The following is a 119,992-nucleotide window of genomic DNA, read 5'->3' as shown; positions in this document are numbered from 1 at the left end:
CTTGGGCTATGCCTTGCTCAACTGGTAGCTAGTCAGTTCGTCCGTCAATTAGATATTTAGATATTGGCTAATTAAATTTGCAGTAAATTTTGCAGTCGCTCGACTCTCCCCTAGTCCAAGCCCATACACAGAATCAAATGTCCGCCAAAAAGAAAAACAGAGCACTTCATGTTCATGACTAGGGTCAGATTCATAAACAAACCGCATAAACTAGACCCAATTTAGCAGAACAACACACAAATTGCCGGCACTGGCAAAAAAAACAAAAAACAACTAAAACAAAATCAAATCTGATGAAATTCGCCAAAAGAAATGGAATTGAATCGTGTTTTGTGTGCACACACGTCGCATCGGTGCCGCATTTCCATATCGAGGCCGCCAAATTGTGGTTATGGGTGTCCGTATCTCGCGCCCAGCCCGGTGACAATCATCCATTGTCGCGGCGCGTATCAAGTGCAGGCCGCGCACAGATGATGATAAGCCGAGCCAAGTCGAGCCAAGTCGAGTCGAGTTGAGGCGAGTCGAGTGGAGTCGAGTCCATTTTCAAGGGTTTGCCTTGTCTGGCGTCTCGCATTTGCAGTTTCGCATTGAACTTGAGCGGAGGGGCGGGGCGGGAGGGCGTTGCATGGGCGGGGCCGGGCGAATGCAATCAGGTGCAGCCAATTGTTGCCGGATCTTTGGTTGCCAAGCTGAAGCTCGTTAATCAAGTGATGCCAGATGATATCACCACGTCTTATAATTAGAACGATGCATTTTCACTTTTCACCCGATCCGTATATAAGTATATATATATCCGCCTAACTGTTGACAGCTGAAAATCGTGATATTTGATGTTTACACTCTGGTGGTATCTTTGACTTGACACATGGCATGCCATCATGTTGCCGCGTTAACGCCCGTAAAATGTTGTTCATTATGATCGAGCGAGTGGACCGCGATCTATGTACTCTTTAAAATATGCATCGAAACTGTCAGGCATCGAGTACAATACACACTGCCCAACAACAACAACAACAACAACAACAGCGACAATCCGTGGCACTTCGGTGTGTGTGCTAGCCAGCAGGTTGACCATGAGAACATGTTATTAAATTACTATAATAATGTATTAAGTATGTAAGAATGTTACAAATGTTAATATGTAGCAATAATTGTAATCGCTTTTGTTGTTGTTACCATTTTTCTGGTTACATAAATTAACCATTCGATCGAGTTCGCGTTCGAGATCTTAAGCTGGAACAGCTTCCGTTCTGTTCTACGCACTCTCCGCGGTATCAAAGTCTGAGCCCATTTGACATTTTCATTTTCATATTCTACGAATGTGTTCAGTAATTAATTTGTGTAATACCATATGAGTATGTGTCGCATTTATGGGTAACTCCATTTGCGTCAGACGCAGCTCAGCTGGATGGGCATCGGATTTGGGGCTGGGTTGGGTGGCTAAAATGAGAACAGGTCGCACTGGCTCCAAATTTAAAAAGTGTGCCGTCTGAATGAGGGGCACAAATGTGGGGGTACTTGTTGCCGAACAGCTGACTGGTTTGCGAGCACTTTAATGCCGCTTTTAGCCAACTGGCAAGTGCGTCAAGAGGACGCAAGTTGATTAAAAATAAATAAATATTAATAGCACCCATTCCATTTAATAAAGTAACGATCTTATTACTCTCTGTCTGAGCAATACTTTCATTTATAGTCTGCTTATCTCTATATATATTCCACACACAAAATTTAAATAATTATTTATATATTATATTATTCCATCAATTTATATTGAATTACTTTTCTTCATGATTTGTTATTGCTTGTTTCAGTATTTAACTTAATTATATTTGTGTGATTCCTTATTCAATATATCTTTATATTTAATAAATTATTTATTTATATTCTAATTGAAGTTTTATTTATTATAATTTGTTTCACTACTTAATTGATTTATATATTTTTTTTTATTTTATTTACTTTAATTTGCATTTATTTTATTTACTTTTATTTAACTTAATTTTCATTTATTTATTTTAATTTTATTTAATTTACCTTACTTTAATTTTAATTTATTTAATTTACTTTTATTTAATTTAATTAACTTTACTTTAATTTTAATTTATTTAACTTACTTTTAATTACTTTAATTATATTTACTTAAATTTATCTTAATTCAATTTACTTTCATTTATTTTACTTTACTTAAATTTTCTATTATTTAATTTACAAATAATTACTTTAATTAGGTTTACTTAAATTTATCTGTATTTAATTTACTTTCATTTATTTTACTTTAATTAACTTTACTATAATATTTTTTTAATTTAGTTTACTTAACTTGTTCAAATTTTAATTTATTTCTAACTTAATCATTTTATTTGTTTTTTTTATATATTTTTATCTTGTTTTTTTTGTTTTTGTTTATTTCTCGTTTGTTTGTGAATTCTTCAGTTCCTTAATAAATTCTGTCTGCATTTATATATACATATAAATCCTTTTGTATATAGATATTTATATATATATATATATATAAATCCCTTTATATATATGCATATAGTATGCACAATCGAATCAAATCAATATGCTAATTATTTCATAATTTCTTGTTGTTTCTTTTTAGACTATTTTTGCGGCTTTTTGTGTTATGCAATCAATTTGTTTATTTAATCATTTCAAATTTAATGCGTTTTGTGTTTTTGTACACATGCAGCCAGGCATCGGGCATTATTCCAGTTTTCATGTTCTTGGCGACTACATGAAAATAAAATTAAAAAAAAAAAACATATCCAAAATAAAAAAGTATATTTCAGATAATCACAACGAGTTTAACATGTAAATACTATATATACATATATATGTATGCTCAATAAATTATTATAATTTTTTTCAAATTAATTGTCGTCGTTTGTGTGTGGCATAAAATACTTCAATTTATAGCTACAAATTCCGAATATTTCCACGGTGCGGGGCGGGGCAGGGCGGGGCGAGTCGACTTTGATATCTAAATTAGCATTTGGCTTTTGTGGCTGATCTTTTTTCTGTCCTTCTTTTTTCTTTTTGTCTGTTCAATTGATTATTTACACAAGTGCTTTAAGGAAAACATGGAGAATACACTATTTGCAGATGCCCAGTTTTTTTTTTCTTTCTATAATTTATCTAAACAAAACATAAATACATAAGTATACATTTTTATGGCTTAATTTTATTTGCTTTCTGAAATAATATACATTTATCTAAACAAAATATAAAATATATTTTAAAAATTTTAAAGCATTTTTTTTTTTTTAAATATTTTACAAATCTTTAAATTTAAATTAAAATTTGTATAACATCATTTTGTTTTTTTTTTTCTTCTTAAAAAATATACAATTTTCTTTACAAAACGTAAAAAATACTTTTAAATTTATATATAATTTTTTTTCTTTTATTCTTTGCAAAAATTAAATTTAATTTAAATTAAAATTTTAAATTGGTATAGAATAATTTTGCTTATGATATAACATAGAACCTTCAAAATATCATAGAAATTTGATATTAACTTAATTTTTCATTAAGAAATACATAGATTATTATAATATAAAAAAAATTGTATATATATCCTTTTTTTCTTTAAGAAATATACTTATTACTTTAAACGTTAAGATTATGCAAAACTCCTTTTTTTTTTCTTTTTTTCTAAAAATTCTTTTTATTATAAAATTATTCTATATAATCTTTCGATTCGAATTGTTTCTTCATCTTGAAATCTTTGAACTCAATAAAAATGGTTTATTTAAAGTTTTTCTTTTTAATTTTACTAGTTATATTTATAATTTATATATGTTAAGGGTTGACTTGTTTTATTAAATGTTACGATTGCAAATATAACTTTACAAGATGTTCGCTATTCTTAAATATAAATAGACAATTTTCTACTTTAAGCTTGAAGCCTTTAAAACTGATATTAAAATATGCCAGAAAATATTTAAACATTTTCTAATTATTGTTATCTTTAAAGTATTTCTGTGGGTCACAAACTATTGTTTGTCTTTCAGACTCGACTTCCGATAGAAAACCTTACTTTTGCATGCCGAGCACGTTCTGTTTAGCTGCCGCTCGTAACAAACATTCGTTTAGGCCTAATATACCCCGTTTCATGTCGGAATGATAGATATGGAAAAGTATGCTAACTACACACTCGGGTGTCTGCAACGTTGTTGGCGCTGTGTGTTGGGTCTGCGCCAAGTCTTTGGGCATTTTCATTAAACATTTATAAGCAAATTATGTCAATTTGTTGGTAAACACAAGCACAAGTAAACACAATGCAAATCGATTTTCGAATCGAAACTCAAAATCGATCCGCCAAAAGATATACAATTGCAGTTTAGTTTAGTTTCGAGCCGAGCTTTGCATTTGCTGCCCCAGCTAAATTACAGACTCATGAGCTACATGCGGAAGTTGTCATTTGTGTAAGTTGCAGTTGCTGTTGTTAAACACGAACCCATTTCAAATGGATTAAAAGGGGTATAATGGTTTTGTGCAACGGTTTGTGACAGGCCGAAGAAAGCATCGCCGAGTCCATAAAGTAGATATGCTGGATCGCTTCGGCTGTGTCTCTGTCCATATCGGATAATATAATAGAAAATAGTGTAAAAAATAGAATAACAGAACTTGGAATTGGAAATATATATTGTCGTATAACCAGAACAAGCTTATCATATTGATAAATATTTATTTTATACATGCTTGTGTAAGCGTAACTCAAAATATGTTAAAAGCTGAACTTGGTATATGGTCCACGTTTGCTGGAAAAACTCATTTCCAAAGGTTGAGCTTTGGTATGCACACGCAGTATGCTGACATATTTAAGCACTGCAAATTTCATACAGATCGGACTATAAGCACCGAAGTTAGTCGAGAATGCATTTCTCATATATATAGTGTGAGACAGGAGAAAGAGAAGCACATTAAGTGAGCAGCAGATTCAGGGTATGTCCCAGTCGGCTTCTTCCTTGATTGATTGCGAGCTGCAGGAGTTTTTATTTTTTGTTGGTATTGTCTTTTTCTATTTCGGATTTGGCCGTTCGCCGTTCGACGTTTGCGTCTCGAGCTGGCCAAAAAGGGCGTGTTAGCCGGGGCAGCCCCGTAGTAAGTATATTTGATTTATAGCGCTGCGCCGCCCAATGCCGCTTTTAATCTGCGTAATGCTTCCTGTTCTCTCCCTCTCTCTCTCCCTCCCTCTCTCTCTCTCTCGCTCTCTCTCTCTGACTGACTGACCGATCTCATTGAGCCACGTCTATCACAGCGTCTGACATTTGATATTGAACTTGGGCTCCGACTCGCACTTAGCTCCAGCTCTGACTTTGACTTTGGCGTCTAGCATTACATATTATGATCTAGTCGTATTCTAATTGAATGTTTATTTATTTATATTATTATTTATGTTGTCATCGAGTCGCTTATCGTAGGCGGAGTTGTTGCTCTTGTCTGGCGCATTTTGTGCATTAAACGTGTTTCTGCAATTTGTTTGCAATCTTAACGTAAATCTATCTAACTTTGATTGCGAAACATGCGCAATTGTGTTTATTTATGCCCTAAACCTATTAAAATGGATTAAAAGGGTATAATGGGTTTGTGTAAAGGAAGTATCTCCGACTCCATTAAGTATATTCTTGATCAGCTTCAATAGCTGAGTCGATCTAGCCATGTCCGTCCGTCCGTCCGTCCGTCCGTCCGTCCGTATGTATGAACGCAAGGATCTCAGAACCTATAAGAGCTAGAGACTGTAGGTGCTCCTAGTCCATGCGCAGATCGAGTTTGTTTCCGATAATCGATAACTTGCCTCTTTTCAAAGTTATCGATAAAAATCGATATCGAAATCCTGTTTTTTTAAGCAATTTTGGTAAATAATAAGAGCTAAAATCACCAAACTTGACATGTAGCTTCTAGAATACTATATATATATATATATCAGGTATCTTTCATTTTATACCTATCGCTTGTTGGAAGAAGAGGGTTCAGGGTATCCCCTAGTCGGGAGCTCCCGATTCTTACTTGTTATACCCTGAAACCATTAAAAATTAGTTAAAAGTGTATAATGCATTTGTGTAAAGGAAGTATCATCGACCCCATAAAGTATATTCTTGATCAGCATCAATAGCTGAGTCGATCTAGCCATGTCTATCTGTCAGTCCGTCTGTCCGTCCGTATATATGAACTCGTCGATCTCAGAACCTATAAGAGCTGGAGACTTTGAAATTTTAGCTGTTGGTGCTCCTAGTCCATGCGCAGATCTAGTTTGTTTCCGATAATCGATAACTTGCCCCGATATCGATATCGAAATCCTGTTTTTTGAGCAATTTTGGCAATAGCTGAGTCGATCTAGCCATGTCTATCTGTCAGTCCGTCTGTCCGTCTGTCCGTCCGTATATATGAACTCGTCGAACTCAGAATCTATAAGAGCTAGAAATTTTTAATGTAGGTCCTCCTATTGCCCGCGCAGTACGAGTTTGTTTCCGATGTAGCTTATAGAGTTCGAACTCCCATAAGTTTGTCATAACTAAATCGAATCTTAGGATTTCTTTTTTTTCTGATCAAAGTTGTTTTTATTTTGATTCACATTTAAAATAATTTCTATAAATTAGCTGATGAAACATTTAATCATTTCGCGTTTTTTTTATTATTATTATTTATTTGTTTAAAAGTTTTTTTTATTAATCTATAAACCTCTTTATTCATTTCTTCTCGCTAAAATTGTCTTAAATGCGCACATCTTAATTAATTTGATCGCTTAAACAAAATAATTAAATTGTTTATTTACTGGGAACTAACAGGAGGAACTAGAGAAAGATGAGTAAAAGACTCTTCGAAGTTGCTGTCGATGTTTTTTTTTCCGCTGCGATTAACATAAAATTAAAGACGTGTTTCGCCCAACTTTTGTTCTAATCCGTGCAACAAAGGAACAACAAGAACTCCCGGTTTCTTCTTCATTTTTTTTTAATCGGATCGGAACTTAAAAATGACAACAAATGCGCTTAAAAAAAGGCAAATAACGCAGGCAACTGATTAAAAATAAAATTAATTAAATGCATTTTTGTCGGAATTGCTGTTGTTGTCCAAAAAGGTTTATTTTGTTTGAAGACGGCGTCTGGTTGGGTTTGTTTCTGCATTATAAATTCAATAATAAAATCGTTTCATGAATTGCTATATGCCAAATATTTAAGTGTGCGTGTGTGTGTGTGCATAAACCCGATTGTTTTAATGCATTTATCACTTGCTAATCTCAAGGTCGTTTTTGCTTGGCTTATTGTAAACGAGCCGAGCGTCTGGACAGGTTTAAATAACTGATTTATTTGGGAGCAGCTACTGCAGATTTGTCTGAGCCAAATATTGCTTCTTCAAATTTTAGAAATTACCTTTTCACCCAATTTTGCGCTCATTAGAAATTTTAATATAATTTAATCGATTTTTCTAAGTGAATTTAAAATCAATAGGAAATTTTAATTTTTATTTTAATCTCATTGGAAATTTTAATATAATTTAAATAGATTTTTGTTAGTGGATTTAAAATCAATCGGAAATTTTAATTTTTATTTTAATCTCATTAGAAATTTTAATATAATTTAATGGATTTTTCTAAGTGTATTTAAAATCAATCGGAAATTTTAATTTTGTATTTAAATTTCATTCGAAACTTTAACATAATTTACATAGATTTTTCTAAGTGTATTTTAAATCAATCGGTTAAAATGGAATGAATTTGATTAAAGCTCCGTGGAAATGAGTTTGAGCCCGCAACTTCGCCCAACTTATACTTGATCCACAGTTTCCACTAGTTCGAGTTGGCTTTTGCTAGAATTGTGTTTCCAATTTGATCGGAAATCTATAGGAATGAGCTTGAGGCTAATTGCAAGAGCTTTCCACGAATTTTCCACGCTTGCGGGTGGATTACAAACTGCGCCTCAGCGTGCATTTGCAACACAAGAGGTAACTACAGACCAAAGGAATTTAGCTTTCTAGCTTTTATGGCTTAGACGAAGTTGATCAGCAATCAGTCAATCAGTCAGTCAATCAGTCAGTCAGTCAGTCAGTCACTCAGTCAGTCAGTCAGGTGAAGCAGTCCAGAGCTATGTTGATTTGTGCGTGTATTTCTATTGCAATGACTTGCATATTTTCTTAATACTTGTGATCAGCATTAACCCGGCCTGAGCTTTCTTTCCCGCTGTCCACATTTCTATTGTGTGTCTGTCAAGGGCTCCGCATATAAACTATCTGTGCATATATACATATCTAAAGAAATAGTCACACTTGTGGGCCCTATCAATTTGGAATTCATGATAAAAAGTTTACCATTACACAGCAAACGGTCGAAGCGTCGAAATCCAAAACCTCTCAAAAAACACATGACACCTTAAAACCTTTGAAGAAGCTATGTGTATGTAAAGGTGTGTGTGCGAGTGTGCGAGTGTGTGTGTGCGAGTGTGTGTGTATATATGTGCCATGCCATATGTTATATGTTGTATGCTATATGGCATATGCCTGGGCTATGATACCATAATCCACGAATAAAACTAAAGAAACCACAGCAAACACAAACACAAACACACACACACACACACACATACACGAAAAAAAAGCTCACAAATAGTTCAATGAACTGTTTTTGTCTTCTGTATGTTGCTATGCTGTTCGCTCGCTCGCTCTCACTGCCACTCTCGCGCACTCTCTCTCTCTCGCTCGCTCTTTTGCGCTGCGGCTGCCCACATATGTATATCAGTATCTGCCCAATCGCTCTGCCGCCCTCTCTCCCGCTCTCCCACTCTCCCACTCTCTTATTCTCTTTGTTTTTATTTATGTTTATTTGTGTATTTGAATTCAGTTATTTTTTTTGTTTTTTTTTGGTATGTCTAAGGTGGGATTTACTTAGTTAGGATCGAAATGCTGGAAATGCAACGAAAGCTTTAGTTGGGTGGCATGTAAATACATACATACACATATACACATATGCATATATATATGTATATATATAGATACATATCCATATTTGGCTCATTATCGCTGCATCTTGTATCTGTTCGTCGCGTATCTGTATCTACATATGTTCAGATATAGTTTTTTTTTTGGATTCGTGCGTGTTTTCAGCTTTTGTCACGTAGCCATCCCGTCCAAAGATGAAATTTTGAATGAATTTGGGAAACATTTGATGGGCCTCATGCAAGGCGTAGTGCCACAAAAAATGTTCACATGCCTCCAATCAAGTGTGAATAATGCCAATTTTCGGGGGGGCCCAATAAGCCAGGCATTTAAGCTTAATTGTTATGCTGATAGAGGCGCTAGATGGATTGGGTTCCGCCGCAGCTACACAGCACAGTCTCACCTGACAGGTGCACAGGCACACATTTAGCCGGGCCCCAAGCGAGCGTGTGTGTGTGTGTGTGAATGCCGGCTCACGTTTCATACCTTGTCTGGGGGTCTCCAAAAATTTCAGCGCTCTTTTTTGTTCAAGTATTTTGGCTTATTACATATCGAAAACAAAGCAACGAGAGAGAGAGATAGACTCTTGATTGTAACGAAGCCCAAATACACTTTACAAATTATTTAGTTAGTAGAAGAAGAAGAACTCCAATTGTACTTGCTTAGCCTAGAGTAAAACATAGTAGATATTTAAGGAATATATATCATTTATCATTCATGCATCAGCTTCATTTCAACGAATACAAAACTGTATTATAGTTTCCTTATAAACTTGCGCTTCCCGACATTTCATAACTATTCTAGGAAAACAGATGAGTTACAACGTAGAGGAATGAATAATATTGAAGGAATATAATCGACAACATAGACTAAGTCTACTACATCTAAGTCTAAGATAGTCGAATGTAAGAGGTAAAAAGTGCGAATTAGGCAACTAACATTATCTAGTTGTTTTTCATTTAAAATATTTATTAAAGCATTAAACAAACATTAAGAGTTCTTTAGTTTTCTTGGAAATTTATCAGAATAAAATGTTTAATGAATGGAAAATGAAAGTTACTTCAATAAATATATTTTTAAAATTGTTCTTAAATGGATGTAAGCCAGTAAAGTTGGGAAAAAATTTTAAAATTGTCTTGGGCTTAATCTCGAATCGTAAAAAGATTTGTTATTATTATCGTTTATACCCATTTTTTCATAACTTTGTTTTCTTCTTAATTTAAAAAAAAATAAGAAATTAAATAAATACACAAAATATAAAAATTGAAAATTGACAGATTTGAACCATCGACCTTACGCTAGCTAGTTTTTAACTTATTTTTCTTCCTAATTTTTCTGTATTGCTTTTTCTTTTTGAAACATAGCAGAAAAAAACTAATAAAATAGGTACAAAACAATATTATAATTGAACAGCGCTAGATTTGAACCAGCGACTTCCCACTTGTGACTCCTATGTCATGCATGTTATATGTTATATCAAACCTGCCAAAACATTCTCTTACCTGTTGATATATCATAAACATAAAGATTACGAATGTCACAAACTGGCTGACAATGGGCATATGCTCAAAGTTAGGGTATCATAATTATTTTAATAATGTAGTAATAGTTTTTTAATTGAATTGTTGCAAAAAAAAAATAAATATTGTTTGTGTCTTGTTGTTGTCGCCTGTGGGCGAGTATTTAATTGATTGTCAGGTGCTTGCACAATATATACTACAGACAATATCTATGAGTCGATAGATCTGCGGGATTTATTGAGGCTGCTCTGCTTACGCAACGCGTGGCAGGTGAGACAGGTGACTAAGCCCGTAAGCCGATTCGAATCCAGAATTATTTTTGAATATTATTCGAATCCTTAATCGGAACAGGAACCAGATTATCAGAATCAAAATACTTTCGGGAGAAACTTATTATATTTGATTTTTGTGCTTTATTATAGTTTTTAAAATATCCGGTTCGAACCAGGTTGACATATCGAACCAAAAGGCAGGATGCCGGTTCGAACCGGTTACCGGACCGCATCCTGGGGGAATCGAGCCACAAGACTAGATGCCGGTTCGAACCATAAACCGAGCACTAGCTTGAGGAAAAGCATTTTCACCAATTGAACCACAAGGCAGGATGCCAGTTCAAACCGTAAGCCGAAACCCGCCCTGGGGAAATGCCGTCTCACGAATCGAGGCACAAGGCAGGAAGCCGGTTCGAACCGCTAACCGAACCCCGACCTAGGAAAAATTAAGCTCATGAATTGAACCACAAGGCCGAAGGCCGGAATCGTAAGCCGAACTCCGGCCTGGGGAAAACCAGGTTCACGAATCGAACCAAAAAGGACGCCGGTTCGAACCCCGACTATTTTATTTTTGGTGGTTGACACAGGCGAGACTGCACTCGGGAAACGTCACGTGAGCGAGGGGCAGCAGCCAAAAAGGCGCACTCGACGACTTTGGCTGGTTTTGTTGGCGATTTGTTCACTTGGACTTGGCCAAGAGGCATTAAAGTCAGTGCCAAGTAATGAAAATTGCAACGTGTTTTGGCATTAGACGTGAAAGTGCGAGTTACGCTCGCAGCCGCGGCGACAACGGCCGCTCGTGGGCGCGCTCTATGTGGGGGGAGGGTGCGGGTGCGGGTGCGGGTTCGAATCCCCAACCGCAGCCCACATGAACGTCGGCCACTTGATTTGTATGGCACGTAATTTGCAATTGGCAAAAGAGCCAAGTGTGCAGACATAAAGCCAGGCCAAGACGAAGACAGCGACAGCAAATTTGCTGGCAACTTTTCACTTTTCAATTTGCGCTTTTCCGAAGAAGCGCGCAAGTGTGTGTGCGCGCGTGTGTGTGTGTGTGTGTGTGTGTGTGTGCTGGCCTCTTGGCCTATTAAGTCAATGGCTTGCAGGGTTCTAAGCGCTTGGCAGCTGGCCAATTTGATAATTGGCCAGTTGGAAAAAACCCAAAACGAAACACTTTAAAGCGACCCATTTAGCTGCACATTGCGCATACGCCCCGTGGTGAATCAAAGTTAAAAGAAATGTTAGCTCCTGTATATTTTTATATACATATGACTAATAAAAACTTAGCCAGAAATGTAACAGACGTCACGTGAGTCGCTGCCAAACTATGCGAAAACATCTGTCAATTATTTTTTTTGTTTTTTTTATTGTTTGTTTTTTCCAACCATATTTGCAAATTAGGAGAAACTTTTGCTGGCGGACCACATTTTTGTTTTGCTGCGCAGAATCGAGAGATGAAACCGAAACCGAAACCGAAATTGAAATTAAAACTGAAGAAAACATATGTATGTGCGGCTCTAAAAGGTGTATATCCATATACTATATATATACATATATAACAAAAGGCACTTGTCTGGGTGAAATTTTCACCAGTTATTCAAATGAACAGCAACAACAGCAACAGCTGCTGCTGCTGCTGCTGGCTGAACAAACAAAACAGTCAACGGGTAAGACACAAAAAACGGAAACCGTTAAAGTCAAATAACAAAAACAACAAACGTTACACTGAGCGAAAAACATCAGGTATAACAAACCTGAAGCCGGGTCTTGTTTTAAAAGTACGCTTAGACAGGGTTTACTTGATCCAAAAACTTAATTCGAGTATTAAATTCTTATTTAGAGCAAGATTTTTTAACTTTTCTTCAATACTTTTTATTTATTTATTTTTATTATTATTTATTACTTTTTGATCATGAGAATACTTGATTTAAGCATAAATTTCTTCCTTTAAGTATGTGTGTAATTGTGGTGCACACAACTTGACTCAAGCATAATATTTTTGTTTCTAGCATGAAAAGCTTGATAAAAATATGAAAATATCTATTATTTAAAGTATCCTTTTAATTGACTCAGGAATTTCTATACTTATTGTAAGATCTTTTACTATTTATCTAAAATGAATAGTAAAATGAATTTATTTAAGCACTTACATACTTATTTTAAGACAATTAAAAACTTATCTGAAGTTAAGTACGAATTGAAGCATGAAATTATGTACTTATTTTAAGACACTTGAGAGCTTATCTGAAATTAAGTACGAATTGTGGCAAGAATTTTTAAACTTATTTTAACACTACTGAGAACTTATCTGAAATTAAGTACGATATTTTTGGGAGAAATGCTAAGAATTTTCTATGAATGAATGAAGTGCACACAATGCTTGTTTTTCGTTCAGTGTACTTTTCAAATCGCTTTCAAATTGTTCAAGTTGCTGTTGCTGCTGTTGTTGCTGTTGTTGCTGTTGTTGCTGTTGTTGTTGTTGCTGTTGCTGCTCTTCGTCCCGCTGCCTTTGTTAATGAGGCGTGCGCCGTTGTTTACCCCCTCTGCTGTCCACTCGAAAGCGAAGATCAATGGATTTTGCTGGCCAGCCAAGTCAAGCCAAGACCAGGTTGCTACCAAAACTCAAATGTTGCTGTTGTTGCTGTTGTTGCTGTTGTTTCTGCTGCTGCTGCTGCTGTTGCTGCTGTTGTCTACCACTTTCGTTGTTACTGTTGTTGATTTTGGAGCTTTGAGCGATTTTTCATTGGAATAGAAAGTGAATTGAATTTGTTTTCAGCCTAGGCTCTTGTTGTTGCTGTTGTTGTTGTTGTCCCATTGCTCTTGAGTCGCAGTCGTCTTCATTGGTGTTCACAATGAAAACAACATTAGTTGTCGAAAATTGGAACATGTCATTGACCTTTCGCCTGGCCCAGAGCAGTGAGAGTGTTTAGCTGTTTGTATTTTTCACAGATTTTCTTTCGCTTTTTCGGTATTGGAGAAAAGCGTTGGGTGCTGTTGTTGCTGGCTAATGGATTTTTCTCGAATGCAAGTGAAAATTGTGGACATTCAAATAGGCAAACGAAAGCTTACAGAAAGGCATATTTCATTAAATGATGGTTAACAAAAAATATTAAAGAAAAAACTAAAAAAAAAATATGCTTACAAGTAGAAAACTTTTAAGAATTTTTTGAATGCGAGGGAAAATTGTGAAAGGCAATTTCAATAGATTGAAATGTAGAAAAACAAATATTATGACAGTTTTTTAAATATTCAAAACAGTTTTATTTTTGAAGTAGAAAATTTTGAAGGAGTTTTCACGAATGCAACAAATAAAACAAATGAAAGCTTACTGAAAGGCATATTCAATTAATTTAAATTCAAACATAATCAAAGAATTGCATTTTTATAAAAATAATAAAATGGGATAAGATAAAAACTATTTTAAAGGGTTTTTCTCTTTTGGGAGTGAAAATTGTGGACATTCAAAAAGGCAAACGAAAGCTTATAAAAAAAACTAAAATTAAAAAAAAAATTAAAAAATAACATGTATTAAAATATTCAAAACTAATAATTAAATAAATAAAACTTTGAAGATATATTTGTATCTTTAATCCAATGAAGTTATTTAAAGCAGAAATGCAATTAATATAACAAAAGCTTGCAAATAATTTAAAACATTTCCTAAATGGAAGACGAACAATAAAAACTGGGATAGAGAATTTGAAGGTATATAAAAGAAAATTGGATTTAAATGTATAGTTTAAAATTTAATTTAATTTTTTAATCTTATACGTATTTAAGAAACAATTTTTGCAGTGGGGATAGGCTAGGATAAACTTTTAAATACGTATTTATTTTTTAACTCATGTTTAAATAGGCTTTTTATTATAGAGAATAGATAGAGATATGTTTTTTAGATCTAAAATCGAAAATCATATATAAAGACATGTCATACAATAAATTATTTTTTTTTCAAAAATAAACATGCAGAAATATATGTATTTATATAGAAAACAGATGCATATATATTACATAGCACACGCTTGCATTTGTTTATATACAGACATATATCTAGAAGAAGGTCGCACACAAAATCTGTTCATATGGGGCTTCCCCCTAAATATATCTTTAAAACGTATCCTGTTGCCTTTTGTTGTTTTATCATTTATTTTTAGCCTTAAAATTGGATCAACAGATTTCTTTTACAAACGGTGTAAATTCAATTCAATTAACTTGCCGCGAGGCTCGTGCCACAATAAGCAGACGACAACAACTACAATTAACTGGCAGTTAGTTCGTTGAGTTTGTTCACCTTTCGCCTAATTATCAAAATAAATATACAAAAAAAAAAAATAAATAAAAAAAAGTAAAAAAATTGAGCTACAAGACGCGTGCACACAGGCAGCGCTGACTGCGACGCGTCGCAGCGAGCCGGCAGAGTCGACAACTTCAATGAAATCAATTTTACGATAATAATTTTTTGAAAGCACAACAACAACAGGAGCAGCAGCAGCAACAACAACAGCAACAACAGCAACAACAACATTAACAACGGCAACTGTGTAGCCCAACCGCTTCATAAACATTGAATCAGCGCCAGACCCCAGCGCGGTACCGTTGGAAATTTCTTGCTTTTTCTTTTCTCAACGTATGTACATATATACAAGCATACATACACATTTATAAAATGTTGTATTTGTATGCGTATTTCTTTTTTTTCGTTGTTATTGTCTTGCAAAAATGTAGGTCAAGTTATATGGTGAGTATCTCTCTCTCTCTCTCTCTCTCTCTCCCACTCTGTGCGTGTGTGTGAGTGTGTGTGGGACGCTGACAATTTGGTACAGACAGTTCCAGAGTCGGTCAGTTAGTCAGTCGTGTTGGGCTGGGGGCGGGTCGCTGCGGTGCGGTGCGGTGCGGTGCGGCAGGTGGGCCGCGCAGACTTTTCTAGTCGCTGCATCCCAGGGCAACTTTCACTTAGAAAGTTCTGCTTGCGGTTATGGCCGTTGTTTATGTTGATTTTTTTTCGGCTGCTTTTAAGGTGCCATAAATGACAAGTTAATATCGCTGCGGCTGTTAAACTGGGTCAAGACGTGGGCCTGGGAAACGATCAGCCCGACGATTGCGCAGATAAGCCAGCGATCAAATGTTCAAGCGCTCAAGCGTTCAATATGCTTGCACTTCATGTGCGCTCCTCGTATTAATTGCATTTTCTTGTTGTTGTTTTTGTTATTTTTGTTTTTTTCAATGCAAAACGCGAGAGCTTTCCGTTAGGCCAACCTTGGCAGCAACAGCTGCTCTAGCTCTCTCTCTCGCTTGCTCTCTCTCTATCGCGGGCGCTTTCACTAGATTTCCCTGAACTTCATGCCGAAAAGCTAACGTGTCTATTTTTAGCGCGACATATCCGCGTCGTGCGGCTGCTGCTGAACTTCCTGTTGCAGCAGCTTACTGAGCGCAATGGCGCGTGAGTGCGAGCTTTTGCGCTCTCTCGCGCGCTCAGAATGCAAGTTCTGAATGCATATGCATTGAGTGTAAAGCTGCTCAATGATACGTGTGTGTGTGTATGCGAGATGGAGTGAGCGAGTGAGAGAGAGAGATGCACTGTTGTTGTTGCTGCAATTGTTTGCGTTGTTGTTATTATTGACCTAATCACTTGTGGAGCACAAACGAACATTGAACTTTTACTTCCGCATGCAATTTAATGCACGCGTTGTGCGCTCTCGCTGCTGCTGCTCGCTGTTGTTCTTGTTGTTGCTGTTGTTGTTGTTGCTGTTGTTCTATTGATCATTTTGCCATTTTAGCCGGCAGCGACCGCCCAGTGACATTAATTAATGCACACAGATTCATCAAATATGCGCTGCCCGTTCGGAAAATCATATTTTATGGCCCCAGCGGCAATTTGTCTGCGACAGGCCCTAGGATCAGCTGCAACTGTGTGCGTGCGCGCGTGTGTGTGTGTGTGTGTGTGTGGAAAATCGCGTAATTAAATGCGACAATTTGTTGCGCCTGAAGGGTATCTCGACGCCCAACATAACCCATAAGAAAAAATTTGAATATATTTTTTTTTTAAATATGATTTCTTTTAATATTATATTTTTATGTGTGTTTGTTTGTGTAGGTTTTTGTTGTTTGTATAAATAACATACACTTAAATGCTAAAAATCGTTTATATTTAATAATTTTTACACATAAATAAAAGAAAACGCTAAGCTTATGAAAAACGTTTGCAAGAAAAGTTGAAAAAGAAAATGATAAATATGTAATTTCGTTGTATTTTTTTTTTTGAAGAGTGAAACTTTGAAAAATGTTGGCGCATAAATATGACACTAAATTTAATACTTTTTTTTGCTTTTCTTCAGAAACAATTATTAGATAAATATATAATAATAATAATATATTTATATAGCATAACATATGTATGTGTATGTGTATGTGTATGTGTGTGTGTATGGATATGCGATATGAACAGTGTTGCCAAGGCGGCTCTTTAAATAAAAGCTAAAAGTAGCTAAATAGCTAGCAGATAGCTAGATCAGCTGACAAGCTCAACTGTTTTCTGTTAGTAGCCAAATTTAGCTGGAAAGCAGCTGAATTGGCAACACTGGCTATGATATAGGATAATATGTGTAGCAATTATCGCTTCATGTTTTTTGTGAACAACTCAATGAACAGCTATTTAATTTAAATAATAATAATAATAAATAATTTATGTATAATAGTAATTATGCATATATGTAAAAAAAAGTACTAAATACAAAGAAAATAGTTTTGCTGGCTACTTTCTGCGGCGCCGGCAGCTGGATGTCTCCTCGCGGCCACGCAGGCGCAACCAACGCGCGCCCCCAATCATGTCCAGAATTTTGGATAGTTTTTTGTAGTTGTTTGTTTTTTTTTTGTTTTTTTTTTGGATAAGGCAAAGGCGGTGTATGGATGTGTGGGCGTGGCGGCGCCTAGTACTGCCCGGTGGGATCCAGCGCCAGCTGCCGCTGCTTGTGGCGCGTGTCACGCGACTCACGCGGCCGCCGATAGGTGCCCGTTGGATCCAGATCGAGCATGTTGCTGCTGCTGTTGTTGTCTTTGCTGTTGCTGCTGCTGTTGGTGAAAAGTGTGACCAAAGCTTGCAATGCTAGTAGGTGCCAGTGGGATCCAAAGCCAGCGACATTTTTTATGCTTTTTTTTGTTTGTGGTACTTAAATTCTTTTGGAAACGTTTAATCTTTAGCTGGAGCTCAGTATTGGCCAGTGGGATCCAGGTAGGCGGCCATGGTTCGGCTATTTAGTGTAACTCTTTAAGCAGCTGAGAAATTGTTGCTAATTATTGATATTAATATTGGCCGGTGGGATCCAGGTAGGCTGCCATTTGTATGCCGTGTAATTAAACAAAAATACTCGAATGATATCAACACGAATATTTGTTTTTTTTTTGTTTTTTTGGCCCTGCTGCTCCTTTGTTTAATTTAAATTCTGGTTCTCTGCTCAGATGATGTTGTTGTTGCTGTTGTTGTTGTTGTAAGTTCTTTTATTATCACCAGTTGTTATTGACTGATTATACAGCAGCGCGCGTGTGTGTATATGTTTATATTTAGCTTTTTGTTGCTCTTTTTTCTTAATTTTGTCTATATTTTCTTGTGGTTATAATCGAGTCACTGACACTTAAAATCCATTAAATACTTTTGTTGTACGCTCTTTTATTGTTTATATAATTTAAGCGGCTGACTAGCCTAGCTTATTGTTCTTATTTTGTTTGCCTTTGCTTATTAAACCGGGCAAAAAGATTGTCTCTATTTTTCTTTTTTGTTTTATTTTAATTTTGGCGTTAATCAAACTACAATACAGCCAAAAACTTCACAAGTTATTAAAACAATACAAAAATTGTGAGTTCGCCTGCGATTTGAACTTTGCTCTGATCTGCACACGTCGAACGTTGTCGATCTTATGATTCAAGACGTTGGCCATACAGCGTTATTTATATGAATCTGAGCGCGCTGCCACGAGAGAGCGAGAGAGGGGGAGAGCGCGCGCTACGCGCAGAGAGAGCGAGAGAGCCAGTCGGAAGCTTAATCGACTCGTCGTCGCTGTGCAGGCGCAAAAGAGAGCGCAATAGTTGGAGGCAGGTGTGCTGTGCTCTTAGCTGTTGCTCTTGAAAATTGGCACAGGGCGCGCGCGCGAGAGCGAGAGCGGCGGCAAATTTCATTCATAAACCTCTCTCACTCTCACGCGCGCTCTCTTTATGGCTGACTAAAGGTATGAGGGCAAGACGCTCACGCACACACACTCACACGCAACACACACACACATATGGCCGCCTCCGCCTGGGTTTCATTCAGAAAACAGCTGTTTTTGTCAAACTGCGACACGATCGAGTGCCCTCGTTATGCCGCTGTCGCTGTGTGAGTATATGTATATGTGTGTGTGTGTGTGTGCGTGTCTGTGCTAGGCAGGTAGCGCGCTTGCCTATTGGTGCATTTTCATTGAGATCCTGCCGCTAGGCTCCACCCACAGCTAATTGATATTTAACCGTGCAAATGACTTGGCCAAAAATGTATTTAGTGCGTTTATTGTTTTTTTTTGTCCGGTCAACAAGTAGCCCGGCAAATACACATGTTAACTGTTTGTCGCCGCCGCCGATTGAACCTGGCCAATACCCCATGCATGTGCCATAAGCGGCAAATTAATGATCTGTGAGCCGCTGAGCAGCAGCTTGACCACAGCGACAGCCGCTGCCCACTTTACGTGACATTTGACAGTGGCCTAAGCCGTCGTTGTCGCCGTCGCCGGGGCAAGGCTTAAGCCTTAAGGCAGCCCATAAAAAGGATAAACGTGCGGCATGAGTCAGCGAATCGACGCATGCTTCCGCGAAATGCGATGCCGCAGACGACAGACTCGGCAAAAAAAAAAAAACAGGCAGGAGCACTCTAGTCGGGCGTGCTCGACTAGCGGCTACCCTGAGAGCCCTGCGCCAAGCGGCCTTTACAAACATTTTAGCCTAAGTCTATAAGTACATACAAAAAACAAACAACTAGATTAAGTTTGTTGCTTATGATATTACAGGACTCCTTCGCTACATACATACAAAAAACAAACAACTAGATTATCTTCGGTACTTAGAGTCCGATCTTGATGATATTGCAAGCATTCCAAGCTTCTTCTCAAAAAGAAACTTCTAGATTAACCTCGCTGCTTAAAGTCCGATCTTTATTATATTACTAGCATTCCAGCCTCTTTCTATACATACATATACAAAATCAATAACTAGAAAAACTTCGGTGCTTATAGTCCGATCGTAATGTTTTTACAAGCCTTTAGAGTCCGATCTTTATGCTATTTCAAATATCTCAGCCCCTTCTATACACACATAACATACTTGAAAACAAACATCTAGATTAACTTCGGTGCTTAGAGTCCGATCTTAGGATATTGCGAGAATTACAGCCTCCTTTTATGCACACACAGAAGAAAATTAACATCTAGGATAACTTCGGTGCTTATAGTCCGATCTTAATGAAATTTAATGGCTTTTAAGTTATAAAGAAAAGTGTGTATATACCTAGTCGCAGGGCTAAACCTTAAAAACTGAGTTGTTTCTTCCCAATTTTTGGGGAATGGATTTTGGTATTTAAAGTGTAATATAGTTTTAATATGTGTATTATCTTTTTATTTTAGAGCTATGTTATCACCATCCAAAATCGATCTTATGAAAATGTGAGAAGATATCGAACAACAAGATAAACTTGTTCTGCATATGATATATGAGAATAAACTATATATTGAAAATTCCAAGTTTTTCCAACTTGTGTAGATGTCTAAGATCCATGCGATCACATAGATAGATAGACAAAAGGAGATTTCCCTCAGCTCGACGGCCTGATCAAGAATTGATACTAATTAAAGTATATTTTATAAAATCGGAAACGTTTCCAGCTGCCAGTTACATGTGCTAAAACACAATATACCCACCTTTTTTTTTCAAAGGGTTCAGGGTATAAAATTCTGGCAAATTAAAAAAGAAATAAGCAGAAAAAATGTTGCAGTTTTCCGCCTATTTTTTGTTACTAGCCCAAATAAAGGACATGTAAGTCAGCTGGCGCAGCAGCAGTTTCTCAAGATATGCGCCACAATGGGAAATATAAATCCTTTCGTTTTATTGCAGCCAGCCAGCCAGTTGTCACTTTAAGAGGACTTCCGGCTGTTGCCGGGCACGCGCTGCCACGCAATCCTTTGCGGCACGAGCTGGCGCTCCAGAGGAGCAGGAGGAGGAGGGGAAGGGGCGACTCTTGAGTGCCTGGGCGTGGCAGCAGCAGCAGCAGCAGCAGCAGCAGCTAGTTGGACTAATGCATTTTCGCCGTTAGCCTGTTTGCCCAGTTTTGTACCTGAAAGTGAACCCCAATTTTGGGCAACTTCTGCTGTGACCGGATATGCGGCTGAGTTTTTTTTTTTTTTGTGGCGCTTCCGTTTTCACTTTTCGTACAGTTTTTCCTTTCGGTTTTTTAACGCTATCGAATTCGTTTCGCCTGGCACCTTTTGTCTTTGGCCACGTGCCACATGGAGGAAAATTTCGAAAATGCATCCAACATTTGTTGGCACAACTGTCTGATCTCTCCCCTCCCCTTCCCCTTCCCTTTCCTCGTCCTGGCTTGCATTTGTGTTGTAATTCGATCGAATTGGGATATTTGTTGTTTGTGGGGAACAGATTCACTTTTAACGGCTGCTCTTCGGCATTCTTATGCAATGTTTGCACAGATCAAAACGAAGAAGAAGCAGAAGAAGAAGGTGATCTTCAGTTGAAAAATGTGGGTCAATGTTCCGAGCGTGCGCGTTTTTTTTCGTCTCATTCTATTTTTGCATATAAAACAGTTTTTTTTTTCCATTTTTTTTTTGCTGGACTTGGACTTGGACTTGGCCATGCGACTGCAGCACTTTATCTGCAAGTTAATTTTCTTTCATATTTATTTTTACTTATGTTTTTTTTTTCAAATTCAGCTGTTTTCATAGTAAGCAATGCCAATCAAACTTGTTGCCGCGTTGACAATTCGCTGCGACCAGCACTTGGTGCCAAATCGCAGTCGGACTCCGTTAAGATCTCGACTTAAGAGCGACTCTTTCAACTAGCCAAGTTGCAGCATTTAACTGTAAACTGCGAAAAGTGTTTCACATAATAATAAATGTATAAAGAAACTCACTTTGTGGCATGGAAAATATGTGTGCTAGCTGCAAGATTCGAATTAAGTCCAGCTCGACTCGTAAAAGCAATGCAAATATATTTTCTCTCTCTTTAATTCGAAGTTATTTAAATTTAAATTGTAATTGGGCTTAAACTTTGTAGTACATGAAATTAAAATTAAATTATCTATTGTGTAATTATTCTATACGAAATTAATTTTATTGTGGAGCTTTAGATGGAAAATTAATATTATACCGAAAGAGTTACAGAGAATCTTTTTGGTATAATTTAATAAAATTTTAATATGGATTTAACTGTCTTGTAGCTAAAACTAAATTTAAATCAAGTATTATTTAAATACAGATTCGGTAGGAAAGAGTAAAACAGAGCAACTCTGGTAGTATCTAAAATTAAATATAAATTCTATTGGGAATTCATATTATTCTAAAAGAGAAAAACAGATAAGATAAGATAAGCTCATGATTCGAGAAGAATATATTTAAGTCCTTTTATGCATAATTATCTCTAATGTATAATATTATTATTCTAATATTTATTTATTATCAAATTGTAAAAGGATCTTAAAAAAAAACTCAAAGAGCATCTTATGCTCAAGATTGTTTGGAGAGCAATAAAAAAAGGTATCTTGACAACCAAAATTTTCGTATTGAATCTACAAATTTAGACAATCAAATATGAAACCCAATGAAAATTGGCAAACAGGGTATAGTTTATTTGTGCACATGCATTTAACAAAAAGAAGAAAGCATCTCCGACCCTATAAAGTTCCATATATATATATATATTCATGATCCGCCTCAATAGTCGAGTCGATCAACCCATGTCTATCCGTATGCCCGTCCACATATATCAGAATCTATGAGAGAGAGAGAGAGAGAGAGAATTTGAACGTAGGTTCAACTAGTGCCGTATCCGATAATCGATAACTTGCATCGTTTCCAAGCAATCGATAAAAATCGATATTGAAATGTTGTTTTTTGAGCAAATCTCTTAGGTCTTAAGAGAAAGAGTCGCCGAATTTGTCATGTAGCTATACAGATCAAATATCTTTCATTTAAGTCCCGAGTTGAGACTCTTACTTGTTTTTTTTTTTATGTATATACATCTTTTTATATATTCGCAATAATCTATTTCTTGGAAGCGATTGCAAAACGCTGAAAAGAATTTAATTTGCAACTTACTTTTTGTTTTTATCTTAAGTATTCAATTTTTTTGCTTGTAGTATTTACGTAAATTTTAATGTTGTTGAAACTTATGTTAAAGATATTTCATTTTAGTAAATTAATGTGGACTAAAACTAAGCAACGTTTTATAATTGACTTTTAATTGCAGTTTTGCTTAACAAAAATAGTTGCATGGAAAAGTGAGTTATTGTTAATAAAGATATTGTTCTCAATTACAATTACTCAAATAAAATTTTTGTAAATTACAATGTTGTCATATTTTATACTCCCAAGCAGGCACCTATCAAATTGCTTATTCGTCGATGCCCTACGAAGTTTGGGGAAGATCAAACAAGTGAAGTTAAATGTAAAAAAATAACAAAAATGGAGACTTAGCAATATATGAGTATGAAAATACAGGAGGAATACATAGACATTCGATCTACCCAGAATTATACAAACAATTTCCGGCCCACTTATTGAATATAATCCATTCCTCATTGAATATAAGCCATCTGATCCGTGCAAAGCCGGGTAATTTCTTCTACTATTTATATAAAATTCGCCAACAGTCTTGCTAGACTTCAGTTAAGTTGTTTCTGTGCTTTCTTTGGGTTTTAAAGCCCCGCCTTATGTTTTAAGCCCTATAAATGAATACTTTATATCTTTTGGAAAAAATTGCTCATAGAGTTCAAGAACTCTGATATCGTTTGTTTGGGTTTATCAGGGCAACTGCAGTGCGCTTAAAAATGCCGTTCTGTTTGATTATTCATTCAGCGAACGGATTTAGTTGGAAATCGAAATCGAATTCTAGAGAATTCTGCGTGCACAAACATATTTCGAAAGTTCGAATTTGAAACGTTTCCCAATTGAGAAATTCAGAGTGCCCCGATCCCCCTCATCCGCCTCATCACCCTCATTCCCCTCATCCACGAGGGGGGTAGATCCGGCTGAACACCATGTGCCGAGCTTATGCCGATCCGATCTCTGCGGCTTTTCGTGGGTGATCCACGTGCTTTGTTAGTTTTGTCGTTGCGCCAGTATAAATTACAGCCGTGTTGAACTTTTACTCCAGATTTGACAGCCGAACAGAATTAAATCAAATAAAACGTGATTGCTGCCGTGTGATGATCGAACTTTTCCTCGATTTCCCAACTCCGGCCAGCAGCTGCTCCGGCGCCGCCAATCGGATACCTGAGCCTGTGCCTGTGTCTGGGCCGCAGTCGTAATGACACGCAAATATGTTAAACTCCACCGCGCGACAATTGAATATGCTAAACGACATCCAAAAGCAAAAAAGAAAAAAAACGTCAAAGAAAAAAAAAACAGGGTATACAAAAAGACAGCTCATAACAGGCGCAACGAAGTTGACGCCAAATGCAAATACACAAATCGTTGCCGTTTTTTGCGGAGGGTATCTTAGTCTTATCACGAAATTTGTAACACCTGAAAGGTAAAGTCTCTGCATATAAACCTGGATGAGCACGACGAGCTGCCTACCCTATGCTAACAAGTTTCTCAGCACGAGAGCTTTTGTCATACATATCAAAGCTTGCTGGATTAGAGCTCCTTATCATATAGTTGCCATATATTTGGGGAACTAAGTTTTTTATTGGTTTCGTATAGCTGCCATATCTTTCAAGAGTTATTTTTTTGTTTTGTCTTAAAAAGTTTCCATTTCTTTCCAGAACCAAATTTCTTGATATCAACATATTAGGCGAAGGCTCATTCATGAGCATTATAGTCTTTTCTACCTCCTCCTAGGGTAATCTATTATAAACTATGTAAATAGTAGATAGTCTTAGTCTTTAATCTTAGTGTTCTTCCCAGTTCTCGAGGCATATTGCCTCGGGATTCGAGCGAAAATTAAGGGTTAAAATTACAAGGTTTTAGGTTTGTGTAGCATAGTGCAACAGGCTCTCCAACCCCTTTAAGGGCATAAAGTGGACCCATTTCTATTGTTTCGCCTCGTCTATACTTCATAGAGATCTGTAGGCTATGTTAAGTCGAACTCTGGGGCGCCTTTTCGAAGTCCCATAATTCGTATTGAAAGTATCTAGTTAACGAAAAAATTTCCCTTAATCTGCTTAAACTCTGCTTTAAAGCACGCACTATCCTTTAAAATGTTATATAGAAGAACTAACAAAGAATATTATTTAAAAAATAAATATCTGGCTTTATATCCTTGTATATATGCATATATATATATTATAAGAACAGTGGATCGAAAGTTAATTATATATGAAATATATTTGTATTTATATACAAAAATAAAAAAATAATATCTGGCTTTATATCTTTATATATCTTTATATTTATATGCACAACATTTGATCAATATATATTATAGGAATCGAAAATTAATTTATTCTTTGAAATATATTTGTTTATATATTTTTCTAAGATATCTTACAGGCTTTTCTTATATATCACAGCAATATATATTGCAAAGTTCTTTTTATATGTAGGGTATTTAAACTTCGTCATGCCAGAAGCTAATTCTTCTTTTTGTTAACTTTTCTCCATCAAATCTTGGACTTGTCGTAGCTGCTGCTGCTGCTGCGTCAATTGCCGAAACTGAATGGAAAGGAAATTAGATAAGATACATTTGCAGTGGCAGGTCGCGGGGAGAGGTGGGGTAGGTGGTAGGGGGGAGGGGGAAGGGGGTTGTGTCTCCCACAGCGGATGAAAGCCGTTAATGGGCATATGAATTGGCAGAGCGCATAAGAATCTGCATATGCGTATGAGTATGCGTATGAGTGTGCGTATGAGTTATTCAAAGTATTCAATGTACTCGCTCGCTCAATGTGAATAATATTCACTGGCAAGCAGATACGAACAGATCATTACACAGCGGTCAAACGGTCATTGGCCTGCTTCTGCTGCTGCTGCTGCCTGCGCATCGTGTAAAAGTATCTGTATCTGTATCTGTAAATGTATCTGTATCTGTGGCTGTGTGTCTGCGCAAATGTATCTGTTGCGAATGCTGCTGCTGCTGGCACGTAAGCAGCCTCGGCCGCCTCTTCGAGCATGTGTTGGGGCTCTGCTTACGCAAAATTATTTATGAAAACAGCAGCGACAACGACAACAACAACAACAACAAGAACAACACGACTCTGATTCTTCTCGCCTTGCCATCAATCGCTATGGAAATGTGTTCTGGCTCTGTGAAAATTCCGCATCGATTTGCATACTGGCGACAAACGCCAGTCTACATTTAATTATAGATTGAAAGCAAAGCAAAAAAAAAGAAGCAAATTGTGGCAAATAAATAAATCAATGAATAAATATGCTGAAAATGACGGCATTGTTATTGATTTCATAATTGTGGCCAGTCAATGGCCAGACGATGACAACAGAGGCATGTTGCACGTTGCACGTTGCAAGTTACTCTGCAAACGGATGCATTTTGCATACCGCAGCCCAGTTGCAAGCGTTTTGTGTGGCAAATTGCAAACAAATGACAAATCAATCGGTTGGCAATCAAAAAGCCGACTTCCCTGTGGCGCGATTTTCACCCAATAAGGAAGCAAAACAACCAGCAACAGCAACAACAACAACAGCTGCAACCAGAAGTTGCAGCCAAGCACAACATTAAACGAGCAGCAGCAGCTGAGACGGCAGCGGCGGCCCTATAAATCCGATGCCAAGAGACGACTGCAGACTGAAGACTCAACTGCAGACCAGACCCCGAGCCAAGCTGCGGCTCTCTCTCTCGCTCTTTGTACATGGCCCAGACCGGACCGGGCCGGACCAGTTGCTGCTGCTGCTCTGCCGCACTGTGTGGCACCCAGCAAGGGGGGGGGGAGGGGTTTGGGGCAGCAAAAATATCTAGCTTGGAAGTAAAAATAACCTTAGCTAAGTTCACTGGGGCGAGGTTGAATGAACTTCCACGGCAATGTGTTGCTGGTAAAATGCAAAAAAAAAGAAAGGGGACTAAAAAAGTTGCTAACGACTGCGGGATGCTCTTCAAGTGCAGCAAAAATACCTCCCACAATCATCAAACTCTAGAGAAAAGTAGACTTCTTAAGACTTGAATTTGATTTGAATAAGATTCGGCTACTTGACGAGTTCCAGGTGCGAAGGCCTTATTAGCCAGAGCTTTAAATACTCTGTCTCTATACCCTACATTAATAATAAAACTATGATTAATAATACAAACGAGAAAAGTAAGAATATCTTCGGCACGCCGAAGATTTAATACCCTTTTAGACATTTCCCCTTTGCAGATATGTAAGAAAATGTTGAGTTTGTTGAAAATATCTTTAGAAGCAGAATATTTTGCCTTATAGGATCATACTATTCCACCGATCTTTATGATATAGTAATTCAGTGTTGATACGATTTTGCATATATATGGGGATCATCGATCGATTTATATTACTTACATACAAAATCTTTTTTATTAATATTATGATTAATGATAATAACAAAATTAAGTTGTAGGGATTAAATTTCTTTAGAATACGACATGCAATATATATATTTGAATAATTGACGATGTTTTCACACCAAATCTCAATTAACAGCCGATTGTTCACATACGATATAGATTTTTATATATCCATTTTTATCTGCATTTCAAGAGCAGCTTGTTCTCAATGTATTTCCATTCAGAATATCTCAAAACATTAAGAAGCTGGCCTTAAAAAAATTTGAATAAATTTATGCACACATAGAATACCCTATAATACTACTTTGCAGCAGTGTTGCCTAGCGTCGGTTGTGGGCGTGGCAAAATAAATATATACACTCAACCCTTCACGAAGTCCTGTGTAATCTACCTGAGTGTGAGAACGACTTGTTGTGGTTAGTTGTTGTTGCTGTGGCACTTGCTTAAATATATTGGGTAACTAAAAGAAAAGAGATATAGCTAGAAGCAGAGAGGGGGAGAGGGGGGGAGAGGGGTGACACGCGCGTGGGCAGCCCGGATATATCAATAAACAGATGCCCTTTACTAATTCAATCGGCGACTGCAGTTTCCATTTCTTTCAATTAAAACTGATTGCAAATTGCGCCGACGCAGACAACTGGCAGACTGCAGCGAATGCAGTTGCAGATACAGACACAGATACAGATACATAGATACAGATACACACGCACAGACACAGATACAGATACAGATACATGCAAACAGCTGGCATACAATTAACTTATCGCGCAAAAAAGTTTCCGGAAACTGACCGCCCACACAATTTGCCACTAAGAAATCGCGAATTCATGGCGGGCGAGGGGGCGTGGCTTTGTTTTATGGGGAGGCGTAGTGCGGCCAGAGGAGGGGTGGGGGGGTTGCCTCTTTTAATATGTTTGTTGACATCCAATTAGAAGCGATTTCCTTCCTCATTAACAAAACGCTGGCGCTGACAACGTTCAGACTTTTTCAGAAATTTAACTCAAGCGTCAACGAAATTGTAGCAAACACACACGAACACACACACATACACACACACATATACACACGCACACACGCACACGAACACACGACAAACAATTACGAGCGCTGCCGTGTGGACATTGTTTATGATGGATGCGCTGCATTTTCATAGACATGCCATCTTCATACCACACACACACACACACTCTCGCACACACACACACACTCGCACACACACTTAGATCTGGCCGCAAAGTACAATAAACCCAGTTGGCAGTGCCCAAGCCGTGGGGTTTTTGAACTTGCCACGAGACGTAGGGTCTCCAACGGCGGCTGCTTTGCTTCGCTTGTCTTTGACTTTGATTGCGTGTGCCTGTGTGTGTGTGTATTGTGTGTGTGTGTGTGTGTGTGTGTGTGTCTTTTATATTGCTGGCGCCGCTGACGGGTTTATGGCAAAAACATTTAGCGCAGCGTTTAGCTAGCCAAATGGCTTTATTATTGATGCCGGCTAAAAGTGAAAGTTGCAATCAGCTGGGCGGCAAACAACTCAGGTGTAAATAAGGGGAGGGGTAAGAGGGGGGGTGGTCAATTTCTTAGCTTAATTGCAGCATTTTGTCTTTGTTCCTTCTGTGGCTGGCAGCCTTTGTAACTGGCTTCAACTCAAGCTGCGACGATTCTATTCAAATATCTTTTAACTTATCCCAAATTGGACTATTATCAAAAATCTTAAAATCGTCAAAAATTAATGGAATTCGCAACTCTTCTCCTACATATTTCTCATCTAGCTTCAACCAGTCTCTCTTCTGCTCTCAAGTTAATTATGTCTTAAATATCTTAATTTGCCTTAAATTTATATATTGTTAAATCCGCATCTGAACCCTAGAAAATGGGCAACTAAAAGGTCAGAAGAGTCAGTCAAAGTCGAGCTGATCTGTTTAGAATGATCCATTCCGGAACTAGATAAGCTAGAGAATTGTAAAATATATTATCGTTAAACAGACGCAATACGAGGCTTTTCATTATTTCGATATCTCTTCCCATATTAATTACAACATATCCTAATACTTTGACTGTGGATAAAGCTATTGCAAGCAGAACTCGAAGATTTTATGAGCTTGATACACCAAACTTGGTATATATTTTCTCGTAAAGTAGAAGATTTAGAGATTTATATGGCTTAGATTTATATATATATAAAATTTAACCCAAAATTGAAAAAGAAAATTATTCATATAGGTAGAACCTTGTGCTTTGCTATGTACATATAGTTAAGTGAAATATTTAAGCACTGAGAATTTCATAAGAATCGAACTGTAAATGCCAAAGTTAATCAAGACTAGATTTCTCACAGTGTGTGGCTAGGTATAAGGAATAGTTGAGGGTGTACTGATTGAAGCTAAAATGTTTGTAAAGCTAGCTCGGCAGTGGGTTAAGGGTATCTTCTAGGCAGGCACTCCCGACTAGAGTACTTTGACTTGCTCTCCGATAAAATGGGAATATTAACCAAACGTTTAGCTGATCAGCTCGAGATCAATGTTGGTCTAAACAGTAAGAGAAAGCAGCTTGTCTGCATAGCTACTTAAAGAATCCCTTGACTTCATCATCAACAGGCTCTTCTGTGGTCTCTAGATTCGCAAGTCCTTCTCCTCACTCCAAAACTTTAACCACTTGGGAATTATAATTCATATATTCTATTGTTATATTATCCTGTTATAATCCCCTGACTCTATCGTCAGCAGACTTTGCTCTTGCCTCTAGATTTGCGAGTCCTTCTCCTTACTCCAAAGCTTTAACCACTTGGGAATTATAATGCATATATTCTACTGTTATATTATATTATGCATTAACTAGCGAAATCAGATATACACTCAACTAGATTTTACGGTCGTGCCTCCCGCCTAGCCTCAATCTAAGCCAGACCCCATTCGACTATATATTCCATTCCAATCTGGTAATTTGTATCCTTTTTAGTGGGTACTAAGCACGGCCTTTTGCTTCCTGCTACTTCAATGACAATTGCCCTGCAACCCCGACCCCCCCCCCCCCCCACCCTAATCCCCAACGGGGGGAGGTTGTTGCTGTTGCACAGTGTTTAGCTGTGTCAGCTTTATGTGCTCGTAATCGTGATATATATATATAATACATAAGTGCACTCCGATTAGGGAGCTACACATATGTACAGACCCACATAACGCTTACATAATCTCAGCCAGAAAACGGTAACGGGAGCGGGAACGGGAGCGGGAACGGGAGCGGGAGCGGGAACGGGACGCCGAATGCTTTACATGACTGTGAATGGCAAATCTAAACATATGTATTACACACTCCAATGCGAGTGTAGCTCTGGCTGTGTGTGTGTGTGTGTGTGTGTGTGATACCCCTGAATGGGGAGTGGCACATAAAAAAAAAATACAAGTGAAACAGGGTCGACAGCATGACGGAGAGGGGGGGGGGGGGAGGGGGGTAGCTGAGGCCGAACTGGAACAGCTAGACACATGCCGGGGCACATGCCACACACACACAGACAGACAGCAAGGTTTGGGGGCGGGGGGCGTGTCATGGTGTTGGCCGAGTGATATACCCCAGCTAATCCCCCTTTGTGCCACCTTGTTTACCCCTCGCTGTGGTTGCTGTTGCCGCTGCTGCTGTTGCTGCCGCTGCTGCTGTTGATGATGTTGATAATGCGACACATAAAAGCTTCGCAGCTTGTGCGCGCATCCTGCGAACCTATTCGCATTTCATATACTTACATCATGGTGTTTGTGTGCTGCCCCTCGCGCGCGTGTGTGTGTGTGTGTGTGGGTGTGTGTGTGTGTGCGGTACGAACGAAAAAAGAATTACATTTAAATACATTAAATTGTGTAAATAATATGCTACACATGTTGCCAGTTCATTAAATACATGCCACAGATACATGCCCCCGACATATGTAAGTGCCACACTCGACTCTCTCTCCCTCTCTCTCGTGTTGCATGTTGTTCCAGTTGATTTTTATTTATTTTTATGTATTTTACATGTGTGTGCGCTCCGTGTCCTCTGCTGCTGTGCGGCTGTTCATTTGACCAGCAATTTATTTATGCCACTTTATTTTTTGTTTTTTTTTTTCTTTCCGTCTTTGTCCTGCTTTTAACACATTTTTTTCTGTCTGCTGTTCGGCTGCTGCTTGCTGCTGCTGCTCGCCTGCTGGCGTATCCTTTAAATGCAACTTGTGCGACATTGTTGCCGGACCCGGGGCATGCTGGCTGCACGCCTTTGATCCTCTTAAGCTAATTAAATGCTCCGGCTGCGACTTGAGCGTGGCTCGCAACTCAACATCAAAGCGCCACTTAAGTGAGTTTATAATCTTCAAAGCTCCAGAAATTCATATGGAACAGGCTCGCAGCCTGGCCACAGCAGCTGCCTGCATACTTTTCGGGCGACCAGGACCTGGCCAAAGGTTAAAAGCCGTTTTTTTTTCCGTCTATACCCTGTATTCCATTGAAAATGCGTAAAGTGCGGCTTGATGATTTTGTGCAAAAGCATGCAACAGGCTGAAGAAGTTAATCCTCCTGCTCATCAGCATTAACAGTGAGTCGTCCCAGCCAGAGCTGGCTGTCCGTCTCAGAGAATTTGAAGAACTTAATACATTTATATCTGGCAAAAGGGATCTTGTATAACAATTTATCGATAGGTCGACCTGTTTTTACCTAATCGATAAATATCGATTTAGCGAACACTGCTATTTATAAGAGGTTGACACAAGAAATTTGAGTATGGGTTAATGTAAATCGATAAATAACGATTGACAGCTTATGACAGCTTCTCAGATTATAAGAGCTAGAGATATTTACTGTTGATATCAATTCTCGTCTACCATGCGCAGCTTAAGCATATTTAAGATTATCGATAACTCAAACTTTTTCCAAACCATTGATAAATATCGATTTCAGGAGCACAGCTGGCAAATTTTAAGAGGTATTAACAACGATATTGTATAACAATTTATCGATAGCTCACCTTGTTTTCACACAATAAATATCGATTTGCATCCCACTTTTTGAGCATATTTCATAGAATATAAGAGCTAGTGACTTCAAATAAATAACAAAAACATTTACCTACTTGTCGCTAGCGCTGCCTGTTTCCACAAAATCGATTAATATTGATTTGCAGCCCGATTTTGGGCATAATTCGTAGAATATAAGAGCTAGAGATTTCAAAGTGTAAAATAAAGAGACGTTAACCTGTTTGTTGCTACCTCAGCCTGTTTCCGCAAAATCGATTAATATCGATTTTCAGCCCAATTTTTGATCAAATTAAGTAGAAAACAAAAGCTAAAAAAATAAATTTACTTTAGCCTGTTTGTCGATAGCACATTCTGTTTCTACAAAATCGATAAATATCGACATGCAGCCCTTGATGTTTTTGCATATGTTAGAGAATATAACAGCTAAGGCCATCAAATGTTTATTTACATTAATCTAATTGTTGATGGCACAGCCTTTTTCAAAGAACTCGATATATATCGATGTATAGAGCAAATATTAGAGAATATAAGAGCTTTAGTTATTAAGTTTTGATATAGTTTATCAGTTATATAGTATACACTACATATATCACATATATCCACAGTTGCTGACTATACAGGGTATCTACTAGTCTATCTAGGCAGCGAGAGCACTTTTATTTGTTTATATTCATGTATTTGCGTTTTAGTTTTGTTTTGCCCGCTTGAAGTTCATTTGGCGTTAGAGGTCACAGCAAAATGCTCTCGCACGTGCCACAAGTCACCCTAATAAGGGTGTGTGTGTGTGTTGGTGTGTGTGTGTGTGTGTGTGTGCTCGTCATGCGCATAGCTCGACTTGGACTGTGCTAATGCTGGCCAATGCCTGCTGCGGCTTTCTCGGCGCCTGTTAGCTTCTAATATTGAAATTCTCGGCACGCGCAAATGTTTAGAAATTTCTAACACACGTGTGTGTATGTGCCTGTTTGTACGTATGTGTGTGTAGGTGTGTGTGTGTGCCCAGGTATTAGAAATGTTTTACCTTTGGCTTTTCACATTTATTTGCGGCACGCTTTTGTCACCTGCGCGAAAAGTGCGCCAGAAAGTGCGCTATGCTTTTTGCTGTGCCCCGGTTGCGCACAGGTAAATTATGCAATCGTTGTTCAGGCAACACGGCACTGCCAGCAGCGACAGGTGAGGCTATTAAAAAACACACAGTTTGTAAAACGGACAGTTTGACGGCCGGACAGCTTGGCGCTCATAATATTGGATTTTTCGTATATAACAACAAGGCGCGCAGCATTTTTGTTGTTGGGCATATGGGACAAAAAATATGCACAGGCTTATATTGTACACAATATATGCACACTAGACTGTGTGTGTGTTTACTGTTATAACTAAAACTATGAAACTAAAGTGTTTCAAAACTAACAGTATTACCATACCAGGCTAACAGGTGCCCAGCGCGCCGAGCAGCACAACAAACTATCTCTCACTGCCCAGCAAAATAGTTGCGCTCTCTTCAACTCACACACACACGCACACACATGCACGCACACACATGCATGTGTCCTGCGCGCTTGGCACACAAAAACTACACACGTGCGGCAGCTAAGAAACGCCAAGAAGCTGCCCAAACCCCTCTCATTTGGAATGCCCGAGCCAAGCAACCCCTAACTACAAAAAGCCACCACCAAACCCGCCAGGCCGCAACTCCCAAGCGTAAGTTGAGAAAGTTGCCACACATGTGCTTAGCTAAGCTACGTCCAGCTACAGAGACAAGCCCCAACTCCCTGGGCCCAGCTCCAGATTGACAACAGCAAAGAAATGCTCCACTGAAATTCCAGCTGGTCTCCAGGGAAAGCAGCAACGTGAAGCATTCCCCGCAGGCACGCTTTTTCATAGCATACTTTCGAGCGCCAATTCTCGCGCTGTGCCGTTTTAGGGGTCGCTGCCAGACCGTCAGTGAAAGTAACCCTCGGTGTGGCAAAGAGTCGGGCGCATAGAAATTATCAATAGGCGGCTCTGGCGCATTCCCTGCTAAAGAATTTTTGGAGCCAGCCAGGAAAAATACCGTCATTAGGCCAGCAGCTGGCTAGGCACGCGCCGCATTCCGATCCGATGACGTGGCACGCAGAAAAAAATTAAATGGAGCTCAGTGGCGGCGCACGTGGCGGCTCGTGGCATTCCTGGGGCAGCTTTCCCCATGGCAACATTGGCCAAGGCGAAAGTTTAGAACGCGCCGGGCACAGGCAAACAGTTGCCGTAGCAGCCGTAGCTTGCCACAATGTCCGGAAGTTGGCTCTGGAATTTACTTCCGGTCGGGCGTCTGTCGCCCAGCCTGGCCGCCTGTTCAATGAAAATGCAGCAGTTCCGCATGTGTGGCACGCTATGCCGCTGCCGCACAGCCGCTGCCGCACGGGCGTGGCCGGCGCCAGCTATTGATCCACTGCATGTGCCGCATGCGGCGTGCAGCAAGCGTCGCCAGCAAAAAAGCGGCCCCAACAGCAGCCCCCCATATATTGAGCAACATCTTAAACTGAAGCTGGCAGCGAGTTTACAAAATGGCGCCCGCTTCTTAAAGTGTCAACTTGTGGCTTTAGGCGAACAGGTGCCCAGCGCCAGCGAGAGGTTGCACACATTTTATACACATTAAATGTTCTTATATGCAAAATATAAAAAAAAAGTCAAGCAAAATATAACAAGAATGCGTTGCTAGAGAGTAGTCGACCAGCAGCTACCCTGTAGATACAGATAACACACGGGAAAGGTGAAAATGTGTTGTATCTAGCTCTAATAGCTCACTAAATATGCTAGAAATCGATATTTATTGATTTCGGGCAAAGTAGATATTAATAATAACATCTTCATCTTGTAATCATTTACTAAAATCGATTGCCTATAGGTGTGTGAATATTCAATATAAGATGCTCGCATGTGCCACATATGAAAATCGATCTTTATCGATTTTGTGTAATTCATAATTTGAATTCATCTTCATCTTGTTACATTTTGTCGACATCAAGTGTCTAAAGATAAGTAAAAATTCAACAAAATATACTCAAAAATATGTGAATCGATATATATCGATTTTTTGTTTATTATTGTGCTCCTGACAATTTGAATTCATCTTCATCTTCTTAAGATCTGCCAAAATCGAATTTCTCTAGGTGTGCGACTTTTCAACAATATATGCTAAAATTATGAAAATCGATATATATCGATTTGGTAGTAACAGTGTGAGCTATCGAGAATTTGGTTTATGGAAACTTTTATACAAATTTGTTAAAGATAGCCTGAATTCCCCTAAGAATCTGGGCTCAATATATCGAGATTCTGGTATAAGATTATGTTATCGATAATTTGAAAGAAACGTCCCTTTTGCCACGAGAACTTATGCTAAAATTAGCTTGCTTGAAAAATATGCAGTTAAAGTCGATATATATCAAGCTAGTAAAGGACAGAGTGAGCTATCGACAAATTGGTAAGCGAAAACTTATATTCGAATTTGTTCTGTCTAGCTATAACAATCTGTCAAAGTTTGGAAATCGATACTTATCGATTTTGTGGCAACAGGGTGAGCTATCGATTTCAATTCATTGGTAAACGAGAAGTCCTTCTACTTCTGCAAGTCATATACTGCAATATGCCCGCTTATCACCCATTTCCCATTGTTACAGGGTATAAAAAGGCGCTGCATATGTGTATGTCACATATGCAACATGCTCGAGAAGTTTTTAAAAAAATACTTTCGAGCTGCGCCAAGCAGGCAAACAGCTCTCGCTGCCAGGACAGCTGCCAGGGTATGCAAAGGACACAGCCCTGTTTAAAGGCAGCTCTTGTTCGAATGCCTTTTATTTGTTGTGGGGGCCAATTGTCGGGCACTTTTATGGCCACATTTAGCACATCATTAAAACGTCAAGTCATCAATCTTCTTACACATTCGAACAGGCTCGCAGGCGCGGCCAACTCAAGGCCTGAAGCTAACAAAGTTTTTCGGCAAAGTTTTGGGCTCCAAAACGTGGTTTAGGCCACATTTGAAAATTTCCATTTTCGTCACACGGTGTCAGGGCAACAGGCGCCGCCCAACAGTGCCCGACAGCAGTACTCTCCCTTTCTCTCTTTCGCTCTCGCTGTGCTTCCTGCCGCATTCCGATCACGTGCTGCGGCCTGCTTGGCGCCTGTGCCGCAGATATTTGCCTTGAAATGTTAGAAAAACGTATATTCCAAAAATGTGCTGTTTAGATGTTGCTTAGAAGTCGCGTCAGCGCTGACGTCGCTGTTGGCCATAAATTTCGCATTTTAATGCGAAAACAGTCAACTTGTCGACGTCGATTTGTAGCAGGCGCACAGCAAACAACAAATAGCAGACAGCAGCCTGTTGTGGCATGCAACGCGAGTCCTGTGTGCCCCAGCTGCCATGCGCAGTGAGCGGGCGCATGGGCGTGGCCGTAGCTCTCTCTTAAAGCTGTACATTTCTGGTCCATGCGACGGATCCGACTTTCTGGCCAACTTTGGTTGCCTAATACCCCTACGATAATGATAAGAAATTTTTATGCCCGCTCACGTGGCACGCGGCATGTGGCAAGCGGCATGTGGCTGGCAACACGCACACGGGTTATTATATACGCTCATATACATTTATGATATGAATAGTATATTATCAGTGGGGGCCGTTTTTTTTGGCGCCAAAAAAACATTTCTGGTCGAACGCATTTGCGTGGGCGTCGCGTTCAAACGGAGAAAAAGAAATATTGTAGATTCTGTTAGCAGGCGAACAGCAAGCGACAGGATGTGGCCAGCAGGATATGTGCTGGCAAGGCGGGCGAATGTAAGGACTAAAGCTGCGCAGCTGCAGAGAGAGACGGAGACAAAGAGAGAGAGAGAGAGAGAGAGAGAAAGGGGGAGGGATGGCCAGTTTAGCTACACTCAGCTGCACAAGCATAAGCACAGTGGGCACAGATTGCAGTTCAATTCGGGTGCACTTCTATTTAATCGATAGAAAGTATCGATAACTTTCTTATTCGGTTAAACTCAGCTTAAGAAGCATATGCTCAGTGAGCCCAGATTGGATTTAAATCTAAGCGCATTCCTTGTGTGTTCGCAAGTTTACAGCTCAATATTAATTAATCGATAAATAGTAATCGATAACTAAGTTGAATAATCCAGTATATCACTATTTAATCGATTGAACTTATCGATAACTTTCTAGTTTCTAGCTAGATTTGGATTTCAAGTATAACAATTAAGAAAGCTTATATATTTCATCGATAAATAATTATCGATAACTTTCGTGAATAATGTCCAACTAGGTTAAACTCTGTGGCACAAGCGTAAGAGCAGTGGACACGAATTTGAGTTTATTTACAATGATATCTCCGAGTAATGCTAGGCTACAGCTCACCCTTATATATATTCGATAATAATGATCGATAACTTTCGGGTTAGTTTCGGTTAAACTCAGCTGCAAAAGCAGCTCAACTTGAATTTCAATAACAACAAAGTCAAAATGACGCTCAGCTTGTTTGTCTAGAACTGATCACTATTTAAATGATACGAATTATCGATAACTTATCGATTTCGATAACCAACTAGACTTCACTCAGTAGCATAGGCACAGTGGGCACAGATTTGAGCTGAATTACAATAAGTTCTAAAGGGAATAATCCTTCACTTTTTTATAAAAATATATAAAATAAATAAACAAATAAAATAATAAACATTGTTATGCAAAGCTTATGGCTACTCTTGACTGTTTCATAAAAAAATAGTTATACACAAACAATTTAATAATTTAATTAATAATAGTCATAAATAATAATAATTAGTAATAATAATTTAATTCAACAATTTAACACTCCCAAATTCTAAGCTGTTTTCTATGCAATTCGTACCACTGTGCGCCGCCCACCGCCCGCATTACATTGCCTTGGTAGTGGTGTACTTTGTACTTTGTGGCGGATAGATGAATGTGGCCACATTCCAGGCCCAAAACCCTCTGGCGATTGGGAGCACAAGAGTGTAAGCGCCAGCTGTAATTGGGCAACATTGTTGCCTGTTGCCGGGCTGACGGCCATGGAAGCCTAATACCTTTTACAGGAATCGCTACGGCGACTACATCGCAATTTACATGCCACGCGGCATGTGGGGCAACCCTTACAGCTGCCGTGTGCCGTACGTATGTGCTGTACAATGTAATTGCCACGAGGCAATGGACCAGCTCCACGGCTCGCTGGGGCCCTAGTACAAGTTTGCATATTTCTAAATTCTAAGCGCATCTGTTGAGCGAAACCAGGGTCCCTGCAGGGTTGCCCAATCGAAAACGAGAGTGAAACACGCTGCAGACGCACCCTCAACACATTTACGATACACGATGTTTAGCATAACATTTTTCCAGGGGGCATCAAAAAACCATGAGGGCCTGCGTTAGGCGGAGCATGCTCGACTTCGAAATGCCCTGTAAAGCAAAAATTTGACATTTGTGGCAGACTTGAAAAACATTTGACGAAATAAATGTGAATTAAAGAGTTTGTTAAATATCTAGCAGAAGTTACCAGGCATTGCCCGGTTGAAGTCAATAATATAGAGTATGGTTTTTAATTCCTTGAGGAAAACATCTTTTATAAGAATTCGATACCCTCATTTTCAAAAAAAAGTTAGTTCAAATCTGTAAAATTTGTAGGAAAATATGAGCAGAGAGAATATTAATGAGTTCCTTCGTCAGCATTAACTTGCGAAAAGAAGAAACTTGTTATTCAATTTCTTAAGAAACGCCCACGATTAAGCCAAGGAATAAACATATATGATTTACGTTGACAAAGAACCAAAATAATAATAATAATAATAATATTAAATTTTGTTAACATGCCATTCATTTATCATTTCCTTGCTTTGTTTTTTCAAAACTTATTATTATTCCTTTATTCTTGCAAATAAATAATAATTAAATAAAATACTACATTTTTGCTGTTTGGTTTGAACCGACGACTTCTCTTTTGTTAATTACGTAACCATTGCAAGAATATCTGTTTTTATTAACTGAGATCTTTGCTTATCTAGAAACTGCTTGTCATGTCATGTCTTCCAAATTATATTATGAAATATAAATAAGTTAAATTTATAATTTTATTTTTTACATAATAATAAAAACATTTCCGATTTTATAGAAAAGTTTCTTAAGCAAAAAAACATTGAAAAATATTTATAAATCAAATGGAAAACTTGGCTTGCAATTTTATACCTATTCTCTTATATTATAATATAATATATAATATATTGAATAAAATAATATAATATTGATTGATAAACATGCCCGCACACCCGCGCACAAAATACGAGGTATAAGCGGCTGCGCCTCAGCTCAAATATTAGAGCCGAAATTTAAAGAAAAAAAAAAGTGAAAGAACAAAAAATCATTTCCTCGATGCGATCAACACAATCTGATAATAGAGGCGCCCGTGCAGACAATTGGCACCCCGACCGCAGATCCTGAAGGATCTTTTCACTTTTTTTTTTTCCTTTCCATTCAACACTTCCTGGCCACAAGATGCTGCACTTTGAGGGTGCCTCAGCGATCTTTCACTTTCAACGAGGCCCATAACAAAACGAAACGAAACAAAGCCGAAAAAAAACCAGCAAATGTAAAAAAAAAACACAATGAAATTATAGGAAAAAAAGGAATATAATAAAAAACGCAAGGATCTCAGGTTTTTTTTTTTGTATGCAAAAGATATGAGGAGAACTGAGGGCGCCATGTGCTGCGTGTGCCAGGAGTGAGGAGTTAGTTTTTTTTTATGCCAAACGGATATGCGATATACTTTGCTGGGGCGTAACGAGGCAGCAAATGTTTTTCTATTGCCGCGCCGAGTCAATGGCTTTTGTGGTTGCGCCTAGCACGCGTCCCCTCCAGCTGGAGGCGGCAGCTGTTGTCCTTGGTCCTTTTTGCATATGCTGCCAGCTGTCAGCGCCCCACTCCCCAAGCAGTTGGCCAGGCGAACAGCTCAATCAGTTGTCCACTTGAACAGAATCTGTGGCTTTACCTGCGACTCACCTCGCCCGCACACCTTTCAAATGTTAATTGTTGTCAACGCATTCGTCACACTTTTGCTCGTCGCTGGACAATGGCCAGGTCCAGGTCGAGATTCAGGTCCAGCTTCGAGTCCGGCTGCGTTAATAATGCGATTTGCATTTCCCTTTCCCTTTCCCTCTCCCTTGGCCTCGGCCTTGGCCCTGGCCCTGGCCGTGTTTAGCCTGCTGTTTGATTGAGCTGTGTCCTTTATGCGGCTTAATCCGCACCTTTTGCCGTGGCCCTAACCGTGGCCTGCGCCTTTGTGCCTCATGTCCTCCGGCTGCCATTTGCGCCGCCAGCTTAGCTCAATTTTGTGCGCATCTTTCTTGATTGACAGCCAAATGCCACCGGACACGGCTGGACAGAAGCCGAGAGTTGGCAATCAAAATGTGACATCTTATCAAATCAAAGAGGAACCATGCTAACAACATTTATTAGTCAAATATTCATTTATTGAAATTATTTATTACATTTTATTAAATATAATTAAGAAAAGGTTTTAATGAAGATATTTTGCATACAAGTATTTTATTCACTTTTGCAAGTAACTCGAGAGTTTTTCCTTTTCCAAGATTCTTTTCGCTTATTTTAAGATTTTATGTTCTTAAAGATATTTTATTTACGTTTAAAAAGATAATTTTCTCTTATTTCCAGATTTTTTGTTCTTAAAAATACTTTATTCATATTTACAAATAATTCGAGAGTTTTTCTTCAAATAAGATTCTTTTCATATATTTTATTTATATTATTCACATATATTTTATTCTTGGGAAGTAAATCGAGAGTTTTTCTCATTTTTCATTTCAAGATTTTTTTAACATAAATAAACAAATTAATAAATATATAATTGAATAAATATTTGTAAATCAACAGTTTTTTCTTTTCTCTTATTTAAGATATTTTTTACTTAAATATATTTAATAAACCTTTTTAAGAAAACCGAGATTTTTTTTTTGGAAGTTAATTTTGTCTTATTTAAAGATTTTTCGTACATTACGATATTTTACTTACATTTTCAGCAATTCACACTTTTTTCAAGCATGAATTTCAAGAATAGCAATTACTTATTTCCAGCTCAATAGAACTTAATTGTAATCCGAATTTTTCTCTTTTTCTTGAATTTAAATTAATATATGGAAATATTTAGAAGTATCTTATTTTATATCGAAGGTGTGGGCTATTAAGGTACTATAGGTAAGTAAAGAAAATTAATTGATTTGAGATTTTTATTGCCAACTTTTATTCTACTTTTATTTTTTTACCAAATTAAAGCAACATATAATAAAATAATGTTAATATTTTTTATTAATTTTTGTTGCATTTCAGTTTAATTGAATGTTTTCAATTAGTTCCCAACATATTATTCTATATTTTAACATATTTATTTGAAAAGATGCACACTCAGTAAAAATTTCTATTTCTTATTGATAAATCAGCTCGAATTTAATATAAAATATAAATATTTCATCAATTGCTGCTACAATAAACATTGAAGCAATTAAAATAAAAACTGAAAACAAAAATATTAATGCTTGCCGAAACCCGGGATTGAACCGGGGACCTTTAGATCTTCAGTCTAACGCTCTCCCAACTGAGCTATTTCGGCACGTTGAGCAACGTGCGGCAAAATGTGATTAAGGCGCACGCCCAGCAGCGCAGCCCTAGTTAAGCAAAACAAACAGAGAAGCTTATCTAATCGCCAGCACATTATAAATAGAACTTTTGCCCGGGCCATTTGGCGCGGCACACAAAATGCGTTTCCAGGCAAACAATTATATATAAATATGTATATAAATATATATTAATGTATATATATAGCTGTAACTTTTCAGTTCTATCTTATGCTGGGGCAGACGCTGGTCATGTGGCCATCTCAGTGTCAGGGCTGAAGAGTGCTGCCAAATCATGTTTGTTCCGCCATGATAGCGCATGGCATCTAATGAACTGTTGGGGGCGGGGAAGGTGTGTGCATGGTCGTTGGACCGGTGGGGTGGGGAGTGGGCGCAGTGTCGCACACACAGCTTTTGCTGGGCAACAAATCAGCCAGCGACCAAACCAGAAATGTAGCTGAGACTCCAACTGAAGCTGTAGCTGAGGCAAAAGCAGAAGCAGCGACAGAGGCTGCGACTGCGACTGAGGCCAAGACTGAGGCTGCGGCTTTGGCTTCGTGTTGTCGTTGTAAAAATGTTTGCTTGCACGCTTTCCAATGGTTGCTGCTGCTGCTGCTGCTGCTGCCGCTGCTGGTCGTGCTTTGCGGTCGTTGCCCTGCTGTGACGTCACCGGTTCAATGGCAAAATGTGACCCAGATTGTCTGAGCTGCACAACTAAGCTGCGGCTCATAGCACCTTTGAGTGTGCGCATGCGTGTGTGTGTGTGTGTCTGTGTGTGTTAGCTATGGCTCTTCAGAACGAAGAGAGCGTGCTAGCTGGCAGCAAAGAGAGCGCGCAAAGAGCGAGCTTAGCGTTTGGCTGGCATGTAAGCTGAGCTGCCAGTGTTTGCCCTTGGCTGTAACCCTTTGATATTTTGGACAGCAACTGCAGCTTTCTATGCCTCTCCCTCTCTGCCGCTCTCTGTCTCACTCGCTCTCTGCGAAATGGGGCCACTCCTGGGCAACAGCAGCGTCGCCGTCAGCGTCGGCGGCTGCACAATTGTTTTTGTTGCCGTGTCTGTGTAATTATCGGGCCGCGTGCATGTCCATGCATGCCCAGTGCCAGGCCAGCGCTGGGAGTCGGGCCCACAGCAAGCCCAGGCGGCAGTGTTGCGTGTAATTTGTTATTTTATTTTATTGTTATTATTACCACATGCGACGTGCACTTTATTTTCATTACCAGTTTGGATTCTTTTCATGCATACACCCATGTGTAACTTTGTGTAGCTCCATGTTGGGTTTCTGTCTCTCCATCTCTGTTGCCCGCTCGCGCACTTTCTCTCTCCCTCTCCCTCTCTCTCTCTCTCTCTCTCTCTCTCTCTCTCTCTCTCTCTGTCGCTCTAGCATGTATGAGCGCATCTAATGCATGCATCGGAATTGCTTGGAGGCCTGTGGATATTGCACGTGTGAATGTTGCAGTTGGCACTGGGAGCGGCAATGGTGGGGACAGGGGGCAGGGGACTGGAACTGTGCGGAGTTGCTTGCCCGGCACGTTTGAGAGCACCTACAAGTCTAATTGGAAATGCATAAATGGAAATTGATGACGATAAATAAAATGTTGTTATTCTCATTCCCATATGCAATACTTTATCCAATTCCAATTTCCCCTTTTCCATTAACAGTTCCTCAAATACGTTATATAATCGTGGTTTTATGCGTGACGTCAGCTGCTCTGTTAATTAAAAACCCCCCTTGGTGACAAATAACCCAATATTATATGCAACTTCCATGAAAATATCCCATGCAATATAGCCTGATCTCATTCCCATTATTATTCCAACATTCCCACAGTTGCGCTCGTGCTCGCGCTCGCGCTCGCTCTCGCCTACAATACATAAAGTCAACCCAGTGTCCAAATGTCAATTGAGGCTAATAATGTTCGCAACTTAAATGCGCGTCAATCTGGGCAATTTTGTGCAATTCATTAAAACGATTTTGATTCTGATTTGATATTGGTACTGAGCAGTTAATTGCGCTTTTAACGATGCTCGATTCTCTTGCTCTCTTCCCATATTTCTCTTCCCACACACACACACAAGCACATATTAAGCCGCTCAGGCAACTTGCAAAGCCCCCTTCGCCCCTCCACCGCATCATATAAACTTGTAATATTCATGGCACAAGGCGAGTCGTGAGAGCCAACACCAAAGAGAAACAGCCGCTGTTGTTGCCGCTGTCGCTGCCTCTGCCTCTGCCGCCGGCAGGAGCTTTGAGTGGGGCCAGTTTCTACTCACACGAAATTAACAATATTTATATAAACAAGTTATAAACAATGTTTGTCTAAACAGTGACAAACACTCACGCACACACACACAAACACACACGCACTTCCACTGGCTGGCAAACCAAACCAGTTCGCGTCTGGCGCTCAGTCGCGCGCTCCCACAAAGTCACATGGCGCTGCGCTTCAAATGCATTACATGAACGTCGCGACGTCAAAGTCGACGCTGGCAGCGACGGACGCGTCGCTTGTCCATACTTCCGCATTATTGCAGCATTGCATGCTGCTCGCTGCTGCTAACTCTCTTTTGCGTTGCGCGCTCTTTGCGTGCGCTCGCTCTCTCAATCGCTCTGTTGCTCTTGCGCGGTCAGCTGATTTTGTTTTGCTTGAACTTTTGCCGGCTGCGCTTGGGCGGTCCGCGCTCACTTTTCGAGCGCTGTTTGTTTTGCAGCTGAAAGCTAAGAAAACGAAAAAAAAAACTGGAGCTCTTTACACATTAGCATGTCAGGCGCAGACACAGGCGCAGGCTGCAGCGTCGACGGCAACGTCGACCCTGCCCAATGTCAATCACAGCTCTGGCCCTGGCCCCAGAGCACGAGTTGGCTTACAAAGAAGCAGGCCAAAAGCAGGAGGAACGTGTTTCCACAGCCATTACAACAAGCTCTGTGCGTGTGTGTGTGTAAGCGAGTGTGTGTGTGTTTCTCTTTATGAGTGAGCTTTACGTCTGCCGCTGCCCGCCCAGCGCTTTTGTTGCAGGGTTACACTGACAATGAAACCCAAATAAAATACATATGTACATGTGTATGTATTTATGTATGTGTGTGTGCCTTAAGAAAGCCGCCAAAACAAAAAAAAAGTCATACATACATACATATGTATGTACGCACATAGAATCGAAACGCACTCAACGTGTAGAGTTTGTGCGCGTGTGTGTGTGCGTATATGTGTGTGTGTGTGTGTGTGCTTGAGGCCTGGCCTCCAACTAGCGCACACAGCTTTGTTACAGCTTGTTGGTATTGTGCCTGTTACACGCTGCATGCTTATGTATGACACACACACACACACACACATAGTCACACACACTGTCAGACGACTCACATATGGTTTTTTTTTTTGTTTTTTTTTTGGGAGGTGAATGGCCGCAACTGTCGTTGCCACTTTGGTAACACCGTGGCGCATTAAACGTAGCAGCCGCCGCGGACGCGGCCAAAAGCCAAAGAAGCCAACGGCGTCGTCATCATCATCCACATGGCCAAGCGCTGAGGTTCTTTTATTTTTGGCAAAGACCCGGAAGGGGTGGGGAGGGGAGGGGAGGGGGTGAGCTGGGCAGAGCCCCAATGTTTAATTTGCTTTGCATTTGTTTGGCCAAACTCCAGCAGGGCTTTTGGGCTTATGGCGATGACGCGCGCGCTGACTGACTAACTGACTGACTGACTGACTGACTGACTGACTGACGGACTGACGGACTTGTCTGACGCAGACGTAACTCACGCATTTTTATGGCCCCACACAAAAAAAGTCGGGCTTTGCCGTTTTAGGGTTTTCTTCTGCTTCCCACACTCTCAATTCCCACTGATCCTCCGCAGAGCTGCGCGTATAAGTGTGTGTGTGTGTGTGTGTGAAATGAATTACCAAATATGGTCATGTGTGTATTGAGTATCTTTGTATCTGCTGTAAGCTGCTTTGGGCAACGAAATTAGAACAAAGCTCAGCTGATCGCAATAAATTTGATTTGCGGCCAAGAAACTTTTTAAAGATTTAAATAAAAAAGATTTTGGGCTGCATTTTGGAAAAGATCTTCCTATTCTTGACGAAGGTGAGCTGAGAAAATGTATTTTTTATGTATTGATATTTCTTAAAGTTTGTCAGTGAACATTAAGGTGAACTTTCAAAAGTCAACAGCCACAACATCCAGTGTTGTAAAACAAAAGTAATGTAGGTAATAAAGTTATTCGTTTAAATGTATATTATCTCACATTATTTGCAAATGAGACCATACTAAACCTGAAGATTAGGGATCGAGCCCCTTTAGAATGTGGGCAAAAAGAAAAAGAAGTTTATTCTTTTGTACAGAAATGAGATAATATATATGAAGAAAAATAATATGATCGTTAAAACATTTTTAGATATTTTCGAACCCTTTTTCTGGTTCACAAATCTACTAGGCAATATAAGAATATTACAAATACTGTATTACTAGAATTATGTACTAGAATATTTGTAAATTAGAGATACAGATAGAATTGAATGTCTGGCTTAATTATATAAAAATCAAAGGTAAATTAAAAATTCAAATTAACCAGATATTTCCACATAAATCTGAACCAAACACGTCAACACAATATGATAACAATGGTGAAATATAATATTTGACAACAATTTTTTAATATTTCAAACACCCGATAACTAATATGTTTATAATATATCTAGAGTTCCAAAGGAACTTTTTATAATCAGGTCTAAAATACAAAATTCGTCCGACCCGAATACTATCCCTAAAAGATCTATTATAGATCAACAGATACATATGTCTCATATATATTATGATCTGTATGCAATATTATGCTCATGTAATTTGACTATAAGATAATTAGTATCTTATGGATATCTATTACAGATCAATCGATCCGAAACTATCTTCACAGAATATCAAATGTATCTGGGCAAATACAGATACAGGCCTGCAGAGATACATCGCGAGCTACAGATACAGATACAGATACATTTACAGATACAGATACAGATACATTTACAGATACAGATACAGATAGAGCGTGTAAAGTAAAACTAATTTTGTTTTAATTTCTCCTTTCAACACATGTTCTCGGTTCGCGTGTAATTTTTAGCTCGCCTAGAGGTATTTGACCCTTTGGCTCACAGCTGATTTATGGGAATTCATACGTGTCCATCTCTCTCCCTCTCTCTCTCTCTCTCCCTCTCTCTCTCTGTCTCTCTCCAGTGGCACTCCCGGTCTTTGGGCACTCGATTCTCTGGCAGCTCAGCTCTGGACTCTGGATTTTTGCCTCTGCCTCTGGAGTTGAATGTACGTTTTGCGTGAAAGTTTGTAAGTTTTCATAGGTATGTCTCTTTTTTTTATATATACCCTGAAGTCATTGGAAATTGACAAAAAGGGTGTCATGTGTTTGTGCACACGTATGTAACGGGCAGAAAAAAAGATCTTCAAGTCCGATCCGCGACCTTCTAGCCATGTGCATCTGAGTCCATTTGTCGGAAACTGCCAAATCTAGAGAACTTCAATTTATTTATATTCCATTTATGTTTTTTCTATATCTACTCCCATTTTCATAGTATAGATAAATATCATGTTGGAGTTTTGACTGCTTAGGCATAACTCGAGGATTATTAAGGCTATTAAGACGGGACTTGGTATGAAGATTGTCAAATGGAGGACACAACTTATAAATATTAAATATATTAGATACTTCCATGCATTTCCATATAATCCCAAATTTCTAACATTTTTGAAGATACAGCCTTGCGTATTGGTATGCACACACTTTGGTTTGCCATATTAAATCCCTGAAAATCTCACAAAGATCGGACTCTAAGCTCCGAAGTTAATAAAGAACGCATCTGGCACAAATTGTTGCGATCGAAGGGAAGAAGAACTTCTCGCTGGTTTTTAGGTATCTGCTAGTCGTTTACTGCCGATTGAGAACTCTTTTTTTTTTTTTTGTTATTTCTTTTTCTATATATATGTATGTTGTTTTTTCTTTTGTTTGTTGCTTTGAAGAAACCTAATTCATGACATGCTGACCATATTAATTTATCTTCTTTGTGCAAAAATTCGTGCATGATTTGACCATTACCCAGGGCCGCTTCTAGCTGCTATCTGTATCAACATGTGATCAGTTGGCCATATCTCTGTCAGCTCTCTCTGTGTGTGCGAGTGTGTGCGTGTGTGTGTGTGTGCGAGTGTGTGTGTGTGTGTGTAGTTGAATGAACCCCGCGTTGCGTGAAATGTTTAAACTTTTGTTAACGAGATCATTGACACTTTAACGCGAGATGCATTAAGTTTGTTACCATGCCAAGCCGGTGCCTCCCCCCCCCCCTCCCCCTCCCCTACCTCGCCCCTCTCAGCCCCACTCACCCATCTCCGTGTGGCCCGGGCTTGGGTCTACGCTTTTATTGGCATGATCGTGCACTTTTGTTGATAACAAAATTCGTAGAAACACATTGTGGCCAGAGTCATGCCCCATGCCCCATGCCCCGTGCCCCGTGCCCCGTGCCCCACTGTCGCAAGCAGCTTGTAATCAAGATGGGGGCAGCTTTTTATCATATCCATGTGTTGTTATTGTAATTGTTGTACTCAGCAGAACGTTGCGATCATTTACCATGCCACACATTTGGGCTCTATGCAGCAAAAGAATTATCCACATAAATTTTTATATGATCGATACTAGATACAAAAATATATTAGAATCCGAATCAAAGTTTGTTTAAGTAAAATAATTTTAAAAAATATTGTATATAGGTTGATTAAATTTAAAAAATAAATGGAATACTTTAGATATACTTGATGGTCCCAATCGAATTGAACTTTCTTTCATCTAAACTAACGACAAAACTTAGGATCCCAGTTAAATGTTGTTTAAATAAAAGAATTCTTAAACGTTGCTGTTTGGTTGATTTTATTTAGAATATGTTTTGAGATACTTTGGCTGTACTTGATTCCAAATTAATTAACATATCTTCTAGATCTTACTTAGGAATCAAGGCAAATTCTGTTTAAATAAAATATTTTCAATTAGGGATTGTTTTTTTATACTCTATTCCAAATTCATTAATCTTTCTTTGATCATTGCTAGATACAAGAAATCTTAGTTAGGAGCCAAGTGAAATTTTATTTAAATAAAATAACTTTTATATAAGTAGTATAATAAATATAAAAGTAGTATAAATATATATATAATTGTTATTATGCAATTTATTGTTTGTTTATGACTTGAAAAATCTTGAAAATGTTCGAAAAGAGGCTTTAATTATTTATATTATATTAAAAAAATGTATTCGAAAATAATGTGAACCAGTTATGTGTTTAAAACAATTATGCAACACTAGTTTAAAGGGTAAGTTTTACAAACTATTCGAAAAACTTTCCAACACTCAGCCCCTGTTAACATTAAAAATACACAAAATAAATGCGAAACCTTAACTTCAATATACAATTTAAATACTCTAGAACCGAAGTTATGCGAAACAAGACGTTTTTCAATAAGTCTTTAATCCAATTTATATAAAAAAAAAATATCTATATAACCGATTAAATGGGAACTCCAGAACCCAAGTTATAAAAAGCAGCACCTTCTTCTAAACATCTTAAAATCCATTTGTACAATAAGAAAACTATCTATAAAATAAAATATCAAATCGATTAAATGGGAACTTAAATATACTCTATAATCCAAGATATATCAAGCCGCACTTACGTCTATAAGTCGTAAATCCAACTTAAACAATAAGCAATGAACTATATAATCGAACCATGCAAAATGCTCCAAAAATCTAAACAAAAAATAAATAAATAATAAACGAATAGTTTAGGCGCAGGCTTCTTTGTCTAACTCATAAATAGTTCGATTTAAATAATTTGCACATTCTTAAGACTTTTGATGGAAATTCTAGAAATTAGCATTAAAAACGAAACGAAACGAAACGAAAAATGTGAACTGAAAGCAAAGTGAAGGCAAAGGCAAAGGCAAATTCTGGGTTCACTGGCCTCTTATCAGGCCCGATACGTATACGAAACTATATGCTATAGATAGACCGACTAAATCGGTGCAAAAAAAAAACAAAAACAAAAAATGAAAGAAAGAAAAACGTTGTTTAACACGAACGTAATTACTTCATTATAAAGGCGGCAACAACGATTCCAAGAGCCGAGTGCCACATGTTGCAGGTGAGCTAATGATAATGGCTGAAAATTACAAGAAGGGGCGGGCGAGCAACCACATGGGAGGCGTGGCGTGGCGAGAGAACAAACAAACGAAATGACGAAAAGCAGGCACATCGCGAAACGTATGAATCGAACAAAAGAGCTAACAAAAATATTTAGTTTTGTTGTTTTGTATTTTGTCACTTTTTTTAGTGTTGTAAAATATGCGGAAATGCATTTCTATGGTCTTACTTATACAGACACGCGCACGCACACACACATGTATACAGAGAAGAGCAGAGCTTGCATGTGAACAGCTCGTGTGTGTGTGTGTGTGTGTGTTGGCCTGAAGATGACGATATTAATGTGGCTGGCGTTGGTAATGATGATCATGATAATCACGTGAAAACCAAACCAAACCAAGCCAAGCCAAGAGCCAACAGACCTGTTTCCAGCCACATAATAAGAACACAAGGCGCAATGCAATGCAGCTGCTGCAGCTGCGGAGAGGGAGGGAGGGGGGTAGGGGGGGGGGGGGTAGGTGAGAGGGCAAAGCGGGTGCATGGCAAGCAAAATGGCAAACAATAATACAAAAACAAACTGGGCTAGAACGGAGCACAGCAGGGTGAGGAGTAAAGGGAGCAGGGGAGGGGGCAGGCGGGATAGCTGCTGCGGTTAGGTGTCCAAGCAGGATGCATCAACGAGAGACGCGCGCCGCTCAGCTGCGGCTGACGATCAAGAGGCATAGCACAAGTAAATTACGACTGCAACCAGTCAAGTTAGTCAAGACAACAACAAGTTACACACACACACACGTGCGCACTACATGTATGTGTGTTGAAGAAAGCAAGCAAGTCAGCAGCAACTGGCGGCGGGCAGCAGCATCCTCCATTTCGCCGCAGCTTTTCGCTCTCTCGCACTCTCTGCTTGGTTTTTTTTTTTTTTTTTGTCGTTTCATATTTACAAACGGGCCGAAAGGTTCGTTGACCGTACAAATAGTGACCCACTAACATCTGCGAGGTACGTTCACCCTAGTGACGTATTGCTGCCCATGATCGAAAAGCCCGAAGCTTATAGACGTGCGTCCAACCCGAGCCCGAACACGAACCCAAACACGAACCCGAACCGAGCCGAACGCAACGAACCTGGCTCGAAGCCACATTAAGCCCGAACGCCGTTTGATGCGAACCAAAAAGCTGCTTTGCCCGTTTGCCCGTTGCTCCGTTTGCCCGTTTGCCCTAAGAGCGCAGCGGCCCAAGCTTAAGAGCTGCGCCGCAGCCAATGCGGAAATGTTGCATGCGCGCCCCCGTCTGTGTGTGTGTGAGTGTTTGTGTGTGTGCGCGCGCTCAATCGTGTTTATTTTGTTCAGCTTATCTGCGCTGACATCTTCATCTCCATCTCCATCTCCGTCTTCAGCTCGACTGCGAACGAACGCAGCTCAGCTGTGCGCCTAGCGCTGCCCGCATTCTGCCGCCTCTTATCTGGCCGGACCACACCTCGAACTCACCTTTTGGCCGCCTCACACGGCAGCCTTGACAATCGCAATTTGCCGCCTCAAGTTCAGATTCGGGCGAAAAACAAAACCTGAACAAAATGCCACATGCGGTGAAAGTAAAAATTCATAATTTTTTTTCTCTCTTTTCGTTTTTGCTGTTGTTGTTGTTGTTGTTGTTGATGTTGCTGTTGTTGCTGCTTTTCACATTTAACTCAAAGAGGCCAACATAAAAATCTCTAACCAACTGCGCACAGCGGCGCGCTGCAGCTTGGCTCAAGCCCCTTTTTTTTGCCGGCCATACCCTTGCGCTGCTGGGCAACATAATTTTGACAGCAAATGTGTTACGCATTCGGAAAATAGATTAGCGATGGTGGATTTGGCCTTGCCGGGATTGTGGCAAAATATTGTCATATTAATGCAAAATAGGTACGAATGTATCTTGATCGTTCTATCTATATCATGCCAGGTGCCAGAGCATCCACTTTTCTTTCCTTTATAACAGATATGTATGGAAACATAATGAAAATGCTTTCAATCAAATCTGAGCACATTTTAGGCTGGGCGTTAATCACTTGTTAGTATTATATAAGTAAGTATAGTAAGTAATAAGTTATTACTCAATCAAAACAATTTTATTTGAATTGGAGTTCGATGCCTTCACAGGAACTCTTCATTATATGCCTTAAATAAAATCTGAGCATTGTTTAGACTTTGCGCTTTGATCTCCAATTAGTGAAAACATTTTAGTTTAAATGTCTCTTTCAGGGAATTTGATCCCTTTACTTTAGATCCCTACGCTTCCCGAAACAATTGGTTGGGGCATGTTAAGGAATATATAGTATGATATTGCCTTTATCAACAAAACTAAAGATTATTATTTATTAAAATATTATACTATATATTATTATTTATTATATTGCTATTATATTTTTTATATTATTATATATTTTATATATATTTTTTCAAAATATTATTCTCAACACACATACATTAATTATTTTATGATAATATATTTTTTGTTGAAATTATTTTTATCTATTTGCTATTGTTTTTGTTCTTATGAGCAATTAAAATTAAAAAAGAAATACTATATAAACAATGAGAGCTGCTGCGAAATTTGAACCAGCTGCGTAGTTCGACGCTCAAAAATGACTTACGCAAATTCATGACTTACCTTTTGACGAGCAAACTCGTATGCGTTGTTTTAAAAGGTATTTCATGCACAATTTGATCAACTTCCAAAAAGTCTTTTGGGATTGTCTTTGGACTTAAAAGGAAGCTTTTCAGTCAGTCTCTATTCGATTTATTTATGTCTCTTTCTCTCTCTCCCTCTCCGTTATTTCTATCTCCCTCCCACTCCCCTCTCTCTCCTCTCTCGCTCTCATTGAGTCATTTATTTGACGATTTTTTTCTTAATCTAAGCCATATTCAGCTCTCAAGTGTTTGATCGGACTCTGAATCTGATTCGCCTGTCGATTAGAGCATTAAATATTCGGCTTTATGTGGTTAAATGTTCTGTTGCCGCATTAGAGGCTAAGGCTAAGGCTGCGCCGTGGCCTGAAGCTGCATAAAGATACACACACACACACATACAGATATAGATACATTTTGTATCTTTCTTTTACTTTCGTTTGCTTTTCCAAATAATTTTGCAACCTAAACCAAAAACTAACAAAATATGCCACAGGCGACGTTGGCGGCGACGTCAGCTGCGGCGGCGGCGGCAGCGGCAGCGACTGCGGCAGAGGCCAAGTCCATGTCGCTGATCATGAACATGACACAATATTATGGATTATGAGGCGCCTGTTGTTGTTGCTTGTTGTTGTTGCATGTTGCTGCTCGTGTGTGGTTGCAAGGAAAATTGGTGTGGCAAAAAAAATCACACACATTTCGCTTATCTCGTTTTGTAGTTCATAATTTACAGTTAATTTATGAGTTGTCAAGGTGTGTGCGGACGTGCTCGCCAAGTTCAAGGTGTTGCCCCTCATGTTGCCGCCGTTGTTGTTGTTGTTGTTGAAGTTGTTGTTGTTGTTGTTGTTGTTGTTGTCGTTGGCCTGGTCCTGTTCCTGGTCTGGCGCCTGGCTTAGATCACATTGATATTTATGAGTTTATGCAGAAAATTGTCTCGGCCCACACACACACACTCATACACACACGCACACACACACACACGCACAGCCTTCGCTTAGAGACTTTCACACGTTTTGTGAATGAAGGCGCCGCAGGCACATTCCCAGGGATACGAATTGCATCCTTGAACTTCCTGCTGCCTCTGCCTCTGCCTCTCCCCCTTCTCCTCCTGCCTCTGCCTCTTCTGGCCAGCTGGGGCAGCTGGGGCAGCAATCTTCCGGCTGATTGGGCACACTGTGCGCTTAGCTTTCCAGCCAGCTTTCGGCTATCAAATAACTTGTTAGCTTTTTCGAGGCGGCAGCTGCTGCTGCTGCTGCTGCTGCGGCTGCGGCCAATTCACACGCTCCTGTGCCGCATCCCAGGCCACAAATTGGCTAACAATTTTTGTTGCCGTTGTTGTTGCCAGTTTTTGCTGCAATCATTGGATTAATTTTAATATGTCCATGGCTATAAAGCGTTTTCACGTGCAGCTCAATCTGAGCGCGGCTTTTGCTGCTGCTGCTGCTGCATCTATGATTATGGACTCACGGCAATCGAATCGACGTTGCCCACTAATGCATATATGTGTGTATATATTTGTGTATGTGTGTGTATATATATATTTGTGTATGTGTGTGTGTGTAATACATGTACAGCGTTTGGCTGCCAGCTTGGCTGCGGCTGCTGCTGCTGCTGCTGCCTGCCACTGGAATTGCGACCTCTTTGGGAGCGTTGCTGCCGCTGCCGCTGTTGTTGTTGTTGTTGTTGTTGCTGTTGTTGTTGTTGTTGTTGTTGTTGTTGCTGCTGTGTAGCTGGTTACGAAACCCCAAGAAAAACTTCCGCATTCATTTAAGATCATTTCTGTCGTTGCTGCTTCAAGTGGTTGTTGCTGCCGCTGTTGCTGCCGTTGTTGCTGCTGTTGCTGCTGCTGCTGCTGCTGCTGTTGTTGTTGCTGTTGTTGTTGTTGCTGCAGATTTGCAACAGCCCCCCCTCATTTGGTGTTGCTTGTGTGTTGCTGGCTATTATTAATGCCGCCGTCGCAGCCGTTGCCCCCGCCTCCAGTTGCTGCTGTTGCTGCTGTTGTTGTTGCTGCTGTTGTTGCTGCTGCGTCGCTGTTTTTGTGAATTTATGGATCAACATTGCATACCGCACAAACAGCAGCCAGCTCCCAGTTTCCAGCTACCAGCTCCTCAGCTGTCTCAGCCCAAGCGTCTGCCAGTGACAAGCAACAAAATTGACAAGGTGCTGCTTTAATAGTTGTTGCTGTTGTTGTTGTTGTTGCAGTTGTTGTTGTTGTTTGTGTTTCAGGTGTTGTTGTCGTCAAGTCAACTGATTCGTCGGGATTGGCATATTAAATGCGTTTACATATTCACATGCTGCCGGCCTGTAATCGGTTTATGCAAACACACAAGAGTTACTTTTGGGGGAGGGGGAATCGGGAAGCCCGAAAAAGGTAAAATAATTGTATGATGCATATCTATTTTGTTGTTGATTAGTGTAGACCCATTGCAAAAACTGCACTTACACACTCCAATTCAAAGAATCATGTCTAGGAATCTCGGCTTAAATTTTAGACACCAAATTTTCACCCATTTTCCGCTCGTGGATTGCTTAAATCTAACCGTACCCGCTCAAACAGCAGCTCTCAAGCTATATTTTGCATAGATATTTAAAAATGCTTTAGAATCAACGTATTTTGCTCATTTAAGTCTCGAGTTATGAAGCCAAAGGGTAAACTTTCATTTAAACAATCTTTAAATCACATTTTTCACCCAAGTAAGGTGGATTTAACTTGAACTTGAAAAAAAAAACGCAACACGTCCAATGAATGACTGAATGAGTTTGAGACAACCATACAAAATCGCCAAAGCACGTATTTATATAGAGTTTTAAATATCAATGTGAAGCTTTTCGTGCGGAAACTTTGTCAAAAAAAAAAACGTTGACCTTCATTTTCCAGGGGTGAATTGTGCGAAAAGCGTGAAACACGACTTAAATGAATTTTCTTGGAAATGAGCTTGAATCCGAAATTTAATCCACCAAATCTTTGAGCTCCATTTCCGCCAAAGACGGGTGGAATTCGAGAAATGACTTTAAATATAAATAAAAATTAGTTTCTGGTTGATTTATGGCAAACAAAAAAGTTTCATTTAAACGTTTATCGATAATTTTCCAAAGCGCCAGCTCTGAACATCAATCAGTCTGTCAATCAGTCAATCAGTCAGCCTGGGTAAACAGCTTACATATAGATAAGAGATATGTTTGATCAGTTCTTGAAAAGAATTATTACTCATCCTGAGGTTCCATCCCAAGTAATATATCCCAAGAACGTGTAGAAATAGCCATAACTCAGCTCTGACCATCAATCAGTCAGTCAGTCAGTCAGCCTGAAAAAACCGCTTGCATATAGATAAAAGATATGTTTCATCAGATCTTGAATACAATTTAAGCTCATCCTGAGATTCCATCTTCAACAAGAACGTGTAGAAATAGCCATAACTCAGCTCTGACCATCAATCAGTCTGTCAGTCAGTCAATCAGTCAGCCTGAACAAACCGCTTACATATAGATAAAAGATATGTTTCATCAGATCTTGAATACAATTTAAACTCATCCCGAGATTCCAACTCAAGTGATATAGCCCAAGAACGTGTAGAAATACCCATAACTCATTACAATCCCCCCCTCCTCTACCACCCCCCCCGCCCCCTACATCCACCACCTACTCAAACAGCTGCAGCTGTTGGCCCCCAGTAGAAGAAAAAAAACCAGTCCTGCCATAATCAGGTCATGTCTTGGCTTCTCGGCCCGTTAACGGAGCGGCCAGAACGGTTCCAGGCAAAAACGCTCCGCCTTGCCAATAAATTCACACTAATGGCTAAAAAAAAAAAAAGAGAGAGGGGAAAAAGAAGAAGCCGACTTTTGCGTTTTGCTGCTCATCAATAATGAATACCGTTAGCCAGCCGCATGCAAGAGCACGAGCAAGAGCAAGAGCAAGATCATGGGGCAGGCGCTCCTGGCCTGGCCAAATGCAACTGGTTGTTGTCATTGTCAAATGTGGAGGCATGCGTCAATAAATTACCTAGAAGCGCACCCAGGAGCGCTGTCAAGACCGAGTCGAGAACAAAACATAACACAAACAACAAAATAAACAAGTAAAAGTACTCGGGTCGGCAGTGCCAGGCCGGAAGATACCCTGGACTCGGCGCCAGGTTTTTATAAGACGATCTTTGTGAAATCATCAGCTCTTAACTATGACATACAAAGGTGTGTGTATATCAATTGTTTGATTTGTTCAATTCTTGGGGTATTTGGACAGGTATCCGAAGAATGGAACTTTTCCCAACCTTTGCTTAATATACGAGAGCCTGCATACAAAATTTGGTGTATCTAGCTCTTATAGTGCTCGAGCTATGCTCAAGAGAAGCAAGTCACCAAATCGATTTTAAAAGATATCAAGGAAATTTTTGGCAAGATTTGGACAAGGACCACGCTCTGAGCATGGTATAAGATAATAATGTATTTCCATATACAGATAAGATATTATATTTCCAAGTTCAAGTCTCTAGCTTTTGTAGTCGCCGAGATCAGAGAGCTCATCGTTCTGATCGAGAATATATATAGCTTATGGCATCGGATAGAGTTCCTTTATTTCTGTTACATACGCTTGCATATAGCCAATATACCTCTTTGTAAAAATGTATCAGGGTATTAACGGACAACTGGCAGCAACTGGGAGCAACGGTACATTATGCAATCACGGCATGAATGAGACACTCTTGACCGAGTTTCCATAGCCAGGCAATAACGGTAAACGCGACGTAACGCGACAGCTGACAAGTGTGCCTGGCCAATCGCGGCCAGCGAAGACGCCGCGACGGCAGCGCAGGCAGCGCAGGCAGCGACTGCAGCGCCTAACGGGTTCTCGCTGCCGACGCAACCCAAGCGAAATCAAAGAAAATGCGCAACAGCAAAAAAAGCAGAAAGAAGCGCGAAAATCAGCGAGAACTCAAAATTCAGAACGTCTTGCCAATTATGCACAAGAATAAATAAAATAATAATAATAAACGAAATGTATAAAGGCACGCCGAAGATTAAATACCCTTGCAATAGCTTATAAAATGTGGATCATATGTGAGGAGCATGACAGAGCCAGGTTTGGACAAATTACCTGGGAAAGCTAAACAGTTTGTATACCCTTGTAGAAGGTATTTGAATTTTGTCACGAAATTAGTAACGCATAGGAGACAGCTCTGAGCCCGTAAAGTATATATATTTCTGATCAGCATCAACAGCCGAGTTGATATAGATATGTCCGTCTATCTGTTTCTATGCGAATTAGTCTCTCACTTTTAAAGATATTGTCTTGTAAGTTTGCATAGGTCCGACTTTCTGTTCTTCGGAACCGGCTGGATCGGATTACTATATCATATAACTGCCATATCAGCAGTTCGTTCAAAAAGTAGGTACTTGAAAAAGCTATTTTGTGAACCAAGATATCTTGATCAACTTCAAAATTAACTATTTAAACTATTCTCATCTTATATGTGTCAATTTTTATCAAGATCGCACTACGATATTATTATAGCTCTAAAGGAAGATAATATTATTATAGCTCGAAAGGAAGACTATATTATATAGCTCTAAAGGAAGACTCTATTATATAGCTCTAGGGAAAGACTCTATTATTATAGCCAAAAGGAAGACTATATAAGCTCTAAAGGAAAACTATATTATATAGCTCTAAATGAAGAACCTTTCGAAAATCGACTTTATGTATGGCAAAATATTTCATTTTTCAAGACATCTTTTAACGCAGCATTTACGAGCTTTACTCTTCTCACATATTTGCAACACCATAAGGCAAATATCTACAAGGGTATTGAATCTTCGGCGTGTCAGATATACTCCCTTTAACATTTATATAAAAATTGAGTTGTTGACCGATTACTCCTATGCAGCTATATATGATATATTAGCTAACTAATTTCGTCAAGATATCTTGAAAATCAAACAAAAAACTTTTCTTACAAGAGATTCCATATTCGACCGATTATATATGCTATGCTATACTATAGCTATAGGAGACCATTGATCGATCGGAATAAGGCCTATCAAGACGAACATAGCTACATAGAATCTGTTGTTGATACTGACCAAGAATATATATATATACATATATACTTAGTGAAGTCAGAGATGTCCCACACTGATTTACAAAGTTATAATACCCTCTGGAAGGGTATATTAATTCGAATAATAATACAAAGACGTTTATTCACATTGACTTTCGGAGAGCTGTGATGCATACAGTGATTATATGTTATAAGGATAAGTACGGCGCTTTTTCAGTTGCAAATATTCGTGGAGCTCGGATCGCAGCTAGTCGATCAAATGGGTCTTGACGAGCGCCACAATGGGCGCAGCTGTGGGCATAAGCGGATACTCGCCAGCGCTGCCGGCAATATCCAGATGGGTGTACTTGAGCGGCAGCCTGGAGTCGACGCCGTGCTTGTCCAGGCCCGTGGCCTGGATCATGAAGGCGGCGGGCACTTGGTGACCGCGCGGTGTCCGCACCGATGGCGCATTGTTGGCCTGGACGACATCCTCGCCAATGGCTTTGGCGGCATTGAAGTCGAAGTCGCATTGGCGCAGCACGGAGACCTCGAAGGGTTCGCCATAGGCTTGGCCTGCGGCCTGCAGTTTGCGTGCATGATCCTCCTTGGCGGCCACGCTGTTGTCCACAATGATGGACTGACCCTCGCCGGCCGATATGAAGGCGTGACCCGTCAGCGTGGCAATGGTAAAGATGTGCGGATCGGGCAGATTACCCTCAACGGCCAGCTCCTTCATGCGGCACAGCACATCGGCCATGCACATACGGCCCTCGGCATCCGTGTTGCCAATCCGGACGCGAACGCCGGCGCGCGAGGTGATCAGCTCGTCGGACACATAGCACTCCTCACCCACCGAATTGCGGACCAGGCAGAGCGCTCCAATGACGTGTATATTCTGCGGCTTCAGCTCGCTGACCACATGCATGAAGCCGGCGACGGCAGCGGCTCCACACTTGTCCCGCGACATGCCGGCCATGACGCCGCCGGCCTTGATGTCAGCGCCGCCCGTGTCATAGGTCACGCCCTTGCCGACCAGCATCAGCGTCTTGCACGCCGGACCCGGCGGCTTATACTCGAGGAAGATGATCCGTCCCCGATGCCGCTCCACGGAATGGGCAGCACGATTGACGGCAGCGAACAGGGGATACTCCTTGTTGATGACATTCACATCGTCGATCACCTTGACGGACAGATTGGCGAACAGCGGCTTTATGTAGGCCTCCACGAGAGGCGGCGCCATGCGTTCCGGATCGCCGCCGCCAATGTCGCGGGCAATCAGCCGACCAGATTCCAGAACCAAAGCCTCCCGCATGATTCGCTCCGCATTGGGACTATCAATCAGCACGGACAGCGAGCTGATGCGCTGCTTTTTCGCCGGCACATCCTCGCGCAGTTGAATGGGCTGGGCGAAGAAACGAGAGAGGGTACAGTGAAAACCAGATAAGTTGAACTGTTTGCGCCAGGTTAACATACCACATAGAGCTCCTCGAGAGCGCCAAGGACCGTGCACAGCTCCGCCTGGGAGAAGCGTTTGCTCTTGGGCACCACCAACAGCGGCGCTTGGAAGCCGGCCTATATCAAAGCAAGGATTATCATTATATCCTCGAGCATTTACAAAGATCTCAGACACACCTTAATGGCCCGCTGCAGGGACTGGGCGGCCGCCTTCTGATAGCAACGCACGTCGGCATAGTCCGTCAGCTCCTGGACGGGCGCATAGATCACGGGCAGATTCAGCTGCGACGACTTGAAGCACGAGACGACGCTGTCGAAGGCCTTGTCGAAGGCGCGATGCTCCTCGAACGTGTCGGCCAGCTCGGCGGGCACAGCGCGATCAATGACACACAGCACATCGTAGCTGGACTTGGCCAAAATATTCGACAGCTTAACGGTGCAGGGCAATAGTCTAGGCGGAAAGAAATAAATAGTTTAAAAAATGTTTCAATTTTTTATCGAAATAAAAGTTGTTGCTAATCAAATAAGCCTTAAACTCAGTTGTGAATTTAATTCACGATCGGAAAATGGGTGAAAATGTGATTTATTGAATTAAAGTGAAAAAAAACTGTCTCGGTTAAGGTCGGGTAATACTTCCTGGTATATACATGCATTTGTGGTAAATATAGCGAAAGCTCCCTTGAAAAATTTAATAATACTAATAAATATTTAAATATTAACAAGTGGTTGCTAATTAAATAAACCTAAAACACAGTTGTGAAAGTACATTGAAATAGCTAAACAAATTCCACGAGCGGAAAATGGGTGAAAATATGAAGTTAAAGTTAAAAACTCCTTAAAGGGAGTTTGACTAAAATACGGAAATGGTATTGAAATCCGAACAAACATTTCGGGATCGAAATGGAATCGATTGTTTTACAAAATTTTGAAAACAAACGAAAGAATATATATTTTCCTATTTATTTTATTATATTGGGGAACTAATTCCGAAGTACTTTTTAATTCACTAAGAGTTCTGGGCACTTTAATTTATGCAAAACAGCTGACAATTAGTTTCGGTTAGGAATGAAAACGACTCCGAAAACGTTTCCATTCGGAATCAAGAACACCCGAAAGCAAACGTGTCGAATCGTACTTGTTTTTACTGTTGAAATCGAATCGAAATCGAAAAGTAGAATTGTATGCATATATTCCCATTCATTTAATTGCTGCACGCAGTTAAAACTTCATTGAAATGCAATTTAATCACGTCGGTCCTTTTTTTTTTCAATTACTTGTCAATCGAATGGGAAGGGCAATTGCGGGCTACACGCCTTGCTAAACAATTTATGCATGTATGTATGTATGTGTGTATGTATGTATGTGTAAGTCTCTTTGGGGCGTGTTGCTGATAAAAAGATAATCTCAATTTCTCAAGTGCAGTAAATAACTGCGATTGCAATAAGTTTGATAAGCTAATCAAAAATTGTTTAAACTTTCCTTTCAAAACGTTTGACGAACAAGCGCCGTTATATGAAAGGAACAAAGCCAACAAAAAGAGCGTGAAGAGAGCTGGACTTTGCAGCCGCTCTTCGTTTGAGCTGTCCTTGCAAATGGCGGCGACATCTCTGATTTTGCTGCCAACAGTTTTGCCAATTTAGCTACTTTATAGCTGCATTTGGCCTTTTCAGAGAAAACAGCTGCCATTTTAGACAGACAGATTTCCATTTTTTCAGCATCTCAGTAAACCTGTTTACTGCCAATTTGTGCTCAAAAAGTTAATTTAGCTACTTTTAATTGGATGCAGGCTGTTTCTGTAACAGTTGGCAACTCTAATGCAAGCAGATCTCATTTTACTTACTTCTCGAGTCCCATGTTGATGATGTGGAGAGCGGCAACAACTGCGGCGTACGGCAAGTGGAGAGTCACTGACTGGGCGACGGGCGTGGGGCGTTCGTTGAGATTGAGATTGCAAATACAATGGAATACTGGAACTGGAAGTGGCGATAAGGTGCCGATAATGTTTGCTTATTTTCTTGTTCGTTTTTTAATTTGTTGCTTGTTATTAACCAAAACGTTTGCGTTGACAGCACAAATGATTGTGTTTGATTTTGCAGCGCAGCAAGCGGCTTTATATAGCGCGCAACGCGACGCCTTTGTTTATAACAAACAACTGTCCACGACCTATGATTAATTGTAGGAATGTAATAATTGAAATTGTAGCTCGCACAATAACAATATTGCACTCCGGCTTCTACTCACGTCGTTGCACTGAGCAAACGCAAACACTTGGCACTTGGCGGTCGGATGGCTTGGCTTGGCTATTCTCTTGCCAGTCACGTTCACGGCTGCTGTTTAAAGAGCGAGGCGAGGCTGGGGCGAAACACGAACAGCTGACGACTGTTGAATAAAGCCGGTCAGCTGTTCGGGCGCAGCGTTGCCAACTATATCAAAGTCGAACTCAACAATATTTAAACAAACGTAAATGTTCAATTCATTTATGGTTGTATAATAAAATATATTTGTGCTTAAATTACGTTTAAACAAATGTTTGCCATGTTAAATGTTTTATTTATTATTTTATATGATTTGCAGTAATAAAAAAATATAATCTAAGAATATGTCAACTTATTAGTTTGTTTACTGGGCCTACATAAATATGGTTTGCTTCCATATGGTTCACAAATTCTACTCCCCATTTATAAAGCCCTGTATGTCTATAATTAGCTGCGGCAGCTGCTTGGCTTCCAGCGCCAAAAGTTTTCTGTACGGTTTTAGAACGCCTTTCTTGGCCCTCGGGCTCTCATCGGCCAGGCCCGCATCACATTCGGCATCCACCGTGAACTCAAAACTGAATTTGGAACGCTCGACCAGGAGCTCCTCCTCGGCATTGGTATACTGATCCTCGTCGGAGGTGCTCTTTTTAGCCGCATTCCGATGGAATTTGACCAGCAGCAGCAGCGTATCAAAATTGAATTTCATTTTCTTGGCCTTGGCCGCCTCGATCTCCTGATGCAGGTTCTGTAATAAGGGCACAGATATCTGTGCTGGTATGTTGATGAAGCGCTCGTTGATCAGGAAGCCGACGTGACTCTGCTCGTTGTCCAGCAGTTCGCGCAGCTGCTTGTGCACCTGCTTTGTGGCATGCTTCTCGGCGCGTTCCAACAGATATTTGCACAGCTGTTCAATGACGGGCTTCTCCTTTTTGGCCGTCAGATTCAGCACGGAGGTAATGCCAAAGATGGTATCATCCTCGACCATGTTGTCGTCCGTTTCGCTCTCGGGCCCATCGTCCAGGCACTGGCAAATAACGCTGCCCACAAAGTTTTGAGCTGCAACGGCGACATTTTAATAGAGATGTGCATAGGAATTATAAATGAATTGTTACCAATAAGCAATTGGGCCAACTGATTGCAATTGATTTGGGCGCGCGGAAAGAGACGCTGCAGCAGCTGCGATATGCCCTCCGCATCGGGATCTATCGGAGCGCGTCCTTCGAACTCAACTTGCAACTCCTGCGAATAAGTTATTTCTGTATAATTCGGCAAAACTTTGGACTGACAGCGCCTACCTCCGTGCCTTTGTAGACATCCGAGTACGATTCTTCGCTATCCTCACTTTTCATATCCTCATCATCATCATCATCATCATCATCCTCTTCCTCTTCATGTTCACTCTTGTCCTTACTTTCATTATTTTTAACATCTTCATCGCTGGAGCTGTCAGCTTCCTCAAATGTCATTGCTTCTGTTTTCTTGTTCGCTGACATTTTGTATTTGATTTTATTTAAAAAATTATTTCTGAACCGCAGTGAACGAAATGTGCGGAAAACCAAAAACCTTCAGCTGTTTGTCAACACACGTGTTGCTTGGCCTTGCCACCTTGTCAGAATAAGTACTTGTTCTTTTGAGCCGCGCTGTTCACGCTGGTTCACTCTTATACTCTGTTCGCTCAATGAAAATGGAACATATTCGTTCTGCCTCGCCCACCTTTCTTAAGGTCGCAGCTAAAACAAGCCTCAATTTGCAGCTATTTTGAGCTGATATTACACAGAAAAAAGTGTATTGTTATTTGACAGTTTCTTTTTACACTATACAAAACAGTTTCTTATAGATAATTATGCGTGCATCGTCGTCATTTTTCCGACTCGGGTTCGCCCTTTTTCAGCTGCTCCTCGTATTGCTGCTGTGTCAACAAACTGGCCTTGATATCGTCGCAATTCTCGATCTTGGGCAACAAAATGGCAATGTAGCCCGCACCCTCCGGCGCCTGCTCGAGCTGCTTGGCGTCCGTTAGCAGCGCCGTGTTAACCTCGACCAGTTTGCCGCGTATGCAGCTGGGTATTTTATAGGTGTTGCCCGCGTCTGTGGTGAGCACGGCCAGCGTTGTGTCCGCCTGCAGTATCATGCCGCCCTTCTTGGCCTTGCCCTTGACCACATTCTGGCTGCGATCAACGTTGCCCACATTGTAGCTAACCGAGGCAATACCCTCGCCGTAGGCGGGATGCGTGGGCGCCAGGCAAACGAGGCAAATGCGATTGGAGTGATAGAGCACCTGGTAGGCAGCTCCGGCTTTGATATAGTAGTAGCGCGTAAAGAAGCGATCCACCATGCTGGGATAGTTCATCATAGGATCATAACAGTCTGTAATGGGGCTCACCAGTTGCCCACAAATCAGCTGCTCTTCCTGCTGAAAGTAGTACGGCGCAAAGGGATCCTCCCCAGCGCTGGACGCTGCTTCGAGAGTTGCCATACTTTTAGTTGGCTTCGCCCTGCTGCAGTTTCTCCTTGTACCGGGCCTGACGTTCGCGAGCCTTGGCGCGATTCGCAGCGGAGCGTGCAATACGCTCGGATTTCAGGCACTTGACCACCTGGTCGTCGATGGTGTTGCAAATGCCAATAAACTTGGCAAAGGCGTGCTGCGGGCGGGTGAGGTATTGGGTTAGCACGGCGCAAACTAGTTGCAAGAGCTTCACTTACATTTTCGTGGCACGCTTTGAGTTCCTCTATTAATTTATTGCAGGCCGGCGTGTGTAAATGTGATGCCAAATCTGTGTGCATCTTCAATTGCTTCCGGATCAATGAAACATATGCAATTCAATTTATTTATTTATTTTTTCGTTTCTCTTACGCAAAAGTGTTTATCGGACTGTTATCGCTTTGCCGGCGACAAATTGAACGCGGCCAGCTGTTTTAACAACCGATCGAAACACACTAAAAAATGCCAAATGCAAATAATACCCTAATGTCAACGGTTGCTTGGGATTTTTATTTTTGACTGGAGTTTTTTGGTATTTTCAGTTTCGGCCAGCTGCTTTAACAACCGATTGAAACATACTAAAAAATGCCAAATGCAAACAATACTCAATGGCAACGGTTGCTTGGGTTTTTATTTTTGAAAAAAGTTTTTTTTTTGGTATTTTATGTTTTAGTTTTATTTTATTTATTTGTGTATTTTACCCGCTCTCACAGTTTTGTTTTATATATGTTGTCTGCTTGTCATATTATATAGGTATATATTGTCAAATTTCACATTTTATATTACTCACATGCCTTTATATTTATCATTCATGCATAATTAGAAAAAATTGTTTTAACGTCTTCACTGTTTACTTTTTACCAAAAAGTCTTATCAACTACATCATCGAAATAGGGTTGCCTGAAAAATAAACTAACTTGTGTTGGTTGCTCAAAAACCTGTTCAAAAACACTTCTAAACTCTCAAAAAATTGTGCGCTGTTGTAACAACTAGTTAAAAAATGGGTTGCAATGGCAATTTTTCCAATAGGTGAATAAAGGGTTTAATGTTAGATATCGTCAATAGATCTTAGTTAATTTAGCTCTGCCTGTTCGTTAAGTTTCCTACGCTCAGCTGATTTTACTCTACTAGAAAGACTCAATGCTATCTCTCTCTGCTAAAATTCACCAAACGGTGAATGGTGTATATGTGTGTGTGTGTGGTTTTTACGCTCTCACTTGTGCATTAGTTTCTCTCATAAAGCTCTCAGTTCGGTTATATTATAAGTATTTAAAATAAAATTCCAGCTCAGATGAAAATAAAAGATTGCTATGTTAAATAACAAAGAAAAAACACTCTCCAAAACTCTACAAAAAAAAAATCATCGATCTCTTTTGTCTTACGCTGTTGTTGTTCTTGTTCGTCAATGCTTTTTGTGTGTTCGTCAATGGATGACAAGTACGTTAACAATACTTTGCTCTCAATTGTTTTTCTCTCTCGCTCACGCTCTCATTTGTTTGTGTGTCTCTCTCACTCTCTCTCTTTTACGCTCTCACTCTCCATTGCTGATGCAGTTAATTGTCTCTAGACAGTTACCGTTGCCGATGTCACATTCTCTCTAACTCTCATTAAAACAAACTAAATGGCAGGCTTACTCCTCGACGGAGCCAATACCTCAACTCGTCTTTTTGGGCTCGGCCTGCACGTGGCTCGCCTCCGCCTCTGCCGCCGCCGCGCCGGCCTTTAACGCCTGTGCCTCAATGTTGGCCAATGCGGCTTCCGACATTTTCTTGTATTTACCGGCCAATTCGGGCAGCTCATAGGCAATGGCCAAATCCAGCTTGGTTATGGGACAGCCCCGGAAATAGGTGCATGTCTCCGAGAGCTTCTTGAACTCGTACAGCGGATTCAGACGGAAAAAGTCGCGATAGACCTCCGGATCGGGCAAGTCGTAGCGCGAGATATTTGTCAGCGTGGACAAACCCTCATAGATATGATAGTTCTGTGGATGATCAATAATATCATCCGAGATGCGCTTCTTGTTGCCAAACAGAGTCTTGTGATTGTAGTAAGTGTTCAAATAGCAGTCCACCATCTTGGCATGATTACGCACGCGCACCTGCAATTAATGGAGGTAGGTAATCTGGATATATGTGCAGATATGATTTAGAGCCCTGCATCGATTATTTTACTCGGATAAAACTCGGATATTCAATTGATTATACGGAAAACCAAGCGATTCGAGCTTTTGAGCAACGTTCAAACAAGCCATTCATCAAACAAAGTTCGATCTGCTCGAATCAGCAACATGTTCGAACGATTGGCTCGAACACAAGCGAGTCGGATAGCTCGAGCTGTTTACTGAATTGTTCTCTCGCTGCAGGGCTCTGCTAAAAAAGTACTCACGGCAAAGCGACGTGCGCTGGCAATCTTGTGCTCGATCCGCTTATCGATCGCAGTGCGCAGATCGCGGAGGAAGGCACGCTCCTGGGCCAGCAGCAGGCGGGCTGGTGCGCCCTCCTGATAGGGGTTCGTCCACAGCGATGTGGTGTACATGAGTGGCGGCTGGGCCGAAGACATCAGCGGCGAGATGTTCCAAATGAGTGCGCCCTGTACACGCAGCAGCTCTTCGGGCTTGACGGTGTCCGCCTTGTTCAGTATGATGCGCGTCTGATACTCACGCCCCTTCAACTGATCGAGTATGGCCTCCGTCTCGGGGCCGACATCCAACTTGGCTGGGTCGTAGACCAGAAAGATGATGTCGGCGCGATCGATAAACCACTGGCAGGCATCATTGAAGGGGAAGACGCGCGACACCTGCTTGCGTACCTCGAGTATGCCGGGTATCTCAACGATGTTGACCTGAAAAATTCAAAAATTCATTTGTGTGTGAGTGTGTGTGGCACATCAGCTTTAATTTAGCCATTGTCTTTAGCTATTTTCGACATTTAATAACCAAATACTATAAATTGTGCTCTTGGGCAAATTGCCAGAGCCTGAGCATATCAAAAAACATATTTCCCAATCGACGAGCTGCCCTGCCAAAAGCTATTTGGGCGACAAGTTAATGCACTTGGGCAACAAGTACATGTGCCTGGCATACATATATATATATATATATACTTATATTTGGTTACCTTTTCGAGCAGCTTGCTCTTCAGCTTCAGGCCGCGCAGTCGCTCCTCCAGACCCTGACCGAATTTCTGCAGACCCGAAAAGGTATAGTCGGCGGCCAGTTGGGTGCCGTCCAAGACCTCCGTCTCATTGCCCCACATCAATATATTGAAGTAAGCCGGCGAGGGTTCCGCGCCTGAAAATGCAATCAAGTTAGAAGTTCCTATTTACATATTCCATGCATATTCCATGCATATTCCACGCATATTCCACGCTTATTCCACGCTTATTCCACTCATATTTCATTTTCCTTACCGGTTCTCAACGAGTTGGGCGTATATTCATTGTCGGTCAAATAGTTCAGAATGGACGACTTGCCGCCGGACCAGGGACCCATGAACAGTATCAATGGCTTGGAGAAGATCTCCGGATCACTAAAGTGACGATTGCTCAAGTCCCGATACTTGTACAAGGTCTCCAAAGGCTTGACGGCATTCTCATAGATCTTCTTGATGTCGCGCAGAATAATCTCAGCCACATTGTCGGTGGCCTTCTCGCGCGCATTGAACTCCTCGTCCAGCAGCAGGAGCTCCGTGATATGCTGCCGGCTGCGACGGTTCTGTGGAATGACGCCTTCCTGCAGAGAAGCAAGCAGTTAATCACAGGTGACCAATCCTCTAAAGTATCTTTCCAAAACCTACCCAGAGCAATTCGTCTTCTGGCTTGGTGTCATCATCGTCTTCATCTGCAGCGATCGCAGTTTCCTCAGCTTCTTTGGCTTCCTCCGATGCCTCAGCTTCTGGCTGTGCGGTTTCCTCTACAGGGACCTGTTCTGCGGACACAGCTGGCTCTGGCTCTTCTTCCTTCTCCTCCGCCTGCTCCTCTACCGCTTCGGGCTCAGCCTCTGCAGCTACCTCCTCCTCCTTTGAAGCCTCCTCTTCAGCTGGGAACTCCTCAGCAGGACTTGGGGGTGACTCAATCTCGACAACTGGGGCAGCATCAACCTCACGCTTGCTGCGTTTTTTCACCTCCTCCTCCTCCTCGTCATCATCATCGTCGTCGGCGAGCTCATGGCTGTCGTCGTGAACATTGGGTATGCCATCGCCGTCCATGTCATTGTCGTGCACATTCAAGATACCATCGCCGTCCATGTCCTCGTCCTTCTCGTTTACCTTGCTGTCGCCATCAATGTCATCATCCAGATTATTTGGCACGCCATCCCCATCGATATCCATGCTCTGTGGCTCCTCGGAATTGGTCAGGCCGTCGCCATCGACGTCGTGATCCTCATCGTTGTGAACGCCATCGCCATCTATGTCGCTGTCCTCTGTTAAAGGGAGAAATGATATGTTACGTTATGTTATGGAAGATAATTTTTGGTTTCGTTTTACCATGATTCAGGGTACCATCTCCATCGATATCTTCGTCCTCTGTAAAAGTTGGGTAATTAGCTGGGGAACTATGCGTAATGGATCAGCAAAGACTTACCATGGTTCACTTTGCCATCTCCATCCAGATCTTCGTCCTTGTCATTTGGCAAGCCATCGCCATCCAAGTCGTTGTCCTCTACAATGAGCAACATATTCCGTGTGAGTAAAATGATATATTATCTCAAGTTGGGAATAAAAAGTTATTATTAAATGAAAGAAATAATTAATCAGGTATATAGTGGGGTAGAGCAGAATGAGTCGAAGAAGTTGGGTGCTTAGTCCATACCGTGATTCAAAGTACCATCCCCATCGATATCCTCGTCCTCTGCATAAATAGAACCTTGCATAATTTCGCCTGCTACGACAGATGATACTCACCATGATTCACCAATCCATCGCCATCCAAATCCTCGTCTTTCTCGTTTGGCAAGCCGTCGCCATCCAAGTCGTTGTCCTCTGCACGAAAGGAATTCCATGAATGGAATAAAGGATGTCGAACTTCGACTGAGGTCTTACCCTGATTTGGTATTCCATCGCCGTCGATGTCGTTGTCCTTCTCATTGGGAATACCATCGCCGTCGATGTCAGAGTCCTCGTCATTGGGAATACCATCGCCATCGATGTCGTCGTCCTCGTCATTGGGTATGCCGTCTCCGTCGATGTCATCATCCTCGTCATTGGGAATGCCGTCTCCGTCGATGTCATCGTCCTTCTCATTGGGAACGCCATCGCCATCGATGTCATCGTCCTCATCATTGGGCACGCCATCGCCATCGATGTCGTCATCATCCTCATTGAGTATGCCATCGCCATCGATGTCATCGTCCTTGTCATTCGGTATGCCATCGCCGTCGATATCATCGTCCTCATCATTTGGTATGCCATCGCCATCGATGTCGTCGTCCTGATCATCTGGTATGCCATCGCCGTCAAGGTCGTTGACGCCTTTCGCGTCCTCTGTGGAATCCACATCAGTTATTTCAACAGTTTCTTTTTCATCAATCCCACCATCGTCATCGTCATCATCATCCCTACTTGGCTGATCGGATTGCAGTTCTCCGGAACCATCTTTGACACCATCTCAAAGGAAAATTATATATTATTGAAGCAAGTCGTTTCTAGGCACGATTCAAGCTCTAAGCTTCATAATTTATACAGCAATTTTAAACCCATTTACCGCCTTAAATCCTCCCTTACTAGCTGGACACATGAGTAAAAAGTCCATCGAATTAGGATGTAAATTTTGAACACAAAAATGAAACGTTCCCTCAGACAAACAAAGGGTAACACACGTATCAGATGAATTTTTAGAAAGATCTTGGAAAATGAGTTAGAAGCCGAGCGGAAGTTAAACACAAAAGTTGCACACAATGGATTTTCCGCCGATTTTCCACACTTGTGAGTGGAATCTACGCCTTGTTCGGTCAGTCAGTCAGAAATAATCGCTGGGTTAGTTTTTTTCTAGTTGTAACTTACCTGTTTTCAGTTCATGTATAGCCTTTTCAATGTAGGGTCGACATTCTGATTCGCTCGGTCCGACATCCGCATTGGCAAACCCAACTGCAAAGAAATTTTAAATTAGTCGGAATAAAATATGACGATCGTTTAGGAGTTTTAACCCAGATCTGTGACAAGAATGTGGTGAAAATAAATTTAATTATATTTTAAGATCATGTGAGAATTGAAAGGAAATTAATTGAGATCAGTTGTAAGGCAGTTCAAAGGAATATATAGGGAAATGAATCCAGATCAATTAGGATTTTTCAGGAAGTTTAAAGGAAGATTTAATAAAATTAAATTGTATGTTAAAATTATATTATATTATATTATATATTCTACTTTTTCGATCTAGAAGGTCTTTTCCGAATTATGCCCTATATTTTAGCCTGACAAGAAATATGTATAATTTTTGGGTAGAAGTCAAAGATATTCCATTTGGATTTTAGCTAACTTTTGTAGGTTTTCTTCCGATTCTAACTTAATTTATAACGTTCTTGGCGTTTTTCGTGCCGCCTCCGTGTTTGATGTCAGCGCCGAGGTTATTTTATCTTTTCAAACTTGACATTATTTATTGTACACACTCACACACACACTGTGAAATATGTTCGGCAATTTATGAATTTTATTTTTAAAAGATGAAAACTCAAACACATTTCGCTAGTCGCTGGCTTTGTCAGCAAAAATCTTCTGAATGGGTATATAATTTTGTTGGCCACTCGCCCACGATATCTTGATATCTTTTCCATGCTCAGTTCTGTGACGTGGGTGCACATATACTATATAGGCAGGTCTATAGGCTCCGATTTGGCAATGAGTATATTTCCATTAATCTAAGGTCGAGTTGTGTTGAGTGACAGCCGCGTTTAAGGTCGTTGCTAATTACTTTCCCAGCTGCGTTGCCTCATGGAACACTCATGGTAGCCAGACAGGGAAGAGATCCAAAGAATTTCCCATTCCAATCAAAGTACTTTTTTTTTGATAGGCGATGCAGCTGTCAGCGGCTAATTTCCCAGATTTATTTGCGAATTGTATTTCAAATATAGGAAACTATTTGAGATATTTGCCATGCCATTGCTGTTCTTCGCATAAACAGAATTATTTATACAAAACCCGTCCGATGGCTGCTTGCATATTGTGTTTATGTTGCCTGCAACCTATCCCCACATACTTATATATATATTTTATATAGATCAGGTCTTTTTTTTTGTTTTCTCTTTTTGCAAGCCAAACAAAATACACACATAACTAGTACGGGCTCGGCCGTATAGACACAGATACTTGCTCAATACATAAAATAACTTAAAAATTCTAAATTTAAAAATATTACAAACGATGACAACGAAGAACGACCAAACGGCCGAACGTTTGCCGCGTTTCGGCGAACAGAATTTTGAACAAATTAAATTAAAAAAAAACCGAAGAAAAATCACAAGTGAAAGAAGAAGAAAGTGACCAACAAAATGATATGTCGCTGTATTAGTGCGATCTGCAGATGTATGTATGTGTATTATCCAACGAGCCTAGGCCGAAATTCTGCTCGAAAGTGTCGTCTCTGACGTTTGCACAAACACACACACACACACACACACGCGCAGCTCGGGCAAATATTTTTAAATATACATATACATATTTAATTTTTTTTCTCATCTCTCTTTCTCTCTCTCTCTTTTTTTTTGTTATAAAAATTGCATAATGGCCGCTGCCGAAATACTGGGACTTGTGCGAAAGAAAATACCGTTATTTTGCTTATATAATCCTTGAAAACTCACCATTGTTGGAAACGGCGATTAACGTAAGTCCCAGCAGGAACCAAATTGTTAGCCGCCCCATAATAATCAAATCAACAAATTATCCTTGAGTTTTCCCAGTTTGGTTAGCAGCACGTTAGCCACGTCATAAATTCTCCTTTTTATGCTTTCGTATTTTTCCCGTTATTATTAAAATAATTCGGGAAAAATGTATTTAAATAAATCACTTGCTCGTATATATCGCATATATATCCACAATATATGCGCTCGTTTAAATGCACTGCGTGAAAAGGTAAAAATTATGTATGCTATGGATTATTTTATATATATATATGTGTGTGTGCTCTGCATATTAGCTATATACTATGTACTATTTATATGTACATATAAATATAACTAATTGGGCTCGTACAAAATTTGGTCACACTTAAGAATTTTGCACTTGTTCGTTATTTTTCACTTTTTTTAAAATTATTTTTTATTGGGAATTTCGCGTTAGCTAGCCGCTCGCAAACTTTAACGGACAATCGTCGGCTGGGTAATCCTTCGTGTCCCTTTCGACGATTGTCAGCTAAATAATTTGCTTGTTTGTGGCCCGTCGTCTGTGCACGGCGTGTGCGATTCGTTTTTTGAGACGTTCAGCACAAGTTTTAGCTATATCTATTTTCTGGCACTTTTAAAAAGCAGGCAAGTTTAGAAATATATTTTTTCTTTTGTTTTTTTTTTTTTAGTGGTATATTGCGTACACGAGTATACGAGACGATCTCTCCCGGTCCAAAACCAATTCGTAACTCAACATGCATATACCATGAATTTACCTTGTGACCGCGAAAATTATTTCATTTTGATATTTTTGTAGCGCAAATTTTGTCAAAAGCTGAATTTATCTCTTTAGCAGGCGGCTCCCAGAGAGGCCGAACGCGCGAGAAAGAGCGAGAGAGCGAGAGCAATGGGGGAAATTTGTGCTGAAAGCCGGAGAAAGCTGTGGCGCCTGCAATAACTAGGGCAATTTCTAAGTTAAGGGAAATTGTTAGTGGGGTAATTTAAGTAAAGGACTTGAGTCAGTTCCAGCTATTATGGGACTTTTGAGCTAGTTCCTAAACCGATTATGCGCTCTTTAGATGTATATTTATAGAATATTTATTTTTCTCCGTGCTAAGGACACACTCTAAAGTATCTGAATTTTGGAATTGTGTTTAATTATAGACAGATCGAAAGATCACTCAGAGCAGCTAGCTCAAGAGCAGAAATAAATAGAAGAAATATATATGCAAAGGGAAAGCTGGCACATTCACCCATATAAATCTCGAGTACTATGCGTTATTCAGAGCTCGCGGCGATTATTTTTCTTGTCACAAATGATTAAATATAATGCAATCTGTCTCCCTCTCTCTCTCTCTGTCTGTCTCTTTGTCACACTATTCTCGCGTGGGAATTCAGTTGTAAAATATGAAAATATAATTTCTCGTAGCATTTATCACCGTTCATTAATATGCTTGATTGCACGAACAGCTGTTGGATGTGTTCTCTGCTTTGGTTCCAAGGCGACGCATCGATACAGACAAGTGCAGAGGATTTTAGAACGGTAAATTATATAACCCGATGCAGGTGCTTATGGAATACAATAATATTATGATATTACCTTAAGGTATTACCAAAAACAATCAATAATCTTGACATATCCAAAATCATTTTCAAAAATGTTAATTTTCCAATCAAGAATCTTGACATATCAATAGTAATTTTAAAAAAATTTTCATATTTCTTTTGTTTTTCTCTAGGTTCTCTATATTTCTTTCCGGATCATTTAATGCAGGTTTTATGGTTTTTTTTTAATTTTTATTGATCTAAAATAATTTTCAAAAAATTACAATTTTTCTTTTGCTTTTTTCTAATCTCCCAAATCTGTTCTTTGTGTATAAAAATATATTTCTTTCCGGCTCATTTAATGCAAATTTTATGGTGTTTGTCAATTTTTATTGCTTTCGTCTGGGCAAAAGTAATATAATTTTCTTCTTTAAAAGTGAATTATATATATATGTATATTATATAATAAATACTTGAAGCCTAAGAACTACAACTCACTCTCACTGAGCGCTTAAAATAGTTACCTTAACTAACATATCAAATAGCTTTTATATAATGGTTAAAAAATGCAATTCAAATTCCCATTTAGCGGGTTTCGTTTCCCTTAACTTTCTTCTTCATGCGGGTGCAATAGTACCGATCGCTGTTCTCAATCCAATCGCAAACGTTGAGAACAGTGTGAAAAGCTGTTCCCTCCTTGCACTCGAACTCCACGGGCTTGCCGTGCACGCAGCGGAAGTACTGGAAGGAAAAGTTGAATATAGTTGAGAAATATTAAGAGAAATTTTGGCTGATATCTAGCAACGGTGCAAGCCGATATTGAACTCGGTTGGTTCGATTCTAGATACTTTTAGGTGGTATGTAGACTCACATATAGCATATACAAAACCAGAATAAATTTACTTTCTTCCCTTCTTTGCAATGTTGAAAAAAAGATCAATTTTCTTCCCTTCTTTCCAATGTTGAAAAAAAGAGACATATTCTTCCCTTCTCTCCAATGTTAAAAAAAAGGAACATTTTCTTCCCTTCTTTTCAATGTTGAAAAAAAAGAAAAATGTTCTTCCCTTCTTTTCAATGTTGAAAAAAAGATCAATTTTTGGAGGCAAGGTTCTGGTCTTTGGTATTTACCCATATTTAGATGTCATATTAATTGCCCGCAAATTTCAAAAAAGATCGGACTATAATTACCGAAGTTAGTCAAGGATGCATTTTAAATAAGTTTCGTAACGGCAGCTCGATGCTGGGGTCAGGGTATCTCCAAGTCGGGTTTGCCCGACTCTTTTATTTGAGCTTGCAGCCCTGGTTTCGTTTTTTTTACCTTTCTGCAGTTGGGATGCGGCACAAAGTCGCGATTGGTGCAATCAATTTCGCTGGGATCAAACTCAATGCCCGCCGTGGCATTCTCCCCAGGATCTACAACCTGCTCGGGCTCATCCGTAACTTTTGGCGCTTCAGTCGTGGTCGTTGTTGTTGTTGTTGTTGTTGTGGTTGTCTTTTTGGGCTTCTTGGGTTTCTAGAAAAGGAAAATATTAAACAAAAATTTGCAAAGATCTATTCCAAAAGGGAGTCACCTTTGTGGTGGGTTTCTCGGTGGTGCTGGGCACAGCTGGCGCCGGGGCTGACGTGGGCCGAACTCCCGTTGCGGTTGGTTTCGGTTTACGCGTCGTCGTCGGCTGCGCGCCGCTGACCTCCTCGTCGGGATTGGCTGGAGTGGAGGGCGGCTTGGCCCAGTCGGGTCGCGGCGTTGTCTCCCGAGTTGGCTCCGGGACGCGGTAGTCCCGCATATTGTTGTGGAGTATCTGCATGAGGCCGTTCTTGGGGCCGCACAGGCCATGGAAGTCGTCCATGTCGATGGCCCAGGTCATGGCGCCGGCATAGCCCTTGGCCTTGATGAAGTCCATTTTGATCTGGACCGAGGCCTCGTTCTCGTAGCCCACCCACTGTGTGTCCTTGTAGGTGTAGGGCACCATGCCCGCATCGTCCCACTCGACGGTCCAGCCCTTCGACTTGTCCATCACCTCCGTGCATATCTCATAGTAGGCCAGAAAGCCGCTCGCATTCGTATACGGACCGGGCGCACCGCCGCCCGCCTCCTTGTTGATGTACGTGCCCATGTTGTAGTTCTTGTTCGAGTTGCTCAGCGTGAAGGTGCGCCCATAGAAGGGGATGCCCACCACCAGCTTGTTAGCCGGACAGCCCATCTCCTCCCACAACGCCAAGCCGTCGTGCTTGAAATAGTCGCAGGCGTTACTTGGAACCGGAGCTGAAGATCGCTGGGAGCACTTACCACATTGAGTCGCTCGTAGGCGTATTGATCGTGCTTGCGCTTGTAGAGCGGACTGTGCACGTCCGCGAAGCCGGCCCAGTTGCCGCGCAGGTCATAGGTCATGGCGTGAATGGCATCGAGGAGTCTACAAAGCAGAGTTAGTTAGTCGGCAGCGCAGCTAGCTCCATGGCGGCCACTCACTCGCACAGCTCGGGCACATGGTAGCCCTCCTGGAGCCGGAACTTGGCCACCGGCACGGCCATCGTGATCTCCCAGCCACGGCCCTCGCGATCGAAGGCGCGTCGCAGCTCCTGCACGAAATACAGGAACTTGTCCTTGTCCCCGAAAGTTCCACCGCGATCTGTGGCGCCCGGGTACTCCCAGTCCAGGTCGAAGCCATCGAAGTCGTACTCCTTCATGAACTGCACCACGCTGCGGATGAAGCGCTGCCGGCGATCCCGCCCAGCCGACATTTGCGAGTACTTGGCCCCGCCCTCCGCCCAGCCGCCCACGGCTATCTGCAGCTTCAACTTGGGATGCGTTTGTCGCAGTTGCGTAAACTTGCGAAAGCCCTCCTGATCGACATCCAGCTCGGGGTCGATGACCAGCACATCCCAGCTCTTCTCGTCCACGCCAATAAAGGAGTACACCAGATGCGTGCACAGCTCGCCGGGCACATCCTCCAGGCCGTAGCGTCCAATGCCCGGCCTATAGACGGCCCAGTTGCTGAAGTAGCACACAATGCGCGCCGGCTGATCCTTGGATCCCAGGATCAGGCCCGGCACGCCCAGCAGCAGCGGCAGCAGCAGCAGCAGCATGAGATGATGATGATGCGCTGGGTGAAGAAAAAAAAAGAATTGCAAAACTGGCTTTAAAATGGGGAATATTTTTAGAAGAACCTAGGAGAAATGCTTTCATTTTATAGGGCAAAGAAAATAATTATATTTTATTTGTGTTTACTGTGATTAACTGTCAAGATAAGAAATAAAAATTTCAATTATATAAAGGAATTGGAAGAATGCGCCGACTTGAAATTTAAAAGTATATATACATATATATGTATATATATATTTTGTATAATATATAAGCAGATTAATTTTTAATTTTTAAAAAGTATATATATATTATAATATATAGTACTCCCATTACATAAGCAAAGTAATTTTAAAAGATTTTTCCCATTATTTCTTCCATTTCCATAATATCGCTTTTCACACATTTGCGCATAACTCGAAGATTATCAGATTTTTATACACACATAACTTGGCATATAGGTTCTTGTCTAGTCTACACTGACTCGGAACTTTTCTTATTTGATTACCCTTTTCCAATTGGAAAAGCCTTGTGCCCTGATTACCAATAGTTAGTAGGAATACAAAGAGCTATAACATTTCAAAAACAGTCGTTATTCAACCGAGATATTCAGAAATAATTATCAAAAGAGTTTTGATTTTCGAACCGAACCCGATTTGCACAAAAAACGTGCTTTTTTTCAATTATGTATTGCCAATCGATAGTATAGTACTGATCCGTACGAGTCGAGATCAAATATCTGACATTACAATATACTCAGACGAATAGATAGAGATTTGTGGATGTGGCTGGATCGACTGATCGACTGATCCATACCATATGCATATCCATATCCATTCAGAACGAATGCATTCACCTAAAGGCTGCAGTTTTTGCAAGTGAATATGACATAAAAAAGGAACTGATCAATTGAGTAGATTCACATACTGTTCCACTTAAGTAAGGTGCATATATATATTTTCTGCATTTCCTTATCTTATTGCCCTGTTTTTCATTTGCCTGATCATTTTTGGACTCTTTGACTATATTCAATCGGAACACATAGCTTTTTTCAGGTGGATAAAGGAAAACTGATCAATCAGTTAAATGAAGTATTTATATCATTTTTTGATTGGATCAACTCAGCTCATCTTCCATTCCATTTCCATATTCATTCAGAGCACATAACTTTTGTTCAAGTGGATATAGAAGACAAAGGAAAACTGATCCATCAAGTAGATGCAGTAAAGTATTTATATTCTCTGCATTTCATTAGCGTAAGTCTTATCACTTTTGCATAACTCTGGAGATGCCAACGTCTTTAATATCGCGTTAAGTTCAATTCTCCGAAAGTTAGTTGAAATGTTGCGACTTGTTATTCCAGATCCACGCGCGTTGCATGCATAAATCAAAATCAAAATAAAACTTCAAATGCACTCGCGACTTTTCATTATCTATATACACATATATATATGTATATATATGTATATTCCTTTTTGTTTTGGGCGTGCTAAGGTTGCGCGTCCATAATGCCGCACATCGGCTTCGAGTTGGTTGAATTGAACGAGTTCATTCACCGAGATATATATATATTTGTATTCACTTAATATGCAGGGCGAGGCTTACCCATTTCTTAATGCTATAAACTATACGAATTCGGAACGGGGATCTCCGACCACGACGACTTGATGCGACGCCCGTTTGGCGACAAATGACAGTCGCAGCCGGGGCGAGCTACGCTTTTATACTTGGTCGGGAGTTGGGGTCCGGTTCTTCGGGTGCGCCTCTTTGTTCCTTGGCCAAAGTGCGTGCGATGCAAAAGATTCGTTCTTGTTTTGCTTTTGGCTCGAGTTTTGGGCTTGGGTTGCGACTGTGCTCAATTCCAGATCTCGCGACTTTCTTTCTACTTGTTTTTGTTTTATTTTCTGTTTCGTTTTGTTTTGTTTGGTTTGTTTATGTTCTAGAATAAGCAAATGGCTTAACCCGTTTCGGATAACACACTTCCGCTGTCCATCCTGGCAAGAGAGTGCGTCAAGGCAGAAAGGCAGGCACAAAAAGAAGGAGTTCGTTGGCCTCGCCTAATGCACAGATAAGCTGGCCAGAATGGCACTTATTTCCATGCACTTTATACACTCAGCGAAAATAGGAAGAAGTATGTTGTGCTTCAATCAAATGCAGTTTGGCTAATTGTTTTTTATATATTAATATAAAGCTGGGCAACAGCAGGCTTTGCGATCTACTCGAGACTTGTTGCCGTCGACCCTTCTCGCAGCTTTAACTGGTTGAGAATTGCAAGCGCCAAGGAACAATAAACATTTATTTTTAATTATTTCATATATGTATAGTAATAAAAATAAATATATAAATAAAGGCACGTCAGCTTAAGTTCAACAGCGGGTTTTCCTATCTATTCTGCAATTGCAGTTGCTTTCTAACTTAATTGCAGCTTTAACTAGTTGAGAATTGCAAGCTAGCATTTCATATGTATTTAATATAAATATTAAGCCTTCCGGCTTGAGATCTACAGCGGAATTTGCGTCTCCGGAAATTGCGGCCTTTTACCCTTCGCGCACCTTTAACTGGTTGAGAATTGCAAGCTACTAAAAAACATAGCGAGCAAATTGTCTCACAATAAAGTTGTTCATATTGCTCTAGTTCCCAAATTGAATCAATATGCAGCATTAAAAGTGATTAATTTTTGGGCTCATTTCAATTATGCAAATTGTTGTATTCTACTTTAATGTATTTCGAGCCTAAGCCACATTTTTATTATTTTATTAATATTTCTTAATATTTTTTATTTATTTTTTATTATTCATTTAGTTTTTTATTATTTATATTAATTATTTATATAGTTCATAGTTATTATTATTACGACCTAAATGTGCTTCATTCTTAATTTAAGAATATGCAAGAACTAAATTTACTTTTATTTCGAGCATTTTTATTATAGTCTTGCCCCTCCGAAGGACCTAAAAAATGATTTTTAAATATTCTTTCTTTTAATTAAAAATCTATATATTTAATATGATCAATTGTAGAGTCTGTTCGTTTAAGTCTAAATAGAATAATAGGAAAACAAAAATAGTTTGAACCAAAAATAAATGTATTCTATTCGAGTCACACAACACTTTTTCGTTCTCCAAGTGCATACATTAACTTAAGGCTTACAACTAAGCAGTTATCTAAAGACCGCTGCGTATATCAATGGCCAAAGTGGGATCCTCAGTTGTGGTGCTCGGCGTGGAGCTCGGCGTGGTGTTTGAAGGCGCTTCGCTGCTCGGGCTGGACTCAGCGGATTCCTGCTCGTTATCTGCAAGACACACACAATCAAGTTAATACAGCAAACTTTATGTCCAAGCGTACTTGAAGCCACCTTTGAAAGGCGCCAATGGAGTCTTATGGTGCGGTCCCGGCTGTGGATAGCCATTGCCGTATGGCGCAAAGCCAAAGCCAAATGGCATCGGATAGGGCGCAAAACCAAAGCCAAAGTTGCGACCATATCCGTGACCATACCCATGACCATATCCATGACCATATCCATGAGCATGGCCGGGCCAATGGTCTGGTGCAGCGCGATGCCTGCTGTGCCGGCCGCAGAGCACAGGCCCAGCCGGATAATCGCGGTCATGACGAGGCTGGCGCCTCAGGGCGCTCGCCGATGCAACGGGCCATAAATCCTGGCTGATATCAAGGTGGCTGCAGGTGGCGAAAAAGAGGCATTCATTCGTTCAGGCTGGCACAGCCATATTAGAGCTTAGAGCAATACACCCATACATACGCATTCTCCACGGCGGGCAGCAGGCTACACAGGGCCAAGAGCGTCAACTGGGCGGAAGATAAATGTGCACGGGACTTGAGATATGTCTCGACTTTGGGAAAGATGCAAATGCAGAACTTACGAATGTAACTGACATTATCTGTGCGCCTGTTTAACGGCAAACTGAACTTCACACCTGAACACACACCTTCGAACTGAAGTTGAGGCTAAGCGACATCGCGACTCACTTAATTCCGCACAATTAATGCGTCGACATTGCCCGTGGCTTGGGTTTTTTTTTTAAATTTTATATATTTTATATATATATACATACTTATATATCAATCTGAGTCGCGTACACTCAGAGTTTTGAGTTGTTTTTTATGCGCATCATCAGCAACAACAACAACAACAACAACAACTGCGGATTTAAGCCAATCAGGTTTAATGTAGTTTCAGGTTTTTTTTCGACCTACACGATTTGTAATTCTTTTTAGTATATACCCTATAATAAGCTTTAAACGTATGATAATTAGCTGAGAGCGCAAAGCGCGCGTTGACGTCGCTTTTGGTCCACTCTAATTGCTGGCTTTTAGTACGAGCTAATTGCCGCCCTTTAATTTGTCTCTTTTATTTGTTGCCTATAAATATTAATCTCTTTTCGCGATTTCCTAATTAATAAAGACCATTTTTTTTAATTTGTTCGCATTTGTCGATTTCTGCTCCATGGTCACGATTATGCTAATCGGATGTAAGAATTTGATAAGACATTTCTTTGAGTTCTGTTTCTTTTTAGAAAGTTATCGCATGCTCTACATTTCACATACAGCTCAGCATGCCACAACCACCCCCCCCCCCCCTCGGTCTGCCCCTCGCCAGCAGCAGAGGCCACCTGTCAGCCAATTTGCCTATACGCCCACACACACTCAACTCTTGTGTGTGTGTGTGAGTGCGTGTGGCGACTGTTTGTCATGCCGAAAGTGTTGGGCGCGTTTTGTGCTTCACAGTCTGCTTTGGTTTTATACCCTGTAAGCATAAGGTGATAATAAAGGGCATACCTGTTTCTAGAGATTGTATGTAACATTCAGAGGTTATATGCTAGAAAGAGTTTACTATACTAAAAAGTTGACTTCTTCTATTGGAACTATTCGAATTTGTTGAAACATGACTAACTACTGATTATGGCAGCAAGAATTTCATTACCTGCAGATATTTAGCCTTTCCAAGTAGCTGAAAGTAACTGTAAGGCATGACAAACTACTGACTAAAGCAGCGAGGCTTTCATGAACTTCATGCTTAGTCTTCTTAGATAGTGAGAAAAGAACGTGAAAAATAACTTATATCTGTCTGTATGTGTTATTCATGTTATCTTTTCTATATTGCTAAGTATTGGGCTACTTGAGAGAAATATACAGGGTATTTTACAGTCGGTCACTGCTGTCACATGTGCTGCAGATAAGCTATCTTTATGTATATTAACTTTATACATACAATCAGGTTTAAGACTACGTCCGATCTGATTGCAGGGTATCCCATAGTTGATCAACCTAATTGATATACTACTTTAGATATATACAGGGTATGCACTTCTCAATCATGTGAACATTTGGCTGCAGATAAGCTATCTTATACATACAAACAAGTTTCAGGCATGCAGGGTATCCCATAGCTGGTCATCCTTCTTTTAGTGCTCCATGGGCTTGTCACTCTCTTGTTGTTGTTGTTGTTGTTGTTGGCCAGCCTCTTGTGCGTTTCATTGTGATTCATGGCACGGGGGCCACTTTTGTCATCGCGAGAGTCCACATTGATCTTGAATTTCGCTGGCAATTGTCGCCAGATTCGCACAAAGTAACCGCCGGCCAGTTACTCTTCCTGTTCCGCAACCTTGGGCTGTAATCGTGAGCGATAAGTGAATAAAATTAAATGCTTGGGCGGGATTTGAATTTTCAACTATATATTCTTTATTGATAACATTTATCTCGTCTTTTCGCAGTTGTTTTCAATTTGCAAACAATAATTCATATTATGTCATACATTATGTATATGTATATGTATATGTATATGTATATGTATTTATGCAATATTTGTAATTGTTTTTGTGAAATACGCGTGGAATTCCTAGTCGAATTTAAGCCAGAACTAGCATATCGAATTGACTTGGCTTGAACTAAGGTCAAAAATGGTTTTCAAGCAACATTTACATATGTTCACATATAGCACCGCGAAATGTACAAATTATGATTGTTTTTCTCTTTCTTTTAATAATATTTTAATAATATTTAATATAATCATAATTAGCAAGTATATTGTATGAATATCAAGAGCTTGGCGCCAATGAAGAAACTAAAAGAAAATACTTAGCATTAAATAAAGCTTAAAACTTGTAACAATTTAAATTAAAAAAACTTGCGATAAACTTAAAATCGATTTTTGTACAATTTGCTTGTTATTTTTGCTTCTTCTTTAATTTTATATACATATATATATTTTATATATGTGTATATATTTAACAGTTTATCGTTGTGTGTTTACTATATGCATATATTTTAATATATTTATATATATATATATTGTGATATTTTTCATATTTTTTTTCTTTTTAATAACTTTAAAAGTTATACAGACATTAACATTGAATTGCATTGCGTGTAGTTTTTAATATATTTCATTGACTTTCTTGTGCTTAAAATACATTCAATATTTACTTTTTTATTCATTTTTAAATCGCTTCACTTCTTCTTTGCTTGCTCCGTTTAATTGCCTGGCTAATTGACCTACATTTAAATAATTGTTTAGTTATTTAATTAAATTTTTTACTTTTATCATTGCTGCAATGCAAGTGCATGAGTAAATATAACCTGAACCCATTGAAAAAAGTATCGATAGGGTATGATGTTTGGGTGAATATGCATGTAACAGGCAGAAGCAGGCTGCTTTGAGCCTACAGGGTATATTTGCTCTTGAGCAGAAGGATTCCGTTCATGTGTATTAACATATCAATTTCAGAAACTTCTCCTCAAATTGAGCTCATTTTAGCTCATTTGCATGAAAATTTGATAGAGATCGGACAATAAATACCGAAGCAAAGTGAGAAACTAAGAAAAGAAGTGTATCTATGTTTTTGGTGCATGTATGTATAGAATTCCTTCTAGGTAGAATGTTTGGGTTCAGGGTATCTACTAGTCGGGCACTTCCGACCACAATTAGTTACTTGTTTTTTTATTTTTTTTTAATATGTGCATGTTTGTATTTGCTTTAATATGATGTAGGTTTTTTTGCTCTGCTCCTCTTTTAAATATGTTATTATATTATATTTTAGATTAGGTTTTAAATAGTTTTGTGATAGTAGGTACATTTGAAATATTGCCAAGTTGTGAAATGCTTTGAAAGTGCGCCTTGAAATGCTTTTGTTTGAGCTGACCCCGCCCCTATATACTATATATATACTATATAGAGAGGGGGCGGGGACTGACTGATTTTTGTTGCTATTTAGTTCCTAACTACCATTTGGTGCCCTTTGTTGTTGTTGTTGTTGCTTTTGATTTTGTTGTTGTTGTTGTTGTTGTTGTGATTTTGAAAAAGTCTGTTTGTATCAAATGCAATAATTGGCGACATATTGTTGTTGTTCTTCTTCTTCTTGCTTTGGGGAGTTTTTTTTTTTGGAAAAAATGCGCTACTCTGCACAAAAGTCTGTTGCAAAAGTCTTTAAAGTTATTGTTTTTAGTTACCAACACACACACATGCCTCCGATATATGTACTTGTATGTATATATGTATATATATATTTTGTAATATTATTTTGAGAGCCCGCACAGGAACGTGTACAACAAGTATTGATGCGCCGTAGTTACCAGTTCGTATGTATGTATCTATATAGACCGATATCGGTTTGGACTATATAGTATAAGCGAGGACAGTCAATAAACTGTACTTTAATTTTATATAATTTTTACTATACGCATCATTTAGAGAACGTTGCTTTAACATTTGATGTAATTGCCATCCATTTATAATGATTATTTAACACGCTTATCTGATATGTTGCATCTTTATGTAGTATATAATATGTAGTATATATATCTATATATGTATATATATGGGTGCGAGTATGTAAGCATCAACAGTCGTTATACCCTTGTAGAGGATGCTATATAATATATAGATTTATGATCAATAGGAGCCAGGATATAGCCATATTAGCAAGCTAGCCTCATGAAACTTTGCATGTGCCTGAATCAGCCGGATCGAAGTACTATATCATATAGATACCATTGGAATAATAGATCGCAAATTAAGTTCTTGATTGAAAAACTGTTTTGGATTTCAAAATTATTTCTCCTATTAGTTGCATTATGATCCATACATATGAGCTAAAGCTAAAGCTCTATATAGGAAGAATCGATCGAAAAATGAGAATTTGTGCGATGAAATGTTTTTTGTTTTCCAATATATTCTCGATCAAACGTGGAGCTTCAAACCGGACTACTATAACTTATAGCTACCTCATTTGGATTTGGAATTCTTTTGAATTATTTTGCCTACAAGGGTATTTAATGTTCGGCTTGCCGAAGTTAGCCGTTCCTTTTTGTTCCTGTTATTATTTTGCTTGCCTAAAAATTCGTTAATTTATGTATTCTTTTTTTTTTGTTTTTTGTTGATATCTTTAAAATTTGTTGTTACACTTCAGTCAAATAACAATTGATACGATTTCGATTTTAAATTTCAATTAAAATTGTTATTTTTTTTTGTTAGCAAAGTTTGATAGTTTGATTTTGTATTTGTTTTGAAGTTTCGAAGATAAATGCAGCTGTTATTGTGCTTATTTGTTATATTTATACTCTATAGATTGCGCCGCCGACGTCGGTCGGGTAGTTGGGTTAGTTGGTGGCCTTTAGCGCTTAGCTGTAAAAATTGTCGCGCTGCTGATATAACGGCAGTGGTTCGCTTGGCGACTCCGAGCGTCGCTCCTCGTCGCTGTCCTGGCCCGATTGCCCCTTGGCCGTCTTCGACATGGCTTTCTCTGTGGGTCAACAGAAGGAAAGAAACAAATATATATATATCTATATCTTTATATATATGGCAAATGCAATTCGAGTTTAAGGCGAGCCCAAAAACCATCCCAAGCGTGCTGTAAAAGTTGGAGTTAAAGAAAGTTGAAAACCTTTTGTACAGGAGTTCATATAAATAGATATATATAGATATATATGTTGGTATAGTTTGGTTTGTTTAGTTTGTTTTATGTTGTTGTTGTTGTGGCTGTTGAGCTTATACTTACTCGTCTCTTGAGCTTTGCTGGACTGTTTTAGTTGGTATTTTCTTTTTTTTTTCTCATTTTTACACAGTTTTTGCAAGTGCATTAATTTTGTTGAAGAGCCTGAACTGAAGACAACTAATTTTAAGCTTAAAGTTAATTTTATGCCATGATTTTTCTTTTCTTTATTTACTTATTTGAATTGTGTCTTATTTATTGATATAAATTATGTGTATAAATATCAAAGAGCTTGTCCTGACTAAAAGGTAAGGAAAATTCAATTTATACAGAAGCTTGAAATTCGAATTCCCGTGAAGAGAAAATGCATAGAAAACTTGGCAAAGACGCGCTTAATTAATCTCATTAAGTTAAAATGCAATCAACACCTGTTAGCTATATCCAAAAGAGAGAATTTAATCAACATCTGATCATTATATGTTATATCTTATAGGAAGAATCTAACTAACACCTAATAACTATAGCTGGAAATCAAGGCATTTAATCTATCTGATAAGATTATTATTTTAAGGATATTTTATCTTCAGCTTCTTTCAACTTCTATGCAAAGTAAATCTTTAAAATCGTTTCAATTTTTTTTTTAAATAATTTTCAATATTTTCTTCTTTCTGCTTTTCCAATTGATTTGCACTGTGCTGTGTTGTTTTTTTTATAGATTTATTAAAGTGCCATTTTTTGTGTATAGCTAAAAACTCGATATAAATGCTGTTGTGTGTGTGTTTGTGTGTGTGTGTGTGTGTGTGTGTGTAGAGATGTATTTATTTTCTTATATTATTTGATGATAATATTACAAGCGCGTGCGTGCTGATTAGTTAGGCCAATTCCAAGCTAATAAACTAAGCAAATTTTATTTATAAATTCAGACCAAAAGTCGGCAAACTACGCAGATATATATATATATATATATATCATATATCATATTTATAATTAGGTATTGTAGAAACAAAATGTGTACAAACCTTGACTTACGCATTTGTTTAATTGTTGTTTAACTTTGTGCTTGTTGTTGTTGTTGTTGTTGGTACTTGTTGTTGTTGTTGTTGCAATTGCTTTGTTGTTGTTGTTGTTGTTGTCGTTTAGTATTTTGTGATTGAACTGATTTTGTTTGTTGTTGTGTTTGTTTGTGAGCTTAGCATGCGATAATCTCAACGTCGCGTGAGTTCTTGCTGTGCTGGTTTTTTTTTATTATATTTTGTTGTGTTTGTTGTATGTATGCAGTTGTTGTTGTTGTTGTTGTTATTGTTGTTGTTATTGTTTATGCATATGTAACTTGGTTTACATAAGACACATTTGAACCTGGTCAACAATTCGTGGCCCATTTGACAACTCAAACAAATAACAAAAAAATGTGAACATTAAAATAGAAACAAAAACAAAAACATAAACAACACGACAAGCTACAATTGAGTTAGTTGTGACTAGTGGGATTGCCTAAAAGTATGCAAGAAAATTATAAAAATAAATAAATAAAAAATTCAATTTTATAAAATATGCATAATAATATCAGAAATATACAAACACAAAATAGATTTAAGCTATGCTGTACAGAAAGAAAAAAAAAACAGCTCTTAAATTTAGGAATCAATTTTAACATGAACTGTAAAACATTTAACATCAATTGTAAATTTTTCGATGAGAATGTATAGAATTTGAAACTTTTTTTGTTATATGGTTAAAAACTTTTAAATTTATGAATTATTTTTAACATGAACTGTAAAACATTTAACATGAATTGTAAAAAGCGGCATATGCGCATTTTACGATGAGAATTCATAGAATTTGAAACTTTTTATGATATATAGCTAAAAACTTTTAAATTTATGCATTATTTTTAACATGAACTGTAAAACATTTAACATGAATTGTAAAACACGGCATATGCGCAGATTCGATAAGAACTCATAGAATTTGAAACTTTTTATGATATATACCTAAAGATGCATATAATTATATATGCACTCAATAGTTAAATGCATGATAGGCTTATGTGGGGCATGTTCTATGTCTGGGAGTGTGGTATTGACTGTGGAAGAGTATCTGAAGTGTGTTTAAGTGTTTGTCAGTGGAAATATATGAATTTCGTACGCCCTTTTTGATGAGCTCGCAATGAGATGAGAATGAGATGGGATTCGATATGGAATAAGAGGCGTAACACTTTACAGATGCATATGCATATGATATGTATTCATTAATCGTCTAGAAAATTAGAAAGAGTCGAGAGAGAATATATATATATAGTTAGATTAGAAGAGCATAGAGACAGTTTTGAATGAATGGGTCAATGCTGTTGTTTATAGATGAATACACTGAATAAACGCTTAAGATACATATAGAAATACATATATGTGTGTGTGAGAGTGTGATGTGATGTAACAGAAATAAAAAAAAACATAACAATTTGGAGCGCATATTATTTATTAGTAATTAACATAAACATGGAACGTAAACTCAACTGGCAGGCATCGGAATACTTATAAGGAATTGCTTCGGACATCGAATCGAACTTAACTTTAATCTTCTTAAATAATTCATTTTGTGAATGGATTCTTGGATCTACGTACCGGCAACAATTTTGCTGACTTGCATGACTTGTTGGGCCAATATTTGATTTAGCTGCAGTAAATGCTCGCGCTGCTTCTTCTCCGCGTTGATCTTGCTGGCAGGCAGCGTCTCGTTCTCCTGCAGGGGAAAGAGGTAGAAAGAGATTGAGTTGAGATAAATGTTATATATATTATATTTATATATTATAATATAAATGCTTCCCGGCTTTGCCAGGGTAAAGTTATTTTCATTAAGCATAAAATGCCTTTGTCTTTCTTTTTCATCTTGAGTCTGGAAAATCAATTGATTGGCGAACGGACGAATGTGAAGCTTGGCTTCAACTTTCCTAACTAAAGAAAGAATGAAAAACATCTCCAATGAACTTTCAGAAGGATCCCTTTAAATGTTTTGAAAGCAGATCTAACAAGAAACGAACTTTTATTCCAAAATCGAACATTATTTGGCTGAGATATTCCAAGAAATCATCAAAAAAGGTTGACTTTCCAAACGAATCGTTTTTTGGTCAACAACTTTTTTTAACTCATCTATTTTTAATTTGTTTGAATGCCAATTGATAGAAGAGATGCGTACGAATTCAAAAAGGTATAACTATAATTTCAAAATCAGACAATATTTACCCGAGATATTCAAAAAAATTATCAAAATATTTATATTTATATTATTATTTATATATTTATATTGTTATTATTTGTCAACTCTCTGAATCTAATATTTAAATTATATATATATTTTTTTATAATTATTATTATTTTTATATATTTATATTAATATTTATGTATTTATATTATTATTATTTGTCAACTCTCTAAAATAATTTCATAAAAAATCATCTATGTCAAAAAGTAACCACTGTGAAAAATGCAGCTTTCTAGCTCTTCCGGTTGGGGCTGTGCTTTGATCGTCAATCAATCAGTTAGTCAGTCAGTCAATCAACAAGAGATATATTTGTATTTATAGAGTTTACTTACATTGCTGCTTATGGGCGCTTCAGAGAGCATTTTTTTAATGGATTCGACCTTCTCCTGGCGACGCTTCTTCTCCTCCGGCGACAGTTCGGGCGTCTGTTGGTTTAGATCAATCAATCAGGTCAATCAATTAGCATAAGGCTCGGGTACTTACTGTCTCTGGTATGTAACGCTCGGGTATGACTATCTTGTTGGGCGCCAATAGCAAATTGTCAATGGTATTCTCGGAGATCTTCTCGCCCTGGCCGAGCGCGGAGCGGACCACATCGGGCGCATTGATGCGCGGACGCAGCGCCACCTCCATGTCCAGATCATCGCGGGCACGCCAGTTGGTGTTCTGCAGGTGAACAAAGAAAAAACCTTAAGCATGAGGCAGGACAATCTAGAGAGTCTGTTTCAGTTTACATTGCGATTCATGTCGTTCTCGGCCTGCACCTTCTCCATGGCCTTCTGGTTGACATTGTTGGGCGCCGTGTAGTGCCTCCGCTTCTCGCGCGGCACAGCGCGTCGATGCTTGTGCGGCGGCGGCACGCGCTCGACAATCTTTTCGGTATCCTCCGACGCCGAGCCGGCGGACATTTCGTTGATGATCTGCCGAGCGGCGACGCTCTGGAATACCGGCTCCGGGCTAATGTCCGTCAAGCTCTTGTTGAGGCTCTGCAGGGAATCGGTCTTGGTGCGCAGAGCCACCCGTGCGCTGTCCCTGCCCGGATGCGTCTGCTGCTGCAGCTGCTTGGCAAAGTAGGCATTGGCCAAAGGATTCAGATGCTCCCGCTCCCGCTGCTGCTGCTCCCGCTGCTGCTGATGATGATGATGGCCATTGCTCTGTGGAGCTGGCGGCGGCGGCGCCTGATGCTCGTAGTTGCTGTTCCGATCGTAGTCGGAGCCACCATTGAAATGGTGTCCATTCTGTTTGCCATTCAGGTGCCGGCTGTGCCGGGGCTTTGGCGGCTCGCTGTAATTCCTTGGCAGCGACTTGGAGCGGCTGTGATGCCCGTTGCTCATTTGCTCCTCGAGGAGCTGCTGCTGCTGCTGCTGTTGCATCTGCTGAGCGTAGTGCTCCTCCTCGAGCACCTGGTCGAGATTCTGTATGGAATTGCTCAGGCCGCGCTCGCTGCGATCGCGATGCCGTCGCTCCGATTCGCGCTTGACAATGCGCACCGTTTTGATCTCCTGCTTCTCGAGATTGCTCAGATTGGCAAACGGGTTGCTGTCCAGAAAGCCGTCGCTATCGACGCCGCTCATCTCGAGGGCATCGCTGCTGCTGCCATTGTAGCGACTGTAGTCGGCCAGCTTGCCGGAGCTGTTCGTGTCCACGTAGAGGGGCGTGGACAGATTTAGTGTGGAATCATTTAGATGCTGCTGGCTGCCATTGTGCAGCATATTGGCATCCAGATCGGTTTCGGTCCAGCTGGTCGAGTTGCTGCGCTTCTTCAGGCTGCCGTTCGAGGGCGGGCTCAGCTCCTTGTTGCCAATTTCCTGGTACAGGCGCGTCGAGTTCTCCGTCAACTGACGCACCGCGGAGCTCAGCTCGTGGCGCTGCCGCTGCATGTCCCCGACCAGAGACTGGACTCGCTCCAGCTCCGACTGCAGCACCGCCGCCGTCTGGTTGCCGTTCAGCTGGCTGGCATCGTTGCCGGCGCCATTCGAGCGCGTCGCCTGCACCTTCTGCCGCAGCGTCAGCAGCTCCTGCTCCAGACGCGCATTGCCCGCCACCGTCTGCTCCAGTTTCTGTGGAATCATAAAACAAGGATTTAGTTTCGAGTTCCAAAGCTGAGACTATGGCACATGCAGCAATCGCAGCAAATACAATCGAGAGGCAATATGTAGAAGTCTTTTGCATTTGATACTATACCAAGATCTGGCTTGGACATTAACTAAAGTCAGGTATTAAAACCAATGCTTAACTGAACCGATTCAAACTATAAACTGAACGTTCATAAATTATTTATTCATCATGAATTGCATTGAGCCGAACCAGATACTCCCGCTCTTAGCTAAAAACTTATTTAAGATGAACCGAACCAAGGCTAAAACTCACAAAGTCGAACTAGAAGCTCTTGCTTACAAAGATTCAAGCCCGGATCTTTCGTTTTTTCTATAAAATATATTAGCTTCAAACCGAATTTACATTTTTTTCTTAGTATAATCCGAATCGAAAGTTTAACTGAGCCGGTTCCAACCAAAAACTGTTCGTTTCATCATAAATTACATCGCTTCGAGCCCAGAATTCGAACTAATAATTTTTTTTTATTAACTAAATCATTTGAATCCGTAAAGTACTTTTCTTTTCTTAACTACAAACTAAAGGGCGAGGGCTGAATTGAACCAGTTCATGAATTATATCAGTTATCCCGTAATTTAAATGTTTAACTAAAAGCTCAACCGTTCCGAACTAGAAACTTTTGTTTTTTATCCATGAATTAGATCTGTGAAGTGAACTTGATGCAACTTATAGCTATATTAAGAACTTGTAGAATGTAGAAAGCAGCTGCAAACGATTTCTGTTATTTCTAGCACTATATTCGTCATAATCAATTTGCAATTTTAAGCGTTCGTTCTCTGAACTCTTGAGGGGAATCGATTTACACATCGAAACAAAGCAGTTAGTTAAATATGTTTTTTTGTTGTTTTTTGTGATTTTTCTCATTAGTTACAGAAGCGACATGCGAAGCTAAAGCAGACAAAGACTAGATATTTATATATAGTATACGAATATCGGACACACATATAATGCAAAAAACTTCTACTAGGCACCTGGGCTACCTTTGAGTTCTCGGCGAGCAGCTGATGCACGCGGGACAGCTCGCGCTCCAGTATGTGCTGTTGCTTTTTGGCCGCCTCCAGCGCCATGGGCGTGGCATTGTTGTCATGTATGCGCGCCCGCAGACCGCCGAGAGCCCGCTCCAGATCCTCCTTGTCACGCTGCAGGCTCTGCAATATGCCCGACTCCTCCTGCAGCAGCTGATCCAGCTGATAGAGCTCACGCACCTTGGCCTGAAAGATTGGGAATGTGAGTGGGATATATGAGAACGGACTGTAAGCTGAGTATATACCTGCAGCTCGGCCTGATTGGGACTGAGGCGCTCCCATTGCTTCTGCTCCTCCTGCAGCATTTGGCGCTCCTGCATGCGCTGATTGAACTCGAGGCGATCCAGTGTCGCCGGCTGGGCGCGGCCATTGGCATCGTTGCGATAGAGCGAGCCCAGCTTGACCATGTTGTCCACCAGATTGACCAGCGGCTTGCTCTTCTCATACTGCCGCTCCAGGTCCAGCAAATGCTGCTTCAGATAATCCAAGCGCTGAATGCTCTCCGCTCGTGTGAGGCCCTCGGCGCCGCGTAGTCGATTCTGCATAAAATTCGAATCAAATTGCATGAGTAAACGTTTGAATTGACAGCATCTTTCGGTTAAACAGCTCGATTTTTAGTCACAGAAACCAACACCAACAACCAGCACCCATTTTTTATAGAGTTCACATATGGTTAACCACCTGCACATTGTGTATATCGCTGCAGCATTGCTCGATGGCCCGCGCCGTTTGGCTGCTCTGGCGGCGCAATTGGATCAGCAGCAGGACCAGCTCCTCGTGTGTGCGACTCAATAAATCGCCAGCCGAAACATCCAGGTTCTGTATTTAAATCAATCAATCAATCAATATATATGTAAGCCTATAACACATTTGCCCGACTGTGCTCAAATAAAAGAAAAACTGTTACATTTCCACTTGTTTTCCACCCATGCGAATGGAATTTTGTTTACTAATTAAATGAATTGTCTTATTGTGAAGAATGGAAAGGCTCGGTGGCTTAGTATTTAAATCAATTAATATATATGTATGTAAGCCTATAACACATTTGCCTTTAACACATTAGTCATTTTGCTAGATTTCCACTTGTTTTTCACCCATGCGAGTGGATTTGTGGTCACCGATAAAATTGATTGTCCTATTGTTTAGTATTCAAATCAATCCATCAATATATATGTAAGACTATGACACATCAGCCCGACTGTGCTCAAATAAAGTCAATCTGTAAGATTTCCACTTGTTTTTCACACATGCGAGTGGATTTTTGCTCACTAATTAAATGGTTTGTCTTATTATTTGTTGAGTAAAAGTGTAAAATTTGTGTTGTTAAGTATTTAAGTTTTCCATCAATAAGTATATATGTAAACCTATAACACATTTGCCCGACAGTGCTCAAATAAAGTCAATATATTAGATTTGCACTTGTTTTCCACCCATGCGAGTGGAATTTTGGTTACTGATAAAATAGATTGTCTTATTGTTTGTTGAGTGAAGAGTGGAAATTAATCGAAACTTTCCCTAGCATAAACTCAGACTCATCTAAGGGTTGGATTTCGCATTCTGCGTGCTTTGCGCAAAAGTTATCTTAAAGAAAAACTAAAAATGAGCACAAAAACCGCAGTTTTTCACCCATATTCCGAATGTTAACTCTGGCGGATTTGCTGATTGAATCTCAAAAAACCTCAAAAGCGATTTTAAAGACAATCGAATAAAAGTTTAAGCAAAAATATAATTGACATTTCAAAGTTTACCGCCCATTTATCACGCTTGTCTGTGGAATGGCCCAAAAAAAGAACACTTCTTTCAATGTCTGTGATAAATTAAACTTCCACACGCGCATGGCTTGCGCTGTCAATCGGGGATTTTTAAAAAATATACACACTTTCATTTATGGACATTGCCTCTGCATTTATGCCTCATCGACCACGCCCCTTGACCGCCCACTTACCCTTATCTGTGAGCTCGTCTCACGCTCGAGCATATCAATTTCAGCTCGGCTGCCGGCACGTCGCATGGCAAACGGCAATTGTTGTTGTTGCTGTTGTTGTTGTTGTTGTTGTTGCTGGTGTGGCGTCGATGTGGCCATGCCGACTGTGCGGCCATAAGGAGCGCGATCTGTCAGCTGTGTGGCCTTGGCATATTTGGTTTCCGTGCCGTTGCCATAGTAGGGATCATAGTGGGCGAACGCCGACTCCTGTTGCTGCTGCTGTTGCTGCTGCTGCAGCGCATCCGAGGGTTCCGGCTTGACCGTCAGGTTGACCTTGGGCAAATTGTTGACATTGCGCACCGAAATCGAGGCTGTAAAATGAGTTGGATAATTATTGAATGGGCGCTGCAAAATGCAGGACATGGCAGGCGGACTTGTAATTATAATGCGTGCGCGAAATAAATTAGAGAAAAGCATTAAATCGGGGTTAAACAGCGACTCAACTAAATACAATTTGTTCTTTTTTTTAATTTGATTAGCTGTCAGAAAGTGAAGGCGTCTACGGCAGCTGTTCAACGGGCAGCTTAACGCTGAAATTTTTGGCTGCGCGCAAAAGTATGCTACAGTTTTTTCAGGTTTCGACTATACAGCGTGTGTGAGTGTGTGTGTGTGTGTGAAAAGATGTGAATGTGTATGTGAATATGAATATTTACAAGCGCATTAATAATTACATAGGTGTGGGATTCAAGTGTCTTTTTATATATATATAGATGTTTATAAAGAATATTGCTTACCATTTTGTTAATGTAACAAAACAACACAACAATTATGACAACAACAATAACAAATAACAATAAAAAAATATATAGTGTAAACAAAAACAAGCAACAAACTATGAAAAAAAAACAATTGAAAAAAATTTAAAAAAATAAAGCCTCTTGCGGCTTTTACGATGAACTGCCAGCTTCCGCTCTCCCTCTCCCTCTCTCTCTCTCTCTCTTTTTCTCTATATATATCTGTCTTTCTGCCTCTCTATGCTTCTGACCCGGCATTAAGCTCTACCTGCCAATAATTGCATCATTTAATTCTAATCTCTAATCGGCCCACGTTGCGTATGCGTAATGCCTCAATTGTTTCCTCGTGCAGCCGCATTCACAATGGCATTCCCATTGGCATCGCTATTGGCTTCACTGCCTCCGTTTAGCTGCTGGATAATGGAGCGCACATTGCTAGTCAGCGGCAGCATGGGCCCACTGGAGGCGGCCGGCGTTCTGGTGGGCATGGTCTCTGGATTATTGCTGCTCTTGAGCAGGCCACTGGACATGGCGTCCCATTGGCGTATGGTCTCGCGATCCAGCTCGTTGGACTTGTGCGACAAATTGGAGCCCGTCTCCTCGCGCAGCACCTCATAAAGATCCGCATCCCCGGCCGAGCTGTGCGCCAGCAGCTGCACATAGACATCGTGCTCATCGGATTCCTGCGGCAGCGTTGCCTGCAGCAGACGCGGCGGCGGCTTGTGGTTATCGTTCACGTAGGTCACCTCGCGGCTGAGCTTTGTTTTGTGCGCCTGGCTAGTGGGCGTGGTCATGGGCGCTGGCGTCGGTATGGGCACGGAGGCCGTCGCCGCCGCCGCAATGCGATCCAGATCGTCCAAGGAGCGCGCGTGTCGCTGCGAGACGCGACGCAGACTCTCGCGCCACAGTGCATCCTCCTCCCAGAGCAGCTCGCCACCTAGAACTGAGAGTTGATTCGCGTTATTTGTGGTTGTGCTGCTGCTTTTCTCTAGCTCTAGCTCCAGCTCCAGGTCAAGTTCAGCTACGCCCACAACCAGAACCTCGGCCTCCGCTTCGGCCTCGGCCTCATCCAACAGGCTACCACCAGTCAGTTTAGGAGCGAGATTTGTGTTTTTAGTATTTGTAAAATGTGAATGATTTGGGTTTAATGAGTGACCATCGCCGCATGCAGCTGGAGGCACTTGCTCCGCCAGCTGGCCCAGCTGCATGTTGTTCAGCTTGAGCTGTTGCCCCGCCTTCAGATTCTTATTGCAGCTGTAGCTGAGCTTCTCAACGTTCGCTTTGACACTATACAGATTCTTGCTATCGATCGCCTGATCCTTGTCCACCAGCGCGTCCACATCCACGAACTGCCGCCTGTCGATCGGATTATGGATGTGCGCTATATTCAGCCCATGTGCGTGTATCTCCCGTTGATTGTTCAGCTGCGCCGCCGGCGTCGTCGCCGGCAGCTCGGAATAATAATACGGCGCCGATTGCGTTGATATATTGCTATTGTTGCGACTGTGCAGCGGGGTGAGGCAGGCGGCGGCGGCGGCGGCCGAGACGCTGCTGTTGCTGCTGACCAGCTGCTGTATGGAGTCCGTCGAGGATAGAAAGTGTATATTGCCATAGAAATGCTGCTCATCGCCCTCGGCATTGCGAAAGGTTTTCGGCGGCTTGATCAGCAGATCGGCGCCAGCTGCACGGCTGGGCAACAGATCGCTGCCCTGCAAATGACTGAGATACGTGTCCAGCTCGTGGCTGCTGAGCGTCTCCTCGAAGTGTTCGCTCATCGATTCGATTTCGCTGATCGATTCCTGCGAGAGCGGACGACGCGAACGCTGCCGCTCCAGCTCCGAGTCGGAGCGCTGGCGAAACTCCACAGATTCGCTCGACTCGCTGCTGTCGCCAACCGGCTGCAGCTGGAGCTTGCGATAGAGCTCCAGGTCGGAGGAGGAGGTGCGCGAGGAGCAGCTCTTCTCCGTCTGCCAGCTGTAGTTGGAGTCGGATAAGGTGCGTGCGTGCTGCTGCTGGAGCAGCACCTGGCCCGTGCCGGCTGCCCGGGCCGTAGCCCGGCGCTGCTGCTGCTGCTGCTGCTCCGGAGTGCCGCGCATCTTGGCAAAGTGATCCGGCAGCGAGAGGCGGCTGCTCTTGAGCACGGTGCTCGGCTCGGTTTTGGGCAAATTCAGCGAACTGTTGCTGGCATGCATCTTGGGCAGCTGCTCGTAGGACAGATGCACCTTGCTGTCGCGCCGGCGCACCGTATCGTAGTGCTCCGACGAGAAGATCTCCTCCGTTTTCAGCTCCTCCATGGGCGGCGGCGAGTCGGGTATCGGCGGCGGCGGCAATATCTCGCTGTCCGAGCTCTCCGCATAGTTGTTCAGCGGCGTCGACGCGCCCAAATAATACGACGCCGGACGGAACGTGTCCGACAGGCTGAAGCGTGTCCGGGAGCGCAATCTCTTGGCCTCCAGCTGCTGTTTGCTGCTCTCGTCGTCCGCATCGGAGCTGTCGCTGGCCGCCAGGCTGCTCTTGGTCGGCTTCAGTATGTCCGGCATATCTTTGCCCTGACGTTTTTTCGTACACTTTTTGCTTTTCTTCTTCAGCGTGGAACGGCCCGAGGAGCAGTGCGCCTCCTCGCCAGCAGCGACTGGGGCTGCGCCCGCCAACTCCATGTAGACGGGCTCCGTGTGGACTCTGCTGTTGCTCGTGCTCGTGCTTGTCATCTGGCTGGCTATGCACATGATCTCGTAGTTGCTTCTGTTGTCCTCGTCGTGCAGGTTCTTGGTCATCTCGACGTAATGGTTCTCCTGTTCCTCCGCCGCCGTCTCCTCCTCCTCGGCGTGCATGGCCACCAGACTGAGCGTGCCCGGCTGGCCCAGCTCCACCTTTTTGGGCGTCATCGGCAGATAGTGACTCTCGTCCAATGCCTGATCTGTCGCGGATACGGTCTCATTTACATACAGCTGCTGCGGCACAGGAAGAGGCGCCTCCTCCACATTATCCTCCTCCTCCTCCTCCTCGTTGTCGTCGTCGTCTTGTGCCAGCGCCTCATCTATGTCATCATCTGTGTACTCCTCGCAGGCGGTGCTCTCATCCTCCTCCTCCTCCTGCTCTATCTCCTCTACCTCCTCCTCCAGCTCTTTTTCCTCCTCCTGCTCCTGTTCAGCTGCCGCCTCACCTGGCGTCCTCCTCCGACTGTTGTTGTTGCTGCTGCTGCTGCTGCTGCTCTTGCTGCTCCTTGTACAGCTTCAGTTGCATCAACATGGGCGTCTCCTCGGCATCGTTGATGGCCAGCTTGTTGCTGTACACGGGCACATAGTTCACATTCTGTGGGGATTTAGGTGCCTGCTTTTTGGGTAAAATGGGCACCGCCGGCTGCAGCTGCAGCTTCAGCTTGGGCCGGAGGGGCGGCTGCTGCCCCGCGCTGGGCTGCACCTGAATAATGGGCGTGCGGCTGGCCTCGTGCACCTTCAATATGGGCTTCAGCTGGAAGGACGGGCTGCCCGCATCCTTTCCTCCTGTTGTTGTTGCTGTTGTCAAACTGCTTAAATTTGAGCTAAGACTAATTGTTGTTGTTGTTGTTGCTGTTGTCTCTGCTATTGTTATTGTTGTCATTGTTGCTGCTGTTGTTGTTGTTGTGTTTTGTGTGCTAGTTGTTGTTGTTGTTGTTGTTGTTGTTGCTGTCGACCTTCCTGCCGTCACACTTATGTTATCATCCAGCCCAGGCCCAGCTGCGCTTTGTGCGTTTTCTTTATCTTTTTTTTTGTTTTTTTTTTTTGTTCAAACATTTACAACATTTACAAAAATTTTTCAATAACCACAAAAATGGAAAAGAAAGTTATATAAAATAATTTTTTGGTTTTTTTTTAATATTTTTATTTTTTTTTTGTGTTTCAGTTTTGAGCCCATGATTTGAGTTTTTTTTAAAATTTTTTTTTTGTTTTGAGTTGGGTTTTAGTGCGAAATTTACAGCGGCTTTTTAGTAGACGAAACACCAAGCACCCAGTTGCCATGATTGATGAAAATGTTTTAAAAACCAAACTACTCAAGGAAATTAACTGCAGTCTGACAAAAAAAATAAAAGTTTCAACAAACTAACTAAAGAAAATGCCAAAAAAAAAAACGGCGTAAATTTGAAGAAAAAAATGTTGCCTGCTTTTAGGCTTGGGCTCAGGGAACAGATTTATTCAATATTTGTTTCAATTAATTGGCCATGAATAAATGTGTGTGTGTGTGGCAGGAAGGTTTTTGTTTTTATCATTATTCAATTGTTTACACATTTCGCCCTTGTTTTTGTTGCCTTTGCATAATAGTACAAATTAATTAAAACATAAAAAATGCAGCTAACTAAAATCAAAAATAAATAAACTACAGTTTTGTTTGTTTAGTTTGGCATCGAATTAAATTGGCATGCAGTTGGGGTTAGGGGGAGGTTTGTGATGATAGTTGTTAATAGTTCGCATATGGCTTAAAGTGTTAACTTAAACCTAAAGCAGCAGCTAGTTAGTTTCTAGATAATATATAGCACAACTATTAAAGTTACAAAGCTCAAAACTACTCTACAAAGCAGTTGCCAGCTTAATCATAGATATTTACAAGGCTGCAGGCGCTAAGAGAAGCTGGGCGAGGGGCAGCAGGTGTAGGTGTAGGAAATACAAAACAAAACTATTATATAAGCACGACCAGAATAGGCCAAAGGCAGCTGCCGAAAGTACACTCAAAGAAAAGAAGCATACAATTGCCAGGCTTCCATTTAAATGGAGAAAGATATCGAGTAAAGAGGTTCAGACAGAAGAAAAGTTAACAATGTACAAAAATATATATAAAATATTCCCTAAGCCCTAAACTTCGTACTCAGAAAGAAAGGGCCAAAAAAAGATACCCTTTATGGAAGATTTTATCTCCAAAGATTAATTACTAATTTGTGCAATGAATGTTTAGAATAATTGAAGAACTTTCTAACATTCACAAGTTTATTATGCATACTTTTTTTTAAAATTAAAAAAAATTGTCTATAATTTTTTTATACAAATTGACTTTGTATATTTTTTATGATTTTTTTTTTTTTTGAGTATTTTGGACAAACTGTTTTTGGAATTTTTGCAAGTTTTCAATTTAATTTTTAATTTATGAAATTAATTTTATTTAAAAAAAGGAAATCAGAAAAGTTTTCTTGAAGATTACGAAAGTTTCAATTTAATATTTAATTTATTTATTTATTTAATTTTTCTTTATTTTTAATAACGCAAATTCTGGCGAAAATAATCAGAAAAGTTTTCTTAAATTTATTTAATTGAATTTTATTTTGTATTTTAATTTAATTTTAATGCAAATTCTGGCATTCAAAATTTTATTTCGATTTAAGATATTAGTAAATTATTTAATCAATAAATAAATATAGCTGCGAGCACAAACATTATTTATATCTTAAAAAAAATTTTAATCATTTTTTTTAAAATTTTGTTTACACCTAATTTTTTTGAGTGTAGCTAAAAGGTAGCTGGAAGGCACTTCAATTGCAACAGGAGAGCAAAGCCAAAGAGCTAACAAAAGTAAAAGTAGAAACTACGCCAGAACAAAGGCAAACTTGCAACGTGAGAGAGAGAAAGAGAGAGAGAGAGACAAAGAGAGAGAGAGAGAGCAAGGCAGAGATAGATAGACTTAAAGCAAAGCAAAAAATGGGGGGGGGCGGGTAAAATAGTGCATAATAGAAAGGAAAAGCAAATCGGGTACTCACCCTCGTCATCCGAGGAGTAGCTGTTGTAGACACCGCCGGGACCCATATTCGCGTGCGTTTCCGATCTGGAGCGCTGAATGCCCGCCGAGTTGCTGCCGCCGGCTGCGGCAGGATTGGAATTTGTGGCTCCTGCGGCAGCTGGTCCAGAATTGCCAACGAGTCCGGTTTTGCCGGCATGCGGAGCGTAGCGTGCACCGCTGGCCACGGCCGTGGAGGCGAGCAGGATGTTCGGATTGCTGCCCAGCTTGGACATGGCCGACATATTGCTGCCGCCCTGCTGGACGCCCTTGCGTGTCAGCGGTGACTGCAGCATGCGCTGTTTCCATTCCAGTAGACGCTTCATGGACTCCTCGCGCTTGCGTTCGCCATCGAGCGGATTCGGCGGCGATGGCCCCCCGGCGCCCGACGTCGGCGATGTGGCCAGCGAATTGTTGGCCGTCGAATAATCATCGTCCAGGCCGCCGTTGCGCTTGGGCAGCCGTGCGCTGGCCGAGCGCAGAAACTGTTCGTTCTTGCTGATGATCTCCTGCGTGGACATCGACGGCGGGAATATGCTGCCCGGATGCACGTTAAGTGGCGGCAAGTCCACATCCTGCTGCTGCTGCTGCTGTGCGTGCGAGGAGACCGAACGCGCTGCGGCACCGCCGCCGGCGCCCTGGCTGGCCGAGCGACTCATCCGCGGCATGCTGCACGCGGCGCTGCTCTGCGCCGCCTGCGCCTCGGCCAGCAGCTCCTGGCGCTGATGGGCGCGCTCATAGGGATTCTCATAGCCAATCGTGTGCATGCCGCTGCCAAATTCGGCCGTGCGATAGCTGCCCGCCTGCTGTGGCTGGGCGCCTCCGCCTCCGCCTCCACCTCCGCCTCCGCTCTGCAGATACAACGCGCTCTTGCGCATCTTCTCCGCATAGCTGGCCTCCGAGTAGTAGAAGCTGTCCGGCGTGCGATTGATGTCCAAACTGGATTTGGGTCGCGGCGCTCGTCCGCCCGCCTCCTGTTTGCTGTGCGCCACGGCGGCGGCGGCGGCGGCAGCGGCAGCCGCCTCGGCACGCGCCTCGTACTCCAGAAAGTCGGCGGAATGCGGACGCACAATCGCCGACGCGGACCGTGCACGCAAGTCCATGTTATTGATTAGCTGATCGGCGGCCGCGGGCTGGATGGGGGGAAGAAGAGTTCAGAGTTATAAAGTGGAGGCAAATTGGCCGGGCGCATAAATCATGCACGCGACTCGTTTCCTGGCTGACCCACAAAAGCAGCTGCAGCTGCAACCACGTCGAAAAGGGCGAGCAGCCCATAAAGTTGCACTTTGGGCGCCAATTGCCGCACAAAACGTCTGCAATTTAGCAACCCACTGACATACTAAACTCTAATTAGTGGGCGCGGCACTTACGACCAACTCTTTGCGAACTGCAACTGAGTTCAGACTGCAGGCTGCAGGCTGCCCCCCTTTAACTCAAGGCACAGCCTTGAAGTCCTTATGTTCTGCTTCTCTCCATAAAAATGTAGGAAAATGCATTTGTAATTGACGTTCTCCATTTAACTGAGGCCTGAAGCTAGTTATGATTCATATTTAATGAAAGTTAACTGCATTTGGTAGACCAGAAGCCAGATACTAAGTTTCGTATTTCTAACTCTTATAGTCCTCGAGATAATAAAATTGTTTCTACATAAAGTTGTAATTCTCTTCATTTTTGGTTTAACTAAGGCGTGATTCCAGTTATGATACATATTTAATGAAAATTAACTGAATTTGGTATGCCAGAGTCCTTATTCCAAGTTTCATATCTCTAACTCTTATAGTTCCCGAGATAATAATATTAACTTTACATATAGTTGTAATTCTTTTGGTCTTGGTTTAACTAAGGCGTGAAGCTAGTTACGATTCATATTTAATAAACGTGATATTTATTTGATATGCCAGAGCATACATTCCAAGTTTTATATCCCTAACTCCTATAGTTCCCGAGATAATAATATTAACTCTACATATAGTTGAATTTCTCCTGTTTCTTGGTTAAACTGAGGCGTGAAGCTAGTTGTGATCAAGATTCAATGAAAGGTATTAGCATTTATAATGCCGGAACCCACATACCAATTCTCAGATCTCTAACTCTTATAGTCCCCGAGATAGTAATATAATTCCTACATATAGTTGCAAAGCTCTTGCTTTTGGTTTAACTGAGGCGTAAAGCTAGTTATGATCCATATTGAACAAACATAAACATCCTTTAGAACCCACATACTAAGTTTTATTTATCTAACTCTCATAGTACCTGAGATCGTTGAGAGTACTTTTGTTAATGATATGCCTTATTATAGGCCTGAAGATACCTGCCCCTCCTCAACATCAACATTTTTATTACTCTATCATAGTCGCCGCATAACCCTTTTACAGAGTATTAAATCTCCCAAAAGACAGCTAGCTGCATGCCAGCAACTTTACCTTGTTTGCCAAATCTCATAAATTTATAAAGCAAATTATAATTTTTAATTCGCTCGTAAGTTCAAACAAAACGGAAAGTATTCACTACTCAAATATGAAAGTTTTCATAAAAGTTTTTGCTTTTCGTAAAGATTAAAGTTGTGGAAATTATTTGGCAAACCTTAATTAGTTTCCGCCAACACACTTGATATATGTAAGTCTATATAAGGTGCGGTAACAACTTTTTACGCGCAGTGAGTTCTAGAGAATTTGAGGAGAGCTGTATCAATCCTTTCCGGCACTATGCTGAGTTTATCTCTGCTTCCTTTAGAGATGCACGAATAAATGTTTAGTCTGTCTTAAAGACAGCAATCCGAGCCTAACCTAACCTCAAACTAATCTAACTTAGCCTAACTTTAGCAAACCTAACCTAACTTAACGGCATGTTAGGTAACCTAACCTAAAAAAAAGTTACTCCCATCTCTAGAAAAATGGTATCGCTAATGCAATCGACTAAATCGTGTGTATGTGTGTCAAATGCTTGACGCTGTCTATCAATCATGTTGTTGTCGAAAGTTATCGCAAGTCAAAAACTTTTTCCATTTAGCATAAAGTGGAATTGATGATAGCCAAGGGAGGAGCGGCAAGCCAAAGAAAAAATAGTTAGACATTTTTTATTTTATTTGTCCGATTCCTGTTGGGTTCTGGTCAAGAAATTTGAACACTCGAAGAGAAGTTTACTAGATAATATCCAAAATTTGGAATTCCTGGTTTCAGTTTTTAAAACATATTTTTTCTACACTACCATTTCGACATCTCCTCTCATTGTCATAATATCGATATATATCGACGACCCTTGGTTCTTTTCGATATCTCTATATCTCTGTACCATTTCGATATCTCCTCCAATTTTCATTACATCGATAAATATCGATTTTGAGACATAGTTTTTTAAGCATAGCTCGAAGATTATAAGAGCTGGAGACAAGAACTTTGGTATGTAGGTTCCCACATAAATTACAGATATTAGGAACATTTTATTTTTTGGATACCTGCCGTCTATTCTGAGTACCTACAAGTCGGGCACACCCGACTGGCGCACAATTACTTGCTAAAGGAGGTAAAATAGAAAGGTTCAAATTGTGAGAATTAAATAGGAGTTCCTAGCTAGGTTCGACATAAAAACGATTGGCAGCCTGGTTCATAGTTGAAGAGAAAGTGAAATTTCAGAACTTGCTGTTAAATGCATTGTGCTCTTCTTTGGCCACAAGTGTCTGCAAAGTAAAAGCCTGTCTGCGTGTTGAGGTAAACTTTTGAAGTAGGTCAACCCCCCGATCCTAACCAGGAGTGTGGTCCACATTTGGCCTAGGTGCAACTTTTTGGCTTCTATTGGGAAAAGTTCCAAGCTGGACAGAGGCAGGGGAAGAAAAAGAGGCATAAGACCTACCTCCAAGTGATTGGGCGTATAGCGTTGGGGCATGGCGGGTACATGCTTGCTGCCATCATAGCTGGGCGGGCTGAGTGGCCGCCTATAGCTGGCCGCCTCCTGGAGGAGCGCCTCGTGGGCGCTGAGTGCGCCGCCGCCGGCGCCCGCCAGCTGCGACATATTGTAGATATCCTCGTAGTCCGCGGCAGCTGCGGCGGCGGCGGCAGCGGCAAACATACGCTGCTGCTTGGATCGACCGTAGGCGTCCGGTGTGCGTCGCTCCGCCTGGAGCTGGAGCTGTTGGAGCTGCTGCTGCTGCTGTTGCTGCTGAGTCGGGTAGCCGCGCTGCATGAGCTTGGCCATGTAGAGATCCCGTTCGCCGTAGATCTCCTCGACGGCGCGCTGCTGCTGCAGGCGCGCGATCTGCTCCTCCATGTCGAGATGCTGCTGCTGGAACTGCGCCTCCAGATGATCCAGCGAGTACTGCTGCTGCGCCTGCTGCAGCTGCAGCGCCGTCGACACATGGCCCGTCCGTGTATCATAGATGGCATGATGCTGCTGCGCCTGCGGCTGCTGCGGCGGCTGCTGAGATCTTTGCTGGTACAGCTGCTGCTGCTGCTGCTGTGTGCCGGGCGAGAGGATGCGGCGACTAGGTGGCAGCGGCTGCTGCTCGTTGTGCTCGGGCGATGGCGAGGAGTAGCCGCCGTCGTTGATGCGTCGCGGCTTCGGCGGCGCATTCGCATACAAAGGCTGAGCTCCGCCTGCGCCCGCGCCCGGATTGTCCGAGGCGGGCGTCACCTGACCCTGACCCTTGCCGGGCTGCGACTGGAGCGTGTGTATGCCCGAGTCGGAGTTCTCGCCGCTGTGATTCAGCGAGGAGCTGACGCTCGGCTCCGATTCGCCGCTGCTGGGCGCCTGCATCAGACTGGCCGCTGCCAGGGCGCGGACCCACTGCATCATCGCATCGGCGCTGTCGGCGGCGAGCCAATAGGTGCGCATATTCTGGTGCTCGCACTTGAAGGCGAACTTGCGATAGATCTTGTCCTCCGGCAGGCAGGCGGCCACGCGATACGACGGCAACAGCACCGAGCCCAGCAGCTTCTCCTCCTCCGGCCCCTTGTAATAGTACAGACAATATTCCGCGAGGACGAACCAACGCTTGCGCCACACTTTGAGCCCGTCGGAGCCCTGCTTGTGCAGCCAGCCGGAGAGCGTGACGGGCGTGGTGGGCGGACGCTTCGTGATGGGCGACTTGAGCGCCTGCATCGAGCCGATGCTCTTCTTGCGATCGAGCGGCGCATGGGTGGGACTGCGCGTGGACGCCGATGAGGACTCCTCCGAGCTGGGCGTCGGCTTCGGCCGCGTGACGCTCGAGATTTGTGTCTGGCAGGCCTGATTGACCACATGACCGGGATGATTCTGTTGTATATAGACGGGTCCGTGCTCGCTGCCAGGCGTCTGCTGCTCCGGCTTGTGACGCTGCTGCTGCTGCAATTGCTGCTGCTGCTGCAATTGTTGCTGCAGCTGTTGTTGCTGCTGCAGCTGCAGCTGCAACTGTTGCTGCTGCTGGGCATAGAGCTGCTCCTGGTAGTGCTTGGGCAGCTGCTGCTGTTGCTGCTGCTGCTGTTGCAGCTTCAAGGGGCCCGAGGCAGCCTGATATTGATTGGCCAGATTCAGCGTGGAAGGTGGCGCCCGCTGCTGCTGCTGTTGCTGCTGCTGCTGCTGCTGTTGCTGCTGCTGGAGCGTCATGTTGGAGGCCATGCTGGCGGATTGACTCATGTGGTAGTGGCCCGTGGGCGGATTCATGGCCTGCCGCATGGCGAATGTGCGCTGCTGCTGCTGCGCCGCCTCGCTCTGCGTCGCAAGCTGTGCCTGCATCTTGGCCTGCTGCAGCTGTTGGTATTGCGCCTGCAGCGCCGATATTGGATGTTGGCCCGCTGTCGCATTGCTCGCCTGCAGTCGGCCGGCAGCTGCCAGATATGTGCGCTCCGTGGGCGATTGATACAGTTGCTCCCCTCCTCCGCTCGAATATGACTGATGATAGGGTGAGCTGTGCGAGCTGCTCGAGTTGCCGGCATGCGTATGCTTGAGCAGGCCGTGCTTCGCCTGCGGCTGCATATCGATGGGCGAGAGTGGACCGCCGCTGGACGAGGTGGCCGTGGGAGATTGCTGGTAGAGCGCCTGCGTGGCCAGATGATAGCCGGCGGGCGAATGTGTTGCCGTGCGATAGTCAATCAGGTTCGTTTGATAGGCCAGCGGCAGTTTCTTCTGCTGATGCTGTGCTGCCGTTGCCGCCTGCAGCTGTTGCAGCTTCTTGGCGTCCATGGTGCCGGCCGTGAAGAGCGGTGGCGCCTCCAACCTGCAAGCGAGAGAGAGAGAGAGAGAGACAGAGTTCAGACACAGATTGAAAATGCTCCAATTAGCAAAGGTCGCCGGCATTAATTCAATTGCGTGGACAGCAGCTTAAGCCCGCCGCTTCAACGAGGCTTTCGCCCCAAATGAAACAAAGAGCCGCGCCCTAATCCGCGCCAGCGGCCGGAACTGTGCGACGGGGCTCAGCGCGCGTAATTGATGGTAATTGATTGAGTGCAGTTGCTGTGCCCCACTAAAGGCAGCCGGAGCTACGGCTCCGGCGCTGAGCCCATTGAATGTGGTTAAAAACAAAAAGCGTACATTGATTTTTGCGCAAGTGCATGTAGCACATGAAGAAAAAGAATATATGAATTCCTGATTAATATCTGTATATATAATATATATATTCCTGATCAGCTTGAACAGCACAGTCATTATAGTCATATTAATATGGTTGTTTCTATGCAAACTAGTTTCTCTGTTTTAAAGCTAATATCATCAAAAACATTGCTCAGTTTTGTCTTTCTGTTGGAATCGAACGGATCGGCTTACTATATCATATAGCTGCCATCGAAATGATTCGTCGAAAAGTACGTTCTATCATGGCAAATTTTTTGTTTTTCAAAATATTGGGACTTTACTCGGCATTTGCTAATTTAAATATGCTTCTCATATATTCAATCTTGTAAAACTTTTTAGTTTTTCAAGATATCTTTAGATGCTTTTACTGGACATTTCTTATGTATCAAAATCGGACCACTATATCATAAAGCTGCCATAGAAACGTTCTGTCGATATTTAAGTACTTGTGTGGACAACCTTTTGGTTTATCAAGATGTCTTGCCCTGTGCTCCTTACTCCTTACTGCTATGCTCCTTAGATATATGCAAAATCTTTTCAATATCGGACTACTATAGCATAAAGCTATCATAGGATAAATAGCTTGAAAATTAAGGTCGTCTATAAACAATTTTTTATAATGATATCTTGACTATCTCCGACACTTAAAATAAACCATGAACCAAAATCATATCAAGAACGCACTACTATATTATATAGCTTTATAGGTAGAATCGTTTGAAAAGTCAGTTTATTTATAACAAAATATTCTGTTTTCAAGATATTTGCGTCAAGCTCAATATTTGCGAGCTTCACTATTCTCAGAAATCTGCAAAATCGTGAGGCAAATATCAAGAAGAGTTTTAAACCTTCGGCGTGCCGCAGTTATCCACATTTTAATATATCTTAAATAATACATTCTTTAATAACTTAACCAAACGCGGCACATTCTAGCTTGACTAAGCTTAACTTAAAAGTGGGAAAACTCATATAACATAAAGTTCTATGTGGAAAAAACTATGAAAATATGATTTCCCTTTGGTTCTGTTTTTCAAGATATCTTCACTCTTAGCTCGAAAATTCTTCTCACTTATCTGCGAAATCCTATAAATTCAGACTACTCGATTATATGGCTGCTATAGAAAGAATAAATTATTCAATGATAGCATTTTTTAATACATTTTTACAAGGGAAAGCTTTTTTTCTGGCTTAATTTTTGCACTTTTCGCGCATTTAGTTTTGTTTTTAATCAATTTTCAGGATTTAACAACTTACCAGTCCCATAGCTGATAAATGCAGCCAAACATGTTTTCGCCTTCTATTTTACTTTATTTATATTTTATTGCAGACGACTTAATTAGTTTATAATTTAATTGGCTTTATCAATAATTCAATTGCGCGCACTTTTCCAATCGCCTTTTTTTGCGACACTTTTTATATTATTTGAATTTTATTTTGATTGTAAGCGAAAACTCAATTACGCTTTTCATTCTCATTTTCCGAATGAAATGTGGCAAGAGTCTCGTTTTATTGTTTTTCTTTTATTTTGTGATATGTTTAGTTTGTGCCACGCTGTCAGAGAATGAAAATATCGCCCAGTTGGCCAGTTGAAAAAAATGTCTATTTTTATTGAGGACAGCCGCCAGATTTATGGCTCACAATTTTCGGATGCAAATTGAAAATGCGTTTTGCAGTTGAACATTTATTTCATTAGGCGCAAAGAAATATATCTCCGAGCACACCGAGTAAATATTGTTTTATTTACTCGCATTTTTGTTTTCGGACACACATTAAAACAATATTTGAAATCTGTTGAAATTTCAATTGGGAAACAAATTCAACAAATTGCTCGTTGAAATAACGTTTTGCAAAATATTTGCCTTTTCTATAAATTCCAAATCATTTAATTTTTAAATTATTTGGTTTCTTTTTCCAGGACTTGGCTAAAATGTAAACTTTGCTAATGGAAAAATGTGCAAAAATTGAAGCAAAAATTGTGTGAATGCAAAACGGATCAAAAATTAATAGAAATGTTTTTTTTTTAGGGGCAAGGAATTTGCAATCAATTTTGCTTGAATCAACAACTAGCAGCAAGTCGAATTTACTAATTTAATTAATAGACATATAGGTTTTGGTGGAAAGGAGAGGAAATTACCCGGCGTTGCAGGGATGCAATGAAGAATATCTAGAGTGCAAGTAAAGGATTGAGTAATTCTCGCCAACTTCAAGAAAATGCAAAGCCATTTAACTTTTAAACTGTAATAAAATACTAATAAAATTGTAATAAATACATCAAAAATTGACGTGTTTACTGAGATATTACCTAAACTGTGCACATCGAGTTCTAATACCTCAAAGTCCCCATTGTCCCTATTGCGGCCCAATCAAACAAACTAAGAAACTCATTAGTGCGCACCTTGTTCATGTTAGCAAAGAAAAAAAACCTTTTAAAAGAAGACATTTTCTTAATTTAAATAAATATTTATAATGATTTCACAGGGTTTTGAACCCTAAACTAAGTGCTAGCATACTATGCCAAAGAAATTAAATTATATTGACACTACAAAGAAAGCAGGAGAACAAAATGTAAGCTTCGGACATCCTTGTGCCAATCTGGATCTGTTTATGATAGAAGCAAGTGCTCGCCTTTTCTGATTATAGCTAATTATAGCTTATAGATGGCTAGAATCATCTTCACACTGTATTTCTTATATGTGCTAAAAAGCCAGTCCTGTTCTTAACTACATTCTAATCTGACAAGCTCGAGGTCAAAGTTGGGCATAACGACTAAAAACAATAGGGTATAAGCACCAAGAGTGAGCAGATTGTCTGCATAGCTATTTCAAGAACCTTCCGGTTCCATCAGCAGCAGACACTGCTACCGACTCTTGCCTTGCTCTCAGCTTTAACCACTTGAGAATTATAAGCACCATAACTTTAACTACATACATTCTTTAAAAGTTCGCCGCTGCTCGACCAAGCTGGCAAACCGACCTGGCAGCCAACAGCCGCAATTAAATATGACTATTTCTGCTTGAATGGAAGCATATACCTTTACAAATATATATATATATATATGTGTGTGTGATATAAGGACTGAGGGAGCGACATTTGCCGCAGCTGTCAGATGAGCCGCTGTCGATAACGAAGTCAACGGGAAAATGCATTTAATGCAATTGACCAGAGCTTTCCAATTATTTGACACAAATGAAATGAGAGTCACAGATATGTGTGTGCGTGTGTGTGTGTGTGGCACATAAAATAATCGACGTTGCATTTGAGAAATGATTTATAAATTGCGAATATCATTTATTTAATGCAGCTCGCAATCGATTTTTAAAAACAAAACAAAACAAAATATAACATGCATAGCATGCTTCGAGTTGCGCCTGCCACATGCCGCATGGGCGGGGCCGAAGATGTGTTAGAGCCAAGTTAACAGCGCCTGGCAACACAATAAAACTTGGCACAAATGTCGACGTTTGTGCATTAAAAGCAAAATCCTGTTGAAAATGTTGCGCAATAAACAAACAATTGATCCGGGATTTAAGTGTGTGTGTGTGTGTGAGAGTGTGTGTGTGTGTGTGTGTCGCTTGTTTTGTTGCCAACAAATGTTAAATCATGGCATTAGCTGCCTTCGGCGTGGCCATTTCACGCTACAATCAACAGCCAGGCTGGCCAAGTAACAGAAGGATAAAAGCTGACCCAGACGAAGGGAGCTAGGAGCTAGGAGCTAGGAGAAGGGAGAAGGGGGAAGTGGGAAAGCCATTTTATAATTGCCTTCGAGCCGGGCCACAATTTGTATGGCTTTCAATTAACGCTTTCCCAGCCAGGCATTTTCCATTCCGCAGCAGAAAGATGTGGCCAAAAGCAAACGCACAAATAAAATATTGGCAGGCGAAACAATAATAACAGTCGGAGTAGCAATAAAGGGCGCAAGAACGAAGCAACAAGCTTTTGACCAGCAGATACCCTGTAAATTGTTTTTTAATTTATCTATCAATTTATCTATACAAATGCAAGAGTTTGTCCTGACTGAACCGAGTCCGTAAAAGCTTAGATGCTTACATTTTTGCTGAGCGTCACACTCACATGCGAGAAGTCGCTGGTTCAAATCTTGCATTTTTTATTACTTAAAGATTATTTAACCCTTTCATATCAACTTTATGGCTGCGGGTATAAAAAATATAATACATTTTTACTGAGTGTCGCACTCACAAGCGAGAAGTCGCTGGTTCAAATCTTAAAGTTGTAAATAGTTAACGGTTATTCAACCCTTTCATAGCAACTTTATGGCTGCGGGGTATAAAAAATCGATGGCGATTTAACAAACGAGCTCAGGACTTGGCTGCCGCGCACAGCTAGCACTTCAGCATAAAACAGTGTTGGTAAAGGCATTGTATTCCTGTGGGCCATCTCTCTCTCTGTGTATGTGTACGTGTGAGTGTGTGTTTGCGAGACGGACGTCACTAATTTGTGCATGAAAAATAGCCAGAAAAAGTATTTATTTTATGCACGAAACGAAACGACGCGCTGCTCCACAAATTATGTGCATATAAATTGCAGCACACTGTCACACACAAATACATTTATATATGTATATATATAGCGTGCATATTTACATAAAGCATATGCGCAAATTATGCATTCAATGAAGCGCACTCATATCATCATCTAGCCAATATATGATTATTTACTTAACGCATTACAATTTTGCCGATTAGAGATCGACTCTCTCTCTCTCTCTCTCTCTCTCTCTCTCTCTCTCTCTCTGGCTGTCGATTGGGTTTTGTGTTTACATTCAATTCAGCTCGGGAAATACTAAAAGCATTTTTGCTTAACATTTGCAAAGTCTTATGCTATTTGCATTTGCTTGGCTTGTCGAACTATGCGAAATGCTTGTGGGCTTGTGGGCGTGGCAGTGCAGCTGTCAAAATTGAGGTATTTGAAAATATGAACTACATTCAGCTCTCTCAAATGTCAGTCGCATGTGAACTTCAATTAGCTTACTTATTGCGCATACGCCGCGTGTTACGCACAAATAAGCTGAAGTTATAAATAGAGTACAGAGCCTGTTTGTGCCATAAATAGACTTACGCATAAGCCAAAGTCAATATGAATATACGAGCGGTGAAATTTTATTTAATTGCAAAACAATTTGCCGCCACTTTTCCTAGCTTAGGCCCGGATTATTCAGCACGAATTTCTCATTTATTGCGTGTGGTTTGAAAAGTTCTTGCATTGAATTTATATTTAAAATGTGTAAAAATGAATTTAAGGCTGAAAAGTAGTTAATATTTTGTTTTGCGAAGGCAACTTTCCTCAAGCTCTGTCAACTACATCACAAAAGTTAAGGCATCAATCAGTCAATCAATCAAGACAAACAGCAAAAAATCTGTCGAAATCATTGCCTACAACTTGGCGTGGCGTGGCAGCAGCTTTGAAGTCGCGTATTAATTGCTGCCACGCATGCAACATGCATGTTAACCGGCAATGCGCTGGCCAGCCGCAATGACGTCATTGCCAGCAATTGGCAGCAAGTGTCGCCCCGGCAAGTGGACACTAATAAGAGCCGAAGATACGAACCACAAGCACAGCCACAACCACAACCACAGCCAATGACCCACTCAGCGAGCCATTTCACTTGAAACCGTGTTGCCCAGACTCAAGCAGCCGGCGGCAGCTGAGCTGGCCAAGAGGCGAGCGAGTAGTTGGCCAACTTAATTAATACTGTGAAGGATACTCGCTGGCTCACCCGCCCACCCACTCACCCACCCACCCTCTCTCCCGCCCACTCTCCCGCTCTTGGCGCATTTGTAAGTACGCAAAGTGCAATTATAAATATACTCATCAGCCGGATTTCGAGGGGGAAACGAAAGTAGCTGAAAGAAAAAATAAACGAACTGGGCCGCAAAATGTGTAAATGTGTAGCATCAACTTCATGCAACAATATAACAAAAGGAAAAATCAATAAACGAAGCGAGCCGCAGGCACAAGACAGCGAATACTTTGAGATACTTGTACAATGTGTACACAAATATATATATATATCTGTTTATTGCTGGGCAGAGCTATGGAAATGCTGACAAAGTTGCTGTGAGAATTACACACACACACACAGTGACAGGAGCTACAATGTGTCGCGCTGCGTGTTAGCAGCTAAGTAAAAAGGAAAACCTTTTACTTTTTCTTTCTGATACCCTAAAACCATAAAAAATAGTTAAAAAGGGAAAATTAGTTTTGTGCGTACGTAGGTAACAGGCAAAAGGACGCATCTTCGATAAAATTAAATTTCTCAAAATCGATATTTATCGAAATAATAAAAAACGGGCGAAGATCTCGAGATTAAAATTCAGTTTTTCTTCTTCTCTGCAAGAACTTTAACTTTTAAATATATATATTCGTCTATTCACATATCTCAATAATTTCGCCGATTTTTATTATTATTTCGATAGATATTTAAGCATAGCTCGAGGATTATAGAAGCTAGTTATATTAAACTTGGTATGTTGATGCTCGTATAGTTCATGCATATTAAGAAAATTTCACATTTTACGTAATCTCCTGCCTTGCCTCAAAAATTGACAGGAAATGTTTATTTTAAAGCTAGATCCTTGAGCTTTGGTATGTGCACACTTTTTTATGTCATGTCTAAGCCCTGAAAATTCTATAAGAATCAACCTATAAGCACCGAAGTTAAGCAAGAACTTCTTACTCGCAATATGGGTAAGAAGAAGCGCAGAGTGCGAAGATTTTTTCTGCAAAGGAAAGCTAGATTGTTCTTAAAGTTAACTGCGCTTAGGGTATCTCCTAATCGGGCACTTACGACCAGAGTATTTTTACTGGTTTCTTTTTTTGTGAAGCATATCTTGAGCGCCTCTGGGCTATTGGCACATGACCTTGCCCCAAACAGCCTGACAGACGATTTGATGAGTTGTCAACGGGCAGCAGTCGAGTGTCTGTCCGTGTGTGTGTGTGTGTTCGGGTGTATGTGTGTGTGACACGCTGTGTGTTTGCTGCCCTTTGGGTCTTGGCATACTTATTGGGGCGCAAAGTGTTGCACAATATTTGCGCTAGCGCAAATGGCCAACAATTTGCCAACCCAACAGCATCACATCAAGCACATCATTTCAGTTGCGAATAAAATGAATTTTAACTAAACCCACAGACGGGCTGTCGACCAAGCAAGTGTCATAAATTTGCAATTGCCCAACAATTGAATGTAATTAAATGCATTTCAATCAAAAGTGAGTGTGCGAGTGTGTGTGTGTGTGTGCGAGTGTGTATGTAAGTGCCATCTGTTCTCGAGGCGAATCGATAAAATTGAAACCGAAACGAAAGGCAACATTTATCTTGCTGTCCTACGCAATTTTCGCCAGTCAGACATAAATCTGAAATGAAGCCAAAACGAAAGCGCAGCCCACGCAGCAATCACATTATTAATTAGCCCCAATGCATTACCCCGCCCCCGCCCCCGCCCCGCCCCCTCTATAGCTTTGTAATGCACACCTTGCATTATGGCATCATGCCATTTGCCAGGGATTATGCACAGAAATTAACACAGCCAGAGAGTTTCGCAATAGGGCAATTAGCCAGGCACAATTATAGAGGGTCACTTCACATTTGGCACATTCAGTTTAACAGATGGAATTAGCAGCACATTCTAACCTCTGCACTGGAGCGGGAGACCTCAGATTGAACTGTGCCACAAGCATTTAGATAAATTTAATTTATTAATTTAAAATTTCAATTGAATTTGAATGGAAATATTTGTGAACTTTGTTAGTGCAAATGTTTGTCAATTTTTCTTTAAAACTTCTTTAAGCAGGTAAAAATTAGCGTAAAAAGTTGAAGAAAACGTCATAGAAAATTATACAAAAACATTCAAAAAGACAAACGACAACATAAAATTGTTTTTTGATATGAATAATTTTAAGAAAGTATAGAAAAGTATTTTAAGTTGAAAGGGAATGTCGCACACATTTAGCACATTCAGTTTAATAGATGGAATTAGCAGCACATTCTCCGTATTGCAGCTCGAGCCGAAAGCTAGATACATTTTATTTATTCTACTTAAATTGTTGGCATGATTTAGATAAAAAACTGGACTCTATTAAATTTGTTTTAATACGTAAAAATTTGCGTAAAAAGTTAAATAAAATATAATTTAAAATTATGCACAATCAAAACCCCAAGCCAAAAAAAATTGTATTTTAACAAAGAAATTGTTTTTCGATATGAAAAATTTTAGGAGAGTATAGAAAGAGCTGGAGCTGACATCTGCTGCTCTTACTTTTTTTAATATATTTCATAAATGACAAAGAATGTTGGCAAAAGGGTTTCAGTTGTCAACATTTTTTGGGCTCTGCCAGGGTCGCACTTCGGCAGCAATTCAAACTTGCACACTTGATTTGGCTGACAGTGCACTTCAATTCGCAGGCAGGCGGCAAACAAAGGCTGGCTGCCGAAGGGGGTGTGGTAAGGGGGGGGGGGGGGGGGTGGCTTGTTTTCGGGCTTAAATGTTGAGTTTTCTAGTGCCTGGCAGTTGGTATACAAAACAAAACATGAGGCAAAACAACAAACATAAATATTCATTGCAGGCCGCAGGGCTGCAGATAGACAGGCGCACACACACACACCCACACACACGCACACACACACTAACAGACAGATGTTAGTGTGCATGTGTGTGTGTGTGTTGTTGAGTGGATGCCAGCTTCCGCCTAGAATGACACTTGATGATGAAGATTTTGTTGCTTTCACTTTTGCCATTGTGCTAGTCGAGCCAGCCTGATTGGCCCTATGAGCGTGTGTGTGTGTGTGTGTGTGTGTATGTGTGGGGGCGCATCCTTTTGTGCATGTCCTGTGCAGCAGAAATTGACGCATGTCGCAGGTGAGCCAAGCAATTGCGACAGCTGCCAATGCTGTCAGTTGGCTGGCCATTAAGCCAAGTCACAAGTCCTTGTAGGTCGGGCTGATTATCGAGTGCACACACACGCACACCTACACACACACATACACACACACACACCCACGCACACATAGTGGCACAGGCGGCTAAATTGAGTAAACAGGCTGATGGCAAAAGTTGAGCCGAATAAGTCATTGCAGCAGCAGCAAAAGCAACAGCAGCAGCAGCAGCTGTGGCAAAATTACACGAGGACCTGGATCTGGATCTGGCCGTGGCGCAGGATATGGCTGCTGCTCCTGGCATGCGCTAATGCTTCGCATACATATGCAGCCTGCTCATCAAAAGAAATTCAAATGAAGGCTACAGCGCTGGGCGTGGCAGGGCAAGGACATGCCGCCAGCCAGTTGAAGAGTTTGCAGCGATTTTTCTGCTCACAATCAGGAATAAGGCTAGATTTTTAAATTTTGAACTAACTTTTAGACATGGCTAGTGTGAGTTTTTGAGAAATCAAGGCGTGGCAACGCCCAACAATATTTAAAATAAAATATTATTTTTATTATATGAGTTAATTTAAATTAACCAAAGCTTACTTTGTGTCTATCTTTATATATGTCTTTTGTATTTCAGCCCAAAGTTTTGTATCTTAAACATTTTTAAGTCAACGAAGAAACGGGTCAAATGCCCCACGGTGCGCTGGCTAACACACACACACACACACACACACTAACACACTCAAGTGCCAGGACTTTAACACAGAAACATGAGCGACGGCGGCTGTCATTCATGTTGCATACCAATTTAAATACTAGGCACGCACACACCAACACACATATACACACTCACACACGTTCACACACACAGGCGCAGCGAGTGTAAAGAACTGCCACAGCGTTTGCTGCTGTTACCCATTTCCGTTTTTGGCAGCACAAAAGCCACTCGGGTCCGCCGTGTGCCTGCAGGATGTGTGCCATGTTTATGGCCAGGACCCACGCCCATTGCCCGCCTTTCTTTTACTCTCTCCCCCTCCCTCTCCCTCTCTCTCTTTCTTCCTATCTCTCTCACCCACACACTCCTCTGTAGCTGCACGTGTATAACTGCTGGAAACAAAAGGCGGGCACAAATATTTTCCTCTAATAGTTGTCGCTAAACTTCGCTCTAGACGTATGTGTGTGTGTCTGTGTGTGTTTGTGGCCGTGTCTGTGTGTGTGTTTTTGTGCCTGTGTATTGTAGCCTTTTGTTTATGGTATATTTGTTTTGCATTTTGCTGGACAGCTTGTCTCCAAAACTAAGGCGAGAGTTGCATCAGAACTGAATTAAAATGTAAGCGGCACAAAGCAAAAGCAAATGCACGATTTCATGTAAATCCTTTCAAGGGAGAAAAGCTTGAAAAGGTATTAAAGTTAATCATGAATTTTAATGCAAAAAATAGTGCAAGCTGCGCTGAATTTTAAAACCAATTAAGCGAAAATAGTTGCTCAACGAGTTTGCAAACAAGTTGTTAAGTTCTGAAGGAAAGTAAGCTGCAATAATTTGGTTTAACTATTTAAAATATGCGGGCTATAAAAAATTAAATATCGATATTTAAGAACATTTGATTTGGCATAGCTCGTAATCTATAAAGCGTTATACAACACCATTCGAAAATATCGATAACACACAAAAACTTTACCAAATCGATAATTATCAATATTTTTCCAAACTTTATTCGGCATAACTCGTAAACTGTTAAAGCTACAAGCACTTAATTTTGTGACTTTGTTCCTGTTAGGCGTACGCAGATAAAGAACATTTCACATTTTGAACAGGGAAGAAAATACTTTATTTGCTAAACATTTTCGAAAAATTCAGAATAGTTTTTTTGAGTGTAGTGTGGAGCAGAGTTGAGCAGAATATGTAAAAAGAGTATTGCCGGGTATTTCTCTTAAAGCACTCAACAAGCTTTTGTCTATACGAAACTGCGCTACTTCTCGAGCTCCCCACGTGTATGTGTGTGAGTGGTTGTGTGTGTGCGTGTGTGTGTGTGTGAGTGAGTCCAACACCATCTGCGATATATCGTTATTTTTATGTGCTATTTTGTTTTGTTTCATTTCCTATTTTTCGTTTCTTTTGCTGCTGCCAGCCATGTTGGACGAATTCATTTGGCATTTGATATATATTTTATATACATTTTCCTTGTTGTTGGCCATTGTTATTCTGTGTGTGTGTGTGTGTGGGTGTGTGTGAGTGTGTATTTTCTGACTGCCTAAAGAAACAACGTTTTGCTTCAGCTCGACTTGTTTTCTATGTACATTGTGTATAAATGCAAATTGTTATTGATTATGCTGCACATAAAACTGAAAACACAAATACAACACACACACACTCGCACACTCGCACACACACTGGCACACACACACAGATGGCATTCATAAATTTGAGAATTTGATAGTTTTTGACCCAGAAGCTCCGCTTGTTTGACCCCTGCAGTGGCCACGCCCCCCCTAGCCAACCTAAGGCGACTTTTCTTGTTGTTTGCAAAATTTTGGCTTAAAATCAGCTTAATAAGAGCTTTGGGCACAAACTGTATATTCATTTGCAGTTGCCTTCCTTTATTTTTTTGGGGAACAATATGAAATATTACACATACGCCACATGGTACGGAGGAGAACATAAGGCCATAAATACGCAGTGAAATGCACTTTGACTGCTTGACTTTGGGCTTAGGCGAAGTTTTGTGTGTGCAAGTTGAAGTCGTAGCAAAAGTTAAGGTTGTGGTTCACGCTGAGGCTGAGTTTTGGGGCAAGGCGGCTGCAGCTGCCACTCACACGGAGTTTGGCCAACAGTTTGTCAGCGCGGCTGCTGCTGCTGTTGCAGTTTAAGAAAAAGTTTTTGTGCCAGCGAAAGGCGAAGTAAATGCGGCACACACACTTTGGGGCCTGGCCTGGCCTGGCGTGAGAAGGACACATAATGAGTTTTGTAATTATATAGAGCATGTCCTCGCGTCCTGATGACTTGGCGCTTGCAATTACCTGCCTGAATCGAGTCTCTAACTTTTAATTGCAGCTACAAGCGAAATAAATGCGAAGACAGCAGCAGCTAACCGCAAATCAGCAAAGCACCCAATGCATAGAACATTAAGCCAGCGGGAGGGTAGGCTAGGGAAAGACCTCGTTTTTGCTAAAGTCAGCGACTGCAATT

General features: G+C 40.8%; 9 protein-coding genes and 1 non-coding gene across 12 annotated transcripts; all 10 read right to left on the bottom strand.

Annotated features, from left to right (window-relative positions):
* Positions 1-17,553: 17,553 nt before the first annotated feature.
* On the bottom strand, positions 17,554-18,622 carry tal-AA (tarsal-less AA). The gene has a single exon (XM_064693792.1). The coding sequence runs from the start codon at positions 17,752-17,754 to the stop codon at positions 17,650-17,652; it is 105 nt and encodes a 34-aa protein (XP_064549862.1). The 5' UTR covers positions 17,755-18,622; the 3' UTR covers positions 17,554-17,649.
* Positions 18,623-42,000: 23,378 nt separating this feature from the next.
* Positions 42,001-42,073, bottom strand: TRNAF-GAA (transfer RNA phenylalanine (anticodon GAA)). Its single transcript has one exon. It is a non-coding gene; the product is annotated as a tRNA-Phe (tRNA).
* A 17,014-nt stretch (positions 42,074-59,087) lies between these two features.
* Dip-B (Dipeptidase B) lies at positions 59,088-62,805 on the bottom strand. Its single transcript, XM_064695096.1, has 5 exons — positions 62,650-62,805; positions 62,249-62,381; positions 60,586-60,859; positions 60,427-60,525; positions 59,088-60,355 (listed from the first exon to the last, which is right to left on the bottom strand). Exons 2-5 carry the CDS (start codon positions 62,260-62,262, stop codon positions 59,219-59,221), a joined length of 1,524 nt encoding a protein of 507 aa, XP_064551166.1. The 5' UTR covers positions 62,263-62,381; positions 62,650-62,805; the 3' UTR covers positions 59,088-59,218.
* A 132-nt stretch (positions 62,806-62,937) lies between these two features.
* Positions 62,938-64,238, bottom strand: LOC135437216 (protein BCCIP homolog). The gene is made up of 3 exons (XM_064695097.1): positions 63,959-64,238; positions 63,776-63,902; positions 62,938-63,719 (listed from the first exon to the last, which is right to left on the bottom strand). The coding sequence occupies exons 1-3, from the start codon at positions 64,154-64,156 to the stop codon at positions 63,076-63,078; spliced, it is 969 nt and encodes a 322-aa protein (XP_064551167.1). The 5' UTR covers positions 64,157-64,238; the 3' UTR covers positions 62,938-63,075.
* A 171-nt stretch (positions 64,239-64,409) lies between these two features.
* Positions 64,410-65,139, bottom strand: LOC135437217 (protein Abitram). Its single transcript, XM_064695098.1, has one exon. The coding sequence runs from the start codon at positions 65,137-65,139 to the stop codon at positions 64,522-64,524; it is 618 nt and encodes a 205-aa protein (XP_064551168.1). The 3' UTR covers positions 64,410-64,521.
* Positions 65,140-65,143: 4 nt separating this feature from the next.
* On the bottom strand, positions 65,144-65,558 carry LOC135437218 (COX assembly mitochondrial protein 2 homolog). The gene is made up of 2 exons (XM_064695100.1): positions 65,367-65,558; positions 65,144-65,305 (listed from the first exon to the last, which is right to left on the bottom strand). Exons 1-2 carry the CDS (start codon positions 65,445-65,447, stop codon positions 65,144-65,146), a joined length of 243 nt encoding a protein of 80 aa, XP_064551170.1. The 5' UTR covers positions 65,448-65,558.
* A 1,050-nt stretch (positions 65,559-66,608) lies between these two features.
* On the bottom strand, positions 66,609-73,703 carry LOC135437213 (uncharacterized). 3 transcript variants are annotated; one of them, XM_064695093.1, is made up of 14 exons: positions 73,663-73,703; positions 72,938-73,196; positions 71,145-71,228; positions 70,677-70,748; positions 70,185-70,625; positions 70,047-70,124; positions 69,955-69,993; positions 69,727-69,804; positions 69,630-69,668; positions 68,940-69,565; positions 68,554-68,875; positions 68,262-68,434; positions 67,531-67,986; positions 66,609-67,243 (listed from the first exon to the last, which is right to left on the bottom strand). In XM_064695093.1, exons 2-14 carry the CDS (start codon positions 72,996-72,998, stop codon positions 66,800-66,802), a joined length of 2,913 nt encoding a protein of 970 aa, XP_064551163.1. In that variant the 5' UTR covers positions 72,999-73,196; positions 73,663-73,703; the 3' UTR covers positions 66,609-66,799. The 3 variants fall into 3 exon arrangements, with proteins under 3 accessions (XP_064551163.1, XP_064551164.1, XP_064551165.1); XM_064695094.1 differs by lacking the exon at positions 69,955-69,993; XM_064695095.1 differs by lacking the exon at positions 70,677-70,748.
* A 1,196-nt stretch (positions 73,704-74,899) lies between these two features.
* On the bottom strand, positions 74,900-77,613 carry Cht5 (Chitinase 5). Its single transcript, XM_064694331.1, has 5 exons — positions 76,971-77,613; positions 76,791-76,914; positions 76,075-76,731; positions 75,822-76,016; positions 74,900-75,244 (listed from the first exon to the last, which is right to left on the bottom strand). The coding sequence occupies exons 1-5, from the start codon at positions 77,585-77,587 to the stop codon at positions 75,089-75,091; spliced, it is 1,749 nt and encodes a 582-aa protein (XP_064550401.1). The 5' UTR covers positions 77,588-77,613; the 3' UTR covers positions 74,900-75,088.
* A 3,244-nt stretch (positions 77,614-80,857) lies between these two features.
* Positions 80,858-81,574, bottom strand: LOC135436666 (uncharacterized). Its single transcript, XM_064694349.1, has 3 exons — positions 81,464-81,574; positions 81,343-81,389; positions 80,858-81,260 (listed from the first exon to the last, which is right to left on the bottom strand). Exons 1-3 carry the CDS (start codon positions 81,476-81,478, stop codon positions 80,912-80,914), a joined length of 411 nt encoding a protein of 136 aa, XP_064550419.1. The 5' UTR covers positions 81,479-81,574; the 3' UTR covers positions 80,858-80,911.
* Positions 81,575-86,201: 4,627 nt separating this feature from the next.
* kmr (kramer) lies at positions 86,202-109,563 on the bottom strand. The gene is given in 14 exon segments (XM_064694351.1): positions 86,202-86,341; positions 87,550-88,021; positions 89,152-89,269; positions 90,121-90,213; positions 90,272-90,454; positions 90,523-91,848; positions 92,884-93,114; positions 93,174-93,467; positions 94,874-95,229; positions 96,008-98,819; positions 98,821-99,386; positions 101,369-102,518; positions 105,235-107,572; positions 109,180-109,563. Coding segments are annotated over 13 exon segments (9,522 nt in total). The 5' UTR covers positions 109,212-109,563; the 3' UTR covers positions 86,202-86,341; positions 87,550-87,998.
* Positions 109,564-119,992: the final 10,429 nt, after the last annotated feature.

Source organism: Drosophila montana, unplaced genomic scaffold (assembly GCF_035044405.1).
Source record: "Drosophila montana isolate Dmon_TW-CO22-7 unplaced genomic scaffold, ASM3504440v1 contig_3733_1, whole genome shotgun sequence".
Classification (NCBI taxonomy): domain Eukaryota; kingdom Metazoa; phylum Arthropoda; class Insecta; order Diptera; family Drosophilidae; genus Drosophila; species Drosophila montana.
Note: the sequence above shows the minus strand (reverse complement) of the source record. Positions and strands in the feature narration are given on the sequence as shown.

Coding starts and splice junctions, on each gene's coding strand:
- Cht5 (XM_064694331.1), bottom strand. CDS start 77,587: ATGCTGCTGCTGCTGCTGCCGCTGCTGCTGGGCGTGCCGGGCCTGATC. Junction 76,732..76,790: donor CCTACGAGCGACTCAATGTG/GTAAGTGCTCCC, acceptor GACTATTTCAAG/CACGACGGCTTGGCGTTGTG. Junction 75,245..75,821: donor CGCATCCCAACTGCAGAAAG/GTAAAAAAAACG, acceptor TTTTCCTTCCAG/TACTTCCGCTGCGTGCACGG.
- LOC135437218 (XM_064695100.1), bottom strand. CDS start 65,447: ATGCACACAGATTTGGCATCACATTTACACACGCCGGCCTGCAATAAA. Junction 65,306..65,366: donor TCAAAGCGTGCCACGAAAAT/GTAAGTGAAGCT, acceptor ACCCGCCCGCAG/CACGCCTTTGCCAAGTTTAT.
- LOC135437216 (XM_064695097.1), bottom strand. CDS start 64,156: ATGTCAGCGAACAAGAAAACAGAAGCAATGACATTTGAGGAAGCTGAC. Junction 63,903..63,958: donor ATGTCTACAAAGGCACGGAG/GTAGGCGCTGTC, acceptor ACTTATTCGCAG/GAGTTGCAAGTTGAGTTCGA. Junction 63,720..63,775: donor GTTGGCCCAATTGCTTATTG/GTAACAATTCAT, acceptor TCGCCGTTGCAG/CTCAAAACTTTGTGGGCAGC.
- LOC135437217 (XM_064695098.1), bottom strand. CDS start 65,139: ATGGCAACTCTCGAAGCAGCGTCCAGCGCTGGGGAGGATCCCTTTGCG.
- Dip-B (XM_064695096.1), bottom strand. Junction 60,526..60,585: donor CCCTGCAGCGGGCCATTAAG/GTGTGTCTGAGA, acceptor GCTTTGATATAG/GCCGGCTTCCAAGCGCCGCT. Junction 60,356..60,426: donor CTCTCGAGGAGCTCTATGTG/GTATGTTAACCT, acceptor TTCTTCGCCCAG/CCCATTCAACTGCGCGAGGA.
- LOC135437213 (XM_064695093.1), bottom strand. CDS start 72,998: ATGGGGCGGCTAACAATTTGGTTCCTGCTGGGACTTACGTTAATCGCC. Junction 69,994..70,046: donor CGATGGATTGGTGAATCATG/GTGAGTATCATC, acceptor CTATTTATGCAG/AGGACGAGGATATCGATGGG. Junction 69,805..69,954: donor GGATGGTACTTTGAATCACG/GTATGGACTAAG, acceptor TGCTCATTGTAG/AGGACAACGACTTGGATGGC.
- LOC135436666 (XM_064694349.1), bottom strand. Junction 81,261..81,342: donor CTGCCCGCCGTGGAGAATGC/GTATGTATGGGT, acceptor CGCCACCTGCAG/CCACCTTGATATCAGCCAGG.
- tal-AA (XM_064693792.1), bottom strand. CDS start 17,754: ATGCTCGATCTGGATCCAACGGGCACCTATCGGCGGCCGCGTGAGTCG.